At 50.7% G+C, this 121,896-nt stretch overlaps 1 protein-coding gene across 6 annotated transcripts; it reads left to right on the forward strand.

Annotated features, from left to right (window-relative positions):
- Nucleotides 1–54,045: 54,045 nt before the first annotated feature.
- On the forward strand, nt 54,046–107,286 carry LOC140106888 (tropomyosin beta chain). 6 transcript variants are annotated; one of them, XM_072131515.1, is made up of 9 exons: nt 54,046–54,255; nt 59,851–59,976; nt 81,495–81,628; nt 83,992–84,109; nt 84,394–84,464; nt 89,852–89,927; nt 90,617–90,679; nt 90,758–90,827; nt 106,947–107,286. In XM_072131515.1, the coding sequence occupies exons 1-9, from the start codon at nt 54,142–54,144 to the stop codon at nt 107,027–107,029; spliced, it is 855 nt and encodes a 284-aa protein (XP_071987616.1). In that variant the 5' UTR covers nt 54,046–54,141; the 3' UTR covers nt 107,030–107,286. The 6 variants fall into 6 exon arrangements, with proteins under 6 accessions (XP_071987616.1, XP_071987615.1, XP_071987614.1 ...); XM_072131514.1 differs by lacking the exon at nt 106,947–107,286 and adding an exon at nt 93,918–94,374; XM_072131513.1 differs by lacking the exon at nt 89,852–89,927 and adding an exon at nt 90,357–90,432 and having other exon boundaries at nt 54,047–54,255.
- The last annotated feature ends 14,610 nt before the right edge of the window (nt 107,287–121,896 follow it).

A 121,896-nucleotide genomic window follows, 5' to 3' on the forward strand; every position in this document is an offset into this window, starting at 1 on the left:
GGAAGGGGTGCGCGGCAGCATGATGACGTCATCACGCAGCCGCGCATCCCAGTTCATGGAGCGATGTGCGCCGGGGTTGTCTTCCGGCCACATCGCTCCAGTAATAGTGCTCGAGCGGCCGCTTACTGCCGCATCGAGCACTATTCAGTGATGGGCAGGAGCTTCCTGTCCGAACGGAGGCCCCTGCCCGACTGCCAGGGTTGCCATTGAGACGGTCGTCTGGGCCCCCCCGTCCGATGGGCCCGGTCTCAATGGCGACCGCTGCGGCCGCGGTCGGTACGCCACTGCACTTGTCTCTTTATTCTGCCCCAAGGAGGACAGTATACTCCTATACTGAACTCCGACCGCCACCTAACAGGAACAAAGCCTCCTCCACACCATCCTGGAGGCCCGACAAGAAAATATCAAGTGATCAAGTCGTTCAAGTGAACTCCATCCTCCCTCATCAGATTCGCATTATCCCCTTCCAGCTGCCCATGGCGAACCACTACACCAAAACGGGATCTCACAAATCTGGCCATACGGGCATTAACTATCCGCCTAGCGCAATCTACAGCCCCTGAGTCCTCGGACCATACCAGGACCATTTCCGGGAAGAAGGAGGTAAGCCTCTCAATATCAGATCGCATTAGTGTGAGCAATTCTGCTGCCCTAGAGAGACATAAATCATTCCCACCAGCATGCAATACTACTGCAACTGGACCCGCTGCAGAAACACTGATGCTGACCACTTCCGGAAGGACCTGAGACCACCTCAAGCCACAAATTCCTCTCCAATGCACGTTGATGCAATGGAAACCAAGGTTCCTGCTGCCGGGCCGTATCTCCGCTCTTTGTGCAGCCGAGAAAACGTAAGAATGTCCCAACAACCAAACAGACAGCAGCGGGCATTGCTGCCGAGCAGAACCTAAAGAAGAAGAAACATTAATACAGGATCACTGCAACAGGTCCGGCCGGATGTTCCTGGAAAAACAGGAAGACCGCCACCGCCCTGTGCGCATAACCTCTGAATCAGGGAGACCAGCCCTAGCTGCTTCCGTGGCAGCGCCAATATGAAACTAATGCGTACCGTACTCCGAAGGGGTTACACCAGAAACCTCGACGTTTCTTGAAGACTGAGGAAAATTGAAAGCGGGAAAGGGGGAACAATCCTCATGCACGAAGAAACGCTCAGCTTCCAAGGGAAGCGACAAAAATCGTGACGCAAGCGCAAAGGGGCAGGCGGGTCCAGACACTGACTGCAAACGAACCCAAGAGCCCCTCCCTTATATATCAGTCTTGGATCTACGCACTCGTATGTGGACCACATTATGGCTCAGAACCACGTCCCTCCTCAAAAGGCCCCGGGGGCGGGAGGAAGAAGGGGGCACCAGCTCCCCGATGCAGAAGCCCCCAAAAAAGGAAAAACTAAAAGCCAAGGAAAAAAGTAACGACTCGTGCTCGGATGAACATACCACCGCACACGCCTGGACTAGGGAGCAGAGCAAAGTAAAAGATACCGGGTGGTGGCAGTCGTCAGACACTCCCTCCCGTTTCCAACCCTTCAGTATTTGATGAACTATGAAAGCCTTGGTGACATCCGCCCACCCCAACAATTGGAAATGGAGTGAGATGCCAGCAAGGCGCCTCTGTGCCACAGCGCCAGATACCTAACTGCCCCGCAGGACGGACAGGTATTGGCGCGTAACATCAAGGCGATTCAACTCACTAGCTCCCCCGCTACAGATCTCCCAAGCCTTACCATATTAATGCCACGTTGCCGGGACCAATGACTCCCTCACCAATGACATCAAACCTGGATCAAGTCCCACAGCAGGGCCCGGAATTCCTGCCAATGAAACTGAGATAAAGAGTCAGCAATCGAATTCAAAACACCCGGGACATGGCGGGACCTGAAAACGATATTGTATTGCAAGCAACGTAGCACCAGATGGCGGAGAAGGGATAGCACTGGGAGGGAAGAAGAAGACAACTTGTTAATACAACAAACCACAGAAGAATTGTCAGTCCAAAAGCATTTACGGTTTGACATCTCCGGTCCCCAAATTTCAATTGCTACAACAATGGGGAAAAGCTCTAGAAGAGTCAGATTCCTACACAGGCCAGATTCCTGCCACTGGACCAGCCACGGCGTGGCGCACCAATCGTGGCCATATACCGCCCCAAAACCTGTGGAACCAGCAGAATCTGTATACAGTGACAGCTCAGAGTTGGGGACTGGGGGTGTGAGCCAAGAAGTCTGCCCATTGTAAGACACTAGAAAACGCCACCACACCAGCAAATCCTCACGAAGGGAATGAGTAATCCTAATATGATGATTAGGCTCTGCCGCCCCTCTAGTGGCAAGGGACAAAGGCGAGAAAGATCCAGCCCCATAGGCATTATTCTGCACGCAAAAATCAGCATGCCGAGCAGGGACACAGACAGGTGCAGGGAAATTGGCCAAACAGACGCCGCTCCTGGCAGCAGCACAGATCCCGCAGATTAGGGCACATTTGAGCGGAGTCCTCGTGGGATGAGGGATTGTGGGGTGAGAATCCTCCATGGTTATCCCACAACTCCCAAGACTCCCCTCATCTCCCCACAATCCTTCTCCCTCCTCTGACCTCACGGTGGCCATTACTAAAATCCTAATAGATCAAGGATCCAGAGAGTACAACAATGGGGCTTATTTACTAAGGGTTGCAGATCGCACTTTCGTCGGTTTATTCATGGTTTTCGGGATTTGCACATTGGGACAGGTATTTATAAGGGGATTGTGGCACAGCTGCGCTGCTTCCATGCGACAGAAATCGGGGGGCGGCCATCGGACAATCTGACGGTTTCGGACTGAGCGCGGGATTTAACTTTATTTTGTGTCGCATCCAATGCACTTACATGCACCAGGAAGAAGAAGGTGAACTCCGGGGACCTGAGCGGGGAAGTGACACATGCAGGATATCGGGCGCACGATCTTAGTGACTCCCCGCACAGCGCATTATACACGGACAATGCACTTACATGCACCAGGAAGAAGAAGGTGAACTCCGGGGACCTGGGCAGGGAAGTGACACATGCAGCATATCGGATGCAGGATCTTAGTGACTCCCCGCACAGCGCATTATACACGGACAATGTACTGACATGCACCAGGAAGAAGAAGGTGAACTCCGGGGACCTGAGCGGGGAAGCGACACATGCAGGATATCGGATGCAGGATCTTAGTAACTCCCCGCACAGCGCATTATACACGGACAATGCACTTACATGCACCAGGAAGAAGAAGGTGAACTCCAGGGACCTGAGCGGGGAAGTGACACATGCAGGATATCGGGTGCAGGATCTTAGTGACTCCCCGCACAGCGCATTATACACGGACAATGCACTTACATGCACCAGGAAGAAGAAGGTGAACTCCGGGGACCTGAGCGGGGAAGTGACACATGCAGGATATCGGGCGCAGGATCTTAGTGACTCCCCGCACAGCGCATTATACACGGACAATGCACTTACATGCACCAGGAAGAAGAAGGTGAACTCCGGGGACCTGAGCGGGGAAGCGACACATGCAGGATATCGGGCGCAGGATCTTAGTGACTCCCTGCACAGCACATTATACACGGACAATGCACTTACATGCACCAGGAAGAAGAAGGTGAACTCCGGAGACCTGAACGGGGAAGCGACACATGCAGGATATCGGGGGCAGGATCTTACTGACTCCCCGCACAGCGCATTATACACGGACAATGCACTTACATGCACCAGGAAGAAGAAGGTGAACTCCAGGGACCTGAGCGGGGAAGTGACACATGCAGGATATCAGGAGCAGGATCTTAGTGACTCCCCACACAGCACATTATACACGGACAATGCACTTACATGCACCAGGAGGAAGAAGGTGAACTCCGGGGACCTGAGCGGGGAAGTGACACATGTAGGATATCGGGTGCAGGATCTTAGTGACTCCCCGCACAGCGCATTATACACGGACAATGCACTTACATGCACCAGGAAGAAGAAGGTGAACTCCGGGGACCTGAGCGGGGAAGTGACACATGCAGGATATCGGGCGCAGGATCTTAGTGACTCCCCGCCATCGCATTATACACGGACAATGCACTTACATGCACCAGGAAGAAGGTGAACTTCAGGGACCTGAGCGGGGAAGTGACACATGCAGGATATCGGGCGCAGGATCTTAGTGACTCCCCGCACAGCGCATTATACACTTTCTGTGACGTCCAGCCGCCGGGTAAGTAAATGAGCCCCGATATCCCGTACCTTCCCACCGCTAGGTTGAATATAGAGGGAGAAGAAGACTGTCCAAATGCATAGTAATATGAAAACGCATGCGTCAGAACGCCCTGTGTGAATGCACCCTTAGGTCGTATTCACGTTTCATCTTTTTGTTGCATTGGGAGATGCGCTCAGGTCTCTTGTTATGCGTTTCCCATGCACCCTGTAAACTGAGAGCACAGTGTCTCATACACGTAGGACGCTTCACCAGGATAAACACATTGGGGCAGATTTACTTACCCGGTCCTGCCGTGATCCCGTGGTGACGAGGATTCGAGTTCCCCGCTCAGGTCCCTGGAGTTCACCTTCTTCCTGGTGCTTGTGAGTGCTGATCTTGCGACACAATTGTAAATGTTAAATCCCGCGCGTTGTCCGAATCTGTAGGGTCACGATGGCCACGCCCCCCGATTTCTGCCGCGTGCAAGCCAGCGCTGAGGCGCCAAAATTCGATTGCGTGTGCCAAAATCCTGGGGAAATTTGGCGCAAAACGAAAATCATCAGGAAACCCAACGAAAATGTGCTCCGCTGAGCCTTAGTAAATGAGCCCCAATGTGTCCGTTTTGTTGTTTAATCCTTTGGGTATTCGAGTGTCTAACTTTACCCCTTTCCGCGCCTTCACGTAGAATTACGTCATGGCGATCGCCCGGGGTCAGAAGCTGAGCCCATGTGATCGCCGCGGGATCCCGGCAATACGCGGTAGCCGGGATCCCACAGTAACAGCCGGGATCGTGACTATCGCAATCCCGACTGTTTAACCCTATAGACACCGTGGTCATAGAGACTGCTGCGTCTATGGTTCATCGGCACGACAATCGGCACCCTCCGTGCAGGGGACAGAGGTGCTGATCGTTACCATGGCAACCCTGAGGTCCAATAAGGACCCCGGGCTGCCTGTAGTAGCTGCCTGGATCGTGCAGAATGCATAGGCTGACCGTGTAATGTGCTGCAGATCAAATGATGGTCCCTGGGACTGAATAAAACAGTAAAAAAAAAGTTAAAAAAAAAAGTGCAACTAAAAAAAAATAATTTAAAAAGAATAAAAGTCGTGTCCCATGCAGAAATCAAATAAAACAAGTGAAAATCACCAAAACAACACAACATATTGGGCATCACAACGTCCGTAACAACCCGTACAATAAAATAAAACCTGAACCCGTACGGTGAGCGCTGTAAAAAAACACAAAAAAACGATTTCAAATTTTCACATCTGACCGCATAAAAAGTCATCAAAAAGTAAAACTTACCCCAACATGATGGCAAGAAAAAGTACAGCGTGTCCCGCAAAACATCGGCTCTAAACCAGCGCGGTGTCCTGCCCATTGTTACCCGGCAACACAAAAACAAGTCACATAAATGGGGAATCGCCGTAATCGTGATGACCCAGAGAATAACGAGAACACATTATTTATATGGTAAAAACCAAAAGAAGAATTCATGATTTTTTTAACCACCACCAGGAAAGAGTTAATAAAATCTGATTTTATCTGAAATTATTGGCTATTGAGCCCCCCTGTAAATGATGTCCCTGAATCTCATCCACAAAAAAATAATCCCCCATATGTCCAAATGACAGAAAAACAAACATTGCATATCCTGTAACATGTGACGCTGCAGATCTGCTCTGAATGGCTCCTCCCCCCGGTCTATGCTCCTCCCCCGGTCTATGCTCCTCCCCTCGGTCTATGCTCCTCCCCCGGTCTATGCTCCTCCCCCTGGTCTATGCTCCTCCCCCTGGTCTATGCTCCTCCCCCGGTCTATGCTCCTCCCCCGGTCTTTGCTCCTCCCCCTGGTCTATGCTCCTCCCCCTGGTCTATTCTCCTCCCCCCGGTCTTTGCTCCTCCCCCTGGTCTATGCTCCTCCCCCTGGTCTATGCTCCTCCCCCCGGTCTATGCTCCTCCCCCGGTCTATGCTCCTCCCCTCGGTCTATGCTCCTCCCCCTGGTCTATGCTCCCCCCCCTCCGTCCTATCCCCGGCCGGCCGCCCCCCGTACAGCAGTCACCACCACTCGGGAGACATTGGGGATCAGACTTTGTGGAGTTTTTCGTCATTTAATACTTTGTGACGGTTTAATGTTTGGCCAAAATGACTATAAAAAAATGACAGCTTGTAAATGACACCTCCATATTGACCCCTGTGAAGCTCCTAAAGGGTTAGCACACTTCTTAAAGAAGATTTAGATTTTTTTACACATTGAGGGGTGTAGCTTCTATAATGGCCTCATTTATGGGGTGTTACTGTTATTTAGGCCCCTGAGTGTCACTTCAAGCCGAGCAGGAGCCTCTAAATAAGGGTTTTCATAAAAAAGAGAAAAATTCCACCCACAATTCTGAACCTCCTGACAACCTAGAAAAGAGAGAAGAGGCGTAACCCCGACACTTATCCGATCCCTGAGAGTTTGACAGAGCCATGTGACTGGATGGCAGCCTGCGTAGGGATCACCCCGCCCTCAGGGTCTCCTCTACCTTGGTAAGGATGAGCCTCCGCAGTAAGTCGTCCTCCGGCACTGAGCGCGCTTCTCTTTATTTACTTTCTTTGATTCGCTGTGCAGTGTCATGTTGCTTAGCAACGGGTTCAGGACATGTGTTACACACTGTGGCTAGACGGCGTGCGGGGGACTATCCATTGGCTACACTGTTTTTTGTACACTTGGCACTGTGTTATGATGATACGCTGTATATACCTTTTATATATGTGTTTTGAGCATGACGTAACAACTAGAGATGAGCGAGCACTAAAATGCTCGGGTGCTCGTTATTCAAGACGAACTTTTCCAGATGCTCGAGTGCTCGTCTCGAATAACGAGCCCCATTGAAGTCAATGGGAGACTCGAGCATTTTTCAAAGGGACCATGGTTCGGGAATAAAATGTGTTATTTAATTGAAAAAGAATGTCTTCTGATAAGTTAGCAGATGTATGCAAACATCTACAATCTTTTCTTCACTGTTCCGCGCGTATATTATCTCCCGACAAGTTACAGATGTGAAGAACAGTGAAGAATAGAATAAAAACAGTGACCACAGGATCATTTAAGTGGAAAACACAGTAAAGAATAGATTACAGATGTTCGGCACATCTGATTACTTGTCGGGAGATACGCTGTCCCGGGATCCGCTCCTCTTCTTCCACTGAAGTCTCCCCGATCTCTCTGCGCTGCTGCTCCCCGGTGTCTCCATGCTGCTGCTCCCCGGTGTCTCCATGCTGCTGCTCCCCGGTGTCTCCATGCTGCTGCTCCCCGGTGTCTCCATGCTGCTGCTCCCCGGTGTCTCCGTGCTGCTGCTCCCCGGTGTCTCCATGCTGCTGTTCCCCCGATGTCTCCATGCTGCTGCTCCCCGGTATCTCCGTGCTGCTGCTCCCCCGGTGTCTCCATGCTGCTGCTCCCCGGTGTCTCCATGCTGCTGCTCCCCGGTGTCTCCGTGCTGCTGCTCCCCGGTGTCTCCCTGCTGCTGCTCCCCGGTGTCTCCGTGCTGCTGCTCCCCCGGTGTCTCCATGCTGCTGCTCCCCGGTGTCTCCATGCTGCTGCTCCCCGGTGTCTCCGTGCTGCTGCTCCCCGGTGTCTCCCTGCTGCTGCTCCCCGGTGTCTCCGTGCTGCTGCTCCCCCGGTGTCTCCATGCTGCTGCTCCCCGGTGTCTCCATGCTGCTGCTCCCCGGTGTCTCCATGCTGCTGCTCCCCGGTGTCTCCGTGCTGCTGCTCCCCGGTGTCTCCCTGCTGCTGCTCCCCGGTGTCTCCGTGCTGCTGCTCCCCGGTGTCTCCGTGCTGCTGTTCCCCCGATGTCTCCGTGCTGCTGCTCCCCGGTGTCTCCGTGCTGCTGTTCCCCCGATGTCTCCGTGCTGCTGCTCCCCGGTGTCTCCGTGCTGCTGCTCCCCGGTGTCTCCATGCTTCTGCTCCCCGGTGTCTCCATGCTGCTGCTCCCCGGTGTCTCCATGCTGCTGCTCCCCGGTGTCTCCGTGCTGCTGCCCCCGTGTCTCCGTGCTGCTGTTCCCCCGATGTCTCCATGCTGCTGCTCCCCCGGTGTCTCCATGCTGCTGCTCCCCGGTGTCTCCGTGCTGCTGCTCCCCGGTGTCTCCATGCTGCTGCTCCCCGGTGTCTCCATGCTGCTGCTCCCCCGTGTCTCCGTGCTGCTGCTCCCCGGTGTCTCCATGCTGCTGCTCCCCGGTGTCTCCGTGCTGCTGCCCCCGTGTCTCCGTGCTGCTGTTCCCCCGATGTCTCCGTGCTGCTGCTCCCCGGTGTCTCCGTGCTGCTGTTCCCCCGATGTCTCCGTGCTGCTGCTCCCCGGTGTCTCCGTGCTGCTGCTCCCCGGTGTCTCCGTGCTGCTGCTCCCCGGTATCTCCGTGCTGCTGCCCCCGTGTCTCCGTGCTGCTGCTCCCCGGTGTCTCCGTGCTGCTGCTCCCCGGTGTCTCCGTGCTGCTGTTCCCCCGATGTCTCCGTGCTGCTGCTCCCCGGTATCTCCGTGCTGCTGTTCCCCCGATGTCTCCGTGCTGCTGCTCCCCGGTATCTCCATGCTGCTGTTCCCCGGATGTCTCCGTGCTGCTGCTCCCCGGTGTCTCCGTGCTGCTGTTCCCCGGATGTCTCCGTGCTGCTGTTCCCCCGATGTCTCCGTGCTGCTGTTCCCCCGATGTCTCCGTGCTGCTGTTCCCCCGATGTCTCCGTCCTGCTCACCGTGTATTGTTTTTCACATAGTATTTTGTTCACACCGTTCCGCGCTATCTTCCGACAAGTAAGCAGATGTGCCGAACATCTGCAATCTATTCTTCACTGTCTTTTTCACTTAAATGATCCTGTGGTCACTGTTTTTATTCTATTCTTCACTGTTCTTCATTGTGTTTTTTTATTTAAATGCTCGATCTCGAGCAGGGGAAATACTCGTCCAAGCAACGAGCCGTTTCGAGTACTCTAATACTCGAACGAGCATCAAGCTCGGACAAGTATACTCGCTCATCTCTAGTAACAACTCATTATGGCACCACCTGTTTTTGTAGTCATGATGTCACATCCTGCAGGGGATATAACCCGCCCTGTATCACCGTGTCACTATGCTGGAGAATGGCTGCACAGAGTCAGCCGAAACGTGGCACTCACCACTGGTGGAAGAAACATTCACTATGTATCTTGGAGTTTGTATGCATGTGGGATCCTGAGTTCCTTAAAGCCTGTACCCACATTGGATTTAATCTGGTCATCCACAGTGCTGCTCCTTCTACCTATTTATCTGCCACACCAATATACAGGTCATTGCAACGTATATATTAGCCAATGATGGGGAGACACAGGAGCATCGGGCAGCCCCGGGTCTGCACACAGAAAATAACTGACCGTATGTATTGCTGTAAGTCATATATATAATCTGCCACAAGTGCTTTGCCGTGTGCCGTGTTTGTGTACAGTGATGCTACGGCACATGATCCTCCCATTGTAGATTATCCATCATTTACACATAATAATAGGTAATGTTTCACCATTGGTTGTAAAAATGAGTCCAACCCTCCACTAAGACCTTCCAAAATGTCCACGCCCCAAATAATCGGACGTAGAGGTGGAGGAAAAATATCCTGGTGATTTTTAGGAAAGGCGTGAAATACAGGACATCCTGGACAATCAGGAACGATGAAAGCCGCTCCCCTCTCCGTGTGACGAGCCGGGGACACTGAATATCATGTGTGACCTCAATTACTTTACAATCCGCTCGCATCTGCATAATGCACTATCCATAGAGACAATGGGCCCGCCCCTGTAACGATGGGCCCGCCCCTGTAACGATGGGTCCGCCCCTGTAACGATGGGTCCGCCCCTGTAACGATGGGCCCGCCCCTGTAACGATGGGCCCGCCCCTGTAACGATGGGCCCGCCCCTGTAACGATGGGTCCGCCCCTGTAACGATGGGTCCGCCCCTGTAACGATGGGCCCGCCCCTGTAACGATGGACCCGCCCCTGTAACGATGGGCCCTCCCCTGTCCGCCATGCTCCTGTAGCTCTTGTTTGGCTCTCAGATTGCGATGTATTTTCCGTTGTTTGCTGTGAAGTTCCTGTAAGTCCCGATCCACCAACGTTTGGAAGGTTTCCATCCAGTTGTTCCAGAATGAATCGGATACAATGTTGTGTTCTTTGGAGGCAGCGCTGGAACATCTCTTCCTTCTTTCCGTCTGGGGTTGTAGATCTATGACTACGCACTGGTGCAGGTGTCACACTCATTACTGTTGTCCCTTCCGGATGAGGAAATCTCGATATCTGAATTCTCACTAGAATTGGCTGAAAAAAATGTCTTTTTAGTGTCAGAAGGCGAACAAATTTGTTGACGTCAAGGCGAGTACGAAAGAGATGAAAATTGGCAGCAGGTAGATATGCAACACCCTCGCCGATGCAATGGCGAGGTAGGGCTTGCGAATACGTCCCACCTGCATGTAATCCCATTACACTACAGGGTCCTGATAGGACATAGCGGTATTGCAGTGGTGAATCCTGCCTGGCAAGGCAGAGGTTAAGTATTTTGTATAATGCAGGATGCTGTCATCCAATGATATGTGTTACATCCTGTGCTTTGTGAGCTGAGATGTGATTGGAGGAGCAGCCACCACCTGACCAAAGGAAGGTAATAAAACCCCCTGGCCTGGAATGTTCTGGGTCTTTCCAGAGATCTTTTCAGAGAGATTCTGTTGTAGGAGAATCCTAGAGAGTGAGTGAGTGAGAAATCTCTGTCTAGCCCATACCAGAGCAGGAAGAGCCTAGCCCCTGCCTCTGAAGAGTGGAGTAATAGATTAGAGTTAGTGAGGAAAAGGGGTATCATCTTACCTTTAAAGGTGATACCTGAAGCCCTACAGGACAAGCTGAAGCTTCCTACCAGGACACAGCTGCCTCCCAGCCTGCCCTCTACATCCAGGCTGGTGAACTATCTCCTGAGGCTCCCTCCAACTCACATCTCAGCACTCCATCTACCTGTTAAAGGCACGTTGCTGCGGTTCCTGCGGTTCAAATAAAGAACTGTAAGTTGTTTTCTTCAACTTCTGTCTCCGTCTGGTCCCTGCTAATACGGCTGCCTTCATCACCGGCACCCTGTCCATCACACAGAGACTCACACTCGGGACATTAAGGGGTTGCCCCAGGGAGATCCGCTATAGCAGCCTCTCCCTCATCATTTCTTGCCAACACCACCCTGCTGGAGACCTGCCAGGCTGTAGGACAGCCCTCCGGTTCCCCCGTACCAAGCACCGTGACAATAGCGTGCTTAGGCCGCAACCGCCAGCCACTCCGGTACAGCGGGCCCCGGCTGACTCCAGGCCTCACCTCAAGGGCTAGGCCCCGGTGGGGGATGTTGCAGATAGATGAAAGCTGCATTTGTCCTGCGGAGAGCTGCCGCCTGGTCAATTTAACCCCTTCAGGCCGCGGCCCCATTCTTCAGATCCCCCCGATGTCCCTATGAGTGGTTGTCGCTCCGGACGCTGCCAGAGATCCGGGGATCGGGAGATTGTTTTCTCCTGACACTTTGTGCTTCTAATTAGTTTGAAAGTTTGGATGAAATCTTTTGTGTTGTTATGAAAAAAACTAAATTTGGAAAAATCCTTAATTTCCAGCGCTGTAAATTCTCTGCTTTTGCTGCAGATGTCACGGCCCCCGAATAACTTCATCGCTGACATTTCCCGGGTCTCTGATTTATGTTGGATGTTTTCTAAGATTCCACAGATTTTACCAGAATGTTCTGAGGCGCAGAATTTGGGGACATTTTTCACATTTTTTGTAAAATTACCAGAACCCGTAGTTACATGGAGCGGCTCAACTTCTAATACAGAAGAGCTTGTGCCACTGATCGCAATCCCTTTTATACCCTAAGAAGTCTGCGAATACTGTGCGACCTCCCCGCTTTATCACCACTTACCATAATCGGTGGAAGGATATGCAGTATATTTTTCAAAAATTTTGGCCGATTCTTTCCTCGGACCCCATTTTAGAAAAGATAATAACCCCTTATCCATCTATTGTGTCCCGAAGAGCACGCAGTCTCAGAGATACACTTGTACACAGTTACTTTGTCCCCGATCCACCAAAACTAATTTTTGGAGCACAACCACCAAAATGGGGCTGCACCCCCTGTGGGAAATGCATTGCATGCCCGAATGTTGAGAAATCATCAGACGGGACGAGACAGTACAAAATCCCATGGCCCATTTACTGTACCACCAATGGCGTAATCTATTACACCACGTGCCCACGCAAGAAGATATACGTGGGCATGACAACACGTGAATTCAAACTTGGGGCCCGTGAACATGTAACTGGAATTTTGGCTTCTTCGTCTGTGCTTCACGAGGAGGACGTCCTTAAGTTGAAACCAATACCTCGTCACTTCCAGCAAATCCATCACTCGGACCCAGCAGGCTTTAAGGTAATTGGAATAGACCATGTGAATCTGGATCTCCGGGGCGGGGCTCTCAAACAGAGATTACTCCAATTGGAGTCCAAATGGATTTGGACACTTCAAACAGTGTCCCCTCAGGGATTAACCCCTTAACGCCGCAGCCCTTTTTCGATTTTGCGTTTTCATTTTTCACTCCCCACATTCAAAAATCCATAACTTTTTTATTTTTCCATGGACAGAGCTTTGTGACGGCTTATTTTCTGCGTAACAAATTACACTTCAAAATGATGGTATTTAATATTCCATGCCGTGTACTGGGAAGCAGGAAAAAAATTCCAAATGCAGTGAAATTGGTAAAAAACGCATTTGTGCCGTCTTCTTGTGGGCTTGGTTTTTACGGATTTCACTGAGCGCCCCAAATGACGGGTCTACTTTATTCTTTGGGTCGGTACAATTACGTGGATACCGAATTTGTACAGGTTTTATAATGTTTTCATACATTTAAAAAAATTAAAACCTCCTGTACAAAATTTTTTTGGGGGATTTTGCCATCTTCTGGCGCTAATAACTTTTTCATACTTTGGTGCCCGGAGCTGTGGGTGGTGTCATTTTTTGCAGATTTTGATGACGTTTACAATGTTATCATTTTTAGGACTGTACGACCTTGTAATCACTTTTTATAGAATTTTTAATTTTTTTTTAAATGGCAAAAAAAGTGCCATTTTCGACTTTGGGTGCGACTTTCCGTTACGGGGTTAAACGCAGTGAAAAACCGTTATCATATTTTGATAGATCGGCCATTTTTGGACGCGGTGATACGTAATATGTTTATGATTTTTACTGTTTATTTATATTTATATCAGTTCTAGGGAAAGGGGGTGATTTGAATTTTTAGGTTTTTTTATTTTAACTTTTTTTTATTTTTATTTTTACTATTTTTCAGACTCCCTATGGTACTTTAACCCTAGGGTGTCTGCACGATCCTATCATATACTACAGTATATGGGCAGTATATGGTGATTTTACTCCTCACACATTACAATGTGCTGATAGCTGACAGCACATTGTAATGAATGGGTTAACCTGAAGTAGCTTCGGGTCTTCGTGAGACCCAAGGCTTCCATGGCGACGGATCGCCGCTCCCCGATGACACAGCACCTTTGCCGGCACCGATGGCGGGTGTTACCGGTAAGCCTTTGCAGCGATCTGCAGCAGAGACTTACCGGCTATGGAGAGGACTCGGCCCGTCATCCCTCTCCATGCAGCGCGACCCGACATGTGACGTGCTGTTACGTCACATGTCGGGAAGGGGTTAAATGAGAATTTTGGGGTCTCTGTCTCCTGTGCTGCATCTCCATGTTTTTATTTTCATTCATGTTTAGAATTGTGTCTTTTCTTATGATAACACTGGTCGGATGAATGGGAAGCAGCCAATCAGCTCGGCCCTCGGGTTATATTGGACTTTGTTCTGTATCTGTCACCTATCGGGACCGGGATTTCCCTGCCAAAATAATAATTTTTTGGCACTTTGCCAACTAAAGTTGTTCTTCCACTTCTTGCGGGGTACGCCTGACTAAATAAGGAAGGTGCCCCTGGACTGGTGGCTGCTCTCGGTTTTATATAATTCAAGTTCAAGGTCAGGGTTTGGCACTTTAAGTAAAGGGGTGGGTTATGGCTTATCTCCACCCCCCGCTACCTCATAATTATTCACGCCTTCTGGCGTGTGGATTTAAGCCTTGCCAGAGGGGTGGTTCTTCCCTCTTCTTGTCAAGCCGGCAAGGAAGCAGTGTGGTGTGCGGTGTCCAGGTCTAAGCCTGAGTATCATGGAGGACCCTCTTGCAGCGGCTTTCCGTGCCCGCTTGCAAACGGAGGGGGAAGGCTGGCTGCAGCAATTCCTGACCTCCATTCAAGCGCCGGTTGCAGCGCCTGCGGTGAGTCGCAGCGGTGGGCGCCGGTCGGCGCGCGTGTCGCGCCCGCCATCCCGGCTTAGCCCCTCTTCATCCCCTTCCCCCCGCCCCTCACAGCCTCATGCTAGCCGGGTACTTACCAGATCGGGTGGATCTCGGCGTTCCGCCAGGAATTCACGCTCCCGCGGGGTTCCTGCGGAGCGCGCTCCCTCTCCCGGCGGGTGCGCGCGTCAGACGGACAGCGCGGCGCTTGCCCCGCCCCCTTCGGCCGCCCACTTCCGGTCACCTGACCCGGCGGCGGAAGTCGCGTTTTCTCAATGCGCGGCCGCCATTTTTCAGCCTCCACGTGCAGGGCAAGTCGCTATGGGCACTGCGGTCAGCTCGGGTCCCTCTTCTTCCGATACCTCCGCCCATTCTCAGGTGGAGGGCGGGGTATCGGGGCATAGTCTGCCTGGTGCGGGGGGTCCGTCCTCGGCCCCCCCTCCCCTCTCCCTCCAACCCTCTTTTTTGGCGCTGCCTACGGGCGGCGCGCAGGAGCTGCCCCCCTGCGTCTCCCAGGTGCCTGCAGATGTGGGCACCTCTGTGCAAGCACCCCCAGCATTGGTCACCCCCCCGCTGGGGCCCATGCAGGCCACGGGACAGCCCATTCAGCACCAGTCGCAGCATCTGGGGCCAGTTGCAGCGCCAGGTGGGGGGTCGGCGCCTCAGCCTGCGGCGTCGCAGTTCTGCTCTCCCCCCCCCCGCCCCCCTCCGTTGTCTCTTCCTGGGTTCAGTGCCCCAAGGCGCAGGCGTAATAGGTCTCGCAGCCAGTCTGCGGAGTCTTCTACCTCCTCCCGAGAACCCCGTAGGCGCTCCCGCCGCGGATCTGCGGTGCATCTTTACAGATTGAGTGCTGGTTCCAGGTCCTCAAAGCGGTCGAGGCGATCCAGATCGTCTAGGTGGCGGTCCCCATCCTCCTCTGATGGGTCTTCCGACGCCACGGCGATGTCTGGGCGTAGACGCCGTAGGCGGGGTGTTCGAGATTCCGCTTCTTCTAGGAGGTCCGTTCCAGATCCGCAGCCTCCTCCTGTTCCAGTGTTATCGGCTCCGGTTCAGGTTGCACAGCCTGTTCCAGCTACGGTGTCTCAGCCTTCAGTGGTGGCAGCGGCTCCTTCGGTGGTGCTTCCGACTGGTGAGTTCCAATATGCGGGTGCTTGGGGGAGTGGGGGTGGTGCAGCGGGTTCTGATATTGTATCTTCTTTGAAGGCATTGCTAGACAAGTACCCCTCTCCCTCTCCTTCAGCGCCGGCAGTTGCACCCGCTCCTTCCACCGTTTCAGTGATTCACAAAGATTCTGTTTTTTGCAGCGTCAGCCCCCTTGGCTCTCGTGTGGATGACGAGGTTAAGGAGAAGATATATGCTAACGCATATATAGATATTTGGTCACTGGTTTCCGTGGATCAGCATACGGTGGATAAGGAGCGGGTGGTTGTGACGGCTAGGTCTCAGGATCGGAAACCGAGGTTTGCTAAAACCATTAATAATTGGCTGCAAGCCTTTTCTGTGTTAGGGTGCGTGATGGGTCAAAAACACCCTGAACGCTGTTCGGAATTGTTCATTTATCAAGACGTTATTTATTCCTCCTACAAGTCTCATGGGGGTTCCGCATGGTGGCGGTATGATGATGATGATTTTAGGAGAAGGTTGTCTTTGGAGCCGGGAATGGGCTGGGGTGTGAAGGCGGCGGATGATTGGATCCGCCTGATGGTGTCTCAGCGACCCCCCCTTTCACTCGGGGGCCGCCGGTCAGGCTGGGCAGCCCGGTCATAGTCCGGCGGCCGTTAGGTGCCCTGGGGCCTGCTGGCTCTTCAACAAGGGCCATTGCAGGTTCTATGGGCTCTGCAAATATAAGCATGAGTGCTCCACTTGCGGTGGGAACCATGCGGCAGTCAAGTGCTCCGTCCGGCCGTTAGGCACTGGGGGAAGGGCGCTGGTGCCGAACAAAAAGACGCCGGTGAACGTTTGCGAGATGTCACACTGGCTCGGCCGGTATCCTGATAAGGAGGCGGCGGGTCAGCTTAGTTTCGGTTTTTCGTTCGGTTTTTTCATCCCCTTTCAATTTTCCCCAGTTGGTTCTTTTGCAGTGAATCTAAAATCCGCAGAGGAGCATCCGGAGGTCCTCCGGGACAAGGTGGGCAAGGAGGTGGATTTGGGACGCATTGAGGGCCCCTTTTCAACTCCTCCTTTTCCAAATTTGAGGGTTTCACCGTTGGGTGTTGTCCCAAAAAAGGAGCCTGGGAAGTTCAGACTCAATCACCACTTATCCTTCCCTAAGGGTTCGTGGGTGAATGATGGAATTTCTCCGGAACAGGCGTCGGTATCTTACGTCTCATTTGACAGGGCGGTTTTCTTGCTGCGACAGGCGGGAAAAAGGGGTGTTGTTGGCGAAATCAGACATCGAGTCCGCTTTTCGTCTTTTGCCTGTGCACCCGGACTGCTATCATCTGCTGGGTTGCATGGTAGATGGGATGTATTATTACGATACCTGCCTCCCTATGGGCTGCTCCATTTCCTGCAAATATTTTGAACTTTTCAGTTCATTCCTGGAGTGGGTGGTTCGGTACGAAACTGGCTTTCGTTCAGTTACTCACTACCTGGATGACTTTTTGTTTGTGGGGCCTGCTGCGTCCCCTGTCTGCTCGCATCTGTTGAAGTCTTTTCAGTTCTTCATGGAGCGTTTTGGGGTCCCGTTGTCGGCGGAAAAGACGGAGGGCCCTTGCACGGTTTTGTCTTTCCTTGGCATTGAGCTTGATTCCGAGGCAATGGTCTTCCGTTTGCCTAGGGATAAGCTTGATAGGCTTATGTCGTTGGTGAAGGGTTTTTGCGCAGTTAAGAAGGTTACGCTGCGGCAAATGCAATTGTTATTGGGTTTGTTGGTTTTCGCGTGTCGGGTAATGCCTATGGGCAGGGTTTTTCCGCGGCGTTTGTCCTTGGCCACAAAAGGGGCTCGCCACCCCGAACATCGCATTCGTATTTCTGCTCCAATGCGGGCTGACCTGCGGGTGTGGGAGAGTTTTTTGGTTCAGTATAATGGCAAGACGTGCTGGCAGACTCCTGAAGTCTCGAATTCTGAGATTTCGTTGTTTACGGACGCCGCCGGCGCGCATGGTTTTGGAGCGATTTTCGGATCTGCTTGGTGTGCTGAGCCCTGGTTGCTTGATTGGTCGGCCTTGGGGTTGGTTCGTAATTTGACGTTGCTCGAACTCTTCCCCATTGTGGTTTCAGTTGAGCTGTGGGGACACTTGATGGCGAATAAGCGCATTTGTTTTTGGACCGATAACTTGGGGGTTGTATTTGCTGTTAATAAATTGACCTCTTCTTCCCTACCAGTGTTGGCGCTGCTGAGGCATCTGGTCCTTAGATGCCTGGAATGGAACATTATGTTCAGGGCACAACATGTTCCTGGTGTTGACAATGTAATTGCTGACCCGTTATCTCGACTTGATTTTCAGGTTTTCCGGCAGCGGTTCCCGGGAGCGGAGTTGGAGGGTTGTCGGTGCCCTCCCCATATGTGGAACCTGATCCACGTCTGATGGCGATGGTTCGGTCTTCGGTTGCTCCCGCAACTTGGCAACAGTATGGTAAGGCGTGGGATGCCTGGTTGCTTGCGGCTGGGGGCAGGGATGTCTGGAGGGACCCGGCCATGAGAACGCGGGTTACTCAGGATTACCTGTTGCACTTGAGGGATGCTGGGGTGTCTGGGGCGGTTGCGCAGCGTCGGTTGGCCGGGGTGTCGTTCTTTTTGAAATTCTTCGGGCTGGCCGACACTACAAAGTCTTTTGTTATCAGACAGGCCTTGAAGGGTTGGCGCAGGGAGCATGTCTCGTGCAAGTCGCGGCGGCCGGTTTCCTTTGTTTTGCTGGGCGACTTGATTAAGGGGTGTTCTGCAGTTTGCTCCTCGCCTTTTGAGTCTTTGCTTTTTTCAACGGTGTTTAGCCTCACTTTTTTTGGTGCTTTCCGGGTAGGCGAATTGGTTTCTCCTTCCGCGGCTAAGTCAGGTGGGTTGTTGAAGACGGACGTGGCGTTGGGCCAGGGATTTGTTCGCATACGGGTGCGGCGTTCAAAGACGGATGTTTGTGGTAGGGGGGCTTGGATGCGGTTGGGGTCAGTCGACGGCCCTTCATGCCCGGTGGCGTTGGTGCGTGAATTTTCTTCACTTGCGGCACCGGGATCACAATTTTTGGTGCATGAGGACGGTTCTCCTCTCACGCGTTACCAGTTTCAAGCGGTTTTTCGGAGGTGCCTGGGGGTGTTGGGTGTAGATCACAGGAATTACGGCACGCATTCCTTTCGGATCGGGGCAGCGATGGAGGCAGCCAGGGCTGGACTCCCGGATGCGGAGGTTATAAAGATTGGACGGTGGAGATCGGCGTGTTTCGCGCGTTACATACGCCCAGATTTATTGTAATTTGTAATGTTGTGTGTTTGTTCTTCTTTTTCAGGAGTTGCTGGCACAACGCGTCCCAGGCCGGTGGTTTGGTTACTGGGACATTCTTACATTTTCTGTGCTGGACAGAGGGCCGCATGTCGGCCGGGTGGCAGGAGCCTTGGGTTTCATCAAGCTGATGTGTGTTGGAGGGGTATTCAAGGTTTGAGATGGGTCCAAGTGCTCCCGGAGGCGGTGGCGATTAGCAGATCTACGTCTGGCCCAGTGGTGTTAGTTTTGCATGCGGGGGGTAATGACCTTTGCACAGTGCGTGTGGCCGAATTGCTTACGCTCATGCGGCAGGACCTCAAGCGCATTATGTCGTTTTTCGCCGAGGTCGTGGTCGTATGCTCGGAGGTGATTCCACGGGTGGTTTGGAGGGGAGCTCGGGATCGCTCTGCGGTTGAGAGGGTCAGACGTACAATTAATACGAGAATGTCCCGTTATGTTCAAGGGCGTTGTGGGGTTGTGGTACGTCATAGGGAGTTGGAGGGCAATAATGCCAATTTGATGCGTGAGGATGGGGCCCATTTAAACGACATTGGCACTGATATTTTCTTATCGGGCATTCAAGACGGGATTGAGCAGGCTCTCTTTTTGTTGGGTGGTGGTCGCAGCTCCGTGTAGGGGTACACGGCCCTGCTGATGGCGGAAAGTGAGCGATGGATGTGAAGGCTCGGTTGGCCGACTTGGCAGCTGGGAGGCTAGCTGGCATACAGCGGCCGGGCCGACAGAACGATTTACATGTGCCTTTACAAGTTAAAAATTTGAATTATTAATTAAGTAAAGCTGTGACCATCTTTTATACCCAACAAAAAGTGAGTCTGTGCGTTTTATGGTTATGTGTTTTATAAAGGGGTTTCATTAAAGGGCCTGAGAGATGTTATTAAGTTTGTTAGCTCATGCCACCCGGTCTCCACACACTCAGTTGTGCCCTTCACTCTCTTTGCACCTTTTTGCATTTCATATTTTTTCTTTTTGCACTTTTCGCTATTTTTATACACTTTTTTGCTCCTCTGCACTTTTTTTATGTGCATTTTGCAACATTATTTTATTTTTCATTTATTTTTTCTGATTGTGATTAGAGATGAGCGAGCACTAAAATGCTCGGGTACTCGTTATTCGAGACGAACTTTTCCCGATGCTCGAGTGCTCGTCTCGAATAACGAGCCCCATTGAAGTCAATGGGAGACTCGAGCATTTTTCAAGGGGACCAAGGCTCTGCACAGGGAAGCTTGGCCAAACACCTGGGAACCTCAGAAAAGGATGGAAACACCACGGAAATGGACAGGAAACAGCAGGGGCAGCATGCATGGATGCCTCTGAGGCTGCTTAATCGCACCATTATGCCAAAATTATGGGCAACAGCATGGCCATGACAGAGTGACCGAATGAGGCTAGATAGCATCTAAAACATCCAATAATTGACCCTGACACTATAGGGGACGGCATGCAGAGGCAGCGGCAGCAGGCTAGAGAGTGTCATGGCAACATACCCCAAATGGACTCAGGCTTAAAACCAATGGGTGGCAGAGAGGAACCAAAGGAGGTGAGCAAGAAGCGCTCAAATAATATCGGTAAATGATAAAAGTTTGCCAGTATATTTTGTGGATTACACAGCAGGGTGGCGACAAAGTTAACATGGAAGCCATGAAAACAACCCAAAATTCTGCCTGACACAGCTCGTTTGATAAGGGGACCATGTATGGAGGCAGTGAACTAGTAGTAGATTAAAGGTGCTGCAGTTAAAACTATGTTAGTTGGTTCTCGGCATGGAGCTGGCGCTCCTCTGCCAGGCGAGCTTTCGCCAATCCAAGCCCCTGTCTCTAGGCTACTCCCCAAACAGCACTTCTAAGAACCTTTTGTATAAGATCAAGTGTAGTAGCGTTCTTATAAGTTTGGGTTATGGCGGGTGAGGGGAATGTAAACAGAAGCGCAAGAAGCGCTGAAATGATATTGGTAAATGATAAAAGTTTGCCAGTATATTTTGTGGATTACACAGCAGGGTGGCAACAAAGTTAACAAGTTTGTTGTGGAAGCCATGAAAACAACCCAAATTTCTGCCTGACACACCTCGTTTGATAAGGGGACCATGTATACCTACAGTTCATGCCAGTCGCTGCACTGGCTGCCAGTCTCCTTTCGAATATAGTTTAAAATAATAACCCTCATCCATAAAGCTCTGTATAATGCTGCACCCCTCTACCTCTCCTCTCTTATCTCAGTCTATCGCCCAACCCGTGCTCTTAGATCCGCCAGTGATCTTAGATCAACCTCTACCCTAGTGCGGACCTCCCACTCGCGTCTCCAAGACTTCTCTAGAGCTGCACCAATTCTATGGAATGCTCTGCCCCGGACTATCAGACTAATACCTAACCTCCAAAGTTTCAAACGTGCTCTTAAAACCCATTTATTTAGGCAAGCCTATAACACTCATTAACTGCATGAAGTTTTAACTCTTCTACTAACCCGTCCTGTGTCGTCCTCCCATCTGTTATCCAGCAACCAACAGGCACCAGACTTCTCTGCAGTCCCATTCACCCTGGACCTGGTATATAAGATGACGGCTGAGTGGTTCAAGCGACAGCAATTCCATTTATTATATTTTGTTCTATTCCCTAAGAAGAATGGCTTGACCATTAAATATTCTTTTACCTCGTGTTACCCCATCATCTTCATAAACCGTAAGCTCTGGCGAGCAGGGACCTCACTCCTGTTGTTCCATACAAATGTTGTGCTCTGTTACATTACATTTGTATTTGTTTCCTATGATTTGTAAAGCGCTACGGAATATGATGGCGCTATATAAATAAAGATTATTATTATTATTATTATGGAGGCAGTGAACTAGTAGTAGATTAAAGGTGCTGCACTTAAAACTATGTTAGTTGGATCTTGGGATGGAGCTGGCGCTCCGCTTCCAGGCGAGCTTTCGCCAATCCAAGCCCCTGTCTCTAGGCTACTCCCCAAACAGCACTTCTAAGAACCTTTTGTATAAGATCAAGTGTAGTAGCGTTCTTATAAGTTTAGGATATGGCGGGTGAGGGGAATGTAAACAGATGCACAAGAAGCGCTGAAATAATATCCCTAAATGGTAAAAGTTTGCAAGTATATTTTGTGGATTACACAGCAGGGTGGCGACAAAGTTAACAAGTTTGATGTGGAATGCCCTGTAATAGCTCTTGGGCGGTGTGCCTTTTATCGCCTAGGCTCAGCAGTTTGAGCACCGCCTGCTGTCGCTTAGCGACGGCACTGCTGCTGTGCCTAGAGCTACCGACTGATGGCGCCATGCCCACGAATGGTAATTCGGAGGAGGAGGAGGTGGAGGAGGGGTGGGAGGAGGAGGAGGTATAGTAGGCCTTTGAGACCTGGACCGAGGTAGGCCCCGCAATCCTCTGCGTCGGCAGTATATGACCAGCCCCAGGGTCAGACTCGGTCCCAGCCTGCACCAAGTTAAGTGTAGTAGCGTTCTTATAAGTTTGGGATATGGCGGGTGAGGGGGATGTAAACAGAAGCGCAAGAAGCGCTGAAATAATATCCCTAAATGGTAAAAGTTTGCCAGTATATTTTGTGGATTACACAGCAGGGTGGCGACAAAGTTAACAACTTTGATGTGGAATCCATGAAAACAACCCAAAATTCTGCCTGACACACCTCGTTTGATAAAGGGACGATGTATGGAGGCAGCTATATGGACGACTTTTGGAGGTAGCAATGGAGACAACGTGTGGAGGCTGCTATGGAGACAATTTAATTTGGATAGTGCCTGTATGTGGCAGTCCAAAAAAGTTTTCAAACCAGAGGAGCAGGTAGGTGGCCCTCTAGAAAAATGGAATAGATTGAGTGCCTGTATGTGGCAGTCCCAAAAATTGTTTAAAACAGAGGAGCAGGTAGGTGGCCCTCCAGAAAAATGGAATAGATTGAGTGCCTGTATGTGGCAGTCCCAAAAATTGTTTAAAACAGAGGACCGGGTAGGTGGCCCTCCAGAAAAATTAAATGCATAAAGTACTATAGCTAGAGCCAGTGGGCCCTGTCAAAAAATAGCCAGTTTCCTCTGCCTTAGTGTACAAAGAGCAGGAGAAGGAGGAAAATGAGGAGGAGGAGTGGATAAATTATTCAGGTTGAGCTTCCTTCACCTGGTGGAGATTGGAAATTAGGAGAAATCCAGGCTTTATTCATCTTGATAAGCGTCAGCCTGTCAGTCGACAGGCGTGTACGCTTATCGGTGATGATGCCACCAGCTGCACTGAAAACCCGCTCGGACAACACGCTAGCGGCAGGGCAGGCAAGAACCTCCAAGGCGTAGAGCGCCAGTTCGTGCCACATGTCCAGCTTTGAAACCCAGTAGTTGTAGGGAGCTGTGTGATCATTTAGGACGATGGTATGGTCAGCTACGTACTCCCTCACCATCTTTCTGTAAAGATCAGCCCTACTCTGCCGAGACTGGGGACAGGTGACAGTGTCTTGCTGGGGTGACATAAAACTGGCAAAGGCCTTGTAAAGCGTACCCCTGCCAGTGCTGGACAAGCTGCCTGGTCGCCTACTCTCCCTCGCTACTTGTCCCGCGGAACTACGCACTCTGCCGCTAGCGCTGTCAGAAGGGAAATACTGTTTCAGCTTGTGCACCAGGGCCTGCTGGTATTCATGCATTCTCACACTCCTTTCCTCTCCAGGGATGAGAGTGGAAAGATTTTGCTTGTACCATGGGTCCAGGAGAGTGAATACCCAGTAATCGGTGCTGGAATAAATTCTTTGAACGCGAGGGTCACGGGATAGGCAGCCTAGCATGAAATCTGCCATATGTGCCAGAGTCCCAACGCGCAAGAATTCACTCCCCTCACTTACCTGACTGTCCATTTCCTCCTCCTCCAACTCCTCCAACTCCTCTTCTTCTGCCCATACACGCTGAACAGTGAAGGACTGAACAATGGTCCCCTCTTGTGTCTCGCCAACATTCTCCTCCTCTTCCTCCTCATCCTCCTCCTCCTCCACCTCCTCCGATATGCGCTGAGAAACAGACCTGAGGGTGCTTTGGCTATCAACAAGGGAATCTTCTTCCCCCGTCTCTTGTGACGAGCGCAAAGCTTCCGATTTCATGCTGACCAGAGAGTTTTTCAACAGGCCAAGCAGCGGGATGGCGAGGCTGATGATGGCGGCATCGCCACTGACCATCTGTGTTGACTCCTCAAAGTTACTCAGCACCTGATAGATATCAGACATCCACGTCCACTCCTCATTGTAGACTTGAGGAAGCTGACTGACCTGACTACCAGTTCTGGTGGAAGTTGACATCTGGCAGTCTACAATCGCTTTGCGCTGCTGGTAAACTCTGGATAACATGGTCAGTGTTGAATTCCACCTCGTGGGCACGTCGCACAACAGTCGGTGAGCGGGCAGTTGCGGGCCCTGAGAGTGGCAGCATCTGTGCTGGACTTCCTGAAATGCACACAGCTGCGGCGCACCTTCGTGAGCAAATCAGACAGATTGGGGTATGTCTTGAGGAAACGCTGAACTATCAGATTTAACACATGGGCCAGGCATGGCACATGTGTCAGTCTGCCGAGTTGCAGAGCCGCCACCAGGTTACGGCCGTTGTCACACACAACCATGCCTGGCTTCAGGTTCAGCGGTGCCAGCCACAGATCAGTCTGCGCCGTGATGCCCTGTAATAGCTCTTGGGCGGTGTGCCTTTTATCGCCTAGGCTCAGCAGTTTGAGCACCGCCTGCTGTCGCTTAGCGACGGCACTGCTGCTGTGCCTAGAGCTAGCGACTGATGGCGCCATGCCCACGGATGGTAGTTCGGAGGAGGAGGTGGAGGAGGGGTGGGAGGAGGAGGAGGCATAGTAGGCCTTTGAGACCTGGACCGAGGTAGGCCCCGCAATCCTCGGCGTCGGCAGTATATGACCAGCCGCAGGGTCAGACTCGGTCCCAGCCTCCACCAAGTTAACCCAATGTGCCGTCAGCGATATATAGTGGCCCTGCCCGGCAGCACTCGTCCACGTGTCCGTGGTCAGGTGGACCTTGTCAGAAACGGCGTTGGTCAGGGCACGGATGATGTTGTCTGACACGTGCTGGTGCAGGGCTGGGACGGCACATCGGGAAAAGTAGTGGCGGCTGGGGACCGAATACCGAGGGGCGGCCGCAGCCATGAGGTTGCGAAAGGCCTCGGTCTCTACTAGCCTATAGGGCAGCATCTCCAGGCTAAGCAATCTGGAGATGTGGACATTAAGGGCTTGGGCGTGCGGGTGGGTTGCACTATATTTCCGTTTCCGCTCCAGCGTCTGGGGTATGGAGAGCTGAACGCTGGTGGATGCTGTGGAGGATCGTGGAGGCGACGATGGGGTTTTTGTGGCAGGGTCCTGGGCAGGGGGCTGACTAGCAGATGACACAGGGGAAGGAGCAGTGGTGTGCACGGCCGGAGGTGAACGGGCTTGTTGCCACTGAGTGGGGTGTTTAGCATTCATATGCCTGCGCATACTGGTGGTAGTTAAGCTAGTAGTGGTGGAACCCCTGCTGATCCTGGTTTGGCAAATGTTGCACACCACAGTCCGTCGGTCATCCGGTGTTTCCTTAAAGAACCTCCAGACTTCTGAAAATCTAGCCCTCGCCGCAGGAGCCCTCGCCACGGGAGCTTCACTAGTTGACACATTTGGCGCTGATGCACCAGGTCTGGCCCTGCCTCTCCGTCTGGCCCCACCACTGCCTCTTCCAACCTGTTCTGGTCGAGGACTCTCCTCCGTCTCAGAAGCACTGTGTTCACCCGGCCTCTCAACCCAGCTTGGGTCTGTCACCTCATCATCCTCCGATCCCTCAGTCTGCTCCCCCCTCGGACTTCCTGCCCTGACAACAACTTCACCACTGTCTGACAACCGTGTCTCCTCATCGTCCGACACCTCTTTATACACTTCTTCTACTACGTCAAGAAGGTCATCATCACCCACAGACTGCGACTGGTGGAAAACCTGGGCATCGGAAAATTGCTCAGCAGCAGCCGGACAAGTGGTTTGTGACTGTGGGAAGGGTCCAGAAAACAGTTCCTCAGAGTATGCCGGTTCAAATGGCAAATTTTCCAGGGAGGGGGCAGACTGGGGGGAAGGAGGCTGAGGTAGAGGAGCTGGAGGAGTGCCGATTTCGGTGACATGGGTGGACTGCGTGGAAGACTGACTGGTGGACAAATGGCTAGAAGCATTGTCGGCAATCCACGACATCACCTGTTCGCACTGTTCTGGCCTCAACAGTGCTCTACCACGAGTCCCAGTAACTTCAGACATGAACCTAGGGAGTGTAGCTCTGCGGCGTTCCCCTGCTCCCTCATCAGCAGGTGGTGTCTCACCCCGCCCAGGACCACGGCCTCTGACCCCTGCAGTAGTTGGACGCCCACGTCCCCGCCCTCGTCCTCTACCCCTAGCCCTCGGGTTCAACATTTTGAAAATGAAAGTTATAACTTTCATTTTTTTTTTACTTTTTTTTGTGTTTTTTTGTGTTTTTTTTTTTTTGTGTGTTTTTTAGTTTTTAAAACCAAACGATGCTATCCTATTGCTATGGCTATTTTCTAGCCAAGTATTACAGCACACTGCTATGCCAGATGAGATGACGCTGAGTTATGAAAAAATAAACGTAAAATAAAAAGAAACTGCCAGACTCTGCCTAATTGAAATCCAACCCCTAATAAATTGTCCCACTTTGGTGTTTGAGGTGGATATGTGTGTCACTAAGAGCTAAACACAACGGTAGCAAGTCTCCCTGCAAATTCCTCACAATATGGTACTAGCTGCACTACTAGTGCCAGCAAGCCCAGCCACAAGCAAACAAAACAAAAATAATATATAATGCTATTCTAGCCCTAACAAGGGCTGTTGGGTTCTTGTAGAATCACTCCTGCCTAACAGTAAGCTAATATAACACCCTAACGCTTTCCCTGACCAGCAGCAGCTCTCTCCCTAGCGGCATCCAGACACAGAATGATCCGAGCAGCGCGGGCAGCGGCTAGTCTATCCCAGGGTCACCTGATCTGGCCAGCCAACCACTGCTATCTACGTGTAAGGGTACCACGTCATGCTGGGTGGAGTGCAGAGTCTCCTGGCTTGTGATTGGCTCTGTTTCTGGCCGCCAAAAAGCAGAACGGCGGGAGCTGCCATTTTCTCGAGCGGGCGATGCTCCAACCAGCATCAAGCTCGAACGAGTATGTTCGCTCATCTCTAATTGTGATCTCATCCCTTTGTGGATTCACTTAATCCCCACATCGACTTCCCTTCTGCGTATTTCCCATGCATCATTCATTCTCACTTCATTTTTATTTTTTCTCCACCTTTTCTCCATTTTTCTCTCTTGATTCAGAGATTTGCTCATTTTGTTACACGGCAATATTCATCATTTCTTTCACTTATTACTCATCACTGATACAGAACTGCTTGATGTAATGTTTCATCCTTGCTCTACTGCATTATTATGCATCTAAATCTCAGTTCTATGGCTTGGAAATCTATCAGCCGGTTCCCCCTTTGCTCCAATATGGCGCCTGGACATCCTTGGTGCGAGCTGCGCATGTCCGGTGGCCGCTGTGCGCCTGCGCGCTCGGGCGGCGGTTCATTGCGTCATCTGGATCATGTGACTTGCTCTGGGTGACGTGTATGCCCCGCCCCTCCTCTGCGTGGCCGCACAAGCCACGGACTATGCGCCTGATTTGTCCACCTCATGGCGCAGGGGTGTACTGCTTGTCCTATTGGTCGGCTCCCATGATTTAATCCCCTTGCGTTCTCTCCAGCTCCGCCCCTTGCTGGGCAGCTCCCCCCACATGCGCCTCACTACGTTTCCCCCGTTACTTGGGATGGATGGTATTTTGGGCCTTGCATGTGCCTCATGTCCATTGTATAATGCTGCCGCCCAGATTTATGGGATGATTTCTAAGTGTTTGGCCCAGGGGATCCGGTGGCAGGTTGTCAGCCACTACCGCATGACTGCACCTGCTATGTTTCTGACCACGGAAGCAGCTTCTGGTCTGTTCCGTGTTTTAATTGTTTTTATCATGTTTGTCCATATGATTTTTCTGTGTTTATATTTATAAATAAAGGATGTACTATTTTTTCAGCTACATGACACATGGTTTTTTCTTTGGTTCTCATGTGCTATTTTTCATGTGTGTAGCACCATTTGACATGGTTCCCTTATTTCTGGGATTGATTCCGTTCTGTTTAAAATTCAGATTTATGGGATGTTCTATTTTTAATGAATACCAATAATCGTTATCTATTTTAGTAACGCACGATCACTTTATTTCTAACAGACACCGAGAGGCCGAAATAATAGCGAGACCCGTACAGGACCCCATTATGGAAACTCCACCCCTCAACGTATGAAAAACCACTTTTAAGAAGTTTGTTAACCCTTTAGGTGTCTTATAGGGGTTAAAATAAAATGGAGGCGCAGTCTACAAATTGTGACATTTTTTGACAATACAATCATATTGGGTCGAAAATTAAACATTTGGAATGGATTAAATGAAAAAAATCTCCACAAAGTTTGATCCCCATTTCTTCCCGAGTGCCGATCCCCCATATGTGGTGGTGACTGCTGTATGGGCGCACGGCCAGGCATAGAATGGGAGGAGCATAGAACAGGGGGAGGAGCATAGAAGGGAAGGAGCATGGAACAGGGGGAGGAGCATAGAACAGGGGGAGGAGCATGGAACAGGGGGAGGAGCATAGAAGGGAAGGAGCATGGAACAGGGGGAGGAGCATAGAAGGAAAGGAGCATGGAACAGGGGGAGGAGCATAGAATGGGAGGAGCATAGAATGGGAAGAGCATCGAACAGGGGGAGGAGCATCGAACAGGGGGAGGAGCATCGAACAGGGGGAGGAGCATAGAAGGGAAGGAGCATGGAACAGGGGGAGAGCAGAGCAGATTTGCTTTGTCACATTGTACAGGTTATAATTTTTTTGTTTTTTTATTGTGCACCTATAGGGGCTTATTGCTTTTGCCACATGAGATGCACTTTTCTGGTAGGTAATTTTGGGGAATCTACAGCTAATTGGTGAGATTTTATAAACTCTTTGTTGGTGGAGGAAATGAAAATCATCAATTCTTAGGGAAATTTTTATGTGTTTTTTTTCTGGCCGTTAACCATAACATAAAATACAAGGAAGAACCTCTGGGAATTCTCAGAGGCGGATAATGTCATACTTCATAGGCAAGCTGATATTCTGATACCGAGATTCCCTAAGGTTCACAAGCGCCGTAACCCCCCCCCCCCCCCCGGATGGTCCAATTGTTTCCGGGACAGACGGCCTCTGTGAAGGGATCTGTACGCCCACTGGGGGAGCCTCTGCCCTCCTGTCTGTATACGGATAGATCAGATATGATTATTGTGACCTGGAATCTCCTCACACATCCGACATCCGACATCCGTCACTCTGATGGGACTGCGGCCACACATTTCTTCCGGGAAACTGCAAACATTGATTGTGATTTTGCTAATTTACTGATTACACTATTGGGGTTTACAGCTCCAGGGAGCGGCTATGGGGGCGGCGTGTGCCCCCTCACGTGCTGAGCTTCTCCCGGGGCTGAGATCTTTATTACTAACCCTTGGCGGTATGTGCACCTCTGCGCTAGGCACATTGACGACATCATTCTGATACGGCAGATTTATACCGGATACTCACACACTCGATGGGGAGACATCAAATGGAATTCTTCGATATTTTGTTTGATGCGGATGACAAAGGATTTATTTCATCAGATGTCTGTAGGAAACATGGAGCCGCTCATTACTTCATGCAAGTTTCTCTCATCCACCCATCGGGAACATTCCAGTTGGACAATTTCTCCGAATACGAAGACTTTGCTCAAACAAAACATATTTTGAGGTCCAATCTATGGACCTACGACTTGAGAACGGGGTTATTCAGATCCATCTACTAGAAGACTAAGAGGGAGGATCTTCTGGTACCTAGAATCCAAGGACTCTGATGATAAGGGGAGGCGCATTACCATGGACACGAGTGAGAGATATTCTAGCCAGATACTGGCAGATACTTGGGGATGACCAAACCTTACAACACATTCAGCCCAATCCATCTATTCGGTCGCTCCAGGAATCTGAGGGACTTACACCACCCCCGCAGGATCTGATATGTTTGGATACCGTGGCCCCAGATGTGGCCGTCGCTCATGCGGTAACTGTGTGAACATAGAAACTACCAGCAGCCACCGTCAGTCTGAGATCACACACATGATAACCTGCACGACTATCGGGGTCATCTGTTTTGTGACACGCCCGTGTGACCTCCTATATGTGGGCCTGACAAGCAGGGAGCTCCCAGGACGAGTCCGTGAACATGAGGCGGCTAGAGAAGGAAACCATTCCTCGTATTGATAGATCTGCCCCAGCGAATGAGTCTCCCCCCCTGCTCCTTTTTCAGGCATGGAATTACCTATTTAATGTAACTTCTTTTCGGGCATATGCAATATATTTTCTAGTACCTTTGTCTTCTGCACTCGCCACTTTCTGGCTCGTGCGGCTGAGTAGGGTTCACTTCCAGTCTGTCGCTGCTCAGCGCTAGAATCTCTGTGTGCGCAGGCGCACAAACTTTCTTATCCCAAGAGGCTCGATATCTCTGCGCATGCGCGGCACTGTGTTCAGGCACGCTTGCACGCATCTGTCTTCCATCCTCCCGATAGCTCGGGTTCTCGCGCGTGCACCTGTACCTGGCGACTGGGGGGCGTTTCTAACCAGCGCGTTCATTGCAGTCATCTCAGACAAGCTCTTACCGCACGACACGACACAGGTGTGCAGCTTCTTTCCCATTGGTCCATTGCTATTTAAATAAGGGTTCTCCTCCTGTTTCCTTACACTCCCCTTGAAAAAGCGCCATATGCCAAACACGTGTGGGGGCATTGTCTGTGTGCGGTCCTTCCTTTGGTCCAGTATTACAGCCATTGGTTCACAGCTCTGTGATGTATATCCTCAGATGATTCATCTTAGATATTGTATTATTTCTCTGTTTATCTTTGATTACATTTTCACTACTGATACACAATGGGACAGATTTACTTACCCGGTCCATTCGCAATCCAGCGGCGCGTTCTGTACGGTGGATTCGGGTCCGGCCAGGATTCATTAAAGTAGTTCCTCCGATGACCACCAGGTGGCGCTGCTGCGCTGAAGTTCCCCGACCTATTCCTGGTGAAGGTAAGTGCAAGTTCCGCGACACTTTTTTTAAAAAAAAATGTGGCATTTTTTCCGAATCTGTCGGGTTTTCATTCGGCCACGCCACGATTTCTGTCATGTGCATGCCGGCGCCGATGCGCCAAAATCCCGGGGCAATTCAGGGGAAATCGGCGCAAATCGGAAATATTCGGGTAACACGTCGGGAAACCGCGGATCGGGCCCTTAGTAAATGACCCCCAGTGTGTCATTGTTGTATTGGCTGGTTACCACCGTCATTTGTCCGTCCATTTCTGCCGCATTGTGTTTGTTTTTAATATCTACATTGATTGAAATAAAGTATCTATGTATAATTACTTTGTGTTCTTTGAACCTTTTCTTTGGTATTACCATTCCATTAAATAGTATAACATTTTGGTTCTATGGGTCGCCACGATTACGAAAATACCTCATTTATGTAGATTTTTTATTATGTTCCCCTTTTTTACTGAATCAGAAGTAATTTGGCAGAAATGTTGTTAATTTTAGCATCACCGTCTTTCATGCAGAACTTTATTATTTTTCGCCTCACAAATCTATTTAAGGCTTATTTTCTGCGAGAAGGATTGTTCTATTTAGTGTCTTATTTTAGAGTACGGAACATTTTTTAAATAACTTTTTAGAGCATTTTTTATAGGGTATTAATTAAAAATTATCGTTTTTTTTTTTTTTTACGGGATTCACTTTGCGGATCTAATAACAAAAAAATTTTATTCAATTGTACTGAATAAAAACTAATTTGGAGAAAATCTTGTACATTTTTGCATCACCGTCTTTTCATATGCAGAACTTTTATATTTGTCGCCTCACAAATCTTATTAACCCCTTATCACCGACACTAGTTTTCAGCTCAATGACCAGACTCGATTTTTCAAATCTGACATGTCTCACGATAATTGGTTATAACTTCGGAACGCTTTAACATATCCTGGTGATTTTGAGAATGTTTTCTCGTGACACATTGTACTTCATGTTAGTTATAAAATTTAAGTGATAAGTTTTGCATTTCGTTCTGAAAAAAAGTGAAAATTTGGCAAAAGTTTGTAAAAATTCTTCATTTTCCAAGTTTGAAATGTTCTGGTTTCCAGACAGGAAGTAAAACTACCCAAAAAGCTTGATAATTAACATTTACAGAATATCTGCTTTATGTTGGGATGATATTTTATGCTTCCGGTCACTTTTCTAGGATGTTAGGAGGCGCAGAACTTTAGGTGCGATTTTTCTTATTTTCATGAAAATTGCCATAACTCACATTTTGAGGGACAACTCAGCCTCCAAGTGACCGAGGCCTAAATAATAGTAACACCCCATAAATGACCCCACTATAGAAACGTGACCCCTCAACATATGTAAAACAACTTCTATTAAGTTCATTAACCCTTTAAGTGTTTCACATGGGTTAAAAAATATGGACCTGCGATTTAGAAACTATGGAATTTTTTTGGAAATACATTCATTTAGGCCAAAACTGACATTTTCAGAATAAATTAAATGATGAAACGCACTGCAACGCTTGATGCCCAATTCCTCCCGAGTGCTGATCCCCCACATGTGGTGGTGACTGCTGTACGGGGGGCGCACGGCCGGGGATAGGATGAATGGAGGCGCCATGTACAGCAGATTTGTATTGTCACATTGTACGACCTATAAATTTTTATTTTTTTTGATAATGCGATCATATGAGGGCTTATTTTTTATGGGATGAGATACAATGTATAAATAATTTATTTTGGGAGTCTAAAGCTTATTCATGAGATTTTATTAACTATTTCAAGGGGGACACAAACAAAATCATCAATTTTTATTTTGGATTGTGAGCATCCTCCCCCCCCCCCCCGCTCACCGTAACGTAAAAATAATATTTTATCTTTATTCTCTGGTTCACTACGATTGCGGTGATACCTCATTTATATAGTTTTTCTTATTTTGCTCAATTTTCCTGAGCAAAACCAATATTGGAGAAAATCGCATTGTTTTTACTATTGACAACTTTTCAGGGCCATAACTTCTGTATTTTTCTGTTGTCAGATCTGGTTGAGGGCTTATTTTTTGTGAAAACAGTTGTTCTTTTCAGTCGTATCATATTAGGTACCGTAACTTTTTTTGATCACTTTTTAGAACATTTTTTGTGATGGTGTTTGATGAAAAATTGTATATTATGGGAAGTTTTTCGAGTTTTTTTTTTACGTAGTTCACCGAGCGGGTTCAATATTGATTTAGATATATTGTACAGATTAATACGGACGCGGTGATACCTCATTTATATAGTTTTTCTTATTTTGCTCAATTTTCCTGAGCAAAACCAATATTGGAGAAAATCGCATTGTTTTTACTATTGACAACTTTTCAGGGCCATAACTTCTGTATTTTTCTGTTGTCAGATCTGGTTGAGGGCTTATTTTTTGCGAAAACAGTTGTTCTTTTCAGTCGTATCATATTAGGTACCGTAACTTTTTTTGATCACTTTTTAGAACATTTTTTGTGATGGTGTTTGATGAAAAATTGTATATTATGGGAAGTTTTTCGAGTTTTTTTTTTACGTAGTTCACCGAGCGGGTTCAATATTGATTTAGATTTATTGTACAGATTAATACGGACGCGGTGATACCAAATATGTACGTGTTTTGTGTTTTATATACTTTATTTGCATTTTATGTGTTACTGGGGAGATTATGGGACTTTTATTTTATTTATTTATTTAATTATATTATAAAAAGATTTAATTTTTTTTTTTTTACTTTTTTACATTTTCTACTTCTTGGCTTGAATAAGCGATCATCCGATCACTTATTCAAGCCTTTACACTGCAATACACTTGTATTGCAGTGTATAGTGAAAGTAACTGAGCATGCCGCGCATGCTCAGTTACTTACAGCCGGGTCCTGCCAGGAAGGCAGGACCCGGTGAGAAGAGGAGCCGACAGCCCCGGGTCACTCGTCGGAACCCGGGGCAGCGGCAGGAGGGATCGGATCCCCCGGTAAGCACACCGGGGGGGTCCGATCCACGGGGGACACACTTGCACGCCGCGGTCATGCTTGACCGCGGCGTGCAAGGGGTTAAACACCCGGGATCGGAGTTTTTCCGATCCCGGGTGTTAGTGCCGGGTCTGGGCTGTAATATCACAGCCCGACACCGGCACTATAATAACCCGATGTCCCGAAATCTTCTTCTGATGCGCCGCCGTAGAAAGGCGTCGCATCAGAAGAAGTACCCTTAATGACCGCCGTAGAATCCCGATAGGGCGGTCATTAAGGGGTTAAGAGCCGGTGCCAGAAGCAGGACGTTATAGCACGTCCTGGTGCGCTAAGCATCTAGCCGCAGTTTTTTTATTTTCTTCTGTTTTTTGTTGCTGGAATTCATCGCTCTGGTCTTGTATTGTTTATGCCTTTGTCCTACACGTCTTGTGCATTTTTTTATATGGATTGTTGGAGTTTTTTTGTTGTTGGTTTTTTTGCATGGCGAGCTTTCTGAGTTTGTCGGGTGGGATTGAGTGCAGTTGTGCCCTCACTATCAGAATCGTCTGCGAATTGCCCCCGGTTTTTGGCACACGCGATCGGATTGTGGAGCATCGGCGCCAGCATGCATGTGATGGAAATCGGGGGGCGTGGACGTTGAACAACCCAACTGATTCGGGAAGAAGAAGGTGAAATCCAGGGACCTGAGCGGGGATGCAACACATGCAGGATATCGGACGCATGATCTTAGTCGCGTCAGACCCAGATCCTCGTCAGACAACGCAAGGCGGAGATCACGACGGGACAGGTAAGTAAATGTGCCCCATTGTCTATTAACATTATCGTGCAGAGATGGAAGGGGGAGAAAGTACAGGAGAGCGCGGCAATGGAGACCCAAACCAATGAGACCAACCAATCGTGTGCCTGCACGACACAGGACGCCATCTTTGCGGTATGCTTAACTATGTTATTCTATGCAAATGTTCACCTTGTGTCTGTGCTGTCTCCACCTTCCATCTCTCATTGGTTGGGGTCTCCATTGCCAGGCTCTCCTGTGCTTCTCTGCCTTCCATCTCTCATTGGGGGTCTCCATTGCCGCCTCTCCTGTGCTGTCTCCGCCTCCCATCTCTCATTGGTTGGGTCTCCATTGCCGGGCTCTCCTGTGCTGTCTCCACCTTCCATCTCTCATTGGTTGGGGTCTCCATTGCCGGGCTATCCTGTGCTGTCTCAGCCTTCCATCTCTCATTGGTTGGGGTCTCCATTGCCGGGCTCTTCTGTGCTGTTTCCACCTTCCATCTCTCATTGGTTGGGTTCTCCATTGCCGGGCTCTCCTGTGCTGTCTCCGCTTCCATCTCTCATTGGTAGGACCTCCATTGCAGGGCTCTCCTGTGCTGTCTCCGCTTTCCATCTCTCATTGGTAGGGCCTCCATTGCCGGGCTCTCGTGTAGGGTCTCCACCTTCCATCCCTCATTGGTAGGGGTCTCTATTGCTGGACTCTCCTGTGCTGTCTCCACCTTCCATCTCTCATTGGTTAGGTCTCCATTGCCAAGCTCTCCTGTGCTGTCTCCGCCTTCCATCTCTCATTGGTTGGGGTCTCCATTGCTCGGCTCTCCTGTAGGGTCTCCACCTTTCATCCCTCATTGGTTGGGGTCTCTATTGCAGGAATCTCCAGTGCTGTCTCCGCCTTCCATCTCTCATTGGTTGGGGTCTCCATTGCCAGGCTCTCCTGTGCGGTCTCCACCTTCCATCTCTCATTGGTTGGGATCTCCATTGCCGGGCTCTCCTGTGCTGTCTCCGCCTTCCATCTCTCATTAGTTGGGGTCTCCATTGCAGGGCTCTCCGCTGCTGTGTCTGCTTTCCAACTCTCATTCGTTGAGTCTCTATTGCCGGGGCTCTCCTGTGCTGTCTCCCCCTTCCATCTATCATTGGTTGGGGTCTCCATTGCCGGGCTCTCCTGTGCTGTCTCCACTTTCCATCTCTCATTGGTTGCGTCTCCATTGCCGGGCTCCCTGTGCTGTCTCCGCCTTCCATCACTCATTGGTTGGGTCTCCATTGCCAGGATCTCCTGTGCTTTCTCCCCCTTCAATTTGTCATTGGTTGGGGTCTCCATTGCCGGGCTCTCCTGTGCTGTCTCCGCCTTCCATCTCTCATTGGTTGGGGTCTCCATTGCCGGGCTCTCCGCTAATGTTTCTGATTTCCAACTCTCATTGGTTGGGGTCTCTATTGCTGGGCTCTCCTGTGCTGTCTCCCCCTTCCATCTCTCATTGGTTGGGTCTCCATTGCCGGGCTACCTGTGCTGTCTCCGCCTTCCATCTCTCATTGGTTGGGGTCTCCATTGCAAGGCTCTTCTGTGCTGTCTCCGCCTTCCATCTCTCATTGGTTGGGTTTCTATTGACGGGCTCTCCTGTGCTGTCTCCGCCTTCCATCTCTCATTGGTTGGCTCTCCATTGCTGGGCTCTTCTGTGCTGTTTCTGCTTTTCAACTCTCATTGGTTGGGTCTGTGTTGCCGGGCTCTACTGTGCTGTCTCCGCCTGCCATCTCTCATTGGTTGGGGTCTGCATTGCTGAGCTCTCCTATGCTGTCTCCACCTGCCATCTCTCATTGTTTGGGGTCTCCATTGCTGGGCTCTCCTGTGTTGTCTCCCTCGCCAATCTCTCTTTGGTTGGGGTCTCCAATGCCGAGCTAACCTGTGCTGTCTCCACCTTCCATCTCTCATTGGTTGGGGTCTCCATTGCCGGGCTCTCCGCTAATGTTTCTGCTTTCCAACTCTCATTGGTTGGGGTCTCTATTGCTGGGCTCTCCTGTGCTGTCTCCCCCTTCCATCTCTCATTGGTTGGGTCTCCATTGCCGGGCTACCTGTGCTGTCTCCGCCTTCCATCTCTCATTGGTTGGGGTCTCCATTGCAAGGCTCTTCTGTGCTGTCTCCGCCTTCCATCTCTCATTGGTTGGGTTTCTATTGACGGGCTCTCCTGTGCTGTCTCCGCCTTCCATCTCTCATTGGTTGGCTCTCCATTGCTGGGCTCTTCTGTGCTGTTTCTGCTTTTCAACTCTCATTGGTTGGGTCTGTGTTGCCGGGCTCTACTGTGCTGTCTCCGCCTGCCATCTCTCATTGGTTGGGGTCTGCATTGCTGAGCTCTCCTATGCTGTCTCCACCTGCCATCTCTCATTGTTTGGGGTCTCCATTGCTGGGCTCTCCTGTGTTGTCTCCCTCGCCAATCTCTCTTTGGTTGGGGTCTCCAATGCCGAGCTAACCTGTGCTGTCTCCACCTTCCATCTCTCATTGGTTGGGGTCTCAGTTGCCGGGCTCTGCTGTGCTATCTCCGCCTTCCATCTCTCATTGGTTGGGGTCTCCGTTGCCGGGCTCTTCTTTGCTGTCTTTGCCTTCCATCTCTCATTGGTTGGGGTCTCCATTGCCGGGCTATCCTGTGCTGTCTCCGCCGTCCATCTCTCAATGGTTGGGGGTCTCCATTGCTGGGCTGTCCTGTGCTGTCTCCGCCTTCCATCTCTCATTGGTTGGGGTCTCCATTGCCGAGCTCTCCAGTTCTTTCTCTGTCTTCCATCTCTCATTGGTTGGGGTCTCCATTGCAGTGCTCTCCTGTCCTTCTCTGCCTTCCATCTCTCATTGGTTGGGATCTCCATTGCCGGGTTCTCTTGTGCTGTCTCCATCTTCCATCTCTCATTGGTTGGCTTTCCATTGACAGGTTCTACTTTGCTGTCTCCGCCTTCAATCTCACATTGGTTGGGGTCTCCATTGCCGGGCTCTCCTGTGCTGTCCCCGCCTTCCATCTCTCATTGGTTGGGGTCTCCATTGCAGTGCTCTCCTGTCCTTCTCTGCCTTCCATCTCTCATTGGTTGGGATCTCCATTGCCGGGTTCTCTTGTGCTGTCTCCATCTTCCATCTCTCATTGGTTGGCTTTCCATTGACAGGTTCTACTTTGCTGTCTCCGCCTTCCATCTCTCATTGGTTGGGGTCTCCATTGCCGGGCTCTCCTGTGCTGTCTCCGCCTTCCATCTCTCATTGCTTGGGGGTCCATTGCCGGGCTCTACTGTGCTTTCTTCGCCTTCCATTTCTCATTGGTTGGGGTCTCCATTGCCAGGATCTATGCCTATGGTCTATGCCTTCGATCTCTCATTGATTGGGGTCTCCATTGCCAGGCTCTCCTGTGCGGTCTCCGCCTTCCATCTCTCATTGGTTGGAGTCTCCATTGCCGGGCTCTCTTGTGCGGTCTCCTCCTTCCATCTCTCATTGGTTGGAGTCTCCATTGCCGGGCTCTCCTGTGCGGTCTATGACTTCAATCTCTCATTGGTTGGGGTCTCCATTACCGGGCACTCCTGTGCTGTCTCCGCCTTCCATCTCTCAATGGTTGGGGTCTGCATTGCTGAGCTCTCCTATGCTGTCTCCACCTTCCATCTCTCATTGTTTGGGGTCTCCATTGCTGGGCTCTCCTGTGTTGTCTCCCTCGCCAATCTCCTTTTGGTTGGGGTCTCTATTGCCGAGCTATCCTGTGCTGTCGCCGCCTTCCATCTCTCAATGGTTGGGATCTCCATTGCTGGGCTCTCCTGTGGTGTCTCCGCCTTCCATCTCTCATTGGTTGGGGTCTCAGTTGCCGGGCTCTCCAGTGCTATCTCCGCCTTCCATCTCTCATTGGTTGGGGTCTCCATTGCCAGGCTCTTCTTTGCTGTCTCCCTCTCCAATCATTCATTGGTTGGGGTCTCCATTGCCAGGCTATCCTGTGCTGTCTTCGCCGTCCATCTCTCAATGGTTGGGGGTCTCCATTGCTGGGCTCTCCTGTGCTGTCTCCGCCTTCCATCTCTCATTGGTTGGGTCTCCATGGCCGGGCTCTCCTGTACTATCTCTGCCTTCCATCTCTCAATGGTTGGGGGTCTCCATTGCCGGGCTCTCCTGTGCTGTCTCTGCCTTCCATCTCTCATTGGTTGGGGTCTCCATTGCCGGGCTCTCCAGTGCTGTCTCCGCCTTCTATCTCTCATTGGTTGGGGTCACCATTGCTGGGCTCTCCTGTGCTATCTCCGCCTTCCATCTCTCATTGGTTGGGGTCTACATTGCCGGGTTCTCTTGTGCTGTCTCCACCTTCCATCTCTCAATGGTTGGGGGTCTCCATTGCCGGGCTCTCCTGTGCCTTCTCCGCCTTCCTTCTCTCATTGGTTGGGGTCTCCATTGCCGGGTTCTCTTGTGCTGTCTCCACCTTCCATCTCTCATTGGTTGGGGTCTCCATTGCCGGGCTATCCTGTGCTGTCTCAGCCTTCCATCTCTCATTGGTTGGGGTCTCCATTGCCGGGCTCTTCTGTGCTGTTTCCACCTTCCATCTCTCATTGGTTGGGTTCTCCATTGCCGGGCTCTCCTGTGCTGTCTCCGCTTCCATCTCTCATTGGTAGGACCTCCATTGCAGGGCTCTCCTGTGCTGTCTCCGCTTTCCATCTCTCATTGGTAGGGCCTCCATTGCCGGGCTCTCGTGTAGGGTCTCCACCTTCCATCCCTCATTGGTAGGGGTCTCTATTGCTGGACTCTCCTGTGCTGTCTCCACCTTCCATCTCTCATTGGTTAGGTCTCCATTGCCAAGCTCTCCTGTGCTGTCTCCGCCTTCCATCTCTCATTGGTTGGGGTCTCCATTGCTCGGCTCTCCTGTAGGGTCTCCACCTTTCATCCCTCATTGGTTGGGGTCTCTATTGCAGGAATCTCCAGTGCTGTCTCCGCCTTCCATCTCTCATTGGTTGGGGTCTCCATTGCCAGGCTCTCCTGTGCGGTCTCCACCTTCCATCTCTCATTGGTTGGGATCTCCATTGCCGGGCTCTCCTGTGCTGTCTCCGCCTTCCATCTCTCATTAGTTGGGGTCTCCATTGCAGGGCTCTCCGCTGCTGTGTCTGCTTTCCAACTCTCATTCGTTGAGTCTCTATTGCCGGGGCTCTCCTGTGCTGTCTCCCCCTTCCATCTATCATTGGTTGGGGTCTCCATTGCCGGGCTCTCCTGTGCTGTCTCCACTTTCCATCTCTCATTGGTTGCGTCTCCATTGCCGGGCTCCCTGTGCTGTCTCCGCCTTCCATCACTCATTGGTTGGGTCTCCATTGCCAGGATCTCCTGTGCTTTCTCCCCCTTCAATTTGTCATTGGTTGGGGTCTCCATTGCCGGGCTCTCCTGTGCTGTCTCCGCCTTCCATCTCTCATTGGTTGGGGTCTCCATTGCCGGGCTCTCCGCTAATGTTTCTGCTTTCCAACTCTCATTGGTTGGGGTCTCTATTGCTGGGCTCTCCTGTGCTGTCTCCCCCTTCCATCTCTCATTGGTTGGGTCTCCATTGCCGGGCTACCTGTGCTGTCTCCGCCTTCCATCTCTCATTGGTTGGGGTCTCCATTGCAAGGCTCTTCTGTGCTGTCTCCGCCTTCCATCTCTCATTGGTTGGGTTTCTATTGACGGGCTCTCCTGTGCTGTCTCCGCCTTCCATCTCTCATTGGTTGGCTCTCCATTGCTGGGCTCTTCTGTGCTGTTTCTGCTTTTCAACTCTCATTGGTTGGGTCTGTGTTGCCGGGCTCTACTGTGCTGTCTCCGCCTGCCATCTCTCATTGGTTGGGGTCTGCATTGCTGAGCTCTCCTATGCTGTCTCCACCTGCCATCTCTCATTGTTTGGGGTCTCCATTGCTGGGCTCTCCTGTGTTGTCTCCCTCGCCAATCTCTCTTTGGTTGGGGTCTCCAATGCCGAGCTAACCTGTGCTGTCTCCACCTTCCATCTCTCATTGGTTGGGGTCTCCATTGCCGGGCTCTCCGCTAATGTTTCTGCTTTCCAACTCTCATTGGTTGGGGTCTCTATTGCTGGGCTCTCCTGTGCTGTCTCCCCCTTCCATCTCTCATTGGTTGGGTCTCCATTGCCGGGCTACCTGTGCTGTCTCCGCCTTCCATCTCTCATTGGTTGGGGTCTCCATTGCAAGGCTCTTCTGTGCTGTCTCCGCCTTCCATCTCTCATTGGTTGGGTTTCTATTGACGGGCTCTCCTGTGCTGTCTCCGCCTTCCATCTCTCATTGGTTGGCTCTCCATTGCTGGGCTCTTCTGTGCTGTTTCTGCTTTTCAACTCTCATTGGTTGGGTCTGTGTTGCCGGGCTCTACTGTGCTGTCTCCGCCTGCCATCTCTCATTGGTTGGGGTCTGCATTGCTGAGCTCTCCTATGCTGTCTCCACCTGCCATCTCTCATTGTTTGGGGTCTCCATTGCTGGGCTCTCCTGTGTTGTCTCCCTCGCCAATCTCTCTTTGGTTGGGGTCTCCAATGCCGAGCTAACCTGTGCTGTCTCCACCTTCCATCTCTCATTGGTTGGGGTCTCAGTTGCCGGGCTCTGCTGTGCTATCTCCGCCTTCCATCTCTCATTGGTTGGGGTCTCCGTTGCCGGGCTCTTCTTTGCTGTCTTTGCCTTCCATCTCTCATTGGTTGGGGTCTCCATTGCCGGGCTATCCTGTGCTGTCTCCGCCGTCCATCTCTCAATGGTTGGGGGTCTCCATTGCTGGGCTGTCCTGTGCTGTCTCCGCCTTCCATCTCTCATTGGTTGGGGTCTCCATTGCCGAGCTCTCCAGTTCTTTCTCTGTCTTCCATCTCTCATTGGTTGGGGTCTCCATTGCAGTGCTCTCCTGTCCTTCTCTGCCTTCCATCTCTCATTGGTTGGGATCTCCATTGCCGGGTTCTCTTGTGCTGTCTCCATCTTCCATCTCTCATTGGTTGGCTTTCCATTGACAGGTTCTACTTTGCTGTCTCCGCCTTCAATCTCACATTGGTTGGGGTCTCCATTGCCGGGCTCTCCTGTGCTGTCCCCGCCTTCCATCTCTCATTGGTTGGGGTCTCCATTGCAGTGCTCTCCTGTCCTTCTCTGCCTTCCATCTCTCATTGGTTGGGATCTCCATTGCCGGGTTCTCTTGTGCTGTCTCCATCTTCCATCTCTCATTGGTTGGCTTTCCATTGACAGGTTCTACTTTGCTGTCTCCGCCTTCCATCTCTCATTGGTTGGGGTCTCCATTGCCGGGCTCTCCTGTGCTGTCTCCGCCTTCCATCTCTCATTGCTTGGGGGTCCATTGCCGGGCTCTACTGTGCTTTCTTCGCCTTCCATTTCTCATTGGTTGGGGTCTCCATTGCCAGGATCTATGCCTATGGTCTATGCCTTCGATCTCTCATTGATTGGGGTCTCCATTGCCAGGCTCTCCTGTGCGGTCTCCGCCTTCCATCTCTCATTGGTTGGAGTCTCCATTGCCGGGCTCTCTTGTGCGGTCTCCTCCTTCCATCTCTCATTGGTTGGAGTCTCCATTGCCGGGCTCTCCTGTGCGGTCTATGACTTCAATCTCTCATTGGTTGGGGTCTCCATTACCGGGCACTCCTGTGCTGTCTCCGCCTTCCATCTCTCAATGGTTGGGGTCTGCATTGCTGAGCTCTCCTATGCTGTCTCCACCTTCCATCTCTCATTGTTTGGGGTCTCCATTGCTGGGCTCTCCTGTGTTGTCTCCCTCGCCAATCTCCTTTTGGTTGGGGTCTCTATTGCCGAGCTATCCTGTGCTGTCGCCGCCTTCCATCTCTCAATGGTTGGGATCTCCATTGCTGGGCTCTCCTGTGGTGTCTCCGCCTTCCATCTCTCATTGGTTGGGGTCTCAGTTGCCGGGCTCTCCAGTGCTATCTCCGCCTTCCATCTCTCATTGGTTGGGGTCTCCATTGCCAGGCTCTTCTTTGCTGTCTCCCTCTCCAATCATTCATTGGTTGGGGTCTCCATTGCCAGGCTATCCTGTGCTGTCTTCGCCGTCCATCTCTCAATGGTTGGGGGTCTCCATTGCTGGGCTCTCCTGTGCTGTCTCCGCCTTCCATCTCTCATTGGTTGGGTCTCCATGGCCGGGCTCTCCTGTACTATCTCTGCCTTCCATCTCTCAATGGTTGGGGGTCTCCATTGCCGGGCTCTCCTGTGCTGTCTCTGCCTTCCATCTCTCATTGGTTGGGGTCTCCATTGCCGGGCTCTCCAGTGCTGTCTCCGCCTTCTATCTCTCATTGGTTGGGGTCACCATTGCTGGGCTCTCCTGTGCTATCTCCGCCTTCCATCTCTCATTGGTTGGGGTCTACATTGCCGGGTTCTCTTGTGCTGTCTCCACCTTCCATCTCTCAATGGTTGGGGGTCTCCATTGCCGGGCTCTCCTGTGCCTTCTCCGCCTTCCTTCTCTCATTGGTTGGGGTCTCCATTGCCGGGTTCTCTTGTGCTGTCTCCGCCTTCCATTTCTCATTGGTTGGCGTCTCCATTGCCGGGTTCTCCTGTGCTGTCTCCATCTTCCATCTCTCATTGGTTGGGGTCTCCATTGCCGAGCTCTCCTGTGCTGTCTCCGCCTTCCATCTCTCATTGGTTGGCTTTCCATTGCCTGGCTCTACTTTGCTGTCCCTGCCTTCCATCTCACATTGGTTGGGGTCTCCATTGCTGGGCTCTCCTGTGATGTCTCCACCTTCCATCTCTCATTGGTTGGATTCGGAAAAAGTGCCGCATCGCCGGATCGCGAATGCACCGGGTAAGTAAATCTGCCCCATTGTGTCCTCACCTCGTGTCACCATCTACCCTCCATATACATTGTGTCCTCACCTCGTGTCTCCATCTCCCCTCCATATAGATTGTGTCCTCACCTCGTGTCTCCATCTACTCTCCATAAAGATTGTGTCCTCACCTCGTGTATCCATCCACCCTCCATATAGACAGTGTCCTCACCTCGAGTCTCCATCTACTCTCCATATAGATTGTGTCCTCACCTCGTGTCTCCATCTACCTTCCGTATAGATTGTGTCCTCACCTCGTGTCTCCATCTACCTTCCATATAGATTGTGTCCTCACCTCGTGTCTCCATCTACCTTCCATATAGATTGTGTCCTCACCTCGTGTCTCCATCTACCCCCCATATAGATTGTGTCCTCACCTCGTGTCTCCATCTACTCTCCATATAGATTGTGTCCTCACCTCGTGTCTCCATCTACCTTCCATATAGATTGTGTCCTCACCTCGTGTCTCCATCTACCCCCCATATAGATTGTGTCCTCACCTCGTGTCTCCATCTACTCTCCATATAGATTGTGTCCTCACCTCGTGTCTCCATCTACCTTCTGTATAGATTGTGTCCTCACCTCGTGTCTCCATCTATCTTCCATATAGATTGTGTCCTCACCTCGTTTCTCCATCTCCCCTCCATATAGATTGTGTCCTCACCTCGTGTCTCCATCTCCCCTCCATATAGATTGTGTCAACACCTCGTGTCTCCATCTCCCCTCCATATAGATTGTGTCCTCCCCTCGTGTCTCCATCTCCCCTCCATATAGATTGTGTCCTCACCTCGTGTCTCCATCTACCCTCCATATAGATTGTGTCCTCACCTCGTGTCTCCATCTCCCCTCCATATAGATTGTGTCCTCACCTCGTGTCTCCATCTACTCTCCATATAGATTGTGTCCTCACCTCGTGTCTCCATCCACCCTCCATATAGACAGTGTCCTCACCTCGAGTCTCCATCTACTCTCCATATAGATTGTGTCCTCACCTCGTGTCTCCATGTACCTTCCGTATAGATTGTGTCCTCACCTCGTGTCTCCATCTATCTTCCATATAGATTGTGTCCTCACCTCGTGTCTCCATCTACCTTCCATATAGATTGTGTCCTCACCTCGTGTCTCCATCTACCCCCCATATAGATTGTGTCCTCACCTCGTGTCTCCATCTACTCTCCATATAGATTGTGTCCTCACCTCGTGTCTCCATCTACCTTCCGTATAGATTGTGTCCTCACCTCGTGTCTCCATCTACCTTCCATATAGATTGTGTCCTCACCTCGTTTCTCCATCTCCCCTCCATATAGATTGTGTCCTCACCTCGTGTCTCCATCTCCCCTCCATATAGATTGTGTCCTCACCTCGTGTCTCCATCTCCCCTCCATATAGATTGTGTCCTCCCCTCGTGTCTCCATCTCCCCTCCATATAGATTGTGTCCTCACCTCGTGTCTCCATCTACCCTCCATATAGATTGTGTCCTCACCTCTTGTCTCCATCTCCCCTCCATATAGTTTGTGTCCTCACCCCGTGTCTCCATCTCCCCTCCATATAGATTGTGTCCTCACCTTGTGTCTCCATCTCCCCTCCATATAAATTGTGTCCTCACCTCGTGTCTCCATCTACCCTCCATATAGATTGTGTCCTCACCTCGTGTCTCCATCTCCCCTCCATATAGATTGTGTCCTCACCTCGTGTCTCCATCTCCCCTCCATATAAATTGTGTCCTCACCTCGTGTCTCCATCTACCCTCCATATGAACTGTGTCCTCACCTCGTGTCTCCATCTACCATCCATATAGATTGTGTCCTCATCTCGTGTCTCCATCTACCCTACATATAGACTGTGTCCTCACCTCGTGTCTCCATCTCCCCTCCATATAGATTGTGTCCTCACCTCGTGTCTCCATCTCCCCTCCAGATAGATTGTGTCCTCACCTCGTGTCTCCATCCACCCTCCATATAGACAGTGTCCTCACCTCGTGTCTCCATCTACCATCCATATAGATTATGTCCTTACCTCGTGTCTCCATTTACCCTCCATATAGACTGTGTCTCCATCTACCATCCATATAGATTATGTCCTTACCTCGTGTCTCCATCTACCCTCCATATAGATTGTGTCCTCACCTTGTGTCTCCATCTCCCCACCATATAGATTGTGTCCTCACCTCCTGTCTCCATCTACCCTCCATATAGATTGTGTCCTCACCTCGTGTCTCCATCTACCCTCCATATAGACTGTGTCCTCACCTCGTGTCTCCATCTCCCCTCCATTTAGATTGTGTCCTCACCTCGTGTCTCCATCTATCCTCCATATAGACTGTGTCCTCACCTCGTGTCTCCATCTACCCTCCATATAGATTGTGTCCTCACCTCGTGTCTCCATCTCCCCTCCATATAGATTGTGTCTCCATCTCCCCTCCATATAGATTGTGTCCTCACCTCGTGTCTCCATCTACCCTCCATATAGATTGTGTCCTCACCTCGTGTCTCCATCTACCCTCCATATAGATTGTGTCCTCACCTCGTGTCTCCATCTCCCCTCCATATAGATTGTGTCTCCATCTACCATCCATATAGATTGTGTCCTCACCTCGTGTCTCCATCTACCCTCCATATAGATGGTCTCCTCACCTCGTGTCCCCATCTCCCCTCCATATAGATTGTGTCCTCACCTCGTGTCTCTATCTACCCTCCATATAGATTGTGTCCTCACCTCGTGTCTCCATCTACCCTCCATATAGATTGTCTCCTCACCTCGAGTCCCCATCTCCCCTCCATATAGATTGTGTCCTCACCTCGTGTCTCCATCCTCCCTCCATATAGATTGTGTCCTCACCTCGTGTCTCCATCCAACATCCATATAGATTGTGTCCTCACCTCGTGTCTCCTTCTACCCTCCATATAGATTGTGTCCTCTCCTCGTGTCTCCATCTACCCTCCATATAGATTGTGTCCTCACCTCGTGTCTCCCTCTACCCTCCATATAGATTGTGACCTCACCTCGTGTCTCCATCTCCCCTCCATATAGATTGTCTCCTCACCTCGTGTCTCCATCCAACATCCATATAGATTGTGTCCTCAGCTCGTGTCTCCATCTACCCTCCATATAGATTGTGTCCTCAGCTCGTGTCCCCATCTCCCCTCCATATAGATTGTGTCCTCACCTCGTGTCTCCATCTCCCCTCCATATAGATTGTGTCCTCACCTCGTGTCTCCATCTCTCTTCCATATAGATTGTTTCCTCAACTCGTGTCCTAACCTCGTGTCTCCATCTCCCCTCCATATAGATTGTGTCCTCACCTCGTGTCTCCATCTCCCCTCCATATAGATTGTGTCCTCTTCTCGTGTCTCCATCTACCCTCCATATAGATTGTGTCCTCAGCTCGTGTCTCCATCTACCCTCCATATAGATTGTGTCCTCAGCTCGTGTCTCCATCTCCCCTCCATATAGATTGTGTCCTCACCTCGTGTCTCCATCTACCATCCATATAGATTGTGTCCTCACCTCGTGTCTCCATCTCCCCTCCATATAGATTGTGTCCTCACCTCCTGTCTCCATCTACCCTCCATATAGATTGTGTCCTCACCTCGTGTCTCCATCTACACTCCATATAGATTGTGTCCTCACCTCGTGTCTCCATCTACACTCCATATAGATTGTGTCCTCACCTCGTGTCTCCATCTACACTCCATATAGATTGTGTCCTCACCTCTTGTCTCCATCTACCCTCCTTATAGATTGTGTCCTCACCCCGTGTCTCCATCTACCCTCCATATAGATTGTGTCCTCACCTCGTGTCTCCATCTACCCTCCATATAGATTGTGTCCTCACCTCGTGTCTCCATCTACCCTCCGTATAGATTGTGTCCTCACCTCGTGTCTCCATCTACCCTCCGTATAGATTGTGTCCTCACCTCGTGTCTCCATCTCTCCTCCATATATATTGTGTCCTCACCTCGTGTCTCCATCTCCCCTCCATATAGATTGTGTCCTCACCTCGTGTCTCCATCTACCCTCCATATAGATTGTGTCCTCACCTCGTGTCTCCATCTACCCTCCATATAGATTGTGTCCTCACCTCGTGTCTCCATCTCTCCTCTCCATATAGATTGTGTCCTCGCCTCGTGTCTCCATCTACCCTCCATATAGATTGTGTCCTCACCTCGTGTCTCCATCTCCCCTCCATATAGATTGTGTCCTCACCTCGTGTCTCCATCTCCCCTCCATATAGATTGTGTCCTCACCTCGTGTCTCCATCTCCCCTCCATATAGATTGTGTCCTCACCCCGTGTCTCCATCTCCCCCCCCCATATAGATTGTGACCTCACCTCGTGTCTCCATCTCCCCCCCATATAGATTGTGACCTCACCTCGTGTCTCCATCTACCCTCCATATAGATTGTGTCCTCACCTCGTGTCTCCATCTACCCTCCATATAGATTGTGTCCTCACCTCGTGTCTCCATCTCCCCTCCATATACATTGTGTCCTCACCTCGTATCTCCATCTACCCTCCATATAGATTGTGTCCTCACCTCGTGTCTCCATCTACCCTCTATATAGATTGTGTCCTCACCTCGTATCTCCATCTCCCCTCCATATAGATTGTCTCCTCACCTCGTGTCTCCATCTCCCCTCCTTATAGATTGTGTCCTCACCTCGTGTCTCCATCTACCCTCCATATAGATTGTGACCTCACCTCATGTCTCCTCCATATAGATTGTGTCCTCACCTCGTGTCTCCATCTCCCCCCCATATAGATTGTGACCTCACCTCGTGTCTCCATCTCCCCCCCATATAGATTGTGACCTCACCTCATGTCTCCTCCATATAGATTGTGTCCTCACCTCGTGTCTCCATCTCCCCCCCATATAGATTGTGTCCTCACCTCGTGTCTCCATCTCCCCCCCATATAGATTGTGTCCTCACCTCGTGTCTCCATCTCCCCCCCATATAGATTGTGACCTCACCTCGTGTCTCCATCTACCCTCCATATAGATTGTGTCCTCACCTCGTGTCTCCATCTCCCCTCCATATAGATTGTGTCCTCACCTCGTGTCTCCATCTTCCCTCCATATAGATTGTGTCCTCACCTCGTGTCTCCATCTCCCCTCCATATAGATTGTGTCCTCACCTCCTGTCTCCATCTACCCTCCATATAGATTGTGTCCTCACCTCGTGTCTCCATCTACCCTCCATATAGATTGTGTCCTCACCTCGTGTCTCCATCTACACTCCATATAGATTGTGTCCTCACCTCGTGTCTCCATCTACACTCCATATAGATTGTGTCCTCACCTCGTGTCTCCATCTACACTCCATATAGATTGTGTCCTCACCTCTTGTCTCCATCTACCCTCCTTATAGATTGTGTCCTCACCCCGTGTCTCCATCTACCCTCCATATAGATTGTGTCCTCACCTCGTGTCTCCATCTACCCTCCATATAGATTGTGTCCTCACCTCGTGTCTCCATCTACCCTCCGTATAGATTGTGTCCTCACCTCGTGTCTCCATCTACCCTCCGTATAGATTGTGTCCTCACCTCGTGTCTCCATCTCTCCTCCATATAGATTGTGTCCTCGCCTCGTGTCTCCATCTACCCTCCATATAGATTGTGTCCTCACCTCGTGTCTCCATCTCCCCTCCATATAGATTGTGTCCTCACCTCGTGTCTCCATCTCCCCTCCATATAGATTGTGTCCTCACCTCGTGTCTCCATCTCCCCCCCCCCATATAGATTGTGACCTCACCTCGTGTCTCCATCTCCCCCCCATATAGATTGTGACCTCACCTCGTGTCTCCATCTACCCTCCATATAGATTGTGTCCTCACCTCGTGTCTCCATCTCCCCTCCATATACATTGTGTCCTCACCTCGTATCTCCATCTACCCTCCATATAGATTGTGTCCTCACCTCGTGTCTCCATCTACCCTCTATATAGATTGTGTCCTCACCTCGTATCTCCATCTCCCCTCCATATAGATTGTCTCCTCACCTCGTGTCTCCATCTCCCCTCCATATAGATTGTGTCCTCACCTCGTGTCTCCATCTACCCTCCATATAGATTGTGACCTCACCTCATGTCTCCTCCATATAGATTGTGTCCTCACCTCGTGTCTCCATCTCCCCCCCATATAGATTGTGACCTCACCTCGTGTCTCCATCTCCCCCCCATATAGATTGTGACCTCACCTCATGTCTCCTCCATATAGATTGTGTCCTCACCTCGTGTCTCCATCTCCCCCCCATATAGATTGTGTCCTCACCTCGTGTCTCCATCTCCCCCCCATATAGATTGTGTCCTCACCTCGTGTCTCCATCTCCCCCCCATATAGATTGTGACCTCACCTCGTGTCTCCATCTACCCTCCATATAGATTGTGTCCTCACCTCGTGTCTCCATCTCCCCTCCATATAGATTGTGTCCTCACCTCGTATCTCCATCTCCCCTCCATATAGATTGTGTCCTCACCTCGTGTCTCCATCTACCCTCCATATAGATTGTGTCCTCACCTCGTGTCTCCATCTCCCTTCCATATAGATTGTGTCCTCACCTCGTGTCTCCATCTACCCTCCATATAGATTGTGTCCTCACCTCGTGTCTCCATCTACCCTCCATATAGATTGTGTCCTCACCTTGTGTCTCCATCTCCCCTCCATATAGATTGTGTCCTCACCTCGTGTCTCCATCTCCCCCCCATATAGATTGTGTCCTCACCTCGTGTCTCCATCTCCCCTCCATATAGATTGTGTCCTCACCTCGTGTCTCCATCTACACTCCATATAGATTGTGTCCTCACCTCGTGTCTCCATCTACACTCCATATAGATTGTGTCCTCACCTCGTGTCTCCATCTCCCCTCCATATAGATTGTGTCCTCACCTCGTGTCTCCATCTACCCTCCATATAGATTGTGTCCTCACCTCGTGTCTCCATCTACCCTCCATTCAGATTGTGTCCTCACCTCGTGTCTCCATCTACCCTCCATATAGATTGTGTCCTCACCTCGTGTCTCCATCTCCCCCCCATATAGATTGTGTCCTCACCTCGTGTCTCCATCTACCCTCCATATAGATTATGTCCTCACCTCGTGTCTCCATCTACCCTCCATATAGACTGTGTGCTCACCTCGTGTCTCCATCTCCCCTCCATATAGATTGTGTCCTCACCTCGTGTCTCCATCTACACTCCATATAGATTGTGTCCTCACCTCGTGTCTCCATCTACACTCCATATAGATTGTGTCCTCACCTCGTGTCTCCATCTACACTCCATATAGACTGTGTCCTCACCTCGTGTCTCCATCTACACTCCATATAGATTGTGTCCTCACCTCTTGTCTCCATCTACCCTCCTTATAGATTGTGTCCTCACCCCGTGTCTCCATCTACCCTCCATATAGATTGTGTCCTCACCTCGTGTCTCCATCTACCCTCCATATAGATTGTGTCCTCACCTCGTGTCTCCATCTACCCTCCGTATAGATATTGTCCTCACCTCGTGTCTCCATCTACCCTCCGTATAGATTGTGTCCTCACCTCGTGTCTCCATCTCTCCTCCATATAGATTGTGTCCTCACCTCGTGTCTCCATCTCCCCTCCATATAGATTGTGTCCTCACCTCGTGTCTCCATCTACCCTCCATATAGATTGTGTCCTCACCTCGTGTCTCCATCTACCCTCCATATAGATTGTGTCCTCACCTCGTGTCTCCATCTCTCCTCTCCATATAGATTGTGTCCTCGCCTCGTGTCTCCATCTACCCTCCATATAGATTGTGTCCTCACCTCGTGTCTCCATCTCCCCTCCATATAGATTGTGTCCTCACCTCGTGTCTCCATCTCCCCTCCATATAGATTGTGTCCTCACCTCGTGTCTCCATCTCCCCCCCCCCATATAGATTGTGACCTCACCTCGTGTCTCCATCTCCCCCCCATATAGATTGTGACCTCACCTCGTGTCTCCATCTACCCTCCATATAGATTGTGTCCTCACCTCGTGTCTCCATCTCCCCTCCATATACATTGTGTCCTCACCTCGTATCTCCATCTACCCTCCATATAGATTGTGTCCTCACCTCGTGTCTCCATCTACCCTCTATATAGATTGTGTCCTCACCTCGTATCTCCATCTCCCCTCCATATAGATTGTCTCCTCACCTCGTGTCTCCATCTCCCCTCCATATAGATTGTGTCCTCACCTCGTGTCTCCATCTACCCTCCATATAGATTGTGACCTCACCTCATGTCTCCTCCATATAGATTGTGTCCTCACCTCGTGTCTCCATCTCCCCTCCATATAGATTGTGTCCTCACCTCGTGTCTCCATCTCCCCTCCATATAGATTGTGTCCTCACCTCGTGTCTCCATCTCCCCTCCATATAGATTGTGTCCTCACCTCGTGTCTCCATCTACCCTCCATATAGATTGTGTCCTCACCTCGTGTCTCCATCTCCCCTCCATATAGATTGTGTCCTCACCTCCTCTTTTCCCCTGTCACCCTCCTCTGTGCCCTCTGTGCCCCCCTGTCCCCCTTCTCTGTGCCCCCCTGTCCCCCTTCTCTGTGCCCCCTGTCCCCCTCCTGTGTGTCCCCTCTCCACCTCCTCTGTGCCCCCCCTTTCCCCCTCCTCTGTGCCCCCCTTTCCCGTTCCTGTGTGTCCTCTGTCCACCTCCTCTGTGCCCCCCTTTCCCGCTCCTGTGTTCCCCCTGTCCCCCTCCTGTGTGCCCCCTGTCCCCCTCCTGTGTGCCCCCTGCCCCCCTTCTGTGGGCCCCCCTGTTCCTCTCCTTTGGGTCCCCTGGGGTCCCCTGTCCTCCTCCTGTGTGCCCCTCTCCCCCTCCTGTGTGCCCCCCGTCCCCCTCCTCTGTACCCCCTGTCCCCCTCCTGTATACCTCCTCTGGTTTGCCCCCCTCCTGTATACCCCCTCTCCCCTCTTGTGTGCCCCCCTCCTTTGTACCCCCTGCCCCCCTCCTGTGTGCCCCCTGTCCCCCTCCTGTGTGCCCCCTTCTCTGTACCCCCCGTCCCCCTCCTGTGTCCCCCCCTTCCCCCTTCTCTGTACCCCCTGTCCCCCTCCTCTGTACCCCCTGCCCCCCTCCTGTGTACCCCCTGCCCCCCTCCTCTGTACCCCCTGCCCCCCTCCTGTGTGCCCCCCGTCCCCCTCCTGTGTACCCCTTCTCTGTACCCCCTGCCCCCCTCCTGTGTGCCCCCCGTCCCCCTCCTGTGTACCCCTTCTCTGTACCCCCTGCCCCCCTCCTGTGTGCCCCCCGTCCCCCTCCTGTGTACCCCTTCTCTGTACCCCCTGTCCCCCTCCTCTGTACCCCCTGCCCCCCTCCACTGTACCCCCTGCCCCCCTCCTGTGTGCCCCCCGTCCCCCTCCTGTGTACCCCTTCTCTGTACCCCCTGCCCCCCTCCTGTGTGCCCCCCGTCCCCCTCCTGTGTACCCCTTCTCTGTACCCCCTGCCCCCCTCCTGTGTGCCCCCCGTCCCCCTCCTGTGTCCCCCCTTCCCCCTTCTCTGTACCCCCTGTCCCCCTCCTCTGTACCCCCTGCCCCCCTCCACTGTACCCCCTGCCCCCCTCCTGTGTACCCCCTGTCCCCCTCCTGTGTGCCCCCCTGTCCCCCTCCTGTGTGCCCCCCTTCCCCCTTCTCTGTGCCCCCTGTCCCCCTCCTGTGTCCCCCCTTACCCCTCCACTGTACCCCCTGCCCCCCTCCTGTGTACCCCCTGTCCCCCTCCTGTGTGCCCCTCTGTCCCCCTCCTGTGTGCCCCCCGTCCCCCTCCTGTGTGCCCCCCGTCCCCCTCCCCCTCCTGTGTGCCCCCCTGTCCCCCTCCTGTGTACCCCCCTTCCCCCTCCTGTGTGCCCCCCTGTCCCCCTCCTGTGTGCCCCCCGTCCCCCTCCTGTGTGCCCCCCTCCTGTGTGCCCCCCTGTCCCCCTCCTGTGTACCCCCCTTCCCCCTCCTGTGTGCCCCCCTGTCCCCCTCCTGTGTTCCCCCCTGTCCCCCTCCTGTGTACCCCCTGTCCCCCTCCTGTGTGCCCCCCTCCTGTGTGCCCCCCTGTCCCCCTCCTGTGTACCCCCCTTCCCCCTCCTGTGTGCCCCCCTGTCCCCCCCCTGTGTTCCCCCCTGTCCCCCTCCTGTGTACCCCCCCGTCCCCCTCCTGTGTACCCCCTGTCCCCCTCCTGTGTGCCCCCCGTCCCCCTCCTGTGTGCCCCCCTGTCCCCCTCCTGTGTGCCCCCCGTCCCCCTCCTGTGTGCCCCCCGTCCCCCTCCTCCTCCTCCGTCTCTCTCCCCTATATGGCTCTGATGATCGGGGTTGGGCGGTGTTTGTGTCCCGGGATATAAATCCTGGAGCCGGGGCAGATCTCCTCCAGCCCCCGAAGTCCGGACCCTTCTCACCCGCAGCCGCCGCCCGATCTCACCCGCAGCCGCCGCCCGATCTCACCCGCAGCCATGGACGCCATCAAGAAGAAGATGCAGATGCTGAAGCTGGATAAGGAGAACGCCATAGACCGGGCGGAGCAGGCGGAGGGCGACAAGAAGCAGGCGGAGGACCGCTGCAAGCAGGTACTGACCCGACAACGTCCCGTCCGGGAGAGGGGACACACTACAGCCCCGAGCATCCGACGACTGCTCCGAAGTATCCGACGACTGCCACCAAGTATCCGACTACTGCCCCCCGAGTATCCGACTACTGCTCCGGAGTATCCGACTACTGCCCCCGAGCATCCGACTACTGCCCCCGAGTATCCGACTACTGCTCCGGAGTATCCGACTACTGCTCCGGAGTATCCGACTACTGCCCCCGAGTATCCGACTACTGCTCCGGAGTATCCGAGTGCTGCCCCCAAGCATGAAAATAATGCCGCCCCGACATAAAAACATGATCTATTACAAGACATCGAATGTCTTACTACCAGCATTATACTACTGCCCCCTGGCGATAAACTAGCACCTAGTGTCCTACTACTGCCCCCTGGTGTCATACTAGCACCTAGTGTCCTACTACTGCCCCCTGGTGTCATACTAGCACCTAGTGTCCTACTACTGCCCCCTGGTGTCATACTAGCACCTAGTGTCCTACCACTGCCCCCTGGTGTCATACTAGCACCTAGTGTCCTACTACTGCCCCCTGGTGTCATACTAGCACCTAGTGTCCTACCACTGCCCCCTGGCGATAAACTAGCACCTAGTGTCCTACCACTGCCCCCTGGTGTCATACTAGCACCTAGTGTCCTACCACTGCCCCCTGGCGATAAACTAGCACCTAGTGTCCTACCACTGCCCCCTGGTGTCATACTAGCACCTAGTGTCCTACCACTGCCCCCTGGCGATAAACTAGCACCTAGTGTCCAACTACTGCCCCCTGGTGTCATACTAGCACCTAGTGTCCTACTACTGCCCCCTGGTGTCATACTAGCACCTAGTGTCCTACTACTGCCCCCTGGTGTCATACTAGCACCTAGTGTCCTACCACTGCTCCCTGGTGTCATACTAGCACCTAGTGTCCTACCACTGCCCCCTGGTGTCATACTAGCACCTAGTGTCCTACCACTGCCCCCTGGTGTCATACTAGCACCTAGTGTCCTACTACTGCCCCCTGGTGTCATACTAGCACCTAGTGTCCTACCACTGCCCCCTGGTGTCATACTAGCACCTAGTGTCCTACCACTGCCCCCTGGTGTCATACTAGCACCTAGTGTCCTACCACTGCCCCCTGGTGTCATACTAGTACGTAGTGTCCTACCACTGCCCCCTGGTGTCATACTAGCACCTAGTGTCCTACCACTGCCCCCTGGTGTCATACTAGCACCTAGTGTCCTACTACTACCCCCTGGTGTCATACTAGCACCTAGTGTCCTACCACTGCCCCCTGGTGTCATACTAGCACCTAGTGTCCTACCACTGCCCCCTGGTGTCATACTAGCACCTAGTGTCCTACCACTGCTCCCTGGTGTCATACTAGCACCTAGTGTCCTACCACTGCCCCCTAGTGTCATACTAGCACCTAGTGTCCTACTACTGCCCCCTGGTGACATACTAGCACCTAGTGTCCTACCACTACCCCCTAGTGTCATACTAGCACCTAGTGTCCTACTACTGCCCCCTGGTGTCATACTAGCACCTAGTGTCCTACTACTACCCCCTGGTGTCATACTAGCACCTAGTGTCCTACCACTGCCCCCTGGTGTCATACTAGCACCTAGTGTCCTACCACTGCCCCCTGGTGTCATACTAGCACCTAGTGTCCTACTACTGCCCCCTGGTGTCATACTAGCACCTAGTGTCCTACCACTGCCCCCTGGCGATAAACTAGCACCTAGTGTCCTACCACTGCCCCCTGGTGTCATACTAGCACCTAGTGTCCTACCACTGCCCCCTGGTGTCATACTAGCACCTAGTGTCCTACTACTGCCCCCTGGTGTCATACTAGCACCTAGTGTCCTACCACTGCCCCCTAGTGTCATACTAGCACCTAGTGTCCTACCACTGCCCCCTGGTGTCATACTAGCACCTAGTGTCCTACCACTGCCCCCTGGTGTCATACTAGCACCTAGTGTCCTACCACTGCCCCCTGGTGTCATACTAGCACCTAGTGTCCTACCACTGCCCCCTGGTGTCATACTAGCACCTAGTGTCCTACTACTGCCCCCTGGTGTCATACTAGCACCTAGTGTCCTACCACTGCCCCCTGGTGTCATACTAGCACCTAGTGTCCTACCACTGCCCCCTAGTGTCATACTAGCACCTAGTGTCCTACCACTGCCCCCTGGTGTCATACTAGCACCTAGTGTCCTACCACTGCCCCCTGGTGTCATACAAGCACCTAGTGTCCTACTACTGCCCCCTGGTGTCATACTAGCACCTAGTGTCCTACCACTGCCCCCTGGTGTCATACTAGCACCTAGTGTCCTACTACTGCCCCCTGGTGTCATACTAGCACCTAGTGTCCTACCACTGCCCCCTGGTGTCATACTAGCACCTAGTGTCCTACCACTGCCCCCTGGTGTCATACTAGCACCTAGTGTCCTACCACTGCCCCCTGGTGTCATACTAGCACCTAGTGTCCTACCACTGCCCCCTGGTGTCATACAAGCACCTAGTGTCCTACCACTGCCCCCTGGTGTCATACTAGCACCTAGTGTCCTACCACTGCCCCCTGGTGTCATACTAGCACCTAGTGTCCTACTACTGCCCCCTGGTGTCATACTAGCACCTAGTGTCCTACCACTGCCCCCTGGTGTCATACTAGCACCTAGTGTCCTACCACTGCCCCCTGGTGTCATACTAGCACCTAGTGTCCTACCACTGCCCCCTGGTGTCATACTAGCACCTAGTGTCCTACCACTGCCCCCTGGTGTCATACTAGCACCTAGTGTCCTACCACTGTCCCCTGGTGTCATACTAGCACCTAGTGTCCTACCACTGCCCCCTGGTGTCACACTAGCACCTAGTGTCCTACCACTGCCCCCTGGTGTCACACTAGCACCTAGTGTCCTACCACTGCCCCCTAGTGTCATACTAGCACCTAGTGTCCTACTACTGCCCCCTGGTGTCATACTAGCACCTAGTGTCCTACCACTGCCCCCTGGTGTCATACTAGCACCTAGTGTCCTACCACTGCCCCCTGGTGTCATACTAGCACCTAGTGTCCTACCACTGCCCCCTGGTGTCATACTAGCGCCTAGTGTCCTACCACTGCCCCCTGGTGTCATACTAGCACCTAGTGTCCTACCACTGCCCCCTGGTGTCATACTAGCACCTAGTGTCCTACCACTGCCCCCTGGTGTCATACTAGCACCTAGTGTCCTACCACTGCTCCCTGGTGTCATACTAGCACCTAGTGTCCTACCACTGCCCCCTAGTGTCATACTAGCACCTAGTGTCCTACTACTGCCCCCTGGTGTCATACTAGCACCTAGTGTCCTACCACTGCCCCCTGGTGTCATACTAGCACCTAGTGTCCTACCACTACCCCCTGGTGTCATACTAGCACCTAGTGTCCTACCACTGCCCCCTGGTGTCATACTAGCACCTAGTGTCCTACCACTGCCCCCTGGTGTCATACTAGCACCTAGTGTCCTACCACTGCCCCCTGGTGTCATACTAGCACCTAGTGTCCTACCACTGCCCCCTGGTGTCATACTAGCACCTAGTGTCCTACCACTGCCCCCTGGTGTCATACTAGCACCTAGTGTCCTACCACTGCCCCCTGGTGTCATACTAGCACCTAGTGTCCTACCACTGCCCCCTGGTGTCATACTAGCACCTAGTGTCCTACCACTGCCCCCTGGTGTCATACTAGCACCTAGTGTCCTACCACTGCCCCCTGGTGTCATACTAGCACCTAGTGTCCTACCACTGCCCCCTGGTGTCATACTAGCACCTAGTGTCCAACTACTGCCCCCTGGTGTCATACTAGCACCTAGTGTCCTACCACTACCCCCTGGTGTCATACTAGCACCTAGTGTCCTACTACTGCCCCCTGGTGTCATACTAGCACCTAGTGTCCTACCACTGCTCCCTGGTGTCATACTAGCACCTAGTGTCCTACTACTGCCCCCTGGTGTCATACTAGCACCTAGTGTCCTACTACTGCCCCCTGGTGTCATACTAGCACCTAGTGTCCTACCACTGCCCCCTGGTGTCATACTAGCACCTAGTGTCCCACCACTGCCCCCTGGTGTCATACTAGCACCTAGTGTCCTACCACTGCTCCCTGGTGTCATACTAGCATCTAGTGTCCTACCACTACCCCCTGGTGTCATACTAGCACCTAGTGTCCTACCACTGCCCCCTGGTGTCATACTAGCACCTAGTGTCCTACCACTGCCCCCTGGTGTCATACTAGCACCTAGTGTCCTACCACTGCCCCCTGGTGTCATACTAGCACCTAGTGTCCTACCACTGCCCCCTGGTGTCATACTAGCACCTAGTGTCCTACCACTGCCCCCTGGTGTCATACTAGCACCTAGTGTCCTACTACTGCCCCTGGTGTCATACTAGCACCTAATGTCCTACTACTACCCCCTGGTGTCATACTAGCACCTAGTGTCCTACTACTGCCCCCTGGTGTCATACTAGCACCTAGTGTCCTACCACTGCTCCCTGGTGTCATACTAGCACCTAGTGTCCTACCACTGCCCCCTGGTGTCATACTAGCGCCTAGTGTCCTACCACTGCCCCCTGGTGTCATACTAGCACCTAGTGTCCTACCACTGCCCCCTGGTGTCATACTAGCACCTAGTGTCCTACTACTGCCCCCTGGTGTCATACTAGCACCTAGTGTCCTACCACTGCCCCCTAGTGTCATACTAGCACCTAGTGTCCTACCACTGCCCCCTAGTGTCATACTAGCACCTAGTGTCCTACCACTGCTCCCTGGTGTCATACTAGCACCTAGTGTCCTACCACTGCCCCCTGGTGTCATACTAGCACCTAGTGTCCTACTACTGCCCCCTGGTGTCATACTAGCACCTAGTGTCCTACCACTGCCCCCTGGTGTCATACTAGCACCTAGTGTCCTACTACTGCCCCCTGGTGTCATACTAGCACCTAGTGTCCTACCACTGCCCCCTAGTGTCATACTAGCGCCTAGTGTCCTACTACTGCCCCCTGGTGTCATACTAGCACCTAGTGTCCTACTACTGCCCCCTGGTGTCATACTAGCACCTAGTGTCCTACTACTGCCCCCTGGTGTCATACTAGCGCCTAGTGTCCTACCACTGCTCCCTGGTGTCATACTAGCACCTAGTGTCCTACCACTGCCCCCTGGTGTCATACTAGCACCTAGTGTCCTACTACTGCCCCCTGGTGTCATACTAGCACCTAGTGTCCTACCACTGCCCCCTAGTGTCATACTAGCGCCTAGTGTCCTACTACTGCCCCCTGGTGTCATACTAGCACCTAGTGTCCTACTACTGCCCCCTGGTGTCATACTAGCACCTAGTGTCCTACTACTGCCCCCTGGTGTCATACTAGCGCCTAGTGTCCTACCACTGCTCCCTGGTGTCATACTAGCACCTAGTGTCCTACTACTGCCCCCGGGCCGGGGTATTTGGGGGGGTGGCGGGGTATTTGGGCGGGGGCGGGGTATTTGGGCGGCCGGGGTATTTGGGGTACCTGTGTACATGGTGTAACGTGGCGTCTTGTGTCCGGCAGCTGGAGGAGGAGGTGATGGCGATGCAGAAGAAGGTGAAGGGGACGGAGGAGGAGGTGGAGAAATACTCGGAGGCCGTGAAGGAGGCGCAGGAGAGGCTGGAGCTCGCCGAGAAGAAGGCGTCCGATGTGAGTCCCCAAATTACCTTATACTCCTTATACAGAGGGAACCCCTCATCTACCCGATTATACAGAGGGAACCCCTCATCTACCTGATTACACTCCTTATACAGAGGGAACCTCTCATCTACCTGATTACACTCCTTATACAGAGGGAACCCCTCATCTACCTGATTACACTCCTTATACAGAGGGAACCCCTCATCTACCTGATTACACTCCTTATACAGAGGGAACCCCTCATCTCCCCGATTACACTCCTTATACAGAGGGAACCCCTCATCTCCCCGATTACACTCCTTATACAGAGGGAACCCCTCATCTCCCCGATTACACTCCTTATACAGAGGGAACCCCTCATCTACCTGATTACACTCCTTATACAGAGGGAACCTCTCATCTACCTGATTACACTCCTTATACAGAGGGAACCCCTCATCTACCTGATTACACTCCTTATACAGAGGGAACCCCTCATCTACCTGATTACACTCCTTATACAGAGGGAACCCCTCATCTACCCGATTACACTCCTTATACAGAGGGAACCCCTCATCTACCCGATTACACTCCTTATACAGAGGGAACCCCTCATCTACTTGATTACACTCCTTATACAGAGGGAACCTCTCATCTACCCGATTACACTCCTTATACAGAGGGAACCCCTCATCTCCCCGATTACACTCCTTATACAGAGGGAACCCCTCATCTACTTGATTACACTCCTTATACAGAGGGAACCCCTCATCTACTTGATTACACTCCTTATACAGAGGGAACCCCTCATCTACCTGATTACATTCCTTATACAGAGGGAACCCCTTACACACCCCCTGCACATAGTACACACCCCCTGCACATAGTACACACCCCCTGCACATAGTACACACCCCCTGCACATAGTACACAGGACACTGCACATAGCACACCCCCCTGCACATAGTACACAGGACCCTGCACATAGTACACAGGACCCTGCACATAGTACACAGGACACTGCACATAGTACACACCCCCTGCACATAGTACACACCCCCTGCACATAGTACAACCCCCTGCACATAGTACAACCCCCTGCACATAGTACACAGGCCACTGCACATAGTACACAGGACACTCTGCACATAGTACACACACCCTGCACATAGTACACCCCCTGCACATAGTACACACCCCCTGCACATAGTACACACCCCCTGCACATAGTACACACCCCCTGCACATAGTACACCCCCCTGCACATAGTACACCCCCCTGCACATAGTACACAGGACACTGCACATAGTACACACCTCCTGCACATAGTACACCCCCCTGCACATAGTACAACCCCCTGCACATAGTACAACCCCCTGCACATAGTACAACCTCCTGCACATAGTACACACCCCCTGCACATAGTACACAGGACACTGCACATAGTACACAGGACACTGCACATAGTACACAGGACACTGCACATAGTACACACCTCCTGCACATAGTACACCCCCCTGCACATAGTACAACCCCCTGCACATAGTACAACCCCCTGCACATAGTACAACCTCCTGCACATAGTACACCCCCCTGCACATAGCACACAGGACACTGCACATAGTACACCCTCTGCACATAGTACACAGGACACTGCACATAGTACACCCCCCTGCACATAGTACACACTGCACATAGTGCACAGGACACTGCACATAGTACACAGGACACCCTGCACATAGTACACAGGACACCCTGCACATAGTACACAGGACACCCTGCACATAGTACACAGGACACCCTGCACATAGTACACAGGACACCCTGTACATAGTACACAGGACCCTGCACATAGTACACAGGACCCCTGCACATAGTACACAGGACCCTGCACATAGTACACAGGACCCCTGCACATAGTACACAAAACCCTGCACATAGTACACACTGCACATAGTACACACTGCACATAGTACACACTGCACATAGTACACAGGACCCCTGCACATAGTACACAGGACCCCTGCACATAGTACACAAAACACTGCACATAGTACACACTGCACATAGTACACACTGCACATAGTACACACTGCACATAGTACAAACCCCCTGCACATAGTACAAACCCCCTGCACATAGTACACCCCACTGCACATAGTACACACTGCACATAGTACACACTGCACATAGTACACAGGACACCCTGCACATAGCACACAGGACACTGTACATAGTACACAGGACCCCTGCACATAGTACACAGGACCCCTGCACATAGTACACAGGACCCCTGCACATAGTACACAAAACCCTGCACATAGTACACAAAACCCTGCACATAGTACACAAAACCCTGCACATAGTACACAAAACCCTGCACATAGTACACAAAACCCTGCACATAGTACACAAAACCCTGCACATAGTACACACTGCACATAGTACACACTGCACATAGTACACACTGCACATAGTACACAGGACACCCTGCACATAGCACACAGGACACTGTACATAGTACACAGGACCCCTGCACATAGTACACAGGACCCCTGCACATAGTACACAGGACCCCTGCACATAGTACACAGGACCCCTGCACATAGTACACAGGACCCCTGCACATAGTACACAAAACCCTGCACATAGTACACAAAACCCTGCACATAGTACACAAAACCCTGCACATAGTACACAAAACCCTGCACATAGTACACACTGCACATAGTACACACTGCACATAGTACACACTGCACATAGTACACACTGCACATAGTACACACTGCACATAGTACACACTGCACATAGTACACAGGACACTGCACATAGTACACAGGACACTGCACATAGTACACCCCCCTGCACATAGCACAGGACACTGCACATAGTACACCTCCCTGCACATAGTACACACCCTGCACATAGTACACCCCCTGCACATAGCACACCCCCCTGCACATAGCACACCCCCCTGCACATAGTACACATGACCCCTGCACATAGTACACATGACCCCTGCACATAGTACACAGGACCCCTGCACATAGTACACAGGACCCCTGCACATAGTACACAGGACCCCTGCACATAGTACACAGGACCCCTGCACATAGTACACAGGACACTGCACATAGTACACACCCTGCACATAGTACACCACCCTGCACATAGTACACCACCCTGCACATAGTACACCCCCCTGCACATAGTACACCCCCCTGCACATAGTACACAGGACACTGCACATAGTACACATGACCCCTGCACATAGTACACAAAACCCTGCACATAGTACACAGGACCCTGCACATAGTACACAAAACCCTGCACATAGTACACAAAACCCTGCACATAGTACACAAAACCCTGCACATAGTACACACTGCACATAGTACACACTGCACATAGTACACACTGCACATAGTACACACTGCACATAGTACACACTGCACATAGTACACAGGACACTGCACATAGTACACCCCCCTGCACATAGCACACCTCCCTGCACATAGTACACACCCTGCACATAGTACACAGGGCACTGCACATAGTACACAGGACCCCTGCACATAGTACACAGGACCCCTGCACATAGTACACCCCCCTGCACATAGTACACAGGACACTGCACATAGTACACACCCTGCACATAGTACACCACCCTGCACATAGTACACACCCCTGCACATAGTACACCCCCCTGCACATAGTACACAGGACACTGCACATAGTACACCCCCCTGCACATAGTACACAGGACACTGCACATAGTACACCCCCCTGCACATAGTACACAGGACCCCTGCACATAGTACACCCCCCTGCACATAGTACACCTCCCCTGCACATAGTACACCTCCCCTGCACATAGTACACCTCCCCTGCACATAGTACACAGGACACTGCACATAGTACACAGGACACTGCACATAGTACACTCCCTGCACATAGTACACCCCCCTGCACATAGTACACACCCCCTGCACATAGTACAGAGGACATTGCACATAGTACACACCCCCTGCACATAGTACACACCCCCTGCACATAGTACACACCCCCTGCACATAGTACACAGGACACTGCACATAGTACACACCCCCTGCACATAGTACACAGGACACTGCACATAGTACACACACCCTGCACATAGTACATCCCCTGCACATAGTACACACCCCCTGCACATAGTACACACCCCCTGCACATAGTACACAGGACACTCTGCACATAGTACACACACCCTGCACATAGTACACCCCCTGCACATAGTACACACCCCCTGCACATAGTACACACCCCCTGCACATAGTACACACCCCCTGCACATAGTACACACCTCCTGCACATAGTACACCCCCCTGCACATAGTACAACCCCCTGCACATATTACAACCCCCTGCACATAGTACACCTCCCTGCACATAGTACACCTCCCTGCACATAGTACACCTCCCTGCACATAGTACACAGGGCACTGCACATAGTACACCCCCCTGCACATAGTACACAGGACACTGCAAATAGTACACCCCCCTGCACATAGTACACCCCCCTGCACATAGCACACAGGACACTGCACATAGTACACCCTCTGCACATAGTACACCCCCCTGCACATAGTACACACTGCACATAGTACACAGGACACCCTGCACATAGTACACAGGACACCCTGCACATAGTACACAGGACACCCTGCACATAGTACACAGGACACCCTGCACATAGCACACTGGACACTGTACATAGTACACAGGACCCCTGCACATAGTACACAGGACCCCTGCACATAGTACACAAAACCCTGCACATAGTACACAAAACCCTGCACATAGTACACACTGCACATAGTACACACTGCACATAGTACACACCCCCTGCACATAGTACACCCCACTGCACATAGTACACACTGCACATAGTACACACTGCACATAGTACACAGGACACCCTGCACATAGCACACAGGACACTGTACATAGTACACAGGACCCCTGCACATAGTACACAGGACCCCTGCACATAGTACACAGGACCCCTGCACATAGTACACAAAACCCTGCACATAGTACACAAAACCCTGCACATAGTACACAAAACCCTGCACATAGTACACAAAACCCTGCACATAGTACACAAAACCCTGCACATAGTACACAAAACCCTGCACATAGTACACAAAACCCTGCACATAGTACACAAAACCCTGCACATAGTACACAGGACCCCTGCACATAGTACACAGGACACTGCACATAGTACACCCCCTGCACATAGCACAGGACACTGCACATAGTACACCCCCCTGCACATAGTACACACCCTGCACATAGTACACACCCTGCACATAGCACACCCCCCTGCACATAGTACACACCCCCTGCACAAAGCACACACCCTGCACATAGTACACACCCTGCACATAGCACACCCCCCTGCACATAGTACACACCCCCTGCACATAGCACACCCCCCTGCACATAGTACACCCCCCTGCACATAGTACACAGGACACTGCACATAGTACACAGGACCCCTGCACATAGTACACCCCCCTGCACATAGTACACAGGACACTGCACATAGTACACACCCTGCACATAGTACACCACCCTGCACATAGTACACCCCCTGCACATAGCACACCCCCCTGCACATAGTACACAGGACACTGCACATAGTACACACCCTGCACATAGTACACAGGACACTGCACATAGTACACCACCCTGCACATAGTACACCCCCCTGCACATAGTACACCCCCCTGTACATAGTACACAGGACACTGCACATAGTACACCCCCCTGCACATAGTACACAGGACACTGCACATAGTACACAGGACCCCTGCACATAGTACACCCCCCTGCACATAGTACACAGGACCCCTGCACATAGTACACCTCCCCTGCACATAGTACACCTCCCCTGCACATAGTACACCTCCCCTGCACATAGTACACAGGACCCTGCACATAGTAAACAGGACCCTGCACATAGTAAACAGGACCCTGCACATAGTACACAGTACACTGCACATAGCACACAGGACCCCTGCACATAGTACACAGGACCCTGCACATAGTACACACTGCACATAGTACACAGGACACCTGCACATAGTACACAGGACCCTGCACATAGTACACAGGACCCCTGCACATAGTACACAGGACACCCTGCACATAGTACACAGGACACCCTGCACATAGTACACAGGACCCCTGCACATAGTACACAGGACCCCTGCACATAGTACACAGGACCCCTGCACATAGTACACAGGACCCCTGCACATAGTACACAGGACACTGCACATAGTACACAGGACCCTGCACATAGTACACAGGACCCTGCACATAGTACACAGGACCCTGCACATAGTACACAGGACCCTGCACATAGTACACAGGACCCTGCACATAGTACACAGGACCCCTGCACATAGTACACAGGACCCTGCACATAGCACACAGGATCCTGCACATAGTACACAGGACACCCTGCACATAGTACACAGGACCCTGCACATAGCACACAGGACACTGCACATAGTACACAGGACCCTGCACATAGCACACAGGACCCTGCACATAGTACACAGGACCCTGCACATAGTACACAGGACCCTGCACATAGTACACAGGACCCTGCACATAGCACACAGGATCCTGCACATAGTACACAGGACACCCTGCACATAGTACACAGGACCCCTGCACATAGTACACAGGACCCCTGCACATAGCACACAGGACCCTGCACATAGTACACAGGACCCTGCACATAGTACACAGGACCCTGCACATAGTACACAGGACCCTGCACATAGTACACAGAACCCCTGCACATAGTACACAGGACCCCTGCACATAGTACACAGGACACTGCACATAGTACACAGGACCCTGCACATAGTACACAGGACCCCTGCACATAGTACACAGGACCCTGCACATAGCACACAGGACACTGCACATAGCACACAGGACACTGCACATAGTACACAGGACACTGCACATAGTACACAGGACACTGCACATAGTACACAGGACCCTGCACATAGTACACAGGACACTGCACATAGTACACAGGACCCTGCACATAGTACACACTGCACATAGCACACAGGACCCCTGCACATAGTACACAGGACACTACACATAGTACACAGGACCCCTGCACATAGTACACAGGACCCTGCACATAGTACACAGGACACTGCACATAGTACACAGGACCCTGCACATAGTACACAGGACCCCTGCACATAGTACACAGGACCCCTGCACATAGTACACAGGACACTGCACATAGTACACAGGACCCTGCACATAGTACACAGGACCCCTGCACATAGTACACAGGACACCCTGCACATAGTACACAGGACACTGCACATAGTACACACCCTGCACATAGTACACCACCCTGCACATAGTACACCCCCCTGCACATAGTACACAGGACCCTGCACATAGTACACAGGACACCCTGCACATAGTACACAGGACCCCTGCACATAGTACACAGGACCCCTGCACATAGCACACAGGACACCCTGCACATAGTACACAGGACCCTGCACATAGTACACAGGACCCTGCACATAGTACACACTGCACATAGTACACACTGCACATAGTACACAGGACCCTGCACATAGTACACAGGACCCTGCACATAGTACACACTGCACATAGTACACAGGACCCTGCACATAGTACACAGGACCCTGCACATAGTACACACTGCACATAGTACACAGGACACTGAACTTGTTCAGATACAAGTGCCCCCATTGTTGTTTCTTGTCGGACTCTGATGATAGATCTCCGCACCTGCAGGGTGTGTCCTGTATATAACGCTGTAATAAAAGAGCAGCAGATGAAGAGTTAACAAGGCGGAGGATGGGGGTAGTCATTACCAGCAGAGGGCAGACAGAGAGAAGCAACACAGACTCCAACATCATAGAGTCTGAGGATGAGGTAGGAGCAGCACGGAGCACAGCACTTACATAGGACTGCAGGACACATCTACTACATGATCTGTACTCAGAGATATCACTGTGTTATCTGTGGTGTTACATAGGACTGCAGGACACATCTACTACATGATCTGTACTCAGAGATATCACTGTGTTATCTGTGCTGTTACATAGGACTGCAGGACACATCTACTACATGATCTGTACTCAGAGATATCACTGTGTTATCTGTGGTGTTACATAGGACTGCAGGACACATCTACTACATGATCTGTACTCAGAGATATCACTGTGTTTTCTGTGGTGTTACATGGGACTGCAGGACACATCTACTACATGATCTGTACTCAGAGATATCACTGTGTTTTCTGTGGTGTTACATAGGACTGCAGGACACATCTACTACATGACCTGTACTCAGAGATATCACTGTGTTATCTGTGCTGTTACATAGGACTGCAGGACACATCTACTACATGATCTGTACTCAGAGATATCACTGTGTTATCTGTGGTGTTACATAGGACTGCAGGACACATCTACTACATGATCTGTACTCAGAGATATCACTGTGTTATCTGTGGTGTTACATAGGACTGCAGGATACATCTACTACATGATCTGTACTCAGAGATATCACTGTGTTATCTGTGGTGTTACATAGGACTGCAGGACACATCTACTACATGATCTGTACTCAGAGATATCACTGTGTTATCTGTGGTGTTACATAGGACTGCAGGACACATCTACTACATGATCTGTTCTCAGAGATATCACTGTGTTATCTGTGGTGTTACATAGGACTGCAGGACACATCTACTACATGATCTGTACTCAGAGATATCACTGTGTTATCTGTGGTGTTACATGGGACTGCAGGTCACATCTACTACATGATCTGTACTCAGAGATATCACTGTGTTATCTGTGGTGTTACATAGGACTGCAGGACACATCTACTACATGATCTGTACTCAGAGATATCACTGTGTTATCTGTGGTGTTACATAGGACTGCAGGTCACATCTACTACATGATCTGTACTCAGAGATATCACTGTGTTATCTGTGGTGTTACATAGGACTGCAGGACACATCTACTACATGATCTGTACTCAGAGATATCACTGTGTTATCTGTGGTGTTACATAGGACTGCAGGACACTTCTACTACATGATCTGTACTCAGAGATATCACTGTGTTATCTGTGGTGTTACATGGGACTGCAGGACACATCTACTACATGATCTGTACTCAGAGATATCACTGTGTTATCTGTGGTGTTACATGGGACTGCAGGACACATCTACTACATGATCTGTACTCAGAGATATCACTGTGTTATCTGTGCTGTTACATGGGACTGCAGGACACATCTACTACATCATCTGTACTCAGAGATATCACTGTGTTATCTGTGGTGTTACATAGGACTGCAGGACACATCTACTACATGATCTGTACTCAGAGATATCACTGTGTTATCTGTAGTGTTACATAGGACTGCAGGACACATCTACTACATGATCTGTACTCAGAGATATCACTGTGTTATCTGTGGTGTTACATAGGACTGCAGGACACATCTACTACATGATCTGTACTCACAGATATCACTGTGTTATCTGTGGTGTTACATAGGACTGCAGGACACATCTACTACATGATCTGTACTCAGAGATATCACTGTGTTATCTGTGGTGTTACATAGGACTGCAGGACACATCTACTACATGATCTGTACTCAGAGATATCACTGTGTTATCTGTGCTGTTACATGGGACTGCAGGACACATCTACTACATGATCTGTACTCAGAGATATCACTGTGTTATCTGTGGTGTTACATAGGACTGCAGGACACATCTACTACATGATCTGTACTCAGAGATATCACTGTGTTATCTGTGGTGTTACATAGGACTGCAGGACACAACTACTACATGATCTGTACTCAGAGATATCACTGTGTTATCTGTGGTGTTACATGGGACTGCAGGACACTACTACATGATCTGTACTCAGAGATATCACTGTGTTATCTGTGGTGTTACATAGGACTGCAGGACACATCTACTACATGATCTGTACTCAGAGATATCACTGTGTTATCTGTGGTGTTACATAGGACTGCAGGACACATCTACTACATGATCTGTACTCAGAGATATCACTGTGTTATCTGTGCTGTTACATGGGACTGCAGGACACATCTACTACATGATCTGTACTCAGAGATATCACTGTGTTATCTGTGGTGTTACATAGGACTGCAGGACACATCTACTACATGATCTGTACTCAGAGATATCACTGTGTTATCTGTGGTGTTACATAGGACTGCAGGACACATCTACTACATGATCTGTACTCAGAGATATCACTGTGTTATCTGTGGTGTTACATAGGACTGCAGGACACATCTACTACATGATCTGTACTCAGAGATATCACTGTGTTATCTGTGGTGTTACATGGGACTGCAGGACACATCTACTACATGATCTGTACTCAGAGATATCACTGTGTTATCTGTGCTGTTACATGGGACTGCAGGACACATCTACTACATGATCTGTACTCAGAGATATCACTGTGTTATCTGTGGTGTTACATAGGACTGCAGGACACATCTACTACATGATCTGTACTCAGAGATATCACTGTGTTATCTGTGGTGTTACATAGGACTGCAGGGCACATCTACTACATGATCTGTACTCAGAGATATCACTGTGTTATCTGTGGTGTTACATAGGACTGCAGGACACATCTACTACATGATCTGTACTCAGAGATATCACTGTGTTATCTGTGGTGTTACATAGGACTGCAGGACACATCTACTACATGATCTGTACTCAGAGATATCACTGTGTTATCTGTGGTGTTACATAGGACTGCAGGACACATCTATTACATGATCTGTACTCAGAGATATCACTGTGTTATCTGTGGTGTTACATGGGACTGCAGGTCACATCTACTACATGATCTGTACTCAGAGATATCACTGTGTTATCTGTGCTGTTACATAGGACTGCAGGACACATCTACTACATGATCTGTACTCAGAGATATCACTGTGTTATCTGTGGTGTTACATAGGACTGCAGGACACATCTACTACATGATCTGTACTCAGAGATATCACTGTGTTATCTGTGCTGTTACATAGGACTGCAGGACACATCTACTACATGATCTGTACTCAGAGATATCACTGTGTTATCTGTGCTGTTACATAGGACTGCAGGACACATCTACTACATGATCTGTACTCAGAGATATCACTGTGTTATCTGTGCTGTTACATAGGACTGCAGGACACATCTACTACATGATCTGTACTCAGAGATATCACTCTGTGTTATCTGTGGTGTTACATAGGACTGCAGGACACATCTACTACATGATCTGTACTCAGAGATATCACTGTGTTATCTGTGGTGTTACATAGGACTGCAGGACACATCTACTACATGATCTGTACTCAGAGATATCACTGTGTTATCTGTGGTGTTACATAGGACTGCAGGTCACATCTACTACATGATCTGTACTCAGAGATATCACTGTGTTATCTGTGGTGTTACATGGGACTGCAGGACACATCTACTACATGATCTGTACTCAGAGATATCACTGTGTTATCTGTGGTGTTACATGGGACTGCAGGACACATCTACTACATGATCTGTACTCAGAGATATCACTGTGTTATCTGTGGTGTTACATAGGACTGCAGGACACATCTACTACATGATCTGTACTCAGAGATATCACTGTGTTATCTGTGGTGTTACATAGGACTGCAGGACACATCTACTACATGATCTGTACTCAGAGGTATCACTGTGTTATCTGTGGTGTTACATGGGACTGCAGGACACATCTACTACATGATCTGTACTCAGAGATATCACTGTGTTATCTGTGCTGTTACATGGGACTGCAGGACACATCTACTACATGATCTGTACTCAGAGAGATATCACTGTGTTATCTGTGGTGTTACATAGGACTGCAGGACACATCTACTACATGATCTGTACTCAGAGATATCACTGTGTTATCTGTGGTGTTACATAGGACTGCAGGACACATCTACTACATGATCTGTACTCAGAGATATCACTGTGTTATCTGTGGTGTTACATAGGACTGCAGGACACATCTACTACATGATCTGTACTCAGAGATATCACTGTGTTATCTGTGGTGTTACATAGGACTGCAGGTTACATCTACTACATGATCTGTACTCAGAGATATCACTGTGTTATCTGTGGAGTTACATAGGACTGCAGGACACATCTACTACATGATCTGTACTCAGAGATATCACTGTGTTATCTGTGCTGTTACATAGGACTGCAGGACACATCTACTACATGATCTGTACTCAGAGATATCACTGTGTTATCTGTGGTGTTACATAGGACTGCAGGACACATCTACTACATGATCTGTACTCAGAGATATCACTGTGTTATCTGTGCTGTTACATAGGACTGCAGGACACATCTACTACATGATCTGTACTCAGAGATATCACTGTGTTATCTGTGGTGTTACATAGGACTGCAGGACACATCTACTACATGATCTGTACTCAGAGATATCACTGTGTTATCTGTGGTGTTACATAGGACTGCAGGACACATCTACTACATGATCTGTACTCAGAGATATCACTGTGTTATCTGTGCTGTTACATAGGACTGCAGGACACATCTACTACATGATCTGTACTCAGAGATATCACTGTGTTATCTGTGGTGTTACATAGGACTGCAGGACACATCTACTACATGATCTGTACTCAGAGATATCACTGTGTTATCTGTGGTGTTACATAGGACTGCAGGACACATCTACTACATAATCTGTACTCAGAGATATCACTGTGTTATCTGTGGTGTTACATAGGACTGCAGGACACATCTACTACATGATCTGTACTCAGAGATATCACTGTGTTATCTGTGGTGTTACATAGGACTGCAGGACACATCTACTACATGATCTGTACTCAGAGATATCACTGTGTTATCTGTGGTGTTACATGGGACTGCAGGACACATCTACTACATGATCTGTACTCAGAGATATCACTGTGTTATCTGTGGTGTTACATGGGACTGCAGGACACATCTACTACATGATCTGTACTCAGAGATATCACTGTGTTATCTGTGGTGTTACATAGGACTGCAGGACACATCTACTACATGATCTGTACTCAGAGATATCACTGTGTTATCTGTGGTGTTACATGGGACTGCAGGACACATCTACTACATGATCTGTACTCAGAGATATCACTGTGTTATCTGTGGTGTTACATAGGACTGCAGGACACATCTACTACATGATCTGTACTCAGAGATATCACTGTGTTATCTGTGGTGTTACATGGGACTGCAGGACACATCTACTACATGATCTGTACTCAGAGATATCACTGTGTTATCTGTGGTGTTACATAGGACTGCAGGACACATCTACTACATGATCTGTACTCAGAGATATCACTGTGTTATCTGTGGTGTTACATGGGACTGCAGGACACATCTACTACATGATCTGTACTCAGAGATATCACTGTGTTATCTGTGGTGTTACATAGGACTGCAGGACACATCTACTACATGTTCTGTACTCAGAGATATCACTGTGTTATCTGTGGTGTTACATAGGACTGCAGGACACATCTACTACATGATCTGTACTCAGAGAGATATCACTGTGTTATCTGTGGTGTTACATAGGACTGCAGGTCACATCTACTACATGATCTGTACTCAGAGATATCACTGTGTTATCTGTGGTGTTACATAGGACTGCAGGTTACATCTACTACATGATCTGTACTCAGAGATATCACTGTGTTATCTGTGGTGTTACATGGGACTGCAGGACACATCTACTACATGATCTGTACTCAGAGATATCACTGTGTTATCTGTGGTGTTACATAGGACTGCAGGACACATCTACTACATGATCTGTACTCAGAGATATCACTGTGTTATCTGTGGTGTTACATAGGACTGCAGGTCACATCTACTACATGATCTGTACTCAGAGATATCACTGTGTTATCTGTGGTGTTACATAGGACTGCAGGACACATCTACTACATGATCTGTACTCAGAGATATCACTGTGTTATCTGTGCTGTTACATGGGACTGCAGGACACATCTACTACATGATCTGTACTCAGAGAGATATCACTGTGTTATCTGTGGTGTTACATAGGACTGCAGGACACATCTACTACATGATCTGTACTCAGAGATATCACTGTGTTATCTGTGCTGTTACATAGGACTGCAAGACACATCTACTACATGATCTGTACTCAGAGATATCACTGTGTTATCTGTGGTGTTACATGGGACTGCAGGACACATCTACTACATGATCTGTACTCAGAGATATCACTGTGTTATCTGTGGTGTTACATGGGACTGCAGGTGACATCTACTACATGATCTGTACTCAGAGATATCACTGTGTTATCTGTGGTGTTACATAGGACTGCAGGACACATCTACTACATGATCTGTACTCAGAGATATCACTGTGTTATCTGTGGTGTTACATAGGACTGCAGGACACATCTACTACATGATCTGTACTCAGAGATATCACTGTGTTATCTGTGGTGTTACATAGGACTGCAGGACACATCTACTACATGATCTGTACTCAGAGATATCACTGTGTTATCTGTGGTGTTACATAGGACTGCAGGACACATCTACTACATGATCTGTACTCAGAGATATCACTGTGTTATCTGTGGTGTTACATAGGACTGCAGGACACATCTACTACATGATCTGTACTCAGAGATATCACTGTGTTATCTGTGGTGTTACATAGGACTGCAGGACACATCTACTACATGATCTGTACTCAGAGATATCACTGTGTTATCTGTGCTGTTACATAGGACTGCAGGACACATCTACTACATGATCTGTACTCAGAGATATCACTGTGTTATCTGTGCTGTTACATAGGACTGCAGGATACATCTACTACATGATCTGTACTCAGAGATATCACTGTGTTATCTGTGGTGTTACATAGGACTGCAGGACACAGCTACTACATGATCTGTACTCAGAGATATCACTGTGTTATCTGTGGTGTTACATAGGACTGCAGGACACATCTACTACATGATCTGTACTCAGAGATATCACTGTGTTATCTGTGGTGTTACATAGGACTGCAGGACACATCTACTACATGATCTGTACTCAGAGATATCACTGTGTTATCTGTGGTGTTACATAGGACTGCAGGACACATCTACTACATGATCTGTACTCAGAGATATCACTGTGTTATCTGTGGTGTTACATAGGACTGCAGGGCACATCTACTACATGATCTGTACTCAGAGATATCACTGTGTTATCTGTGGTGTTACATAGGACTGCAGGACACATCTACTACATGATCTGTACTCAGAGATATCACTGTGTTATCTGTGGTGTTACATAGGACTGCAGGACACATCTACTACATGATCTGTACTCAGAGATATCACTGTGTTATCTGTGCTGTTACATAGGACTGCAGGACACATCTACTACATGATCTGTACTCAGAGATATCACTGTGTTATCTGTGCTGTTACATAGGACTGCAGGACACATCTACTACATGATCTGTACTCAGAGATATCACTGTGTTATCTGTGGTGTTACATAGGACTGCAGGACACATCTACTACATGATCTGTACTCAGAGATATCACTGTGTTATCTGTGCTGTTACATGGGACTGCAGGACACATCTACTACATGATCTGTACTCAGAGATATCACTGTGTTATCTGTGGTGTTACATAGGACTGCAGGACACATCTACTACATGATCTGTACTCAGAGATATCACTGTGTTATCTGTGGTGTTACATAGGACTGCAGGACACATCTACTACATGATCTGTACTCAGAGATATCACTGTGTTATCTGTGGTGTTACATAGGACTGCAGGACACATCTACTACATGATCTGTACTCAGAGATATCACTGTGTTATCTGTGGTGTTACATGGGACTGCAGGACACATCTACTACATGATCTGTACTCAGAGATATCACTGTGTTATCTGTGCTGTTACATGGGACTGCAGGACACATCTACTACATGATCTGTACTCAGAGATATCACTGCGTTATCTGTGGTGTTACATAGGACTGCAGGACACATCTACTACATGATCTGTACTCAGAGATATCAGTGTGTTATCTGTGGTGTTACATAGGACTGCAGGACACATCTACTACATGATCAGTACTCAGAGATATCACTGTGTTATCTGTGGTGTTACATGGGACTGCAGGACACATCTACTACATGATCTGTACTCAGAGATATCACTGTGTTATCTGTGGTGTTACATAGGACTGCAGGACACATCTACTACATGATCTGTACTCAGAGATATCACTGTGTTATCTGTGGTGTTACATGGGACTGCAGGACACATCTACTACATGATCTGTACTCAGAGATATCACTGTGTTATCTGTGCTGTTACATAGGACTGCAGGACACATCTACTACATGATCTGTACTCAGAGATATCACTGTGTTATCTGTGGTGTTACATAGGACTGCAGGAGACATCTACTACATGATCTGTACTCAGAGATATCACTGTGTTATCTGTGCTGTTACATAGGACTGCAGGACACATCTACTACATGATCTGTACTCAGAGATATCACTGTGTTATCTGTGGTGTTACATAGGACTGCAGGACACATCTACTACATGATCTGTACTCAGAGATATCACTGTGTTATCTGTGGTGTTACATAGGACTGCAGGACACATCTACTACATGATCTGTACTCAGAGATATCACTGTGTTATCTGTGGTGTTACATGGGACTGCAGGACACATCTACTACATGATCTGTACTCAGAGATATCACTGTGTTATCTGTGCTGTTACATGGGACTGCAGGACACATCTACTACATCATCTGTACTCAGAGATATCACTGTGTTATCTGTGGTGTTACATAGGACTGCAGGACACATCTACTACATGATCTGTACTCAGAGATATCACTGTGTTATCTGTGGTGTTACATGGGACTGCAGGACACATCTACTACATGATCTGTACTCAGAGATATCACTGTGTTATCTGTGCTGTTACATAGGACTGCAGGTCACATCTACTACATGATCTGTACTCAGAGATATCACTGTGTTATCTGTGGTGTTACATAGGACTGCAGGACACATCTACTACATCATCTGTACTCAGAGATATCACTGTGTTATCTGTGGTGTTACATAGGACTGCAGGACACATCTACTACATGATCTGTACTCAGAGATATCACTGTGTTATCTGTGGTGTTACATAGGACTGCAGGGCACATCTACTACATGATCTGTACTCAGAGATATCACGGTGTTACATGGGACTGCAGGACACATCTACTACATGATCTGTACTCAGAGATATCACTGTGTTATCTGTGGTGTTACATAGGACTGCAGGACACATCTACTACATGATCTGTACTCAGAGATATCACTGTGTTATCTGTGGTGTTACATAGGACTGCAGGACACATCTACTACATGATCTGTACTCAGAGATATCACTGTGTTATCTGTGGTGTTACATAGGACTGCAGGACACATCTACTACATGATCTGTACTCAGAGATGTCACTGTGTTATCTGTGGTGTTACATAGGACTGCAGGACACATCTACTACATGATCTGTACTCAGAGATATCACTGTGTTATCTGTGGTGTTACATGGGACTGCAGGACACATCTACTACATGATCTGTACTCAGAGATATCACTGTGTTATCTGTGGTGTTACATAGGACTGCAGGACACATCTACTACATGATCTGTACTCAGAGATATCACTGTGTTATCTGTGCTGTTACATAGGACTGCAGGACACATCTACTACATGATCTGTACTCAGAGATATCACTGTGTTATCTGTGGTGTTACATAGGACTGCAGGACACATCTACTACATGATCTGTACTCAGAGATATCACTGTGTTATCTGTGGTGTTACATAGGACTGCAGGACACATCTACTACATGATCTGTACTCAGAGATGTCACTGTGTTATCTGTGGTGTTACATAGGACTGCAGGACACATCTACTACATGATCTGTACTCAGAGATATCACTGTGTTATCTGTGGTGTTACATAGGACTGCAGGGCACATCTACTACATGATCTGTACTCAGAGATATCACTGTGTTATCTGTGGTGTTACATAGGACTGCAGGACACATCTACTACATGATCTGTACTCAGAGATATCACTGTGTTATCTGTGCTGTTACATAGGACTGCAGGACACATCTACTACATGATCTGTACTCAGAGATATCACTGTGTTATCTGTGGTGTTACATAGGACTGCAGGACACATCTACTACATGATCTGTACTCAGAGATATCACTGTGTTATCTGTGCTGTTACATAGGACTGCAGGACACATCTACTACATGATCTGTACTCAGAGATATCACTGTGTTATCTGTGGTGTTACATAGGACTGCAGGATACATCTACTACATGATCTGTACTCAGAGATATCACTGTGTTATCTGTGGTGTTACATAGGACTGCAGGTCACATCTACTACATGATCTGTACTCAGAGATATCACTGTGTTATCTGTGCTGTTACATGGGACTGCAGGACACATCTACTACATGATCTGTACTCAGAGATATCACTGTGTTATCTGTGGTGTTACATAGGACTGCAGGTCACATCTACTCCATGATGACTGTGTTACATAGGACTGCAGGACACATCTACTCCATGATGACTGTGTTACATGGGACTGCTGGTGCTGGTAGTGGATGAGGTGTAGTATAGACTTACCTGTAGGTCGTCCTTGCCCGGCGCTGCCTCCATTGCTGCGGTGAGGAGGAGGATCCAGGTTCTGCAGCAGGTGGTGGATGACGCTGAGGACCGAGGAGAGAGACTGAGGAAGGAGCTGGGAGAGGAGAGGGAGACGAGGGAGAGGGTAAGGAGTAACAACCAGCGAGGGGGAGACGTATATATTATACCCCTGAGTGACCCCCTTACACCCTCCACGTCCTCTCTATACCCCTGAGTAACCTCCTTACACCCTCCATGTCCTCTCTATACCCCTGAGTGACCCCCTTACACCCTCCACGTCCTCTCTATACCACTGAGTAACCTCCTTACACCCTCCATGTCCTCTCTATACCCCTGAGTAACCTCCTTCCACCCTCCATGTCCTCTCTATACCCCTGAGTAACCTCCTTACACCCTCCATGTCCTCTCTATACCCCTGAGTAACCTCCTTACACCCTCCACGTCCTCTCTATACCCCTGAGTAACCTCCTTCCACCCTCCATGTCCTCTCTATACCCCTGAGTAACCTCCTTACACCCTCCATGTCCTCTCTATACCCCTGAGTAACCTCCTTACACCCTCCATGTCCTCTCTATACCCCTGAGTAACCTCCTTACACCCTCCACGTCCTCTCTATACCCCTGAGTAACCTCCTTACACCCTCCACGTCCTCTCTATACCCCTGAGTAACATCCTTACACCCTCCACGTCCTCTCTATACCCCTGAGTGACCTCCTTACACCCTCCACGTCCTCTCTATACCCCTGAGTGACCTCCTTACACCCTCCACGTCCTCTCTATACCCCTGAGTAACCTCCTTACACCCTCCACGTCCTCTCTATACCCCTGAGTAACCTCCTTACACCCTCCACGTCCTCTCTATACCCCTGAGTAACCTCCTTACACCCTCCACGTCCTCTCTATACCCCTGAGTAACCTCCTTACACCCTCCACGTCCTCTCTATACCCCTGAGTAACCTCCTTACACCCTCCACGTCCTCTCTTTCCCCCTGAGTAACCTCCTTACACCCTCCACGTCCTCTCTATACCCCTGAGTAACATCCTTACACCCTCCACGTCCTCTCTATACCCCTGAGTAACCTCCTTACACCCCCCATGTCCTCTCTATACCCCTGAGTAACCTCCTTACACCCTCCACGTCCTCTCTATCCCCCTGAGTAACCTCCTTACACCCTCCACGTCCTCTCTATCCCCCTGAGTAACCCCCTTACACCCTCCACGTCCTCTCTATACCCCTGAGTAACCTCCTTACACCCTCCACGTCCTCTCTATACCCCTGAGTAACCTCCCTACACCCTCCACGTCCTCTCTATACCCCTGAGTAACCTCCTTACACCCTCCACGTCCTCTCTATACCCCTGAGTAACCTCCTTACACCCTCCACGTCCTCTCTATACCCCTGAGTAACCTCCTTACACCCTCCACGTCCTCTCTATACCCCTGAGTAACCTCCTTACACCCTCCACGTCCTCTCTATACCCCTGAGTAACCTCCTTACACCCTCCACGTCCTCTCTATACCCCTGAGTAACCTCCTTACACCCTCCACGTCCTCTCTATACCCCTGAGTAACCTCCTTACACCCTCCACGTCCTCTCTATACCCCTGAGTAACCTCCTTACACCCTCCACGTCCTCTCTATACCCCTGAGTAACCTCCTTACACCCTCCACGTCCTCTCTATACCCCTGAGTAACCTCCTTCCACCCTCGGCTCCCGGGGTCATAGTGTGGCTGTGGGGCTCGGCTCCCGGGGGCGCGGATGTGGGTCTCGGCTCCCGGGGGCGCGGATGTGGGTCTCGGCTCCCGGGGGCGCGGATGTGGGTCTCGGCTCCCGGGGGCGCGGATGTGGGGCTCGTCTCCCGGGGGCGCGGATGTGGGGCTCGTCTCCCGGGGGCGCGGATGTGGGGCTCGTCTCCCGGGGGCGCGGATGTGGGGCTCGTCTCCCGGGGGCGCGGATGTGGGGCTCGTCTCCCGGGGGCGCGGATGTGGGGCTCGTCTCCCGGGGGCGCGGATGTGGGGCTCGGCTCCCGGGGGCGCGGATGTGGGGCTCGGCTCCCGGGGGCGCGGATGTGGGGCTCGGCTCCCGGGGGCGCGGATGTGGGGCTCGTCTCCCGGGGGCGCGGATGTGGGGCTCGTCTCCCGGGGGCGCGGATGTGGGGCTCGGCTCCCGGGGGCGCGGATGTGGGGCTCGGCTCCCGGGGGCGCGGATGTGGGGCTCGGCTCCCGGGGGCGCGGATGTGGGGCTCGGCTCCCGGGGGCGCGGATGTGGGGCTCGGCTCCCGGGGGCGCGGATGTGGGGCTCGGCTCCCGGGGGCGCGGATGTGGGGCTCGGCTCCCGGGGGCGCGGATGTGGGGCTCGGCTCCCGGGGGCGCGGATGTGGGGCTCGGCTCCCGGGGGCGCGGATGTGGGGCTCGGCTCCCGGGGGCGCGGATGTGGGGCTCGGCTCCCGGGGTCATAGTGTGGCTGTGGGGCTCGGCTCCCGGGGTCTTAGTGCGGCTGTGGGGCCCGGCTCCTGGGGGCACGGCTGTGGGGCTCGGCTCCCGGGGTCACTGTGTGGCGCCTCCTTATGGCCCCTGATGGTTGTGTCTTGCAGGCCGAGGCAGACGTGGCTTCCCTGAACAGACGCATCCAGCTGGTGGAGGAGGAGCTGGACCGGGCTCAGGAGCGTCTGGCCACCGCACTGCAGAAGCTGGAGGAGACCGAGAAGGCGGTGGATGAAAGCGAGAGGTAGGAGCATGCAGAACATCGCTCCCTGTAGTCACTTACTGGTGCAAAGGGTTTATTCCTGCAGACTATTACACTTCTGCAGAACATTGCATCTCTACCTCCTGAGTGATATATCCTGCAGACTATTACCCCACAAATCTCATGCAGAACATTGTAGGTCTACCTCCTGAGTGATATATCCTGCAGACTATTACCCCACAAATCTCATGCAGAACATTGTAGGTCTACCTCCTGAGTGATATATCCTGCAGACTATTACCCCGCGAATCTCCTGCAGAACATTGCATCTCTACCTCCTGAGTGATATATCCTGCAGACTATTACCCCGCGCATCTCCTGCAGAACATTGCATCTCTACCTCCTGAGTGATATATCCTGCAGACTATTACCCTGTGCATCTCCTGCAGAACATTGCATCTCTACCTCCTGAGTGATATATCCTGCAGACTATTACCCTGTGCATCTCCTGCAGAACATTGCATCTCTACCTCCTGAGTGATATATCCTGCAGACTATTACCCTGTGCATCTCCTGCAGAACATTGCATCTCTACCTCCTGAGTGATATATCCTGCAGACTATTACCCTGTGCATCTCCTGCAGAACATTGCATCTCTACCTCCTGAGTGATATATCCTGCAGACTATTACCCTGTGCATCTCCTGCAGAACATTGCATCTCTACCTCCTGAGTGATATATCCTGCAGACTATTACCCTGTGCATCTCCTGCAGAACATTGCATGTCTACCTCCTGAGTGATATATCCTGCAGACTATTACACCATGAATCTCCTGCAGAACATTGCATCTCTGCCTCCTGAGTGATATATCCTGCAGACTATTACCCCGCGAATCTCCTGCAGAACATTGCATCTCTACCTCCTGAGTGATATATCCTGCAGACTATTACCCCGCGCATCTCCTGCAGAACATTGCATCTCTACCTCCTGAGTGATATATCCTGCAGACTATTACCCTGTGCATCTCCTGCAGAACATTGCATCTCTACCTCCTGAGTGATATATCCTGCAGACTATTACCCTGTGCATCTCCTGCAGAACATTGCATCTCTACCTCCTGAGTGATATATCCTGCAGACTATTACCCTGTGCATCTCCTGCAGAACATTGCATCTCTACCTCCTGAGTGATATATCCTGCAGACTATTACCCTGTGCATCTCCTGCAGAACATTGCATCTCTACCTCCTGAGTGATATATCCTGCAGACTATTACCCTGTGCATCTCCTGCAGAACATTGCATGTCTACCTCCTGAGTGATATATCCTGCAGACTATTACACCATGAATCTCCTGCAGAACATTGCATCTCTGCCTCCTGAGTGATATATCCTGCAGACTATTACACCATGAATCTCCTGCAGAACATTGCATCTCTGCCTCCTGAGTGATATATCCTGCAGACTATTACACCATGAATCTCCTGCAGAACATTGCATCTCTGCCTCCTGAGTGATATATCCTGCAGACTATTACACCATGAATCTCCTGCAGAACATTGCATCTCTACCTCCTGAGTGATATATCCTGCAGACTATTACCCCGCGAATCTCCTGCAGAACATTGCATCACTATTACCCCGCGAATCTCCTGCAGAACTTTGCATCTCTACCTCCTGAGTGATATATCCTGCAGACTATTACCCTGTGCATCTCCTGCAGAACATTGCATCTCTACCTCCTGAGTGATATATCCTGCAGACTATTACCCTGTGCATCTCCTGCAGAACATTGCATCTCTACCTCCTGAGTGATATATCCTGCAGACTATTACCCTGTGCATCTCCTGCAGAACATTGCATGTCTACCTCCTGAGTGATATATCCTGCAGACTATTACACCATGAATCTCCTGCAGAACATTGCATCTCTGCCTCCTGAGTGATATATCCTGCAGACTATTACACCATGAATCTCCTGCAGAACATTGCATCTCTGCCTCCTGAGTGATATATCCTGCAGACTATTACACCATGAATCTCCTGCAGAACATTGCATCTCTACCTCCTGAGTGATATATCCTGCAGACTATTACACCATGAATCTCCTGCAGAACATTGCATCTCTGCCTCCTGAGTGATATATCCTGCAGACTATTACACCATGAATCTCCTGCAGAACATTGCATCTCTGCCTCCTGAGTGATATATCCTGCAGACTATTACACCATGAATCTCCTGCAGAACATTGCATCTCTACCTCCTGAGTGATATATCCTGCAGACTATTACCCCGCGAATCTGCTGCAGAACATTGCATCTCTGCCTCCTGAGTGATATATCCTGCAGACTATTACCCCGCGAATCTCCTGCAGAACATCTCTGAGATTTTTTTGCTTTATTTTGCAGAGGAATGAAGGTCATTGAGAACAGGGCCACCAAGGACGAGGAGAAGATGCACGACCAGGACCTCCAGCTGAAGGAGGCCAAGCACGTGGCCGAGGACTCTGACAGGAAGTACGAGGAGGTGAGTCCTGGGGGCGACCTGCCAATCACTCCTAATCCTGTGACATCACTGCACCTGGGGCTTACATAGCATAGTCCTGTGACATCACTGCACCTGGGGCTTGCATAGCATAGTCCTGTGACATCACTGCACCTGGGGCTTGCATAGCATAGTCCTGTGACATCACTGCACCTGGGGCTTGCATAGCATAGTCCTGTGACATCACTGCACCTGGGGCCTGATGTGTCTCTACCTGGTTCTGGTACTTTGGGCTCTGATCCGGACTTCCATGTCTTTGGTCACAGGTGGCTCGCAAACTCGTCATTCTTGAGGGGGAATTAGAGAGATCAGAAGAGAGGGCGGAGGTGGCCGAGAGGTGAGTAACTCCCCCATAGACTTCTACTATGAGTGTAACTCCTCCATAGACTTCTACTATGAGTGTAACTCCTCCGTAGACTTCTACTATGAGTGTAACTCCCCCATAGACTTCTACTATGAGTGTAACTCCTCCATAGACTTCTACTATGAGTGTAACTCCTCCGTAGACTTCTACTATGAGTGTAACTCCTCCATAGACTTCTACTATGAGTGTAACTCCCCCATAGACTTCTACTATGAGTGTAACTCCTCCGTAGACTTCTACTATGAGTGTAACTCCTCCCATAGACCTCTACTATGAGTGTAACTCCTCCGTAGACTTCTACTATGAGTGTAACTCCCCCATAGACTTCTACTATGAGTGTAACTCCTCCCATAGACTTCTACTATGAGTGTAACTCCCCCATAGACTTCTACTATGAGTGTAACTCCCCCATAGTCCTCTACTATGAGTGTAACTCCTCCCATAGACTTCTACTATGAGTGTAACTCCTCCCATAGACTTCTACTATGAGTGTAACTCCCCCATAGACCTCTACTATGAGTGTAACTCCTCCATAGACTTCTACTATGAGTGTAACTCCTCCCATAGACTTCTACTATGAGTGTAACTCCTCCCATAGACTTCTACTATGAGTGTAACTCCCCCATAGACCTCTACTATGAGTGTAACTCCTCCCATAGACTTCTACTATGAGTGTAACTCCTCCCATAGACTTCTACTATGAGTGTAACTCCTCCCATAGACTTCTACTATGAGTGTAACTCCTCCCATAGACTTCTACTATGAGTGTAACTCCTCCCATAGACTTCTACTATGAGTGTAACTCCCCCATAGACTTCTACTATGAGTGTAACTCCTCCATAGACTTCTACTATGAGTGTAACTCCTCCATAGACTTCTACTATGAGTGTAACTCCCCCATAGACTTCTACTATGAGTGTAACTCCTCCCATAGACTTCTACTATGAGTGTAACTCCTCCATAGACTTCTACTATGAGTGTAACTCCTCCATAGACTTCTACTATGAGTGTAACTCCCCCATAGACTTCTACTATGAGTGTAACTCCTCCCATAGACTTCTACTATGAGTGTAACTCCCCCATAGACCTCTACTATGAGTGTAACTCCTCCCATAGACTTCTACTATGAGTGTAACTCCTCCCATAGACTTCTACTATGAGTGTAACTCCTCCCATAGACTTCTACTATGAGTGTAACTCCTCCCATAGACTTCTACTATGAGTGTAACTCCTCCCATAGACTTCTACTATGAGTGTAACTCCCCCATAGACTTCTACTATGAGTGTAACTCCTCCATAGACTTCTACTATGAGTGTAACTCCTCCATAGACTTCTACTATGAGTGTAACTCCTCCCATAGACTTCTACTATGAGTGTAACTCCTCCCATAGACTTCTACTATGAGTGTAACTCCCCCATAGACCTCTACTATGAGTGTAACTCCTCCCATAGACTTCTACTATGAGTGTAACTCCTCCCATAGACTTCTACTATGAGTGTAACTCCTCCCATAGACTTCTACTATGAGTGTAACTCCTCCCATAGACTTCTACTATGAGTGTAACTCCTCCCATAGACTTCTACTATGAGTGTAACTCCCCCATAGACTTCTACTATGAGTGTAACTCCTCCATAGACTTCTACTATGAGTGTAACTCCTCCATAGACTTCTACTATGAGTGTAACTCCCCCATAGACTTCTACTATGAGTGTAACTCCTCCCATAGACTTCTACTATGAGTGTAACTCCTCCATAGACTTCTACTATGAGTGTAACTCCTCCATAGACTTCTACTATGAGTGTAACTCCCCCATAGACTTCTACTATGAGTGTAACTCCTCCCATAGACTTCTACTATGAGTGTAACTCCTCCATAGACTTCTACTATGAGTGTAACTCCCCCATAGACTTCTACTATGAGTGTAACTCCTCCCATAGACTTCTACTATGAGTGTAACTCCTCCATAGACTTCTACTGAGTGTAACTCCTCCCATAGACTTCTACTATGAGTGTAACTCCTCCCATAGACTTCTACTATGAGTGTAACTCCTCCATAGACTTCTACTATGAGTGTAACTCCACCATAGTCCTCTACTATGAGTGTAACTCCCCCACAGACTTCTACTATGAGTGTAACTCCTCCCATAGACTTCTACTATGAGTGTAACTCCTCCCATAGACTTCTACTATGAGTGTAACTCCTCCCATAGACTTCTACTATGAGTGTAACTCCCCCATAGACTTCTACTATGAGTGTAACTCCTCCCATAGACTTCTACTATGAGTGTAACTCCTCCCATAGACTTCTACTATGAGTGTAACTCCTCCCATAGACTTCTACTATGAGTGTAACTCCTCCCATAGACTTCTACTATGAGTGTAACTCCTCCATAGTCCTCTACTATGAGTGTAACTCCTCCCATAGACTTCTACTATGAGTGTAACTCCTCCATAGACTTCTACTATGAGTGTAACTCCTCCATAGACTTCTACTATGAGTGTAACTCCTCCATAGTCCTCTACTATGAGTGTAACTCCCCCATAGACTTCTACTATGAGTGTAACTCCTCCCATAGACTTCTACTATGAGTGTAACTCCTCCCATAGACTTCTACTATGAGTGTAACTCCTCCCATAGACTTCTACTATGAGTGTAACTCCTCCCATAGACTTCTACTATGAGTGTAACTCCTCCCATAGACTTCTACTATGAGTGTAACTCCTCCCATAGACTTCTACTATGAGTGTAACTCCTCCCATAGACTTCTACTATGAGTGTAACTCCTCCCATAGACTTCTACTATGAGTGTAACTCCTCCCATAGACTTCTACTATGAGTGTAACTCCTCCCATAGACTTCTACTATGAGTGTAACTCCTCCCATAGACTTCTACTATGAGTGTAACTCCTCCCATAGACTTCTACTATGAGTGTAACTCCTCCCATAGACTTCTACTATGAGTGTAACTCCCCCATAGACTTCTACTATGAGTGTAACTCCTCCCATAGACTTCTACTATGAGTGTAACTCCTCCCATAGACTTCTACTATGAGTGTAACTCCTCCCATAGACTTCTACTATGAGTGTAACTCCTCCGTAGACTTCTACTATGAGTGTAACTCCTCCCGTAGACTTCTACTATGAGTGTAACTCCTCCCATAGACTTCTACTATGAGTGTAACTCCCCCATAGTCCTCTACTATGAGTGTAACTCCCCCATAGACTTCTACTATGAGTGTAACTCCTCCATAGACTTCTACTATGAGTGTAACTCCTCCATAGACTTCTACTATGAGTGTAACTCCCCCATAGACTTCTACTATGAGTGTAACTCCTCCATAGACTTCTACTATGAGTGTAACTCCTCCCATAGACTTCTACTATGAGTGTAACTCCTCCCATAGACTTCTACTATGAGTGTAACTCCCCCATAGACTTCTACTATGAGTGTAACTCCCCCATAGACTTCTACTATGAGTGTAACTCCTCCCATAGACTTCTACTATGAGTGTAACTCCTCCCATAGACTTCTACTATGAGTGTAACTCCTCCCATAGACTTCTACTATGAGTGTAACTCCTCCCATAGACTTCTACTATGAGTGTAACTCCTCCATAGACTTCTACTATGAGTGTAACTCCCCCATAGACTTCTACTATGAGTGTAACTCCTCCCATAGACTTCTACTATGAGTGTAACTCCTCCCATAGACTTCTACTATGAGTGTAACTCCTCCCATAGACTTCTACTATGAGTGTAACTCCCCCATAGACTTCTACTATGAGTGTAACTCCTCCATAGACTTCTACTATGAGTGTAACTCCTCCATAGACTTCTACTATGAGTGTAACTCCCCCATAGACTTCTACTATGAGTGTAACTCCTCCCATAGACTTCTACTATGAGTGTAACTCCTCCCATAGACTTCTACTATGAGTGTAACTCCTCCCATAGACTTCTACTATGAGTGTAACTCCTCCCATAGACTTCTACTATGAGTGTAACTCCTCCCATAGACTTCTACTATGAGTGTAACTCCTCCCATAGACTTCTTCTTTCATATTCAGTAGTGTTTTACAATCCATAGGGGACATATACAAAGAAAATACTTCATAACAGAGAACAGTCATATGCAACAATGGGAGTGGGGGCCCTGATCACAAGAGCTTACAGTCTATGAGGGGGTGACACAAGAGCTTACAGTCTATGAGGATGAGGGGAGGACACAAGAGCTTACAGTCTATGAGGATGAGGGGGTGACACAAGAGCTTACAGTCTATGAGGATGAGGAGGGACACAAGAGCTTACAGTCTATGAGGATGAGGGGGTGACACAAGAGCTTACAGTCTATGAGGATGAGGAGGGACACAAGAGCTTACAGTCTATGAGGATGAGGGGGTGACACAAGAGCTTACAGTCTATGAGGATGAGGGGAGACACAGGAGCTTACAGTCTATGAGGATGAGGGGAGACACAGGAGCTTACAGTCTATGAGGATGAGGGGGGGACACAAGAGCTTACAGTCTATGAGGATGAGGGGAGACACAGGAGCTTACAGTCTATGAGGATGAGGGGGGGACACAAGAGCTTACAGTCTATGAGGATGAGGGGAGGACACAAGAGCTTACAGTCTATGAGGATGAGGGGAGGACACAAGAGCTTACAGTCTATGAGGATGAGGGGGTGACACAAGAGCTTACAGTCTATGAGGATGAGGGGAGGACACAGGAGCTTACAGTCTATGAGGATGAGGGGAGGACACAGGAGGTATTAGAGCTTGTATAACGCCCCAGACAAGGGAATATAACTAAATAAATAATTTAATTTAAAAGAAAATGTCTGTAGCATGGGTCATCAGCCGCATGTTCTATACAGGGTCCGGGGGGATGTGACTGCGGAGGCGCCTGGGGTTTGGTATCTGGTGGAGGACACAGGAGGATTAGTAAAGGGAGCGGTGATGTTTCGTGCTGTTAGTCATGTGAAGAGCACGTGTGAAGGTTTGGAGGTTGGGGATTGGTCCCACAGTCCGGGGGAGACCATTCCAGAGAATTGGTGCAGACGAGTCTGGCCGCTGCATGTAGGTTGGAGAGAAGAGAGTTTAGGATATGGAAGAGCAATTAGTGGGGAGATTCAGGAGTCCAGACGAGAGGGAACCTACTCTGTGTCCCCTGAGTGATGATGAGGATGATGAAAATGCCCTCCCCGGCCACGGCCTCAATCTCTTGTGTCTTCATGTGACACGATGCCGAGGTCAGACTGATGTCATTGTCCCTCGGCTGACGTCCTCCTACTTTTCCAATGTTCTGCGGATCTTTTGAGTTTCCTTGGATGTGATTGGATCTTTTTCCTTCCAAAGTCGGTACAGAGAACTAGAAACAGAACTTCGCACCATGGATCAGAGCTTGAAATCGCTGATAGCAGCAGAGGAGGAGGTACTGGAGGGGGCAGCTGCTTCCCGTCTCTGTCTATCCTCTGCTCTTATCTCTTCTCTTCTTCAGAGGTTCTCTGCCACTGTTTGATAGACCTGAGCCCCCGCAGTAAGTGGCTCCGGTGACATCCCTCATGGTGGGACCAGCTGCTGTAGACATTGGCCTCCGTGAGGGTCGCTTTCTCTAGATCCCAGTTCTGATGCACCGCACATGTTTTCTGTCCTCCCCTCCGGCACCAATTTCTTCTTACAGCTGATAGGTCCATCTCCATGTCGCTGTTGCACTTCTTCTGCTTCATGGTTTTTATGGCCTCTTTTCTCATCATTGCTCTTCCACCTCTTTGTCTCCCTCTTCATCCCTCTTTCTTCCCTCACGCACTCTTCTCATCCTCACATCCCCACTTCATCTTCCTCACGTGGTTTCCCGGCACAGTAAAGCTGGTGACTTGGAAGAGGAGCTGAAGAATGTCACCAATAACCTAAAGTCCCTTGAGGCTCAGGCAGATAAGGTATCATGAGCTTTGTGTATTATCTGCTGTGTGATGAGCTGCCCACCCCCTAACCCGCCTGAGACCCCCGCTGTCCGGTCTGTTCTGACCCTGCATGGAAGCGACACCTCTCTAATCGTCTAATCCAGGTGTGAGATGACTTCCCCCGCTGCAGCCCTGCTGATCTTCTCCATCTCTTCCACAGTATTCATCTAAAGAAGACCATTACGAGGATGAGATCAGACACCTGACGGAGCGCCTGAAGGAGGTGAGTCTGGGCACTCCTGTCCCCTCTGCCACCGCGTAGTCCTTCCCATCGTATTAAATATCATGGTTTATTCTTTAGACTGAAAGCCGAGTTGAGTTTGCAGAGAAATCTGTAGCGAAGCTGGAGAAGACAATCGATGACCTTGAAGGTAATGTCTCAGTGTCTTTGTCCTGTAGCCACACTTCTCTTTGTCCAGGCTGCATGCAGGGGCACACTCCATCCCGGAGAACCCTCCTGAGCTCCTGGCTTCTCCATAAGCCTCTCTTGGTTGGCAGGTCTAGTGTGACTATGAACTGTGATGATGTATTGGTGAAAAGATGCTCAGCCTTTGCCTCGAATAGCTTTGTGGTGGTTTGCAAACACTGGGGCCCGTGTATAAAACGTTTGGCTTGCCTTTTCATGGCGCCTGTACTCTTCCTTTCATGGCGCCTAAGGCAGTCCCCCTTGAAGTTCACCATTGTCTAGTTTTCTGCAGTGTTCCTTGAATCATCACCTAAATCTGGATGTGAAAGTTTTATCGTAAATCTTCGGTTACCCCTGACCAGAAATAGAAATTAGCTGGGAACTGATTGTGACTTTTGGAGAATTTTTGCAACTTTTTAAAAAGATGTTGCAAATTCACTAAAGAAAAAAACTTCTCATGACGGACAAAGCCAGACTTAACATACACGTGCCCCGTTGAGTTGCTCATTGCTGGGGTGTCCATTGAAGTCTTGTTCTGTTGCCTTGGTTGTCCGTGTTCTGTTGTCCGTGTTCTGTTGCCTTGGTTGTCCGTGTTCTGTTGCCTTGGTTGTCCGTGTTCGGTTGCCTCGGTTGTCCGTGTTCGGTTGCCTCGGTTGTCCGTGTTCGGTTGCCTCGGTTGTCCGTGTTCGGTTGCCTCGGTTGTCCGTGTTCGGTTGCCTCGGTTGTCTGTGTTCGGTTGCCTCGGTTGTCTGTGTTCGGTTGCCTCGGTTGTCTGTGTTGGGTTGCGTTGCCTCGGTTGTCCGGGTTGGGTTGCGTTGCCTCGGTTGTCCGGGTTGGGTTGCGTTGCCTCGGTTGTCCGGGTTGGGTTGCGTTGCCTCGGTTGTCCGGGTTGGGTTGCGTTGCCTCGGTTGTCCGGGTTGGGTTGCGTTGCCTCGGTTGTCCGGGTTGGGTTGCGTTGCCTCGGTTGTCCGGGTTGGGTTGCGTTGCCTCGGTTGTCCGGGTTGGGTTGCGTTGCCTCGGTTGTCCGGGTTGGGTTGCGTTGCGTTGCCTCGGTTGTCCGGGTTGGGTTGCGTTGCGTTGCCTCGGTTGTCCGGGTTGGGTTGCGTTGCGTTGCCTCGGTTGTCCGGGTTGGGTTGCGTTGCGTTGCCTCGGTTGTCCGGGTTGGGTTGCGTTGCGTTGCCTCGGTTGTCCGGGTTGGGTTGCGTTGCGTTGCCTCGGTTGTCCGGGTTGGGTTGCGTTGCGTTGCCTCGGTTGTCCGGGTTGGGTTGCGTTGCGTTGCCTCGGTTGTCCGGGTTGGGTTGCGTTGCGTTGCCTCGGTTGTCCGGGTTGGGTTGCGTTGCGTTGCCTCGGTTGTCCGGGTTGGGTTGCGTTGCGTTGCCTCGGTTGTCCGGGTTGGGTTGCGTTGCGTTGCGTTGCCTCGGTTGTCCGGGTTGGGTTGCGTTGCGTTGCGTTGCCTCGGTTGTCCGGGTTGGGTTGCGTTGCGTTGCCTCGGTTGTCCGGGTTGGGTTGGGTTGCGTTGCCTCGGTTGTCCGGGTTGGGTTGGGTTGCGTTGCCTCGGTTGTCCGGGTTGGGTTGCGTTGCCTCGGTTGTCCGGGTTGGGTTGCGTTGCCTCGGTTGTCCGGGTTGGGTTGCGTTGCCTCGGTTGTCCGGGTTGGGTTGCGTTGCCTCGGTTGTCCGGGTTGGGTTGCGTTGCCTCGGTTGTCCGGGTTGGGTTGCGTTGCCTCGGTTGTCCGGGTTGGGTTGCGTTGCCTCGGTTGTCCGGGTTGGGTTGCGTTGCCTCGGTTGTCCGGGTTGGGTTGCGTTGCCTCGGTTGTCCGGGTTGGGTTGCGTTGCCTCGGTTGTCCGGGTTGGGTTGCGTTGCCTCGGTTGTCCGGGTTGGGTTGCGTTGCCTCGGTTGTCCGGGTTGGGTTGCGTTGCCTCGGTTGTCCGGGTTGGGTTGCGTTGCCTCGGTTGTCCGGGTTGGGTTGCGTTGCCTCGGTTGTCCGGGTTGGGTTGCGTTGCCTCGGTTGTCCGGGTTGGGTTGCGTTGCCTCGGTTGTCCGGGTTGGGTTGCGTTGCCTCGGTTGTCCGGGTTGGGTTGCGTTGCCTCGGTTGTCCGGGTTGGGTTGCGTTGCCTCGGTTGTCCGGGTTGGGTTGCGTTGCCTCGGTTGTCCGGGTTGGGTTGCGTTGCCTCGGTTGTCCGGGTTGGGTTGCGTTGCCTCGGTTGTCCGGGTTGGGTTGCGTTGCCTCGGTTGTCCGGGTTGGGTTGCGTTGCCTCGGTTGTCCGGGTTGGGTTGCGTTGCCTTGCGTTGTCCGGGTTGGGTTGCGTTGCCTCGCGTTGCCCGGGTTGGGTTGGGTTGCGTTGCGTTGCCTCGCGTTGTCCGGGTTGGGTTGCGTTGCCTCGCGTTGCCCGGGTTGGGTTGGGTTGCGTTGCCTCGGGTTGCCTCGGTTGTCCGGGTTGGGTTGGGTTGCGTTGCCTCGCGTTGCCTCGGTTGTCCGGGTTGGGTTGCGTTGCGTTGCCTCGCGTTGCCTCGGTTGTCCGGGTTGGGTTGCGTTGCCTCGCGTTGTCCGGGTTGGGTTGGGTTGGGTTGCGTTGCCTCGCGTTGCCTCGGTTGTCCGGGTTGGGTTGGGTTGCGTTGCCTCGCGTTGCCTCGGTTGTCCGGGTTGGGTTGGGTTGGGTTGGGTTGCGTTGCCTCGGTTGTCCGGGTTGGGTTGGGTTGCGTTGCCTCGGTTGTCCGGGTTGGGTTGGGTTGGGTTGCGTTGCCTCGGTTGTCCGGGTTGGGTTGGGTTGGGTTGCGTTGCCTCGGTTGTCCGGGTTGGGTTGGGTTGGGTTGCGTTGCCTCGGTTGTCCGGGTTGGGTTGGGTTGCGTTGCCTCGGTTGTCCGGGTTGGGTTGGGTTGCGTTGCCTCGGTTGTCCGGGTTCTTATTCAGTCATTAATGTTGTCTTCTCTGGGTTTTCTTTGATGGGTTGCTCATACTTTGCCTGAACCTTCTCACTGTATTTCTTCCTGAGGTCTCACTTTGGTCTGACTTTCTGTCTTCGGCTCTTTGCCTTCTGTTCTCCTCAAACTCTGTAGATGAAGTCTATGCTCAGAAGATGAAGTATAAGGCCATCAGTGAGGAACTGGATAATGCCCTTAATGACATTACCTCTCTCTGAGGCGTGACTTCTATCAGCTCGTCTGTCCTTCTGCCGGTCCTGTCGCTGATCTCCTGCACCTGTCCTCTCCAGGCTGGTCCTCCATGCACATGGTCATTGATCTGGATGACACTCCTTGCCTGTTCCTCTCCTCTCAGCCTCATACCCTCTCTCCTTCTCGTCCGTCTCGGTCTCTTCTGCCTTGTACATACATCTATAGATGGGCTTCCTGCTTTCTCTCTATTTCCTGATGTAATTTTTATGTTTTGTGCCTCTGCATGTGAGTAGGAGCAGGAGACATGGACATTGAGGCCTCCATTACTCCTGATCTTTGATTCCGGATGCACTGTGAGGTTACATCATTTCTAAATAAAGTGCTTCTTCTCTACGCTCTACGCTCTACCTCATCTCATTTTATGTCTCACCTTCTACAGCCACTCGCAGCCCACAAATCACAGCTCCTCTAGGTGACAGAGGAGCAGGTCCTGTACACTGGTGTAGTATATATAACACATGGAGGTGACAGAGGAGCAGGTCCTGTACACTGGTGTAGTATATATAACACATGGAGGTGACAGAGGAGTAGGTCCTGTACACTGATGTAGTATATATAACACGTGGAGGTGACAGAGGAGCAGGTCCTGTACACTGGTGTAGTATATATAACACATGGAGGTGACAGAGGAGCAGGTCCTGTACACTGGTGTAGTATATATAACACATGGAGGTGACAGAGGAGCAGGTCCTGTACACTGGTGTAGTATATATAATACATGGAGGTGACAGAGGAGCAGGTCCTGTACACTGGTGTAGTATATATAACACATGGAGGTGACAGAGGAGCAGGTCCTGTACACTGGTGTAGTATATATAATACATGGAGGTGACAGAGGAGCAGGTCCTGTACACTGGTGTAGTATATATAACACATGGAGGTGACAGAGGAGCAGGTCCTGTACACTGGTGTAGTATATATAACACATGGAGGTGACAGAGGAGCAGGTCCTGTACACTGGTGTAGTATATATAACACATGGAGGTGACAGAGGAGCAGGTCCTGTACACTGGTGTAGTATATATAACACATGGAGGTGACAGATGGGAAGGTCCTGTACACTGGTGTAGTATATATAACACATGGAGGTGACAGAGGAGCAGGTCCTGTACACTGGTGTAGTGTATATATAACACATGGAGGTGACAGAGGAGCAGGTCCTGTACACTGGTGTAGTATATATATAACACATGGAGGTGACAGAGGGGCAGGTCCTGTACACTGGTGTAGTATATATAACACATGGAGGTGACAGAGGAGCAGGTCCTGTACACTGGTGTAGTATATATAACACATGGAGGTGACAGAGGAGTAGGTCCTGTACACTGATGTAGTATATCTAACACGTGGAGGTGACAGAGGAGCAGGTCCTGTACACTGGTGTAGTATATATAACACGTGGAGGTGACAGAGGAGTAGGTCCTGTACACTGGTGTAGTATATATAACACATGGAGGTGACAGAGGAGCAGGTCCTGTACACTGGTGTAGTATATATAACACGTGGAGGTGACAGAGGAGCAGGTCCTGTACACTGGTGTAGTATATATAATACATGGAGGTGACAGAGGAGCAGGTCCTGTACACTGGTGTATTATATATAACACATGGAGGTGACAGAGGAGTAGGTCCTGTACACTGATGTAGTATATATAACACGTGGAGGTGACAGAGGAGCAGGTCCTGTACACTGGTGTAGTGTATATAACACATGGAGGTGACAGAGGAGCAGGTCCTGTACATGGGGGTAGTATATATAACACTTGGGAGTGACAGAGGAGCAGGTCCTGTACACTGGTGTAGTATATATAATACATGGGGATGACTGTGCAGCAGGTCCTGTACACTGGTGTAGTATATATATAACACATGGAGGTGACAGAGGGGCAGGTCCTGTACACTGGTGTAGTATATATATAACACATGGAGGTGACAGAGGAGCAGGTCCTGTACACTGGTGTAGTGTATATAATACATGGAGGTGACAAAGGAGCAGGTCCTGTACACTGGTGTAGTATATATAACACATGGAGGTGACAGAGGAGCAGGTCCTGTACACTGGTGTAGTATATATAACACATGGAGGTGACAGAGGAGCAGGTCCTGTACACTGGTGTAGTATATATAATACATGGAGGTGACAGAGGACCAGGTCCTGTACACTGGTGTAGTATATATAACACATGGAGGTGACAGAGGAGCAGGTCCTGTACACTGGTGTAGTATATATAACACATGGAGGTGACAGAGGAGCAGGTCCTGTACACTGGTGTAGTATATATAATACATGGAGGTGACAGAGGAGCAGGTCCTGTACACTGGTGTAGTATATATAATACATGGAGGTGACAGAGGAGCAGGTCCTGTACACTGGTGTAGTATATATAACACATGGAGGTGACAGAGGAGTAGGTCCTGTACACTGATGTAGTATATATAACACGTGGAGGTGACAGAGGAGCAGGTCCTGTACATGGGGGTAGTATATATAACACGTGGGAGTGACAGAGGAGCAGGTCCTGTACACTGGTGTAGTATATATAATACATGGGGATGACTGTGCAGCAGGTCCTGTACACTGGTGTAGTATATATATAACACATGGAGGTGACAGAGGGGCAGGTCCTGTACACTGGTGTAGTATATATATAACACATGGAGGTGACAGAGGAGCAGGTCCTGTACACTGGTGTAGTATATATAATACATGGAGGTGACAGAGGAGCAGGTCCTGTACACTGGTGTAGTGTATATAATACATGGAGGTGACAAAGGAGCAGGTCCTGTACACTGGTGTAGTATATATAACACATGGAGGTGACAGAGGAGCAGGTCCTGTACACTGGTGTAGTATATATAACACATGGAGGTGACAGAGGAGCAGGTCCTGTACACTGGTGTAGTATATATATAACACATGGAGGTGACAGAGGAGCAGGTCCTGTACACTGGTGTAGTGTATATAATACATGGAGGTGACAAAGGAGCAGGTCCTGTACACTGGTGTAGTATATATAACACATGGAGGTGACAGAGGAGCAGGTCCTGTACACTGGTGTAGTATATATAACACATGGAGGTGACAGAGGAGCAGGTCCTGTACACTGGTGTAGTATATATAACACATGGAGGTGACAGAGGAGCAGGTCCTGTACACTGGTGTAGTATATATAACACGTGGAGGTGACAGAGGAGCAGGTCCTGTACACTGGTGTAGTATATATAATACATGGAGGTGACAGAGGAGCAGGTCCTGTACACTGGTGTAGTATATATAATACATGGAGGTGACAGAGGAGCAGGTCCTGTACACTGGTGTAGTGTATATAACATGTGGAGGTGACAGAGGAGCAGGTCCTGTACACTGGTGTAGTATATATATCACATGGAGATGACAGAGGAGCAGGTCCTGTACACTGGTGTAGTATATATAACACGTGGAGGTGACAGAGGAGTAGGTCCTGTACACTGGTGTAGTATATATAACACGTGGAGGTGACAGAGGAGCAGGTCCTGTACACTGGTGTAGTATATATAATACATGGAGGTGACAGAGGAGCAGGTCCTGTACACTGGTGTTGTATAAATAATACATGGAGGTGACAGAGGAGCAGGTCCTGTACACTGGTGTAGTATATATAATACATGGAGGTGACAGAGGAGCAGGTCCTGTACACTGGTGTAGTATATATAACACATGGAGGTGACAGAGGAGCAGGTCCTGTACACTGGTGTAGTATATATAACACATGGAGGTGACAGAGGAGCAGGTCCTGTACACTGGTGTAGTATATATAACACATGGAGGTGACAGAGGAGCAGGTCCTGTACACTGGTGTAGTATATATAACACATGGAGGTGACAGAGGAGCAGGTCATGTACACTGGTGTAGTATATATAACACATGGAGGTGACAGAGGAGCAGGTCCTGTACACTGGTGTAGTATATATAACACATGGAGGTGACAGAGGAGCAGGTCCTGTACACTGGTGTAGTATATATATAACACATGGAGGTGACAGAGGGGCAGGTCCTGTACACTGGTGTAGTGTATATATATAACACATGGAGGTGACAGAGGAGCAGGTCCTGTACACTGGTGTAGTATATATAACACGTGGAGGTGACAGAGGAGCAGGTCCTGTACACTGGTGTAGTGTATATAACACATGGAGGTGACAGAGGAGCAGGTCCTGTACATGGGGGTAGTATATATAACACGTGGGGGTGACAGAGGAGCAGGTCCTGTACACTGGTGTAGTATATATAATACATGGGGGTGACTGTGCAGCAGGTCCTGTACACTGGTGTAGTATATATAATACATGGAGGTGACAGAGGAGCAGGTCCTGTACACTGGTGTAGTATATATAACACATGGAGGTGACAGAGGAGCAGGTCCTGTACACTGGTGTAGTATATATAACACATGGAGGTGACAGAGGAGCAGGTCATGTACACTGGTGTAGTATATATAACACATGGAGATGACAGAGGGGCAGGTCCTGTACACTGGTGTAGTGTATATAATATGTGGAGGTGACAGAGGAGCAGGTCCTGTACACTGGTGTAGTATATATAACACGTGGGGGTGACAGAGGAGCAGGTCCTGTACACTGGTGTAGTATATATAATACATGGGGGTGACTGTGCAGCAGGTCCTGTACACTGGTGTAGTATATATAATACATGGAGGTGACAGAGGAGCAGGTCCTGTACACTGGTGTAGTATATATAACACATGGAGGTGACAGAGGAGCAGGTCCTGTACACTGGTGTAGTATATATAACACATGGAGGTGACAGAGGAGCAGGTCCTGTACATGGGGGTAGTATATATAACACGTGGGGGTGACAGAGGAGCAGGTCCTGTACACTGGTGTAGTATATATAATACATGGGGGTGACTGTGCAGCAGGTCCTGTACACTGGTGTAGTATATATAATACATGGAGGTGACAGAGGAGCAGGTCCTGTACACTGGTGTAGTATATATAACACATGGAGGTGACAGAGGAGCAGGTCCTGTACACTGGTGTAGTATATATAACACATGGAGGTGACAGAGGAGCAGGTCATGTACACTGGTGTAGTATATATAACACATGGAGATGACAGAGGGGCAGGTCCTGTACACTGGTGTAGTGTATATAATATGTGGAGGTGACAGAGGAGCAGGTCCTGTACACTGGTGTAGTATATATAACACGTGGGGGTGACAGAGGAGCAGGTCCTGTACACTGGTGTAGTATATATAATACATGGGGGTGACTGTGCAGCAGGTCCTGTACACTGGTGTAGTATATATAATACATGGAGGTGACAGAGGAGCAGGTCCTGTACACTGGTGTAGTATATATAACACATGGAGGTGACAGAGGAGCAGGTCCTGTACACTGGTGTAGTATATATAACACATGGAGGTGACAGAGGAGCAGGTCATGTACACTGGTGTAGTATATATAACACATGGAGATGACAGAGGGGCAGGTCCTGTACACTGGTGTAGTGTATATAACATGTGGAGGTGACAGAGGAGCAGGTCCTGTACACTGGTGTAGTATATATAACACGTGGAGGTGACAGAGGAGCAGGTCCTGTACACTGGTGTAGTATATATATCACATGGAGGTGACAGAGGAGCAGGTCCTGTACACTGGTGTTGTATATATAATACATGGAGGTGACAGAGGAGCAGGTCCTGTACACTGGTGTAGTATATATAACACATGGAGGTGACAGAGGAGCAGGTCCTGTACACTGGTGTAGTATATATAACACATGGAGGTGACAGAGGAGCAGGTCATGTACACTGGTGTAGTATATATAACACATGGAGGTGACAGAGGAGCAGGTCCTGTACACTGGTGTAGTATATATATCACATGGAGGTGACAGAGGAGCAGGTCCTGTACACTGGTGTTGTATATATAATACATGGAGGTGACAGAGGAGCAGGTCCTGTACACTGGTGTAGTATATATAACACATGGAGGTGACAGAGGAGCAGGTCCTGTACACTGGTGTAGTATATATAACACATGGAGGTGACAGAGGAGCAGGTCCTGTACACTGGTGTAGTATATATAACACATGGAGGTGACAGAGGAGCAGGTCCTGTACACTGGTGTAGTATATATAATACATGGAGGTGACAGAGGAGCAGGTCCTGTACACTGGTGTAGTGTATATAATACATGGATGTGACAGAGGAGCAGGTCCTGTACACTGGTGTAGTATATATAACACATGGAGGTGACAGAGGAGCAGGTCCTGTACACTGGTGTAGTATATATATAACACATGGAGGTGACAGAGGAGCAGGTCATGTACACTGGTGTAGTATATATAACACATGGAGGGGACAGAGGAGCAGGTCATGTACACTGGTGTAGTATATATAACACATGGAGGTGACAGAGGGGCAGGTCTTGTACACTGGTGTAGTATATATATAACACATGGAGGTGACAGAGGAGCAGGTCCTGTACACTGGTGTAGTATATATAACACGTGGAGGTGACAGAGGAGCAGGTCCTGTACACTGGTGTAGTATATATAACACATGGAGGTGACAGAGGAGCAGGTCCTGTACACTGGTGTAGTGTATATAACACATGGAGGTGACAGAGGAGTAGGTCCTGTACACTGGTGTAGTATATATAACACGTGGAGGTGACAGAGGAGCAGGTCCTGTACACTGGTGTAGTATATATAACACATGGAGGTGACAGAGGAGCAGGTCCTGTACACTGGTGTAGTATATATAACACATGGAGGTGACAGAGTAACAGGTCCTGCATACTGGTGTAGTGTATATAACACATGGAGGTGACAGAGGAGCAGGTCCTGTACACTGGTGTAGTGTATATAACACGTGGAGGTGACAGAGGAGCAGGTCCTGTACACTGGTGTAGTATATATAACACGTGGAGGTGACAGAGGAGCAGGTCCTGTACACTGGTGTAGTATATATAACACGTGGAGGTGACAGAGGAGCAGGTCCTGTACACTGGTGTAGTGTATCTAATACGTGGAGGTGACAGAGGAGTAAGTCCTGTACACTGGTGTAGTATATATAACACATGGAGGTGACAGAGGAGCAGGTCCTGTACACTGGTGTAGTATATATAACACATGGAGGTGACAGAGGAGCAGGTCCTGTACACTGGTGTAGTATATATAACACATGGAGGTGACAGAGGAGCAGGTCCTGTACACTGGTGTAGTATATATAACACATGGAGGTGACAGAGGAGCAGGTCCTGTACACTGGTGTAGTGTATATAATACGTGGAGGTGACAGAGGAGCAGGTCCTGTACACTGGTGTAGTATATATAACACATGGAGGTGACAGAGGAGCAGGTCCTGTACACTGGTGTAGTATATATAACACGTGGAGGTGACAGAGGAGCAGGTCCTGTACACTGGTGTAGTATATATAACGCGTGGAGGTGACAGAGGAGCAGGTCCTGTACACTGGTGTAGTATATATAACACGTGGAGGTGACAGAGGAGCAGGTCCTGTACATTGGTGTAGTATATATAACACGTGGAGGTGACAGAGGAGCAGGTCCTGTACACTGGTGTAGTATATATAATACATGGAGGTGACAGAGGAGCAGGTCCTGTACACTGGTGTAGTGTATATAACATGTGGAGGTGACAGAGGAGCAGGTCCTGTACACTGGTGTAGTATATATGACGCGTGGAGGTGACAGAGGAGCAGGTCCTGTACACTGGTGTAGTGTATATAACACATGGAGGTGACAGAGGAGCAGGTCCTGTACACTGGTGTAGTATATATGACGCGTGGAGGTGACAGAGGAGCAGGTCCTGTACACTGGTGTAGTGTATATAACACATGGAGGTGACAGAGGAGCAGGTCCTGTACACTGGTGTAGTATATATAACACATGGAGGTGACAGAGGAGCAGGTCCTGTACACTGGTGTAGTATATATATCACATGGAGGTGACAGAGGAGCAGGTCCTGTACACTGTTGTAGTATATATAATGTTCTCCTGATGTTGCAGACCTCTTCCCTTCTGTTCTCCTGATGTTGCAGACCTCTTCCCGTCTGTTCTCCTGATGCTGCAGACCTCTTCCCTTCTGTTCTCCTGATGCTGCAGACCTCTTCCCGTCTGTTCTCCTGATGCTGCAGACCTCTTCCCGTCTGTTCTCCTGATGCTGCAGACCTCTTCCCTTCTGTTCTCCTGATGCTGCAGACCTCTTCTCTTCTGTTCTCCTGATGCTGCAGACCTCTTCCCTTCTGTTCTCCTGATGCTGCAGACCTCTTCCCTTCTGTTCTCCTGATGCTGCAGACCTCTTCTCTTCTGTTCTCCTGATGCTGCAGACCTCTTCCCGTCTGTTCTCCTGATGCTGCAGACCTCTTTTCTTCTATTCTCCTGATGCTGCAGACCTCTTCCCGTCTGTTCTCCTGATGCTGCAGACCTCTTCCCGTCTGTTCTCCTGATGCTGCAGACCTCTTCCCGTCTGTTCTCCTGATGCTGCAGACCTCTTCCCGTCTGTTCTCCTGATGCTGCAGACCTCTTCTCTTCTGTTCTCCTGATGCTGCAGACCTCTTCCCGTCTGTTCTCCTGATGCTGGAGACCTCTTCCCGTCTGTTCTCCTGATGCTGCAGACCTCTTCTCTTCTGTTCTCCTGATGCTGCAGACCTCTTCCCGTCTGTTCTCCTGATGCTGCAGACCTCTTCCCGTCTGTTCTCCTGATGCTGCAGACCTCTTTTCTTCTATTCTCCTGATGCTGCAGACCTCTTCCCGTCTGTTCTCCTGATGCTGCAGACCTCTTCCCGTCTGTTCTCCTGATGCTGCAGACCTCTTCCCGTCTGTTCTCCTGATGCTGCAGACCTCTTCTCTTCTGTTCTCCTGATGCTGCAGACCTCTTCTCTTCTGTTCTCCTGATGCTGCAGACCTCTTCCCGTCTGTTCTCCTGATGCTGCAGACCTCTTCCCGTCTGTTCTCCTGATGCTGCAGACCTCTTCTCTTCTGTTCTCCTGATGCTGCAGACCTCTTCCCGTCTGTTCTCCTGATGCTGCAGACCTCTTCTCTTCTGTTCTCCTGATGCTGCAGACCTCTTCCCTTCTGTTCTCCTGATGCTGCAGACCTCTTCCCGTCTGTTCTCCTGATGCTGCAGACCTCTTCCCGTCTGTTCTCCTGATGCTGCAGACCTCTTCTCTTCTGTTCTCCTGATGCTGCAGACCTCTTCCCTTCTGTTCTCCTGATGCTGCAAACCTCTTCTCTTCTGTTCTCCTGATGCTGCAGACCTCTTCTCTTCTGTTCTCCTGATGCTGCAGACCTCTTCCCTTCTGTTCTCCTGATGCTGCAGACCTCTTCCCGTCTGTTCTCCTGATGCTGCAGACCTCTTCCCGTCTGTTCTCCTGATGCTGCAGACCTCTTCCCGTCTGTTCTCCTGATGCTGCAGACTTCTTCCCTTCTGTTCTCCTGATGCTGCAAACCTCTTCCCTTCTGTTCTCCTGATGCTGCAGACCTCTTCCCGTCTGTTCTCCTGATGCTGCAGACCTCTTCCCGTCTGTTCTCCTGATGCTGCAGACCTCTTCCCGTCTGTTCTCCTGATGCTGCAGACCTCTTCCCTTCTGTTCTCCTGATGCTGCAGACCTCTTCCCGTCTGTTCTCCTGATGCTGCAGACCTCTTCTGTTCTGTTCTCCTGATGCTGCAGACCTCTTCCCTTCTGTTCTCCTGATGCTGCAGACCTCTTCTCTTCTGTTCTCCTGATGCTGCAGACCTCTTCTCTTCTGTTCTCCTGATGCTGCAGACCTCTTCTCTTCTGTTCTCCTGATGCTGGAGACCTCTTCTCTTCTGTTCTCCTGATGCTGGAGACCTCTTCTCTTCTGTTCTCCTGATGCTGCAGACCTCTTCCCTTCTGTTCTCCTGATGCTGCAGACCTCTTCTCTTCTGTTCTCCTGATGCTGCAGACCTCTTCTCTTCTGTTCTCCTGATGCTGGAGACCTCTTCTCTTCTGTTCTCCTGATGCTGGAGACCTCTTCTCTTCTGTTCTCCTGATGCTGCAGACCTCTTCCCTTCTGTTCTCCTGATGCTGCAGACCTCTTCTCTTCTGTTCTCCTGATGCTGCAGACCTCTTCTCTTCTGTTCTCCTGATGCTGCAGACCTCTTCCCGTCTGTTCTCCTGATGCTGCAGACCTCTTCCCGTCTGTTCTCCTGATGCTGCAGACCTCTTCCCGTCTGTTCTCCTGATGCTGCAGACTTCTTCCCTTCTGTTCTCCTGATGCTGCAAACCTCTTCCCTTCTGTTCTCCTGATGCTGCAGACCTCTTCTCTTCTGTTCTCCTGATGCTGCAGACCTCTTCTCTTCTGTTCTCCTGATGCTGGAGACCTCTTCTCTTCTGTTCTCCTGATGCTGGAGACCTCTTCTCTTCTGTTCTCCTGATGCTGGAGACCTCTTCCCTTCTGTTCTCCTGATGCTGCAGACCTCTTCCCTTCTGTTCTCCTGATGCTGCAGACCTCTTCTCTTCTGTTCTCCTGATGCTGGAGACCTCTTCTCTTCTGTTCTCCTGATGCTGGAGACCTCTTCTCTTCTGTTCTCCTGATGCTGCAGACCTCTTCCCTTCTGTTCTCCTGATGCTGCAGACCTCTTCTCTTCTGTTCTCCTGATGCTGCAGACCTCTTCTCTTCTGTTCTCCTGATGCTGCAGACCTCTTCTCTTCTGTTCTCCTGATGCTGCAGACCTCTTATCTTCTGTTGTCCTGATGCTGGAGACCTCTTCTCTTCTGTTGTCCTGATGCTGGAGACCTCTTCTCTTCTGTTGTCCTGATGCTGCAGACCTCTTCTCTCCTGTTCTCCTGATGCTGCAGACCTCTTCTCTCCTAAAGCTTCAGACCTCTTCCCTTCTGTTCTCCTGAAGCTGCAGACCTCTTCCCGTCTGTTCTCCTGATGCTGCAGACCTCTTCCCGTCTGTTCTCCTGATGCTGCAGACCTCTTCCCGTCTGTTCTCCTGATGCTGCAGACCTCTTCTCTTCTGTTCTCCTGATGCTGCAGACCTCTTCCTGTCTGTTCTCCTGATGCTGGAGACCTCTTCCCGTCTGTTCTCCTGATGCTGCAGACCTCTTCTCTTCTGTTCTCCTGATGCTGCAGACCTCTTCTCTTCTGTTCTCCTGATGCTGCAGACCTCTTCTCTTCTGTTCTCTTGATGCTGCAGACCTCTTCTCTTCTGTTCTCCTGATGCTGCAGACCTCTTCCCGTCTGTTCTCCTGATGCTGCAGACCTCTTCTCTTCTGTTCTCCTGATGCTGCAGACCTCTTCTGTTCTCCTGATGCTGCAGACCTCTTCCCGTCTGTTCTCCTGATGCTGCAGACCTCTTCCCTTCTGTTCTCCTGATGCTGAAGACCTCTTCTCTTCTGTTCTCCTGATGCTGCAGACCTCTTCCCTTCTGTTCTCCTGATGCTGCAGACCTCTTCCCTTCTGTTCTCCTGATGCTGAAGACCTCTTCTGTTCTCCTGATGCTGCAGACCTCTTCCCGTCTGTTCTCCTGATGCTGCAGACCTCTTCCCGTCTGTTCTCCTGATGCTGCAGACCTCTTCCCTTCTATTCTCCTAATGCTGCAGACCTCTTCTCTTCTGTTCTCCTGATGCTGCAGACCTCTTCCCGTCTGTTCTCCTGATGCTGCAGACCTCTTCCCTTCTGTTCTCCTGATGCTGCAGACCTCTTCCCTTCTGTTCTCCTGATGCTGCAGACCTCTTCCCGTCTGTTCTCCTGATGCTGCAGACCTCTTCCCGTCTGTTCTCCTGATGCTGCAGACCTCTTCCCGTCTGTTCTCCTGATGCTGCAGACCTCTTCTCTTCTGTTCTCCTAATGCTGCAGACCTCTTCCCTTCTGTTCTCCTGATGCTGCAGACCTCTTCTCTTCTGTTCTCCTGATGCTGCAGACCTCTTCCCGTCTGTTCTCCTGATGCTGCAGACATCTTCTCTTCTGTTCTCCTGATGCTGAAGACCTCTTCTCTTCTGTTCTCCTGATGCTGCAGACCTCTTCCCTTCTGTTCTCCTGATGCTGCAGACCTCTTCCCTTCTGTTCTCCTGATGCTGCAGACCTCTTCCCTTCTGTTCTCCTGATGCTGCAGACTTCTTCTCTTCTGTTCTCCTGATGCTGCAGACCTCTTCTCTTCTGTTCTCCTGATGCTGCAGACCTCTTCCCGTCTGTTCTCCTGATGCTGCAGACCTCTTCTCTTCTGTTCTCCTGATGCTGCAGACTTCTTCTCTTCTGTTCTCCTGATGCTGCAGACCTCTTCTCTTCTGTTCTCCTGATGCTGCAGACCTCTTCTCTTCTGTTCTCCTGATGCTGCAGACCTCTTCTCTTCTGTTCTCCTGATGCTGCAGACCTCTTCTCTTCTGTTCTCCTGATGCTGCAGACCTCTTCTCTTCTGTTCTCCTGATGCTGCAGACCTCTTCTCTTCTGTTCTGATGCTGCAGACCTCTTCCCGTCTGTTCTCCTGATGCTGCAGACCTCTTCTCTTCTGTTCTCCTGATGCTGCAGACCTCTTCTCTTCTGTTCTCCTGATGCTGCAGACCTCTTCTCTTCTGTTCTCCTGATGCTGCAGACCTCTTCTCTTCTGTTCTCCTGATGCTGCAGACCTCTTCTCTTCTGTTCTCCTGATGCTGCAGACCTCTTCTCTTCTGTTCTCCTGATGCTGCAGACCTCTTCTCTTCTGTTCTCTCTGTGACTTCTCACCTCTGAGCTCTCCAGGCGCTGTTGCCGCTTTGTCCTGGTAAAGGTCTGGATGACGATCTGTGTTTGTTGTTGTGGACATGTAGGGTCCATGGCAGGTGAGACTCTGTTCATCATGGACACGGCTGGATGTATGTAGCGGCTCATTGGGTGTTGCCCGTGGGTCACTTTTGTCTTCTTCATTCTTCCAGAAACCTTGTCAGAAGCGAAGGATGAAAAGCTGAACATTCAGCAGACGCTGGACCAGACGCTGGTGGAGTTGAACAATATGTAACCCCTTCCCTGGTGGATGTCCCCCACTTCCTACGCCACTTGCACAGTTGTACCCAGTGGGTATCATGTGTCTCACGCTGTCCCCACCTGCCAACAGAACTCCCCAACTCTCATCGAGGTCCGTTTACTGCTGAAGCCCAAATACAAAAAGTCGACGCCTTAAAATATGTTTGCAATTTACTCACAATGACTTAATATGAGAAATCCTGATGTGACTGATGGTATGATGTGTGTACCTCAATAAAACACGTGGACTGATCCCCGACTCTTCTGTTGTCTCCACCCTACAAGAGTTGTAGGTCTCCCAGTCTGCTCCTTTACCCTCTCGTCACAGGGAGGTGGCGCTGGACCCTCCTATGTTGTGACCTTCCTCAAGGTTGTATCTGGAGGACCAGTGCAATGCGAGGCTTAGGACCCTCAGAGCTGATACTCAGGCCCAAGGCTTAGGACGCAGGCACCAGAGCGTCACTTATAAACCTTATGACATGTCCCTATAGCGCTGCACTAACTCTTACCTATAGAATGTGTTGCTAAAAAATGCATAGCTCATATCCCAGGAAAATGACCCTTGTAGCTTACCTGAAAGCCCTTGTAGGAGGAGCAGTGAGTCACAAGGGGGTGTTTTATTCATGGGGGTCACAGTGTGACTCCACCAATGTCTCCAGCATCTCCCTCATTCCCCATCCCTTCAGCTGATATCATCCTCTGCTCTGCCAAATGGAGGAGGGAATAAGGGAGATGCTAGAGACATGGGCGGAGTCACCTGCTGACACGCCCTTGTGACTCACTGCTCCTCCTGGCCGGGTGTGAGGTAGGCTACAAAGGTCATTTTCTCAGGAGGGGGAACTATGAAGGAGATTTATCATGAGGCAGGATTTTGCGATATTTCTATGTCGGCCTTTATTCATTCTGGTGTTTGCTCTCTAATTAGACTTTCTGGGATTTTTTTTAACATAATCCCAAAAGCACACACGCCAGGAGGGGAGGGACCTTGTTATTTTTTGGAATTATTTAGAAAAATCGCAAATCATAAATGTGTCTGTCTGCGGCGCTGCACCACCAGTGGTTCTATGTTTTATCTACAATTCCCAAGTTGTGGGAAAATGCCCTTTGCCACCATTTTATACCAAAAAGTCAGTAATAAATCTCTCCCTATGCATTTTTTTGTCAAAAATACTGTAGCCTATATACACTCACCGGCCACTGTATTAGGTACACCTGTCCAACTGCTCATTAACACTTAATTTCTAATCAGCCAATCACATGGCGGCAGTGCATTTAGGCATGTAGACATGGTCAAGACAATCTCCTGCAGTTCTCCCGAGCATCAGTATGGGGAAGAAAGGTGATTTGAGGCCTGTGAACGTGGCATGGCTGTTGGTGCCAGAAGGGCTGGTCTGAGTATTTCAGAAACTGCTGATCTCCTGGGATTTTCACGCACAACCATCTCTAGGGTTTACAGAGAATGGTCCGAAAAGGAAAAAACATCCAGTGAGCGGCAGTTCTGTGGGCGGAAATGCCTTGTTGATGCCAGAGGTCAGAGGAGAATGGGCAGACTGGTTCGAGCTGATAGAAAGGCAACAGTGACTCAAATCGCCACCCGTTACAACCAAGGTAGGCAGAAGAGCATTTCTGAACGCAAAGTACGTCCAAGTTTGAGGCAGATGGGCTACAGCAGCAGAAGACCACACCGGGTGCCACTCCTTTCAGCTAAGAACAGGAAACTGAGGCTACAATTTGCACAAGCTCATCGAAATTGGACAGTAGAAGATTGGAAAAACGTTGCCTGGTCTGATGAGTCTCGATTTCTGCTGTGACATTCGGATGGTAGGGTCAGAATTTGGCGTCAACAACATGAAAGCATGGATCCATCCTGCCTTGTATCAGCGGCTCAGGCTGGTGGTGGTGTCATGGATCCATCCTGCCTTGTATCAGCGGCTCAGGCTGGTGGTGGTGGTGTCATGGATCCATCCTGCCTTGTATCAGCGGGTCAGGCTGGTGGTGCTGGTGTCATGGATCCATCCTGCCTTGTATCAGCGGGTCAGGCTGGTGGTGGTGGTGTCATGGATCCATCCTGCCTTGTATCAGCGGCTCAGGCTGGTGGTGGTGGTGTCATGGATCCATCCTGCCTTGTATCAGCGGGTCAGGCTGGTGGTGGTGGTGTCATGGATCCATCCTGCCTTGTATCAGCGGGTCAGGCTGGTGGTGGTGGTGTCATGGATCCATCCTGCCTTGTATCAGCGGGTCAGGCTGGTGGTGCTGGTGCCATGGATCCATCCTGCCTTGTATCAGCGGGTCAGGCTGGTGGTGGTGGTGTCATGGATCCATCCTGCCTTGTATCAGCGGCTCAGGCTGGTGGTGTCATGGATCCATCCTGCCTTGTATCAGCGGCTCAGGCTGGTGGTGGTGGTGTCATGGATCCATCCTGCCTTGTATCAGCGGCTCAGGCTGGTGGTGTCATGGATCCATCCTGCCTTGTATCAGCGGCTCAGGCTGGTGGTGGTGGTGTCATGGATCCATCCTGCCTTGTATCAGCGGCTCAGGCTGGTGCTGGTGATGTCATGGATCCATCCTGCCTTGTATCAGCGGGTCAGGCTGGTGGTGGTGGTGTCATGGATCCATCCTGCCTTGTATCAGCGGGTCAGGCTGGTGGTGGTGGTGTCATGGATCCATCCTGCCTTGTATCAGCGGGTCAGGCTGGTGCTGGTGGTGTCATGGATCCATCCTGCCTTGTATCAGCGGGTCAGGCTGGTGGTGGTGGGGTCATGGATCCATCCTGCCTTGTATCAGTGGCTCAGGCTGGTGGTGGTGGTGCCATGGATCCATCCTGCCTTGTATCAGCGGGTCAGGCTGGTGGTGGTGGTGTCATGGATCCATCCTGCCTTGTATCAGCGGGTCAGGCTGGTGGTGGTGGTGTCATGGATCCATCCTGCCTTGTATCAGCGGGTCAGGCTGGTGGTGGTGGTGTCATGGATCCATCCTGCCTTGTATCAGCGGCTCAGGCTGGTGGTGGTGGTGTCATGGATCCATCCTGCCTTGTATCAGCGGCTCAGGCTGGTGGTGATGGTGTCATGGATCCATCCTGCCTTGTATCAGCGGCTCAGGCTGGTGGTGCTGGTGTCATGGATCCATCCTGCCTTGTATCAGCGGCTCAGGCTGGTGGTGGTGGTGTCATGGATCCATCCTGCCTTGTATCAGCGGGTCAGGCTGGTGGTGGTGGTGTCATGGATCCATCCTGCCTTGTATCAGCGGCTCAGGCTGGTGGTGGTGGTGTCATGGATCCATCCTGCCTTGTATCAGCGGTTCAGGCTGGTGGTGCTGGTGTCATGGATCCATCCTGCCTTGTATCAGCGGCTCAGGCTGGTGGTGCTGGTGTCATGGTGTTGTTGCTGACCATGTCCATCCCTTTATGAGCACAATGTACCCTGTAACATCTGATGGCTACTTTCAGCAGGATAATGCGCCATGTCATAAAGCTGGAATCATCTCAGACTGGTTTCTTGAACATGACAATGAGGTCACTGGACACAAATGGCTCCACAGTCACCAGATCTCAATCCAATAGAGCATCTTTGGGATGTGGTGGAATGGGAGATTCGCATCACGGATGTGCAGCCAACAAATCTGCGGAAACTGTGTGATGTCATCATGTCAATATAGACCAAAATCTCTGAGGAGCTTCCAGCACCTTGTTGTATCTATGGCACGAAGAATTGAGGCAGTTCTGAAGGCAAAAGGGGGTCCAACCCGTTACTAGCATGGTGCACCTAATAAAGTGGCCCGTGAGTGTATAGCAGTGCAGTGTATACTATGTGCAGTCTGTACTATGTGCAGTGTCCTCCCTCCTGTGCAGTCTGTACTATGTGCAGTGTCCTCCCTCCTGTGCAGCCTGTACTATGTGCAGTGTCCTCCCTCTTGTGCAGCCGGTACTATGTGCAGTGTCCTCCCTCCTGTGCAGCCTGTACTATGTGCAGTGTCCTCCCTCCTGTGCAGCCTGTACTATGTGCAGTGTCCTCCCTCCTGTGCAGTCTGTACTATGTGCAGTGTCCTCCCTCCTGTGCAGCCTGTACTATGTGCAGTGTCCTCCCTCCTGTGCAGCCTGTACTATGTGCAGTGTCCTCCCTCCTGTGCAGCATGTACTATGTGCAGTGTCCTCCCTCCTGTGCAGTCTGTACTATGCGCAATGTCCTCCCTCCTGTGCAGTCTGTACTATGTGCAGTATCCTCCCTCCCGTGCAGTCTGTACTATGTGCAGTGTCCTCCCTCCTGTGCAGTCCGTACTATGTGCAGTGTCCTCCCTCCTGTGCAGTCTGTACTATGTGCAGTGTCCTCCCTCCTGTGCAGTCTGTACTATGTGCAGTGTCCTCCCTCCTGTGCAGTCTGTACTATGTGCAGTGTCCTCCCTCCTGTGCAGTCTGTACTGTGTGCAGTGTCCTCCTCCTGTGCAGTCTGTTCTATGTGCAGTGTCCTCCCTCCTGTGCAGTCTGTACTATGTGTAGTGTCCTCCCTCCTGTGCAGTCTGTACTATGTGCAGTGTCCTCCCCTCCTGTGCTGTCTGTACTATGTGCAGTGTCCTCCCTCCTGTGCAGCTTGTACTATGTGCAGTGTCCTCCTTCCTGTGCAGTCTGTACTATGTGTAGTGTCCTCCCTCCTGTTCAGTCTGTACTATGTGCAGTGTCCTCCCTCCTTTGCAGTCTGTACTATGTGCAGTGTCCTCCTGTGCAGTCTGTACTATGTGCAGTGTCCTCCCTCCTCCTGTGCAGTCTGTACTATGTGCAGTGTCCTCCCTCCTGTGCAGTCTGTACTGTGTGCAGTGTCCTCCCTCCTGTGCAGTCTGTACTATGTGCAGTGTCCTCCCTCCTGTGCAGTCTGTACTATGTGCAGTGTCCTCCCTCCTCCTGTGCAGTCTGTACTATGTGCAGTGTCCTCCCTCCTGTGCAGTCTGTACTATGTGCAGTGTCCTCCCTCCTCCTGTGCAGTCTGTACTATGTGCAGTGTCCTCCCTCCTCCTGTGCAGTCTGTACTATGTGCAGTGTCCTCCCTCCTGTGCAGTCTGTACTAAGTGCAGTGTCCTCCCTCCTGTGCAGTCTGTACTATGTGCATTGTCCTCCCTCCTGTGCAGTCTGTACTATGTGCATTGTCCTCCCTCCTGTGCAGTCTGTACTATGTGCATTGTCCTCCCTCCTGTGCAGTCTGTACTATGTGCATTGTCCTCCCTCCTGTGCAGTCTGTACTATGTGCAGTGTCCTCCCTCCTGTGCAGTCTGTACTATGTGCAGTGTCCTCCCTCCTGTGCAGTCTGTACTATGTGCAGTGTCCTCGCTCCTGTGCAGTCTGTACTATGTGCAGTGTCCTCCCTCCTGTGCAGTCTGTACTATGTGCAGTGTCCTCTCTCCTGTGCAGTCTGTACTATGTGCAGTGTCCTCCCTCCTGTGCAATCTGTGCTATGTGCAGTGTCCTTCCTCCTGTGCAGTCTGTACTATGTGCAGTCTCCTCCCTCCTGTGCAGTCTGTACTATGTGCAGTCTCCTCCCTCCTGTGCAGTCTGTACTATGTGCAGTGCCCTCCCTCCTGTGCAGTCTGTACTATGTGCAGTGTACTCCCTCCTGTGCAGTCTGTACTATGTGCAGTCTGTACTATGTGCAGTGTCCTCCCTCCTGTGCAGTCTGTACTATGTGCAGTGTCCTCCCTCCTGTGCAGTCTGTACTATTTGCAGTGTCCTCTCTCCTGTGCAGTCTGTACTATGTGCAGTGTCCTCCCTCCTGTGCAGTCTGTGCTATGTGCAGTGTCCTTCCTCCTGTGCAGTCTGTACTACGTGCAGTGTCCTCCCTCCTGTGCAGTCTGTACTATGTGCAGTCTCCTCCCTCCTGTGCAGTCTGTACTATGTGCAGTGTCCTCCCTCCTGTGCAGTCTCTACTATGTGCAGTGTACTCCCTCCTGTGCAGTCTGTACTATGTGCAGTCTGTACTATGTGCAATGTCCTCCCTCCTGTGCAGTCTGTACTATGTGCAGTGTCCTCCCTCCTGTGCAGTCTGTACAATGTGCAGTGTCCTCCCTCCTGTGCAGTCTGTACTATGTGCAGTGTCCTCTCTCCTGTGCAGTCTGTACTATGTGCAGTGTCCTCCCTCCTGTGCAGTCTGTACTATGTGCAGTGTCCTCCCTCCTGTGCAGTCTGTACTATGTGCAGTGTCCTCCCTCCTGTGCAGTCTGTACTATGTGCAGTGTCCTCCCTCCTGTGCAGTCTGTACTATGTGCAGTGTCCTCCCTCCTGTGCAGTCTGTACTATGTGCAGTGTACTCCCTCCTGTGCAGTCTGTACTATGTGCAGTCTGTACTATGTGCAGTGTCCTCCCTCCTGTGCAGTCTGTACTATGTGCAGTGTCCTCCCTCCTGTGCAGTCTGTACAATGTGCAGTGTCCTCCCTCCTCTGCAGTCTGTACTATGTGCAGTGTCCTCTCTCCTGTGCAGTCTGTACTATGTGCAATGTCCTCCCTCCTGTGCAGTCTGTGCTATGTGCAGTGTCCTCCCTCCTGTGCAGTCTCTACTATGTGCAGTGTCCTCCCTGCAGTGCAGTCTCTACTATGTGCAGTGTCCTCTCTCCTGTGCAGTCTGTACTATGTGCAGTCTCCTCCCTCCTGTGCAGTCTGTACTATGTGCAGTGTCCTCTCTCCTGTGCAGTCTGTACTATGTGCAGTGTCCCCCTCCTGTGCAGTCTGTACTATGTGCAGTGTCCTCTCTCCTGTGCAGTCTGTACTATGTGCAGTGTCCTCCCTCCTCCTGTGCAGTCTGTACTATGTGCAGTGTCCTCCCTCCTGTGCAGTCTGTACTATGTGCAGTGTCCTCCTCCTGCGCAGTCTGTACTATGTGCAGTGTCCTTCCTCCTGCGCAGTCTGTACTATGTGCAGTGTCTTCCCTCCTGCGCAGTCTGTACTATGTGCAGTGTCCTCCCTCCTGTGCAGTCTGTACTATGTGCAGTGTCCTCCCTCCTGTGCAGTCTGTACTATGTGCAGTGTCCTCCCTCCTGTGCAGTCTGTACTATGTGCAGTCTCCTCCTTCCTGTGCAGTCTGTACTATGTGCAGTGTCCTCCCTCCTGTGCAGTCTGTACTATGTGCAGTGTCCTCCCTCCTGTGCAGTCTGTACTATGTGCAGTGTCCTCTCTCCTGTGCAGTCTGTACTATGTGCAGTGTCCTCCCTCCTGTGCAGTCTGTACTATGTGCAGTGTCCTCTCTCCTGTGCAGTCTGTACTATGTGCAGTGTCCTCCCTCCTGTGCAGTCTGTACTATGTGCAGTGTCCTTCCTCCTGTGCAGTCTGTACTATGTGCAGTGTCATTCCCCCTGTGCAGTCTGTGCTATGTGCAGTGTCCTCCCTCCTGTGCAGTCTGTACTATGTGCAGTGTCCTCCCTCCTGTGCAGTCTGTGCTATGTGCAGTGTCCTCCCTCCTGTGCAGTCTGTACTATGTGCAGTGTCCTCCTCCTGTGCAGTCTGTACTATGTGCAGTGTCCTTCCTCCTGTGCAGTCTGTACTATGTGCAGTGTCCTCCCTCCTGTGCAGTCTGTACTATGTGCAGTGTCCTACCTCCTGTGCAGTCTGTACTATGTGCAGTGTCCTCCCTCCTGTGCAGTCTGTACTATGTGCAGTGTCCTCCCTCCTGTGCAGTCTGTACTATGTGCAGTGTCCTCCCTCCTGTGCAGCCTGTACTATGTGCAGTGTCCTCCCTCCTGTGCAGTCTGTGCTATGTGCAGTGTCCTCCCTCCTGTGCAGTCTGTACTATGTGCAGTGTCCTCCCTCCTGTGCAGTCTGTACTATGTGCAGTGTCCTCCTCCTGTGCAGTCTGTACTATGTGCAGTGTCCTCCCTCCTGTGCAGTCTGTACTATGTGCAGTGTCCTCCCTCCTGTGCAGTCTGTGCTATGTGCAGTGTCCTCCCTCCTGTGCAGTCTGTACTATGTGCAGTGTTCTCCCTCCTGTGCAGTCTGTACTATGTGCAGTGTCCTCCTCCTGTGCAGTCTGTACTATGTGCAGTGTCCTCCCTCCTGTGCAGTCTGTACTATGTGCAGTGTCCTCCCTCCTGTGCAGTCTGTACTATGTGCAGTGTCCTCCCTCCTGTGCAGTCTGTACTATGTGCAGTGTCCTCCCTCCTGTGCAGTCTGTACTATGTTCAGTGTCCTCTCTCCTGTGCAGTCTGTACTATGTGCAGTGTCCTCCTCCTGTGCAGTCTGTACTATGTGCAGTGTCCTCTCTCTTGTGCAGTCTGTACTATGTGCAGTGTCCTCCTCCTGTGCAGTCTGTACTATGTGCAGTGTCCTTCCTCCTGTGCAGTCTCCCCCCTCCTGTGCAGTCTGTACTATGTGCAGTGTCCTCTCTCCTGTGCAGTCTGTACTATGTGCAGTGTCCTCCCTCCTGTGCAGTCTGTACTATGTGTAGTCTCTTCCCTCCTGTGCAGTCTGTGCTATGTGCAGTGTCCTCCCTCCTGTGCAGTCTGTACTATGTGCAGTGTCCTCCCTCCTGTGCAGTCTGTACTATGTGCAGTGTCCTCCTCCTGTGCAGTCTGTACTATGTGCAGTGTCCTCCCTCCTGTGCAGTCTGTACTATGTGCAGTGTCCTCTCTCCTGTGCAGTCTGTACTATGTGCAGTGTCCTCCCTCCTGTGCAGTCTGTACTATGTGCAGTGTCCTCTCTCCTGTGCAGTCTGTACTATGTGCAGTGTCCTCCCTCCTGTGCAGTCTGTACTATGTGCAGTGTCCTTCCTCCTGTGCAGTCTGTACTATGTGCAGTGTCATTCCCCCTGTGCAGTCTGTGCTATGTGCAGTGTCCTCCCTCCTGTGCAGTCTGTACTATGTGCAGTGTCCTCCCTCCTGTGCAGTCTGTGCTATGTGCAGTGTCCTCCCTCCTGTGCAGTCTGTACTATGTGCAGTGTCCTCCTCCTGTGCAGTCTGTACTATGTGCAGTGTCCTTCCTCCTGTGCAGTCTGTACTATGTGCAGTGTCCTCCCTCCTGTGCAGTCTGTACTATGTGCAGTGTCCTACCTCCTGTGCAGTCTGTACTATGTGCAGTGTCCTCCCTCCTGTGCAGTCTGTACTATGTGCAGTGTCCTCCCTCCTGTGCAGTCTGTACTATGTGCAGTGTCCTCCCTCCTGTGCAGCCTGTACTATGTGCAGTGTCCTCCCTCCTGTGCAGTCTGTGCTATGTGCAGTGTCCTCCCTCCTGTGCAGTCTGTACTATGTGCAGTGTCCTCCCTCCTGTGCAGTCTGTACTATGTGCAGTGTCCTCCTCCTGTGCAGTCTGTACTATGTGCAGTGTCCTCCCTCCTGTGCAGTCTGTACTATGTGCAGTGTCCTCCCTCCTGTGCAGTCTGTGCTATTTGCAGTGTCCTCCCTCCTGTGCAGTCTGTACTATGTGCAGTGTTCTCCCTCCTGTGCAGTCTGTACTATGTGCAGTGTCCTCCTCCTGTGCAGTCTGTACTATGTGCAGTGTCCTCCCTCCTGTGCAGTCTGTACTATGTGCAGTGTCCTCTCTCCTGTGCAGTCTGTACTATGTGCAGTGTCCTCCCTCCTGTGCAGTCTGTACTATGTGCAGTGTCCTCTCTCCTGTGCAGTCTGTACTATGTGCAGTGTCCTCCCTCCTGTGCAGTCTGTACTATGTGCAGTGTCCTTCCTCCTGTGCAGTCTGTACTATGTGCAGTGTCATTCCCCCTGTGCAGTCTGTGCTATGTGCAGTGTCCTCCCTCCTGTGCAGTCTGTACTATGTGCAGTGTCCTCCCTCCTGTGCAGTCTGTGCTATGTGCAGTGTCCTCCCTCCTGTGCAGTCTGTACTATGTGCAGTGTCCTCCTCCTGTGCAGTCTGTACTATGTGCAGTGTCCTTCCTCCTGTGCAGTCTGTACTATGTGCAGTGTCCTCCCTCCTGTGCAGTCTGTACTATGTGCAGTGTCCTACCTCCTGTGCAGTCTGTACTATGTGCAGTGTCCTCCCTCCTGTGCAGTCTGTACTATGTGCAGTGTCCTCCCTCCTGTGCAGTCTGTACTATGTGCAGTGTCCTCCCTCCTGTGCAGCCTGTACTATGTGCAGTGTCCTCCCTCCTGTGCAGTCTGTGCTATGTGCAGTGTCCTCCCTCCTGTGCAGTCTGTACTATGTGCAGTGTCCTCCCTCCTGTGCAGTCTGTACTATGTGCAGTGTCCTCCTCCTGTGCAGTCTGTACTATGTGCAGTGTCCTCCCTCCTGTGCAGTCTGTACTATGTGCAGTGTCCTCCCTCCTGTGCAGTCTGTGCTATTTGCAGTGTCCTCCCTCCTGTGCAGTCTGTACTATGTGCAGTGTTCTCCCTCCTGTGCAGTCTCCCCCCTCCTGTGCAGTCTGTACTATGTGCAGTGTCCTCTCTCCTGTGCAGTCTGTACTATGTGCAGTGTCCTCCCTCCTGTGCAGTCTGTACTATGTGTAGTCTCTTCCCTCCTGTGCAGTCTGTGCTATGTGCAGTGTCCTCCCTCCTGTGCAGTCTGTACTATGTGCAGTGTCCTCCCTCCTGTGCAGTCTGTACTATGTGCAGTGTCCTCCTCCTGTGCAGTCTGTACTATGTGCAGTGTCCTCCCTCCTGTGCAGTCTGTACTATGTGCAGTGTCCTCCCTCCTGTGCAGTCTGTGCTATGTTCAGTGTCCTCTCTCCTGTGCAGTCTGTACTATGTGCAGTGTCCTCCTCCTGTGCAGTCTGAACTATGTGCAGTGTCCTCTCTCTTGTGCAGTCTGTACTATGTGCAGTGTCCTCCTCCTGTGCAGTCTGTACTATGTGCAGTGTCCTTCCTCCTGTGCAGTCTCCCCCCTCCTGTGCAGTCTGTACTATGTGCAGTGTCCTCTCTCCTGTGCAATCTGTACTATGTGCAGTGTCCTCCTCCTGTGCAGTCTGTACTATGTGCAGTGTCCTCCCTCCTGTGCAGTCTGTACTATGTGCAGTGTCCTCTCTCCTGTGCAGTCTGTACTATGTGCACTGTCCTCCCTCCTGTGCAGTCTGTACTATGTGCAGTCTCCTCCCTCCTGTGCAGTCTGTACTATGTGCAGTGTCCTCCCTCCTGTGCAGTCTGTACTATGTGCAGTGTTCTCCCTCCTGTGCAGTCTGTACTATGTGCAGTGTCCTCCCTCCTGTGCAGTCTGTACTATGTGCAGTCTCCTCCCTCCTGTGCAGTCTGTACTATGTGCAGTGTCCTCCTCCTGTGCAGTCTGTACTATGTGCAGTGTCCTCCCTCCTGTGCAGTCTGTACTATGTGTAGTCTCTTCCCTCCTGTGCAGTCTGTACTATGTGCAGTGTCCTCTCTCCTGTGCAGTCTGTACTATGTATATAATATCTATATACTATATGCACCCCCATAGTCACTGTGCCCTCACATCTGGGGACCCCCTCCGGTAGAGGCTGTGAGTTGGTCTCTGGATGTGTTTGGAGGGTGGTGGGGGATGGGCCTTTAACCCCCCGGCTGCTGGTGCACATCTATGTGATATCCTGGATTCCTGAGTTCTGTTGTCTCCATTTATGGTCTCGACTCCTCGGACTCACGAGAAGAAACGTCCAACAAGCCCGAACAAGGTCCTGCTCCCCGGCACCGGCCCCGGGGGAGAGGAAGAGACGTCACCCCCAACACAAGATCCCGAGAAATAACTTTATTAGTGTCAGACATTTCTTCTACCCCCTCCCCCCTCCCACATCCGGGACAAGTTCTAGTGGTAACAACCCCCTCCCCCCCCCCACATCCGGGACAAGTTCTAGTGGTAACAACCCCCTCCCCCCTCCCACATCTGGGACAAGTTCTAGTGGTAACAACCCCCTCCCCCCCCACATCTGGGACAAGTTCTAGTGGTAACAACCACCTCCCCCCCCCCACATCCGGGACAAGTTCTAGTGGTAACAACCCCCTCCCCCCCATATCTGGGACAAGTTCTAGTGGTAACAACCCCCCCTCCCCCCACATCTGGGACAAGTTCTAGTAGTAACAACCCCCACCCTCCCCCCCCACATCCGGGACAAGTTCTAGTGGTAACAACCCCCCTCCCCCCACATCCGGGACAAGTTCTAGTGGTAACAACCCCCCCTCCCCCCCACATCTGGGACAAGTTCTAGTGGTAACAACCCCCTCCCCCCCACATCCGGGACAAGTTCTAGTGGTAACAACCCCCTCCCCCCCACATCCGGGACAAGTTCTAGTGGTAACAACCCCCCCCTCCCCACATCTGGGACAAGTTCTAGTGGTAACTACCCCCCCCTCCCCCCACATCTGGGGCAAGTTCTGGTGGTAACTGCCCCCCCCCCCACATCTGGGACAAGTTCTAGTGGTAACAACCCCCTCCCCCCACATCTGGGACAAGTTCTAGTGGTAACAACCCCCCCCCCTCATCTGGGACAAGTTCTGGTGGTAACAACCCCCCCTTCCCCACATCTGGGACAAGTTCTAGTGGTAACAACCCCCCCTTCCCCACATCTGGGACAAGTTCTAGTGGTAACAACCCCCCCTTCCCCACATCTGGGACAAGTTCTAGTGGTAACAACCCCCCCTTCCCCACATCTGGGACAAGTTCTAGTGGTAACAACCCCCTCCCCTCCCACATCTGGGACAAGTTCTAGTGGTAACGACCCCTCCCCCCCACATCTGGGACAAGTTCTAGTGGTAACAACCCCCTCCCCTCCCACATCTGGGACAAGTTCTAGTGGTAACGACCCCTCCCCCCCACATCTGGGACAAGTTCTAGTGGTAACAACCCCCCCCCTCCACATCTGGGACAAGTTCTAGTGGTAACAACCCCCCTCCCCCCACATCTGGGACAAGTTCTAGTGGTAACAACCCCCTCCCCCCCCCACATCTGGGACAAGTTCTAGTGGTAACAACCCCCCCCCCCCACATCTGGGACAAGTTCTAGTGGTAACAACCCCCCCTCCCCCCACATCCGGGACAAGTTCTAGTGGTAACAACCCCCCCTCCCCCCCACATCTGGGACAAGTTCTAGTGGTAACAACCCCCTCCCCCCCACATCCGGGACAAGTTCTAGTGGTAACAACCCCCTCCCCCCCACATCCGGGACAAGTTCTAGTGGTAACTACCCCCCCCTCCCCCCACATCTGGGGCAAGTTCTGGTGGTAACTGCCCCCCCCCCACATCTGGGACAAGTTCTAGTGGTAACAACCCCCTCCCCCCACATCTGGGACAAGTTCTAGTGGTAACAACCCCCCCCCTCATCTGGGACAAGTTCTGGTGGTAACAACCCCCCCTTCCCCACATCTGGGACAAGTTCTGGTGGTAACAACCCCCACTTCCCCACATCTGGGACAAGTTCTAGTGGTAACAACCCCCCCTTCCCCACATCTGGGACAAGTTCTAGTGGTAACAACCCCCCCTTCCCCACATCTGGGACAAGTTCTAGTGGTAACAACCCCCCCTTCCCCACATCTGGGACAAGTTCTAGTGGTAACAACCCCCTCCCCTCCCACATCTGGGACAAGTTCTAGTGGTAACGACCCCTCCCCCCCACATCTGGGACAAGTTCTAGTGGTAACGACCCCCTCCCCCCCACATCTGGGACAAGTTCTAGTGGTAACAACCCCCCCCCTCCACATCTGGGACAAGTTCTAGTGGTAACAACCCCCCCTCCCCCCACATCTGGGACAAGTTCTAGTGGTAACAACCCCCTCCCCCCCCACATCTGGGACAAGTTCTAGTGGTAACAACCCCCCCCCCACATCTGGGACAAGTTCTAGTGGTAACAACCCCCTCCCCCCCACATCTGGGACAAGTTCTAGTGGTAACAACCCCCCCCTCATCTGGGATTAGTTCTAGTGGTAACAACCCCCTCCCCCCCACATCTGGGACAAGTTCTAGAGGTAACAACCCCCCCCCCCCACATCTGGGACAAGTCCTGGTGGTAACAACCCCTCCCCCCCCACATCCGGGACAAGTTCTAGTGGTAACTACCCCCCCCCCTCCCGCCACATCTGGGGCAAGTTCTAGTGGTAACAACCCCCACCCTCCCCCCCCACATCTGGGACAAGTTCTAGTGGTAACAACCCCCCTCCCCCACATCTGGGACAAGTTCTAGTGGTAACAACCCCCCCCCCCCCCCCACATCTGGGACAAGTTCTAGTGGTAACAACCCTCCCCCCCCACATCTGGGACAAGTTCTATTGGTAACAACCAACCCCTCCCACATCTGGGACAAGTTCTAGTGGTAACTACCCCCCCACATCTGGGACAAGTTCTAGAGGTAACTACCCCCCCACATCTGGGACAAGTTCTAGTGGTAACGACCCCCCCTCCCCCCCAAATCTGGGACAAGTTCTAGTGGTAACAACCCCCCCTCCCCCCCAAATCTGGGACAAGTTCTAGTGGTAACAACCCCCCCCCCCTCCCACATCTGGGACAAGTTCTAGTAGTAACATCCCCCCCCACCCCTTCTGGGACAAGTTCTAGTGGTAACTACCCCCTCCCCCCCACATCTGGGACAAGTTCTAGTGGTAACAACTCCCCCCCCCACACCTGGGACAAGTTCTAGTGGTAACCACCCCCCCCTCCCACATCTGGGACAAGTTCTAGTGGTAACAACCCCCTCCCCCCCCACATCTGGGACAAGTTCTAGTGGTAACAACCCCCTCCCCCCACATCTGGGACAAGTTCTGGTGGTAACAACCCCCCCCCACATCTGGGACAAGTTCTAGTGGTAACAACCCCCTCCCCCCACATCTGGGTCAAGTTCTGGTGGTATCAACCCCCTCCCCCCCCCACATCTGGGACAAGTTCTAGTGGTAACAACCCCCTCTCCCCCCCCCCCCACATCTGGGACAAGTTCTAGTAGTAACAACCCCCTCCCCCCCCTCCCTCCACATCTGGGACAAGTTCTAGTGGTAACTACCC

Source organism: Engystomops pustulosus, unplaced genomic scaffold, assembly GCF_040894005.1.
Source record: "Engystomops pustulosus unplaced genomic scaffold, aEngPut4.maternal MAT_SCAFFOLD_59, whole genome shotgun sequence".
Lineage (NCBI taxonomy): Eukaryota > Metazoa > Chordata > Amphibia > Anura > Leptodactylidae > Engystomops > Engystomops pustulosus.

Excerpts from the sequence above, each read along its gene's own strand:
- LOC140106888 (XM_072131515.1), top strand. The coding sequence starts at position 54,142 with ATGGACGCCATCAAGAAGAAGATGCAGATGCTGAAGCTGGATAAGGAG. Across the intron at positions 81,629-83,991 it reads GCGGTGGATGAAAGCGAGAG|AGGAATGAAGGTCATTGAGA; the intron begins GTAGGAGCATGC and ends TTTATTTTGCAG. Across the intron at positions 90,680-90,757 it reads TGACGGAGCGCCTGAAGGAG|ACTGAAAGCCGAGTTGAGTT; the intron begins GTGAGTCTGGGC and ends TTTATTCTTTAG.